Source organism: Neofelis nebulosa, chromosome 2 (genome assembly GCF_028018385.1).
Source record: "Neofelis nebulosa isolate mNeoNeb1 chromosome 2, mNeoNeb1.pri, whole genome shotgun sequence".
Lineage (NCBI taxonomy): Eukaryota > Metazoa > Chordata > Mammalia > Carnivora > Felidae > Neofelis > Neofelis nebulosa.
In genome coordinates, this window is record NC_080783.1 from 210,913,593 (window position 1) to 211,052,814 (window position 139,222).

Sequence of the window (139,222 nt, forward strand, 5' to 3'; positions counted from 1 at the left end):
TCTCTATATTCAACGTGAGGCTCGAACTCACAACCCTGAGATCAAGAGTCACATGCAGGGTACCTCAGTGGCTCAGTCAGTTAAGCAACTGACTGTTGGTTTCGGCTCAGGTCACGATCTCATGGTTTGTGAGTTCAAGCCCCACATCGGGCTCTGTGCTGGCAGTGTGGAGCCTGCTTGGGATTCTCTCCTTTCCCCTCACTCTCTGCCTCTCCCCCCCTTGTGCTCTCTCTCTCTCTCTCTCTCTCTCTCTCTGTGTCTCTCAAACAAATCAACTTAAAAAAAAAAAAAAAGAGTCGCATACTCTACTGACTGAGCCAGCCAGGTGCCCCTCATAAAAAAATTTTTTTTAAAGAGAAATAGCAACAAAAAGAAAGGACTGTTAAACACAAAAGTTGGGGTAGTGGTTTCCTCTGGTGTGGACCAGGGGATGGGACAGAGAAAGACACATAATCAATAATTCCTAAATTGGGCATCAAAAGCACACAGTTTATTATGCCTTCTAACTTACATATGTCACATACATTCTTTTGGACATCCTCAAATCCACTCAGGGTCCTGTCATCTAGGGGCATTCAGCTTAAAGACAACTTAATCCTGGATATTTCAAATACTCCCGGCAGAATTACTGCAACTGATTATCTTGGCTCCTCCAAAAAACAAAACAGAACTTTCTATGAAGAAAGGGAAAAGGAAGCACGTGTCATAAATTTTAAAACAATCCAATGCAACGACGTTATGTTTTAATCTTTTTTTAAAAAATGGATTACAAATAAAATGCATAACACATAAAATGTGAGCACTATATAAATCCACAGCACAAGAAATAAAACTTCCCCCAAACGCTCTGTCCTGAAGTCAACATTGTCAACAGCGACGTATGTATTCCTCAATCTTTTCTAAATGTAGTAACAGGACTATTGATTTTCGCAGAAATGAGATTATTCTAGATAGACCCTTCCGAACCTTGCTTTTCCATCTAGCAACGGTCTCTTGAACAGATTTTCCCTCCACGAGGCCACCTCTCAGAGACAAGAGCAGGTGGAAATGGAAAACACCTTCCCCTTTCTGCCTGACACACTCATCTCTGAAAATCCAGCCCAGGTATCACCTCCATGAATCCATAGGATGCCAGGGTCAGGGAGACCCCAGAGATCTGCCAGTCTGCCCCTCCCCCATGTTACCAACAGGGGAACTGAGCCTTGGGAAAGACTGGCATTTGGCCCAAGTTTACCCAACAGATAGCCGCTGAGCCGTGAGTAGAGCCCTGGTGCTGAGCTCTGTGCATCCATTCTAGAAGTTTCTTCCCTGGGACCCATCGCGTGTTGTTTCTTATCACGAAATCCCATTGTGTAGGTACATGCACCTGATCTCACCTAAACGAGGGTATCATATGTCCACTCATTGAACCAAAATTTATGGAGGGCCTACCACGTGTCAGACAGCAGTGAACTGGACAGAGAAGGTTCCGGTCTTACAGCACAGAAGTGTGGAGATGAAAACAAAGTAGGTGTGTGATGGGACAAAGAATGGTAGGCACCCAACCATCATGGGCTGTGGCTTGTCGCCCCAGACAGGAGTGAGAGAAGACACCCAGCAGACAACTTTAAACTTGTGTCCCCTTACCAGGCCACGCAGCCTGTGATCTGTTGTGCGTGAGTATTTTTAGAATCCCCATCATCTTCTTTTTTTTCTTTTTAATTTTTTTTAACGTTTATTTATTATTGAGAGACAGACACAGAGCGTGAGCAGGGGAGGGGGTAGAGAGAGGGGGAGACCCAGAATCTGAAGTAGGCTCCAGGCTCTGAGCTGTCAGCACAGAGCCCGATGCAGGGCTCGAACTCACAAACTGTGAGATCATGACCTGAGCTGAAGTCTGTCGCCCAACCAACTGAGCCACCCAGGCACCCTATAGAATTCCCATCATCTTCTGATTAGCAGAACCACATTGTGATTTGTGTGTCTTTAAAAGGGTTAATTTGTTTAATGTAAACATTTAAAATGTACTATAATTTGGGGGGGCACTGGGTGGCTCAGCTGGTTGAATGTCTGACTTCGGCTTAGGTCATGATCTCAAGGTTCATGAGTTTGAGCCCCCCATTAGGCTCATTGCTGTCAGTACAGAGCCTGCTTTGGATCCTCTACCCCTCTCTCTTTGCCCCTCTCCTGCTTGCACTCTTTCTCAAATATAAATAAAACATTAAAAAAATTATAAAATGTACTATAATTCTTGTAAAGCTATTTTAGCATTTCTTCATTTGGTAATGCACTGGGAGCACGGTCCTCCTGGCCCCCAACCACGGAAGCGTTCCAGAGTCCTCTGAGTCTCTACGGGACCCTAATTTCGAGGTACGTGTCAACTCCTCGAAGGCAGGAAGAAGTCCTAAGGTTCTGCCCACAGCTGTATTTATATTTGTTGGGGAGATCATTATCAAAGACAAGTTCACCACTGTGCCCTCTAGCCTGCATGGGAAAATAAGGCAGATAAATCACCCAACAGACAGCCCGACCTGGGACTTATCTCCCTAGAATGCTCAGAGAACATACCTAGCTGTCCTCCTCCAGGGATTTTGTTTACTCTGTCCTGAGTGTGCAGTCAGAATGAACTGGGAGCCCGGGAAGTTTGAGCCAGGGGAAGAGATCCCAGCCTCCAGGGACAAGTCCATAAGTTGGGAGGTGAGAAGCAGGGGCTTCTCACTTGTCCCTAAGGAGACAGCATAGAGTTGGAGGCATTTGGTCTCTGAAGCAGATTGTCTCTTTTCCACTGCTGGTCCCAGTGGTCAGACGCTGTTTCCACTGTTCATGTGGCGTGTGGGAGAGGAAAATACAAAAATAGGCTTGGCCAGGTGCAGTGGCACCTGCCTTGTGGGCCAGAGGGGAGCCTGCGGCGGGCTGCTCGGTGTTACAAGCCAGCTAGCCTACACATCGCCCTTATTTGTTTTTTGTTTTCAGTTATACAAATACATGTTTATCTTAGTCCATCTGGGTTGCTGTAACAAAATACCATAGACTGGATAGCTTATAAGCAACAGAAATTTATTTTCTGGGCCGCCTGGGGAGCTTAGGTTCAGGTCACGATCTCGCCGTTCTTGAGTTCGAGCCCCTCATCGGGCTTTCTGCTGTCGGCGCAGAGCCCGCTTCAGATCCTCTGTCTCCCCCGCTCTCTGCCCTTGCCCTGCTCATGCTCAATCTCTCACTCTCTCTCAAAATAAATAAATAAACATTCAAAAAAAGAAATTTATTTTCTCACAGTTCTGGACACTGGGAAGTCTAAGACCAAGGGACCAGCGGATTCAGAGTCTGGTGAGGACTTGCTTCCTAGTTCACAGACACGTAATTTTTTGTTATATCTTCACATGGAGGAAGGGGTGAGGGATCTCTATGGGGACTCTTCCTCTTCCTTTTTATTTATGTATTTAAAATTTTAAATGTTTATTTATTTTTGAGAGAAAGAGAGACAGAGCAAGGCCAGGGGAAGGGCAGAGAGAGAGGGAGACATAGAATCTGAAGCAGGCTCCAGACTACGATCTGTCAGTACAGAGCCTGACACAGGGCTTGAACTCACGAACTGTGAGATCATTACCTGAGCCAAAGTCAGATGCTTAACCAACTGAGCCACCCAGGTGCCCCTTTATTTATTTATTTTAAGAGAGAGACTGAGAGAGAAAGAGGGAGAGCAAAGTGTGGGTGGGGGAGAGAGAGAGGGAGAATCCCAAGCTGTCTCCACATTGTCAGCAAAGAGCCTGACACAGAACTCAATCCCACAAACCATGAGATCATGACCTGAGCTGAAATCAAGAGTTGGACGCTGAGCTAAGTCACCCAGGCGCCCCTTAAAGATCTTATATTTAAACGATCTCTACCTCCAATGTGGGGCTTGAACCCACAACCCCAAGATCAAGAGTCAAAAATTCCACAGACTGATCCAGCCAGGTACCCCTTGGATGATTATTCTTTTTATTTTTTTTTATTTTTTATTTTTTATTTTTAAAAATTTTTTTTTAACGTTTATTCACTTTTGAGACAGAGAGAGACAGAGCATGAATGGGGGAGGGTCAGAGAGAAGGAGACACAGAATCCGAAGCAGGCTCCAGGCTCTTAGCTGTCAGCACAGAGCCCGACGTGGGGCTCGAACCCACGGACCGCGAGATCATGACCCGAGCTGAAGTCGGCCACCCAACCGACTGAGCCACCCAGGTGCCCCGATTATTCTTTTTAAAAATATTTACTTTTTTATTATTACTAAAGAAATCCATACTCCTATCAAAAACAAAAAGGAAACAATGGAAAGTGAAAATGACCTACATTTAAGTTCCAGTCCCAATCCTCAAGATAATTAATATGTGGTCTTACAGATTTTTCTGTTCCTGCGTTCAAACATTTTTTAAACAAAAATGGAGTTGTTCAGGAGTGCCTGGGTGGCTCAGTCAGTTAAGTGTCCAACTTCGGCTCAGGTCATGATCTCATGGTTCGTGGGTTCGAGCCTCGCATCGGGCTCTGTGCTGACAACTCAGAGCCTGGAGCCTGCTTCAGATTCTGTGTTTCCTTCTCTCTCTGTCCCTCCCCCACTCACGCTCTGTCTCTATCAAAAAATGAATAAACGTTTAAAAAAAAAAGTTACAAAGCAACAGGAGTGCCTGGGTGTCTCAGTCAGTTGGGTGTCCGACTTTGGCCCAGGTCATGATCTCACCGTCCGTGAGTTCGAGCCCCGCATCAGGCTCTCTGTTGACAGCTCAGAGGCTGGAGCCTGCTTCGGATTCTGTGTCTCTTTCTCTCTCTTCCCCTCCCCCACTCATGCTCTGTCTCTCTCTGTCTCAAAAATGAAAAATAAAACAAAAAAAAATTGTAAACAAAAATGGAGTTGTTCCATGCACGCCGTTCTGCAATTTGTTTTACCTGCTCTCAAAATGTTTTGGTTCATTCAGACAACAAATGTTTATTGAGCCCCTACTGTGTGCTCAGAAGTTAGAGATCCAGCAATGTCCTTGCCTTCAAAGAATTTGCATTCTAGTGGAGGGGATAGTCATGGATGAGAAACAAAAACACAACAAGGAGGGGTGAAACCCAAGAAAGAAATGACGAGTGAGAGAAGCCAACAGGGAGGCAGTTTGTATGGTTTTATGTCATCTTTTGGTGATTCTGCAGCGTGCAGTGGAGTTTCCAGCCTTTCTGTCACCAGTGATGCTGCAAGGAACATCTTTGTGACATAAATTTGCATGTCTAGAGGAGCAGATCTTTTTCTTTCTAGGGCTGGCATCTGTTGCCATAGCCACAGCTGAAAGGGGGCTCTGGGGAACATCAGGACGTGGGGGGCAGAGGGAAGGGGGAGCTGCAGTGCAGGGAGCGAGCACTGGGCTCGGAGTCACACTGGAGAACAAACCACCGCTCTGTCATTTGCCTCCCCTCCCTGAACCTCCCCATTTGCAAGACGGGGAACCCTCTAATCTCGCAGGGTTATGGCAAGGATCACACATCAATTTTCCCCATGTGCTTCCTGGAACAGACATAGCATTTTGTTCTTACATCCATCGACTCCTCAAACAGCTTTGAGACAGCCGTCAAAATACATTCAAGAGGGACGGAGTTCCCTAGTGAGCAAATGAGCAGATTTTGTAAAGTGCCATTTCCTTTCCGTGCGTAGGAGGGGTAGAGCCTTGCTATTTAAATTGTGATCTGGGGACCAGCAGCCCTGACTTCACCTGGGAGCTTGTCAGAAGGACAGAATTGCCGTCCCACTTCAGACCCATTGGTTCAATACTTGCATATTGACAAGATGCCCAGGATTTCACACGCACATGTTAGTCTGAGAAGCACTGGTTTAAAGTAGAAGGTTACATGTCAGATAGAGTTAACTATCTCTTCACATCTCAATTAGAGATTGAAGAGGCTGTGACCTAAGACATTCTTCCGGGTTGAATCTGGTCTACCGGGGGACTCATCCTCCTAGGGAGAGAACTTTACAAGACCAGATCATTCCCCTGATCTGTTTCTCGAACCAGGTGTGGGAATCTAGGCTGCCTTAAGATCTTGAGCTGTCCGGGCTGGGAAGGGCCTGAGATGTCTTCATTCCAGCTCAGCGGCTGCCCTGCCCACCCCTGCCCCACCCCCACGTCACAGGTGAGGCCCTGAGAAGGGCTGTAATTTGCTCAGTTACACACCCACCTAGTGGTGGCCTCAGTCCCGGCTCCCAGCCAGTCCTTCCTTCTGGTCTCAAAGTTTGGTCCACTATTTTTTTTCTATGGATTCGGCCCCTCTTTTTCGAAAACGTGATTTTTTAAAATACTGGTTTGTTATAAAAGAATGAAGTGCCTATTGGAAAGAATTCAAACAACGTAAAAATTGCCCCGACACCTCCACTCTTCGGTATCTATCTACTCAAGAGAAAGGAAAACATAAGTCACATGCAACACCTGTACACGAATGTCGACAGCAGCACTATTTGTAATAGCCGAAAATGGGAATAACCCAAGTGTCCATCAGCTGGTAAATGGACAAACAACACGGGGTATTCATGCAATGAAATATCTGATAATTCAAAAGGACAAAGTACCGATGCGTGCTACAACATGGGTGCGTACCTTGCAAACACGCTAGGAAAGAAGCCGGCCCTGAAAGACCACATATGATTCCGTTTATAGAAACATCCAGATTAGGCAAACCCAACGAAACAGAAAGTAGATTAGTGGTTGTCAGGGGCTGGTGGGTGGGGAAATGGTTAACTGACTACTCATGGGTAGAGGTTTCCTTTTCGGGGGGTGTAGGGTTTCCTTTTGGGGTGATCAAGATGTTCTGAAATTAGGCAGTGGTCATGGCTGTACAACTGTGAATATACCAAAAACTACATGTGAAAGAAACCCTTAAAAGGGTGAATTTTATGCTATGTGACTGACACCTCAATCAAGCTGTTCTAAAAAAACCAAAAAACAAAACAAAAAAAAAAACGGTAGAAGAAAATAAAATACTCTTTAAGTCACCCTGCCCCAAGTAGCTACTCATTCACACCATAAATACTCACTGAGGGCCGGTTCCGAGCAGTCTGTGGGTTGAGGACTCCATGTGTAGCAAATCTCACCTCCGATAAGCAATGGTCACCCCAATATCCAGAGCCCCATGACCAGTGCCTACACGGCTGCAGACTTTCCACCACTGACACTGAACCCTCACCTCCTTCCTTTCCCTCTGGTAACCCAAGCTCTACCCATCCAGGAAGTCCAGCCCCGCTCACTGGCCACCCCCACCCCCAACCAGGTCACCAGCCACCTCTTCCACCTCTCCATCCTTACACCAGCCTCACCTGACAAAAGTCCAGTACTGGGCAGGAGAAAAAAACCCACTCTGAATTCATGATATGCGTCCCCACTGGGCCCTTAGCGTTGCCAGACGCCATGGTCATTTTCTCCCCCTGACTGTTGCACACCCTGTCTGTAAAATGGGGACAGTAATAGTTCTGCTCGGGGCTATTGGCTGCATTAGATCCTGGCACATAGTAGGCCCTCAACCGGGGACAGCCACTGGGGTTAGGATCTGTGGTCTGCAGTCCAGGGCTCCCTGGGAACCTGGTCTCTGGGGAGACCCCCCGCTGCGGTCATTTGTTTTGTTCCACTGGCTGGGAAGCCATGGGTTCTTTGCCATGTCTGATCATCCTCCCGGTGAGAGGGGCGGACGTGGCTCAGGGCAGTGAAATGCATGACCGGGCTCAGCAGTAGGAGAGGGAAGGTTACAACTTCCTGCCGCCGACCTCCCACAGGGTGGGTCAAGCCTGAGTCAGATGGCCAGGGCCAAAATGGAAACTTACCAGGGCCTCAGAAAGTTGGGGGTGCAGACAGCCGGCACCCCAGTCTGGAGAGAGGGGGAGGATGGCTGCCCCAGGAATCTGGGCTGTGCCTCCCTCCAGGGAGCTGGATCAAGGCCCAGAGGAAGGAGGAAGTGTGAACATGGCTCCTCAGTGACTCACTTCACCCATCTGGGGCGAGTCAACTCTCACCCCTGCCGGAAGCCCGCTTGCCTCCCGCCCCGGGAATCAACCCGCTGGGTCAGCCTACTCATAACACTGACCCCGATCCGACCACGGTCTTCTTTGTCCTCCACCTCTCTGTGGAGGTGTTGAGATGTTTGCAGGTGCCTCCCTGGGTCTAAAAGTAGGTCTTAGCAGATAATAGTGGCAGCCGGAGGGGTGGGAAAACCCTGTTCTACAAGTTAGGACACCTGGGGCTGTGCCACTAACCAGCTGGGTGGGCCTGCCAGGTCTCACAGCCTCTCTGGGCTCTAGTCTCCACTTCTTCAAGAACGGGAAGCTGAATTCCATGTCCTACCCGTCCCTTGGCTCTGGAATTCTACCAGGGCTTGGGAATTCTCCGGCTGGCCACTGCCCTTAGGGAAAAAGTCCCACCCTCTCCGCCCAGCCCAAGAGGCCCTTGCTGATTTGGTCCTGCCTCTGGGAATCTCATCCTCCCTCTTCCCACACACCCCCAGCAACATTCAGCTGGGCCTAGCTAAGAGAGCAAGCTCCTGGAATGCTCTCGGTACAGCACCTTCACTGGCTGACGCCCACTCCTCCATTGGGCCCCAGCTTGGTGAACACTCTTCGGCCTTCCTCTCCAGGCCTGCCAGCCGTGCGTGTCCTCCTGCGGGGCTGTTCTCTTATCTCTCTTCCCCATTAAACTGAGCTCTCAACTGAGGGCAGGCACCTGCATACGGAAGGGTCAAAGAAAGTTTTATGAATGAAGGAAGGAACAAATGAATGAAACGGGAGCTCCGGGCAAGTGGTTTCCTCCCTCCACATGGGGCCTCTGTGCGGCCACCCCAGAGCTCTGCCCGGCCCAGGATGGGGTGCTGGTCAGAGGGGGGCAGATTTTCAAGGGAGGCTCCATCTGGGTTCTGGCCACGCCACAGCCCCAGCTGCCTGGCCCATGACTCACGGCCCCCAGAGTTTTCTCAGCCCTCCCTCATCAACCCTTCCCTTCTCGAATCTGCCTTCTGATCCGGCCTTTGATCAGGCCTTCAGGGCTAATATCTCTCGGCTTCTCTCCTGCTCTCCCCAGTGTCTCCCCATGAACTTCTGATCCCCACTGGCTTTAAAGGACCAGCTGGAGGGTCCTTGGCTGTATTGTTTTCTGAGGAATCCTTGCTTTGTTTACAGAAAGGACAATATCTGTCACACACGCTGGCTAAAGGTCACCGTGAATTTCTGTGACCCCCTCACCACCCCCACCCCTCATTTGACATCTGTCTCCTGGTTTCTGGGGTGGAGGGGAGCCCCAGCACTTTCCCCACCCCACCCTAGCACCCCCAGGCTCCACAGGCCACCCGGGTTAGGGAATGCCATCTCCAAAGCACTTGTTTACATTGCCTGCCTGGCCATAGCCATCTGGGGCCACGAGGTGGGGTGGGGGAAGGGGAGGGGCTTGCTCCAGTCCTGAGAACAATTGTGAATCCACTTCCCCTTCTGGGCCTCCATCAGTGAACCTCCTCCCTCCCCCAGCTCAGCACATGCCCATTTGCAAAAGTATCTGATGGCCTTTGTGTGTCCTCTTGTCCATGACAGGCAGTGCCCCCCACCCCCCACCCCGCCAGAACTCACAGGCTTTCCCTCTTTGTTCGCTTACCTTTTCAGGAAGAAACTTTTCATTTGGGAATAGGTTCAGATTTGCAGAAATGTTGCAAAGATCACAGAGTTTCCTTACACTCTTCACCCTTTTGTTAACATCTTACAAAACCACAGCGCATTTGTTAAAAGGAGGAAACCAATGCCGGCCTGGTGCTATTCACCAAACTCCAGACCTCATTATATCTCACCAGTTTTTCCACAAAGGTCCTTTTTCCATCCCGGGATCCCATCCAGGGAAACACACTGCCTTTAGTTACCTGCTATTTAATCCCCCTTAAAGGTGATGACAAAGGTATAGACATCGCTCAGAGGCCAGTGCAGTGCAGAGAGGGATTAGGACTCGGCACTTAAATGTTTATTTATTTATTTTGAGAGACAGAGAGTGCTAGCAGGGGAGGGGCAGGGAGAGAGGGAGAGAGAATCCCAGGCAGGCTCTGTGCCGTCAGTGCAGAGCCCGACTCAGGGCTTGAACTCACAGACCACAAGATCATGACCCGAACTGAAATCAAGAGTCAGAGGCTTAAGTGACTGAGCCATCCAGGTGCCCTGGGATGTGACATTTAGAGCTAGAAGTCACCAGTAGTGCGGCCTCAGGCCCCGTAGGCCACTTATCTGGAGGATGGGATCACAGGTAGTTAACTTCAAGGCAGGAGTGAGGACAGAATGAGATCATGTCTGCAGGCATCTTCCTGCCCACAAGTTGGGAGCTGCTGTTATTATGACCCTCAGCACCATCATTATGAAGGGGCCCAGATCTCCTCAAGACTCCAGGCTCTTTGCTAAGGATTATGTTTAAGATTTCTTTTTTAAAGTAATCTCTACCCCCAACAAGGGGCTCAAATTTACAACCCCAAGAGCAAGTCGCATGCTCTTCCTGACGGAGCCAGTCAGGCGCCCCTTGTTAAGGATTAGGTTTAGACCAGCCCCTGCCACTCACCCTATGGGCACCTTTACTGGGGAATAAGTCGGGCCTCACAGACTTTGCTTTGACTCGGCGCTAAAGATGAACAGAAATCCTAGGGTGTAGTCCCACTGTGGCCACTGGCTGCGGGTCCTTGGGCAATTCACGGCATCCTCCCTCAGCCTCAGTTTCCTCATCTGTAAGATGGGGATTGCAGAGAGGTTGGGGAGACTCCGTGGGACAGTGCCCAGCAGCTGCTAGTTCGAGCAGACCTCTGGCCCCTAAGGGTGAGGGGCAGGGAGGTCACAGGTTGGGTCTCCCAGCCAGGCAGGCCTGGTTCTCATTCAGGTCGGCTTCTGTCTAGGTGCGGCCCTCCCAGGCAGGCTACATAACCCTGCTGAGACCCAGCTTCCCGTCAGGGATAATCAATCATCCTAACCTCCCCAGCCTCACCCCAAACAAGCACTCAGGATGTAAGTCAGCTTCCACTGCCCCTCTTTACCCTCAGGCCTAAAGAGGTTGTGTCTCAAGGTCAAGTAACTGGTTGACCTTGCTAAGACCCTATCCCATCCACCTGAGCATGACCCTCCCGCTCCCCGACTCACTCGGAGACTCCTCTGGGGGCAGATGCCTACTGCATCTGTTTTTTTTTTTTTTTTTTTAAACATTTATTCAATTTTGAAAGACGAAGAGAGACAGAGCATGAGCAGGGGTGGGGCAGAAGGAGAGGGAGACAGAGGATCCGAAGCAGGCTCCAGACTCTGAGCTGTCAGCACAGAGTCCAACGCGGGGCTCGAACTCGCAGACCGAGAGAGCATGACCTGAGCTGAAGTCGGCCGCTTAACCGACTGAGCCACCCAGGGGCCCCATGCCTGCTGCATCTAAACTCAGAGGAACAGAGATGCCCTGCCAGCGACCTCACCCCCTCCCCCACCTAAATGTGCCATCTGTAAACACCCGATGAAGGAAGTGCTACAGACAATTTTCAAAAAAAGGTAAAATCATGACTCCTATGCAGATATAAAATGAACATGTATCAGATAATGTAACTGGCTCAAAGAGGCAACAAAGCATTCACACGTACAGGCCGGGAATATTGAAATAAATGTGCAAATGGAGGCAAAACTAGTTATTCACAAGGGGGCAAAGGGGTCTATGCCAGACAAGACAGAATTAATTGATCCGTCGCCCACAATTTACAGTTGTGAAATAATAATGAAAGGCTAGGGGTGCCTGGCTGGCTCAGTAGGTGGAGCGTATGCCACCCTTAATGTCAGGGTCGTGAGTTCAAGCCCCACACCAGGCGTGGAGCCCATTTAAAATAATGAAAAAAAAAAAAGTAATGAAAGGCTAGAATCTTACCCCGGAAGGGTGTGCTGGGTGCAGACATAGTTTTCCACTGAAGTACACGTTTTCTGCAGAAGGAGGGCCATGAATAGGTACACTCCGTGGTCTCTAATCTGGTGATCGTTCACGAGAGGAGTATGATACACACACTATGAATGCTGCAAGGTCCTTTCTGAGAGAGTTGGGGAAATTACTTCTCACTTGCAAGTGAGAGGCCTACAGCCTAAAAGATGAGGGGCCCAAGACATTTAAGGGTTTTTCTCAGCAGGAGTTTTTTGGGGGTTTTTTGTTTGTTTGTTTGTTTTTGTTTTTTTGTTTTTTTTTAAATAGGCTCCATGCTCAACATGAGGCTCAAACTCATGACCCTGAGATCAAGAGTGATGTGCTCTACTGACTGAGCCAGCCAGGTGCCCCTGGATATTTTTTTTTTTTTTTTTAAGTATAGTCGACACACATTTTTTCAGCTGGATTTAGGCATCTGTGTTACACAATGGGTTCTGGAACATTCTAGAATGTGTTTGTGATGTGTAGTTTTCACTCGACCTGGTTTGGTACTGACTCTGCCATGCAGCCCTGGGTAATTACACCAACTCTCTGATGTTCAGCTTCCTTGTCTTTGAACTGGGATATTAATAGTGCCTACTTCATAGATTATTTTTTTTAATGAGTAGCCATTCACCTTATGAGAACTGTATTTTATTTTATTTACTTTTTAATTTTTTTGTTTATTTATTTATTTTGAGAAAGAGAGAGAGTGTGAACAAGCAGAGGGGCAGAGAGGAGAGACAGAATCCCAAGCAGGCTCTGTGTCATCAGCACAGAGTCCGATGTGGGGCTCGAACTCACAAACTGTGAGATCATGACGTGAGCTGAGATCAAGAGTCGGATGCTTAACCGACTGTGCCACCCAGGCGCCCGAAGAACTGTATTAAAATTTTTTTTAATGTTTATTTTTTTATGAGAGAGAGAGAGAGAGAGAGAGAGAGTTGTGAGCAGAGGAGGGGCAGAGTGGGGGTGGGGGGGAGACACAGAATCCCAAGCAGGCTCCAGGCTCTGAGCTGTCAGCACAGAGCCCGATGCGGGGCTCGAACTCACAAATCGTGAGATCATGACCTGAGCCTAAGTCAGACACTTAACTGACTGAGCCACCCAGGCACCCCCGGAACTGTATTTTAAATGGATAATACCATTACTTTGAAACTATCCTGTGGTTACACTGGGGTTCTTCCCTATCAGCCCAGCCTTCTCTCCCCCTTCATCCTGATCCCCTTCTCTCCATGAATCTCTTATTTCCACCATTCGTGTCCCTAGCAGAGTAGGGGGCAGCATTTGGTTGCTGTGGAGGGGCTGGCACATGCTGGTGCCTCTTGACACATAGGTATGGCTTTTGAGTAAGGAGAACCCTGTAGACGAGGTGACGAGCAGAAAGGCTCAGTGTTACCAGCAACCTCATGCTGTCCTTTGTCCCGCCTATGTGCTTCCCGAGTCCGGGCTCCCAGGCATCAACGTGGAGGGCTGGCAGCGTGGGAGTTCCCAGATGGGACCCTCCTAGCAGGTGGGAGTTTGGGCAGATGAGGAATTGTCTCCCGACGTGGGTCTCCCTCCTAGAGGGTGTGTTCCAGTTGCGGTAATTTCACAGCCACACGGCTCACTCTCTACTTGTCCAAGTCATTTTCTTCTCTCCTCCTCACTACAGCCACGTGCAGGAGGCAGACAGGGATTATTGCTTCTGGAGAAACTGTGAGGACCCCATCAGGGGCGTGAGAACCTCGGCGCCCCTGTGCTCCATGCCCAGTTTGCTAGCCCATGCTGCCCCCTGGTGGCCGGGCCCAGCACCTGCCTTCAAGAAGTCTTGGTCACCTAGCATTTCCCTGGGTTTGCAAAGAGCAATGGCCAGCCTTCCTGAGCACCCCGATCGGGAGGATGACCTCTCAGGACCCCTACGTCACCTTATTTTATTTTTTTCAATTTTTTAAAAGTTTATTTATTTTGAGAGAGAGCGAGAACGGGGAAGGGCAGAGAGAGAGAGGGAGAGAGAGAATCCCAAGCAGCCTCCACGTCGTCAGAGCAGAGCCTGATGCGGGGTTCAAACTCACGAACCGGGAGATCACGACCTGAGCTGAAGCCAGGAGTCCAAAGCTTAACTGACTGAGCCACCCAGGTGCCCCTCAAGACTCCTACATCACTTTATCAGCTCCTCTCCCCGTCTCCGAGCATTAAATATTTTCACGCATATATTTAATTGCAAAATATATATAACATTACGTGAATCATCAAAACCATTTGTAAGCATGTACAGACAGTTCAGTGGCTTTTTTAAAGCACCTTCACACTGTTGTCCAAGCACGGCCTCCAATCATCTCCAGAACTTTTTGTCTTGCAAACTGAAAGTCTGTATTCGTTAAATAACTCCCTCTTCCCCCTCCCTCCAGCCCCTAACTGGCCACCCTTCTTTCTGTCTCTGTGAATTGGGCTACACTAAGTACCTCACAGAAGTGGAATCAGACAGTATTTGCCTTTTTGTGACCGGCTAATTTCACACCGCAGAGAGCTCCCTAGAAGTGTCCCCTCCTGGAGTGATGTACAGCCCGGAAGCCTAAAGCATCCCCAGAATTCCATCCACATATCATTGCTGGAAACACACCCAACCAGAAATAAGCTGGAGCACGAGGAATCACAGCACAAGGTGACATATTAATGATAGGAAAACCTGAATGGAACCAAACCTGGTCACTGAAAAAGCAAGGGGGCCCCTGGCACACGGGAGCCGGCCTGGCCCTCACAGCTGGCCTGAGCTGCGCTCCTCCGGTCCCCCTGCTCACTGTAGTCTTGTCCTGAGCACAGCGGCTCCCGCTGCAAAACTGGCCAGCGCCCTCCCCTGTGAGCCGTTGCCACCTGCCTACCAGCCCTGGCTGTCGCGCCACCTCCTGGATATAAATGAATCAAGCCTCTCAGTCTGACACCCCTGCTTCCTGACGGCACACGTGGGGGCAAACTCTCAGTGCTCCGAATCCTCCCCCAAACCCCTCATTGCCAGCCCGCGTCCTGGAGTCCCCCCCACCCAACACCTGCGAACTGAGACGCCCTACAGTTCCCCCACGCCATGTGGCCTCCAGGGCTGCAGCAAGGATGAGAAACCCGGCTTTGTGGACTGCAGGCCTGTCTCCTGTCGTCCCCTCCCCCGCCCCCCAGGCCTCTGATTGACAGGCATCCACAGGACCCTCGAGGAACGCTAGGCGCTGCTGGCCAGCCCCGGGGGAAAACCCTCACCAGCCCAACATTTCTCTCTTTCTGGCACAGCGATCCTCTGTGATAGAGGTCAGCATTGTTCTCATTTTACAAATGGGGAAATCAAGGCTCGGGGTGGCTGGCTTGCCCACACCCCTCAGTAGCAGAGGCCAGGTCTGAGCACCCCCCAAGGCCAGAGCTCCTTCCCACCACGCACCCTTCTCTCTGGAGCTGTGCTCCCGACACAAGCCCAGTTGTTAGCGTGAGGACAGAGGATCAGCCAGCTCACAGGGATGGCGGTCCTGCTCTCGTGGAGACAGCACATCCCCGGGGCGAGCGCTGACTCTGTGGAATGATCTGGTGGCTCCGGAGGACCTCCCGCAGCAGAGGCTCCACTCTGGGCACCCTGCGGCCAGCCTTGCTGGGCGCGAGGAGGGGCAGGATTTTCTCCATCTGCTGAGCCGAGCCCCAGTTTGGGGGCACCTGAACGATCATGCCCCAGTGAGCAGATGCCCAACAGACATTTTTCCAGGTATGACCAAAGGCCAGCATTTACCTGGGTGAGATCTTGGTAGGAACACAGACAGACTTCTACTAGGTATGTGTTTATTTTCACGTGTAACAGGAAAAAACATAACTAGCACATCACCATGTGACTGCGGGATATATTGCATAGCACAGGACTAAAGTTTGAAATAAGTAAAATTAAAAAGTAGGTGTGAGTCAAAGGAAATCTTAAGGAAAAGAGAAGAGGAGAGCCTCGGTTAGGACAAAAATTGTGGAGGTGGTATGGGAGGGCCCCGGGTGTGGGGCTCACTCCCCAAGCTTTGAGTAAGAAGCTGGGCTCTGCTCTGAGGCCCCTAAGGGGCTCTACAGAGAAACCCTGCTCCCCGCCCTCATACTTGGAGCCCAGGGCATCCGCAGAGGAGCGTGTGCTGCATCCAGACGACCCAGGGAGGCAAGTACTTTGTTTCATTTGTTCACGCCCTACAGAACGGCTTAGAAGTTACAAAGCAACAGGAGTGCCTGGGTGTCTCAGTCAGTTGGGTGTCCGACTTCGGCCCAGGTCATGATCTCACCGTCCGTGAGTTCGAGCCCCGCATCAGGCTCTCTGCTGACAGCTCAGAGCCTGGAGCCTGCTTCGGATTCTGTGTCTCCTTCTCTCTCTGCCCCTCCCCCCACTAGCACTCTCTCTCTCTAAAATAAAATGAAAACACTAAAAAAAAAAAAAAAAAAAAAGTTACAAAGCAACAAAGTGATTTTCCTTAAAAGGGAAGAAGAATCTTCTAGGTACAGCCTTGAGGAAGCAGTGGTCATAAGGCAGCCTGTGTTGGAGGGTCCAAGTGGGACTTGGGGGCGGGGCATAAACAGGGGGGCTGAACAGACAACCTTGGCACTGTCCTTGGAGGAGTGTGTGCATGTGGGGGGCAGGGTTTGTGCGCACGGCCCCCGTCAAGGCTGTAGGAGGAAAACTCAGAGTTCCTGGTACCCTGTTCCCCAGCAAACTATTGGCACTTAATATCTGTTGAATCACTGTCACACATGGGAGGAGCGCCAGAAGGCAGGGCAGAGGGGTTGCTGACGTCCTTGGATGTCAGCATACGGCACCCTCTCCTCCTGCCCCTGCTGTTCAGGTTCATGCCTGAGTCTGCTGCCCACGTCAGCGTGACATGTCCCCCCGGTGAGAAGTCCACGGTGGCCACCACTAGGTCACATTCTTGTACATTTATGAAACATTTCCTATTAAGATCCCCACCTCGCCCCAAATCCAAAGAATGTTTCTCATCATATAAATCTCAAAATTTTTAAAAAAGGGCTGTTAAAGGAGGACCCTGGAGTTCTACTCAAACAGCTCAGTCCGGCAAGCCAGAGCTGGTCTTACGCCCCCTACTGGACAGCTACAGGGTGTCATCTAAAGACTCACCCCAACTCACCCATGGAAATGGGGGTCAAGGCCAGTGCTCGAGAGGGGCACGACCCTAGGAGATGGGAAACCTGGACATGATGTTCAAAGTATGGAAGCCTTCCAGAGCCCAGAGGGCAGAAGGAGGAGTGGGAAGTCTGAGGGGCACTGGCCACCAGCCTTTGAGCTGGGAGGGGGGTGGGGCTGGGGTGGCTCAGCCCCTCACGTCCCGGACATGGTGGGCAGAGCTGCAGGCTGGCCCCGGCCATGGCTCAGAAGGAGAGTGTGCAAAAGTGGGTCAGAAAGGCAAACCGAGTCGGGAAAGGTCCTCCCCCCCCGCCCCCAGTCCAGGGCTAGTGGGCAGCTCACGGCCCCAGGGCCCAGTGGGGGTCCTCAGCAGCACCCTGCAGCACTCCGCTCCACGTGGCACGGCTTGCAGAAGAGACGGTTGTTCAGCGGGTAGCAGCCTTGGTCTGTGGGCTCCACAGACAGGAGGGTCCTGCAGTCCTGCGGGAGACGAGGCGCAAGTGGATGGACCCCAGCCTGAGCCCTGCAGCCCAGAGCCCGCACGGGGCGGGGACTCCCCCAGCACCTGTGGATGAATTTCACTGAACGAATGTACTCCCTAAGGGTGAGGGAAGCCTAGGGGCACATTCGATGCGGGCTTTCAGCCACACAGAGGTGTGAGTGATGAGGGCAGAGTCAGCTGAGGGGAGACCTGAGGACACTCGGAGAATCACGGACACTGAAGGATCATGAAAAGATCTAGAAGGGCCTTAATGAGCACCCAGCAGCCCTTTGAGAACATAAGCTCTGTGAGGCCGTAACCCTGTTTACCGCTAGGTCCCACCTAATCCAGTTGCTTCATTTTACAGATGGGGAAACTGAGGGTCTGGGGAAGGACGGGCTTGCCCCAGACCAGAGAGCTGGTTCCAGAGCTGGGACAGGACAGGTTTGCAGGCTGAGTTCAGTGGTCTCTTTTTGCTCCCCTGTCTGTACGGCTTCAACACTGGTACAAACTTTACTATTTCTTATTTTTCAAATCACCAAAGGATTTTGGATCAAGGAGGATGGGGATTCGAGGCCCAAACTTTGCCCACCTTACCATTCTGCCACAGCCCATACCTCATTGGGGCCTCACCTGTACACACACTGGAGAGGGACAATGGGAACAGTTGATGTCCAGGGGCCTGGCTCAGGGCACGGCTGGCATCCTCTGGAATCCGCATGGATCAGACCAGAGGGGCTGGTCCCCAGAGAGACAGCTTGGGTCCTGTTGGGTCCCGGCGGCCATCTGGGCCCAGCACAGCCAAGGGAGAAGGGCGCCCTCATGTGTCTCTTCCCTGAAACTGCACCTCAAGTCCCACAGGGGACTGCAGGCAATTTAATGCCAAGGATCTGTGCTATTTCTAAAGGCCACTTGTTTGGTATTCCGAGAGTACCAAGTGTCCAACCTAAGGTCCCCAAGAGCCACATGTGACCTCTCATGTATGTATGTATGTAATCTCTATACCCACCGTGGGGCTCGAACTCAAGACCCCAAGATCAATAGTCACATACTCCCCTGACTGAGCCAGCCAGGTGCCCCTGACCTCTCCTAATTTAGAACCAAGTGAGGAAACACCCCTACTATGACTGAGTCACAGTCTGCGAGGGAGCTGAGGGGTGGTGGAGAGCTGGCTGGGCCCGAGTCAGACGGACAAGGGTTGGAACCACTTTTCTCTGCCTCAGTTTATCATCCCTCACCTGAGATGGCACCTTGAAGCCCATTTCCCTCCCCTTCCCCTGAAAGGTAACTGCCAGAGTCTGAGCTGACTGCTAGCAGCAGGGGGATGACACTCATGGCCACCTTCGCCAAGCTGACCAAGGGCACGCAGGGAGGGCCTGTTTGCTCACCAGCCAGGCTCAGGGAAAAGTGAATCACCACTGGGCCTTAATGAGGGCTAGGGTGGTGATAACAGCTCTTGAATGACATCATTGTTCTTTCAAGATGTGTTATCAGCTGGACCTTGAGCCATAACCAACGCGCAACATAACATGGGCAATATGTCAACTTCTCTCCAAGCCCCCTTGTCACCAGCAGTACAAACAGCCTCTTGGCTCCATGCATGTGTATAAATAAGTGCAAAATAAAATAAACGTTTGGAATTGCTCACGGGCTGATTAAGAGATCTCTGAGACACTCAGAGATTTCCTCTGGGACACCCCACGGACGGCACCCATAAAAGTAGCTACCTTTGTCCCCATCCCCAGAGACGCCAGATCCATCAGCAACATGGGGGTGACAGAGGAAGAGCCAGAGGAGGCCTCTGAGGGCCTCCCCAGCAGGACTGACTCCATAACTGCAGAGTCCAGGGGCAAAGTGCAAAGCAGAGATCCTTGTTCAAAGAGGAAGCACTTTAAGTCGGTGACAGCCGAGCTCGGAAGCAAGCAGGGGACCCCACCGAGCAGGAGACCCTGTGCAACTCGGGGGGGCGGTATTTCTTGCTGGGGCTACAGCACCGCCTTGAAGCAGCCTCCCCCTCTCAGCCTCACTCCACCCTGTAGCCTGAGGTCCAGACTCCTTAGCTTTGGCACAGGAGGCCCTTTTCTTTCCTCTGGCCTCATTGCTACCACACCCTTTGGCACATTCCACTACAGACAAACCTAAAAACTTCCCCTGCTCGGATTCTTCAGGCTTGCTTGTGCCACCGTGGGGTTTTACAGGCCTGCGCCTCTTTTCTGGACTTTCTCCCCCCCCCTCTCTGAATGCCTGGCGAACTCCTGCTCATCCTGCAGGACTCTGGTGAAGCATCGCCTCCTCCACAAGATCGCCTTTGATTCCACCACCCTGGTTGGACTTGACCACCGCCTTCTTTGTCCCAAAGCTGATTTGTACATGCTCTTTCGCCTGGAGACAATGTCTGTGCCGTGCGTCTGCCCAGCATCCCTCCCTTCCTAGGGTTGTAGCAACTCCTGTCTCCTATGGTTCTGCTTTGCTGGCCCCAGGGGTAGGCAATCGTAGCCCCGGCCAGTGATTGGTCCAGAATGGACATGTGACCCAGGCTGGGCCAATCAGAGCCCTTCTGGGGACTACACCGGTTCCCTTGATGAGGTTTCTAAGTTGGAAGATGTGAAAGCTGGATCATCGGTGGCCAGGCATGTATCCGCCTCCTCACAGAGGATGTTAGCCCACAGGAAGAGGAAACAAAGCAAACACACAAAATAGGCAGGACCGAGATGGAGAGTGAGCCTTGATTATCCGATCAATAACCCCACCATCAGCCTTCCCATGAGATTCTCCTTGAGGAAAAGCAGGATGACCTTGGTTTTTATCGTCTCTCGGAGCTTTCATTATTAGACACTATTTGCAATGATCCCCATTCTCATTTGCCTTCGCTACTGAGCTGTGAGCATTTGAGAGCAGAGCCCCCACCCTGACTGGTCACCGTGTCCCAGTGCCCAGCGCAGGCCCGGCACCCCGCGGGCTCTCGGCAGGGCTCCGGGGCCGGGCGGACAGCGCGTCCCGGACTCCTCGTTGCCCTACTCACCTCGCACCTGTAGCAATTTTCATGGAAGTTCCTCCCCATGCACTCGATTTTGAAGGCATCCTTCCCGTCTCGAGGGATGATGGGGTTCTCACAGATGCTGCACACAGGGGCGAATTTCCTAGAGGGAAGGGAACCCACGCTCGAGGCGCTCAGCCCAGGACCGCAGAAATTAGCTGTGGGAGCCGGGGCGGCTCTAGTTGGCCTCCGGAGCTATTTCAGATGTGTTGCCACGTGACTGCACCTGGAGCCACAACCGCAAACGCCTCTTTCTTCCTGGCAGGAGCGGATGGAGAGTCCTGTGTAATTAGACCCGGCTTCCCAGGGTATAATCAGCTCGAGCCAAGGAAGTGACTGGGGGAATGTTTGAATTTGAGAAAGCAGAGAAATCTGCCGTGTGTCCACTGGGGCTTAACCCCGTTTCATTTATCTTGTATTGTGGGTCACTGTTTTTGTTCCCCCTTCCTCTTCCCTTTCTTTTTAACAGGCACAGCTGCCCTTGTGCAGTGAGCAACTCCAGGACAGGGGCTGAGCCTCAGGCAGAGCGTGTTCTAAGGCGAGCTACTGGGGTCTGGGGGTTTGAATCGTAGCTTCACACTTACCAGCTGGGAGAACTGTCGGCTGCCTGCCTCAGTTTCCACATTGTAAAAAACAGAACCCTTCAGAGTACCTGCCTGCCTATTAATCCCCAGGCTTGGGGATAAAAGGGCCTAATCCACGCTGAGCGGCTGGCCCGGCGCAGGTACCCAGAGCATCAGCTGCAAGCGGGTGTGTGGGACAGGCCAACTGGTTTCTGGGAGCCCAGAGACCGCAGGAAAGCTCTGCTCCGGCCCCGAGAGCTCAGGCTCGGTGGCTCTGCTCTGGCGGGGCCCCACCCGGTGCGCGGAGTCCCCTCCCGTACCTATAGAAGTCGTCCAGGCAGTACACTTCATTCTGGTTGTCCAGGGCAAAGCTCTCGTCGCCAATGCACCGGGCACAGGTTACACAGGTGAAGCAGGTGGGGTGGAAGGCCTGGCCCAGGGCCCTGATGATGTGTTCCCGGACCACCTCGCCACACTTGCCACACTTCTCCAGAGTGTCCTGGGACAGAGGGACACTGCCTCAGAGCCATCCCATGGGTGTGCCCACTCTGAGCCAGAAGGGGTTTCCGGCTGGCTACCCACAGGGGCCCAGAAGGGCAGGGGTACAGGAGACGGGCTCAGCCTGAAACTATCACCCCCAAACCTCTACCGCTGCTTAAAAGGAGTCGAGCTCGGCAAGGTATCCTTGGCCCACAGTGAGGAATCCTGCCAAGAAGCTATTACCGCATTTTTTGTTACTAAGACATGCTTAGGGCCCGTGTCCACTAGGGCCCATGGGAGAAATCTCTCTTAAACCTCAGAGTCAGGAAGAGGAACTCCTGGAAGAGCTGATATGCTTTTGACCTTGTAGACAATAAACCTTGAAACTCTTAACCTTCTCCATCAGGCCACTTGAAAGCTCAGAGTCAGATTCCATGCTCCACCTTTAGGAATGACTATAGGGGTCTTTTATTCATATATTTGGGGTACTAACTTTCCCTCTGGTCTCATCTCACTTTCTACTTTGATTTTCCTCTCTTCGATATATATATATAATATTATATATAGTATATGTAATATAATATATTTATATATGTATGTATAATATAGATATTATATATAGAATATATTTATATTTATAATATATATTCATTAAATTAACTATAATTTAAATTTTAAATTAAATCAATTTAAATAAATCAATTTAAATAAATCAATTTAAATAAATCTAATATAAATAAATATATAAAAATATAAATATATAATATATAAATACAACATATTTATATTTATAATATATATTTATTAAATTCAATTAAATATTAATATAAATTAAAATATAAATATATTTATATTTATAATATATAAACATATAACATATAACTATATAAATAATATAATATATAAAATGTATAATATATACATACATTTTGATTTAATGTTTATTTTTGAGAGATAGAGACAGCTCATGAGTGTGAGTGGGGAGGGGCAGAGAGAGGGAGACAGAGGATCAAAGAAGGCTCGGGCTTGAACTCATGAACTGTGAGATCGTGACCTGAGAGCTGAAGTCAGACACTTAACCGACTGAGCCACGCAGGTGCCCACGATTTATTTTTAAAGTTTACTTATTTATTTTGAGAGAAAGAGAGAGAGAGCATGAGTAGGGGAGGGCAGAGAGAGAAAGGGAGGGAGAGAATCCCAAGTAGGCTGCGGAGCCTGGCCCTTCGCTGAATCCCACGAACGGTGAGATCATGACTTGAGCCTAAATCAAGAGTCAGATGCTTAAAGGACTGAGCCACCCAGGTGCCCCTCTGATTTCTTTATCTATCTTTTACATTTTATTGTGGTAAGAACACTTAATGTGAGGTCTACTCTCTTAACAAATGTTTACGTGTACAACATTACTATAGGGATGGATATTTGTGCATTCTTACAAGCTGCCTCAAATCTCTTCTGGAATGAGGATTAAGGGGGTGGGGAAGGGAGGGAAGGAGAGAGAGAGAGAGAGAGAGAGAGAGAGAGAGAGAGAGAGATATTACTGAGCAAAGATCCTCCAGCCTGTCCACCTTCTCACCTCTCTTCTAGGCAGGTCTCTTCTGTTCCTGGCTGTGCTCCTGTTTGTTTATTTAACCTGAGCTCATCTGGACAGATAGGTATGTTTGCCTAAGCTGCCTATAATCTGCTCATATTTGGTGGGGACAGCATTGTCCCCTCTCCGTGTCCTGGGGGCCTCCCTCCCCTCCCTAGAACACTGCCCGAGTCTTCCTCCTGCCGCTTCCAGCTGTCAGCCCACCCTGGCCCCAGCTTCCCCTCAGTGACTCACCTCTGCCTGGCTGCAAGGTGAGAGAAGAGGACAAGACTGTCCTCCACTGTCACGGTGGTGGGGGTCAGAGGGATGGGGTGGGGATGGCCTGACTCCTTGCTGCTCCCACCGTGTGCCTTGCTGGCTGTGGTAAGACGGAGACTGGCTGAGACTATCATCAGATCATTCGGGTTTTTCTAGATTATTCCAGCTCCAAATAGTCTACCTCCTTGAACCAGTAGTTTTCAAACTGTGACGTGTACCAGAATCACCGGGGAGATTGTTAAAAGTGCAGATCGCCAGGTGCTACCCACCCGCAAGGACAAGGTGAGGCCCGCACACACCCAGGTGACGTGTCTGTGAGTGGTCTTTATGCCACACACCAGCGAGTTAGCAACTCTAACTTCGTGGCATCCAAACCGGCTCTCCCAGACCGCATTTGGTACCCAGAAGTGACACAGATTCCCATCAGGCTGTGCACTGGAGCCTGTGGCTTCAGGTGAGATAGAAGACCACGGACAGGCTCCAGAACCAGATGGGTCTGGGGGAGAATCCCGGCTCCACCGCCTTCTGGACGGCGACCTTGTGTGGCAGGCTGGGTCAATGTCCCTGAGACATACAGGTCCTAATCCCTGGAACCTGTGACTACTTTCAGGGGCAAAGGAGATGGCAGATGTGATTGAGTTCATGGTCCTGACATGGGGGGATTACCCTGGGTGGGCCCTAAATGCCATCCCAAGGGTCCCTGTAAGGGGGACGCAGAGGGAGATGTGATGCAGAAGAAGGAACCAGGACGCTGAAGCGAGATGCCACCCTGCGGGCTCTGAAGGTGGGCAAAGAAATCAGAGTCTGCAAGGGATGCAGCTGAAGAAGCGGGAACAGGTAAGGAAACAGATTCTCCCCTAGAGCCTCTGGAAGGAGTGCGGACGTGCCTTTGGCCTTCCGACCTCCAGAACCGTAACAGAACAAATGAGTGTCGTTTGAAGCCATCAAACAACGGTTGCCGTAATTTGTTAGAGCGGCCACAGGAAACTAATACACCTTGGCTGAGCTCCTTCCTCTCTCTGAGCCTCAGCTTCCTCATCTGTGAAGTGGGTCAGTGGTGCCTGCCTCCCAGGATGATTGTGGGGAATGAAATAATGGGACGCCTTCCAAGTGCCCAGCACAGCGCCTGGTACCTGGAGGCCTAGCCGCAGGGGGGGGGTTACCTGGTAGCAGGATTCACAGAGGGGCCGCCCGTCCTTCTGGTAGAAGCTCTGCCCGGCCAACTGGCGGCGACAGGTGCGGCACGTAAAGCACCGGGCGTGGTATTGCCTCTTCATGGCTTCCACGGCCAGCTCTCGGGGGGACACGGTCTTGTGGCAGAAGGCACAGACGTCTGGGGTAGAGACACAGGTTGTAAGCCCCCCGGTCCCGGAGTACTGCACCCAGGCGCCCCCCGGAACAAGGCCCTGGGGGTCGTGAGTGTGGCCTCATTTCAGGAGGAGCAGTAAGAAGGAATGTGACCAGCCTCTGAACGCCTAAATCAGGGCGGCCTGGCTGGCTCCATCGGTGGAGCGCGCGACTCTTGATCTTGGGGTCGTGGGTCTGAGCCCCACACTGGGTGTAGAGATTACTTAAAAATAAAATCTTAAAGGGGCACCTGGGTGGCTCAGTCGGTGAAGCGTCTGACTTCGGCTCAGGTCGTGATCTCAGGGTTCATGAGTTTGAGCCCCGCATCAGACTCTGTGCTGACAGCTCAGAGCCTGGAGCCTGCTTCGGATTCTGGGTCTCCCTCTCGCACTGCCCCTCCCCTGCTTGCGCTCTGTCTCTCTCTCAAAAATAAATAAACATCAAAAAAAAAAAAAGGAAAGAAAGAAAGAAAGAAAGAAAGAAAGAAAGAAAGAAAGCAAGCCTAAATCAAAGAACACAGCATCAAGGGGCGCATGGGTGGCTCAGTCAGTTACGTGTCTGGCTCTTGATTTCCGCTCAGGTCATGATCTCGCGGTTTGTGAGTTCGAGCCCTGCAAAAGGCTCTGCACTGACAGCACGGAGCCTGCTTGGGATTCTCTCCCTCTCTCTCCCTGCCCATCCTCCTCCTCTCTCTCTCTCTAAAAATAAATAAACATTAAAAAAAGAAGAACACTGTCAGGACAAACGGGTTGCCATCTGCAAAAATTTAAAGGAGGGTCCACTGTGATACATTTACACCCAGACAATTCCAAACGTATCAGAGATCTAAGTGTGAAAAATGAAACCACAGGACTAGAAGAAACCAGAGAATTATTTCATAACCTTGGGGTAGAGAAGGCTTTTGGTGCATGGTAAGCACTTAATAGCTGCTAATTAAATGGGTAACACACGGGGCCAAGGAGGCTGCGGGCAGTCACACCCTCACTGGGTAGCAGATGGGGAGGACCACGAAGGACAATTTAGCAAAAAGAGCAAAGTTACAAATGCACCTACCCTTTGCCCACAGTATCTCCTCTCCCAGAAATTCTCTCACAACCCTACACACAGGCAAAATGACCTATGTGCAGGGCAATTCGTCTCAGCCTTATTTGTCACAGCAAGAAACCACCTAAGTGCCCATCCGCAGGCGACTGGTCGAATGCATACGGCAGGGCCCTGGGGAAGAATACTATGCACCTGTGAAAAAGGACCCACTTTCTGTTCTGATGTGGAACGAGCTCTAAGATGCTGGAAGGAAAGAAAGCCAAGAGCAGAGCAGCCCAGAGTTTGCTGCTATTTGTGGAAAAACGGGCAGGGTTGGAAGGGGGGGACACGTACTTGTATTTGCTTGCGTATGCATAACCTATCTCGGGGAGGATATGCGACACATTAACAACAGAGGCTGTCGATCCGGCAGGAAACTGGGTGATACAGGGATGGGGGCAAAGGGGAGGCTTTTCACGGCGTACCTTTTCACGCTTCTTGTTTTGCCTACGTGAGAACATCGTGTGTTCAAAAAACTAAACGGTGAAAAAATTCAAGCCATTCTGCTATCACAGCACATTTTGCAGCGCAATATTTATTTATTTGCTTATTTATTTTTAAATGTTTATTTTTGAGAGAGAGAGAGCGAGCGTGTGCAGGGGAGGGGCAGAGAGACAAGGGGACAGAGGATCTGAAGCAGGCTCCACACGGCCAGCAGAGAGCCCGACCCGGGGCTCAAACCCACAAACCGTGAGATCATGACCTGAGCCGAAGCCAGACACTCAATCGACTGCACCACCCAGCTGCCCCTATTTATTTATTTATTTTAAAGTTTATTTTTTTATTTTGAGAGAGAGAGAGAGAGAGAGAGAGAGAGAGAGAGAGAGAGAGAGAGGAAGAGTGAGTGAGCAGAGGAGCAGCAGAGAGAGAGGGAGAGAGAATCCCAAGCAGGCTCCGCACTGTCAGCACGGAGCCCGACGGCAGGCCTTGAACTCAGGAACCGTGAGATCGTGACCTGAGCCAAAACCAAGAGTCAGACGCTTCACCGACCGAACCACTCAGGTGCCCCTTGCTGATCAATATTTAAATGGATTTCAGTTATAAAGGAAAAAGGTTAAGGCAGTAAAAATAAAATCGATGTACAGTTCTAAGGCCCATCACTGAACCGTCCGTGAGTGGAGACAGATGCTGTGGCCGCTGCTCTCCCACGTTCCCACCTGGAAGCTCATGCTTGCACAGTGAGGGCCCCCGGGGACCACCCAGAAGCCTTCCACGCCTGAGCCTGTACCTGTGGATGCCTCTCTCTCGTGGAAGCCAACAGGCTCTTCTGGGGGAGGCGGCAGCTCTTCCGAGGGCCTGGGGGGACTGGGCCGAGGCTGGAGTGGAGGCCTCTCTTCCAGGGACTGTGGAGACATGGAAGGGAGGGCAGGAGAGGTGACATCCAGGGGGGACCGCACACGGGCCTCTCAGCTCTGCTCCTCCTCTGGTGGCACGGGGCACAATTAGCCCCACTGCTCAGAGGAGGGAACCAAGGCGCAGAGAAGCAAGCGACCTAACGTCACTCAGTAGGAAGGTACCACCGGGGCCCAAAACTACTTCCTTCTGAGGAATCGCCTGGAATCGTTTTTCCTTGGCCTGGAATCCCTCTCATTTCTACAACGGCCTCTGTGAAGGACAGAGGATTAAAAATATCTTCTCATGGGGCGCCTGGGTGGCGCAGTCGGTTAAGCGTCCGACTTCAGCCAGGTCACGATCTCGCGGTCCGTGAGTTCGAGCCCCGCGTCAGGCTCTGGGCTGATGGCTCGGAGCCTGGAGCCTGTTTCCGATTCTGTGTCTCCCTCTCTCTCAGACCCTCCCCCGTTCATGCTCTGTCTCTCTCTGTCTCAAAAATAAATAAACGTTAAAAATATCTTCTCAGAGCTGAAAGGGGTACTCGAGGGGAAAGAGGGTGGGGAGCCCCTTCTCCAGGGACCTTGAAAAACATGACCAATTTTTAGCAGCTTGAAAGCTTCGAAGAGGGACGGCCCTCAAGCAGGAGCAACCTCCAGGCTTAAGTCCCTGAAAGGCGCAGACTAGCCCTCGCCCTCCCTCGGCCCCTGGGGCTCTGTCTGGGGGGTTGGCAGTACCTGTGGTGGGGGCGGGGGTGGGGGCAGGTGCAGCTGCTCTAAGTCCGAAATGAGGGAGGCCCCCGTCGGGGCAGGGGGCTCCTCATCAGGGGACGGCGGCGGAGGTGGGAGGAGGTCCAGGTCCGGGAGTGCGTCCTCGCCATCCAGGGTAGGAGGAGGGGGAGAACACCCTGCAACCAAAAGGGGAGAGAGGCTTGGAGGGAGTCTCTCTCTGCGGGTGGACAGAAGAGGTGTCCACTTTCCCAGAAGGCCATGCAGCGTGGAGGGCTAAGAGCTCAGGTCCAGGGTCACCGAGACCTGGGTTCTGCCTCTGGCTCTGCCGTGGGTCCTTAGGCAAGAGACTCAATCTCTCTGGATCTGTTTGCTTAGTTGAAAAATGGCTATCAATCTTTGCGGGCTGTTGTGAGGGTTAAGTGAGGGGGGCAGGTAAAATGGCGCAGCCTCCAAAAACAGCACCTGTCAGAACCCTCCAGAACAGGGGTGCCGGGGTGGCTCCGTCGGTTAAGCGTCCGACTTCAGCTCAGCTCGTGATCTCACAGTTCGTGGATTCAGTCCCCACGTTGGGCTTTGTGTTGACAGCTCGGAGCCTGGAGCCTGCTTTGGATTCTGTGTCTCCCTCTCTCTCTGCCCCTTTCCCACTCGCTCTCTCTCTCAAAAGTAAATAAAAACATTTCAAAAAGGTATAAAAAATTAGCATCCCTTATTCCTTTTTACTTTTTTTCCATGTGGATACTAGAACATTATTTTAATTTATTTTTTAATATTTTTAATGTCTACTTATTTTTAGAGAGAGAAAGAGAGAGAGTGCAAGAAGGGGAGGGTCAGAGACAGAGAGGGAGACACAGAATCCGAAGCAGGCTCCAGGCTCCGAGCTGTCAGCACAGAGCGCGACGCGAGGCTCGAACTCACGAGCCACGAGATCACGATCTGAGCCTAAGTCAGATGCTCAACCGACTGAGCCACCCAGGTGCCCCGTAGAACATTTCAAAATATGAGGCCTGCATTGGTGACCTGCTTTATATTTTCATTGGCCAGTGCTGACACAGACCTTTTTTGGATCTTGATTCAAAAGATAAATCATCTCATGAATTCTCATTTTGTAGATAAGGAAGAGTGAACTATTCTACTGAATATGCAAGAAATATACGCAAGATACAACACAAATACACAGTATACAGTATACAAAAAAAGATAGCAAACCTTTCATTCTGCTATAGTCCAACACTTGAAAGGTATTTTTATGGCATGTCAGGGAAAATTAAGAATGGAGAGAGTATTAGATAATGGCCATCTTTGGACATGCACCCTGAAGAATGCGGTGCTGAAATGACCCAGTTCCTGGGGTTTCCTTTAAATTACTTCACAAAAGTTATCAACACTAGCCAAATTATGGAAGGAGTCCAAATATCCATCGATGGATGAATGGAGAAAGAAGATGTGGTATGTACACACACACACACACACACACACACACACATACACACACCGGAATATTCCTTGGGGATGAAAAAGAATGAAATCTTGCCATTTGCAACAACGTGGATGGAACTAGAATGTGTCACGCTAAACGATAAAAGTGAGTCAGAGAAAGACAAATACCATATGATTTCACTCATGTGGCATTTAAGAAGCACAATAGATGAACGTAGGGGAAGGGAAGGAAAAATAAGATAAAAACATAGAGGGAGGCAAATCATAAGAGACCCTTCCTTTTTCCTAAAATTTTTTAATGTGTATTTACTTTTGAGAGAGAGCACAAGTGGGGGAGGTGCAGAGAGAGAGGGGGACAGAGGATCCGAAGCGAGCTCTGTGCTGACATCAGCGAGGCCGATGTGGGGCTTGAACTCACAAACTACAAGATCGTGACCTGAGCTTAAGTCAGATGCTCAACCGACTGAGCCACCCAGGTGCTCCAAACCACGGGAGACAAATACAGAGAACAAACTGAGGGTTGCCGGAGGGGAGGTGGGTGGTGGGAGGAATGGGCTAAATGGGGGATGGGCATTAAGGGGGGGACTTACTGGGATGAGCACTGGGTGTTGTAAGTGATGAATCACTAAATTCTACTCCTGAAACCATTGTTACGCTGTATGTTAACTAACTTGGATTGAAATAACATTTAGAAAAATAATAAAAAAATAAATCACAAAAGAAAAGTAAAAAAGAACACAGAAATGGAATAGAGGATACAAATGTGGCAAAATCTTATCAACTGTTGGTACTGGATCCAGGATAAGCAGGATTCCTCTAGCTGCTCTATTCTGTGTATGTTCGAAAATTTCATTAAAAAAAAAAAAAAAATAACCCAATAGCAAACGCTAGTACATACGCAAGAAAAGCACCCCGGCATGAAGTCATGTTCAAGGTTAGCACAGCTTAACGCCTGCAGGGAAGGCTGAGGCCCACGCGGTGGGGGACATGGGGGGGGGCCTGGATCCCAGGGCTTTGCACAGGGAGGAGGAGGAGGGCTGGGTCTCACCCAGTTCCTGCCTCAGCCCCAGGCTCTGCTCTGTCCAGGAATGCTCACTATACTGTGGGGGTGACCTCCACCCCTCCATGCTGTCCTGTCGAGGCACTGCCCAGCTTCCCTGGAGGAGGCGACTGGGGGGTCAGGCCCTGAAAATCCTCTGTTGGCTGCCATGTGCAGGGAGAGCACTATTCTTAGTGCCCTAGGGAGAGAGGGCACAGTCTGGTCCGCGTCTGCCCTCCGTCCCCCTCCTATGTCTGGGGCACAAGGCAGGCCAGGCCTCACAAGGTCAGACTCCCTTCACACCCATGGAAAGCAGATGGAAAGTGCCTGAGGCCCTGCCCCCTAAAGACCTGGGCTCTGTCCCATTCCCTGCTGATTCACCCGGGCACCTCTCTGGGCTTCAGGTTTCTTGACCATTCGAGAAAGATAATGAGCCCCTTCTGCTTTCTCCCAAGGACTGAGGGACTGTACAGATGGGAAGATTATTCTAGACCTGTGAGTAAGCCACAGAATCATCTGGGGGCTTGCTCAAAGGCAGATGGTGAGCCCCACCCCCAGAGCTTCTGACTCAGCAAGCTTGGGGGGAAGTGCCTGATAATTTACATTTTTGAAAAGTTCCCAGGTGAAGCTGCTGGTTCAAAGGCCACACTTCATTTTTTGTCTAAGTTTATTTATTTTGAGAGAAACAGAGACAGCACGAGTGGCAGAGGGGTAGAGACAGAGGGAGAAAGAGACAGAACCCCAAGCAGGCTCCGTGCTCTCAGCACAGAGCCAGACACGGGGTTCAGACTCACAAACCGTGGGATCCTGACCTGAGCCGAAACCAAGAGTCAGATGTTTAACTGACTGAGCCTCCCAGGCGCCCCACAAAGGCCACACTTTGAAAACTAGTCTTTCAAAGGCACCTGGGTGGCTCAGTCGGTTAAGTGTCTGACTCTTGATTTCGGCTCAGGTCATGATCTCATGGTTCGTGAGTTCGAGCCCCTCATCTGGCTCTGTGCTTACAGTGCAGAGTCTGCTTGGGATTCTCTCTCTCTCTGTTCCTCCCTAGCTCTCTCTCTCTCTCTCTCTGTCGAAAGAAAGAAAGAAAGAAAGGAAGGAAGGAAGGAAGGAAGGAAGGAAGGAAGGAAGGAAGGAAGGAAGGAAGGAAGGAAGAAAGAAAGAAAGAAAGAAAGAAAGAAAGAAAGAAAGAAAGAAAGAAAGAAAGAAAGGAAGAAAGAAAGAAAGGAAGAAAGAACCAGTCTTCTACTCCCCAAGCTTCTCCTGCTCACTGCCTTTGGCTAAAACAACAGTTCTCAAGTGTGGTCCCCCCACGGAAGCATCAGCATTACCTGGATATGTGTAAGAAATGCAAATTCTCTGGCCCCACCGCAGACCTGCTGAATCAGAGACACCCGGGGTGGGGCCCAGCCGGCTCTGTTTGAACAAGCCCCTCATGGAGCCGAGGCTGCTCCAGTGTGAGAGCCTTGCTCCCGATGAGCTCAAGTGAGTCAGGAACCAGATCACGAGAGGCAGAGGCACGCTCAGGCCTCTCCCGGGACCTGCCTTCTGTCCCCAGCCAGGATAGGAATTCAAGACAGAGAGGGGCTTGAGGCCACCAGGCGGTGTGCAGAGGACCCCGGGCGATTCTGTTCGAGTGGCCACGAGCAGGAAGAGGAGAAGCAGCTTTTTTTTTTTTTAATTTTTTTTTTTTTCAACGTTTTTTATTTATTTTTGGACAGAGAGAGACAGAGCATGAACGGGGGAGGGGCAGAGAGAGAGGGAGACACAGAATCGGAAACAGGCTCCAGGCTCGGAGCCATCAGCCCAGAGCCTGACGCGGGGCTCGAACTCACGGACCGCGAGATCGTGACCTGGCTGAAGTCGGACGCTTAACCGACTGCGCCACCCAGGCGCCCCGAGAAGCAGCTTTTTAAAGAGAAGCCGAGAAAAACTGACTTCTGACTGTGAGCTGGTGCATCCGTGTTAAGTGCACGCGAACATCTAGAGGGGAGTGGGGACCGCTGCCAGGATGAAAGGGCCAAAGAGACGTGTGTGGATTGCCCAGGGGACAAGTACTGGATGGGGCGTCAGGGGACAGCCTGCAGCAGAGATGGCTCCCGCTTTGTATTCTGTGCTCAGACCAGACTCATGACCAAGCTGCTCGCCTAGAACCTGTCTCACTCAAGTGAGGCCGAGCCCCAAGATTCCCCGCGCTCTGCCCGTTTGCCAGTTTGGCAAGCAAAACGGCGGGCCGGCCACTGCTAAGCACCCCTCCCAGGCTCTGGTTTTGTTGCCACAAAATCCACCCATCCCAGGATCCGATGACCCATGAAAATGTCCCGGAAACGTTGGCGTCTGGGCATCTAAACTATGTTTCCTGGACTCCCTCTCCTGTGCAGAAGGGACTTAAGTTTCTTCAACTGGATCACCTGCCCTGATGTGTGAATTCCGGTCATCGTGGTCCTGGTTCTACATGGAAGCACCTGGAAGAGGCTGAGTTCTTGTGTGGTTAGGAAGGAAAGATCGGTTCACAAGGTTGGGTCGTATGAAGAGGCATGTTGCATGAACGTCCGTGCATTCCCACACGTGTATACGCGTGGCCCTTTCTCCTGCCCCTTTCTGGCCACCTGGAGTTGGCAGTTCTACTGGTCTTTAGGTGGTTTGTGTGGTGATGGATGCACAGGGCTGCCCTAGCCTTGCTCGGGGACAGCAGGTCCCAGGGGGGCCTCCGGAGGGTTGTCCTTGATGTCTCTTTGCCTCCCGATTCCACCTGGTGTCCCATTAGTCAAGACATCCCCCTGCCCCAGGCCCCGGATTGTCCTTCTTCCTTGTTTCTACCCAACCAACAGCCGAGACTCCATGGAGTGGCAGGGAGAGAGGACCGGAAGGCTCTCTGTCACCACGGCAGCAGAGCCAGGTACAAGGTAGAGAAAAGCCATTTATGACACAGATCCGTTCTGTGATGGGTGTGTCATATACACAACCAAATTTCCACTTTCCAGAGCAGGGAACCAAGCGAAGAAACAGCTTGCGTAAGACCACACAGCACGTGAGTGGCAGAGCCCGCGAGAGAATAAAACCCCCTCTGAGGTCCTCCGAAGCGCCCGATGCATTCCTGCCTCAGGGCCTTTGCACTGGCTGTTCCCGCGGGCCAGCTCTATCCTGTCATTCAGGTCTTATCAGAGCTGAAATGTCACCTCCTTGGAGAAGCCATCCTGACTACCCCGTAAATAGTTGTACTCCGCACCTCTTCACCATGTTTTATTTCTGTACAGCGCTTGTGTCTCCCAACATCATATAATTTTGTCATCTGTTTCCCCCACTAAGATTTAAGTTTCATGTAGGCTGAAAGCCCTGTCTTCTTTCACTTGTCCCCAGTGCCTGGCCCAGAAAAGTCACAGCAGGTAACACATTTAACACTTTCTCCGTGGCAGGCGCTGGCCTCAACGTATGTTTCACTTCCTCCATTCCTCACAACAACCCTCTGAGGAAGGTACTATCATTACGCCCACTTTATAGATTAGGAAACTGAGGAACAGAGAAGAGCCAGGATTCAAACCTAGGCAGGTGGGTTTGCGTCTGCCTGGCACATAGTAGGTGCTTGATGAATGAATGGATGAATGAATGAACGAATAATGCCAGAGTCGGCCCCTTCCTCCCCACCTCAGTGCTGCCTCTGAGCCAACCTTCTGCCCAGCCCCCTCACCCTCTTACCTCCATTGGAGAACTGAGATGGAACAGCTGGCCCTGGGGCTGCGGCCTTGGCAGGTGGAGTCCAAAGGCTGGGCCTCCCTGCCGAGCCAGCCCTGGGTGCCTTGGTGGGAGCAGGGGGCTCCCGGGAGCGGCCAGGCCGGGCCTCGCAAGCTGCCCGCCTCACCTCCTCGGCCACAGCCTCATCCCGACGCGGGGGTGCCAGCGTGATGAAGACAGACGAGGCGACCCTCTTCTCAGGCTTCGAGGCCATCGTCTCCGCTCCTGGTGGTGCTGGGGACAGAGCAGGGCACAGGCTTGGGCAGGGCTTAGGGCACAGGGATGTGCTCCACCTAGACAGACAGACATCCCCAGGGCATCGAGCCTCCCTTCTCCTGACAAGACAGGAGCAGCTGCTCTACTGTGCCAGCGGCCCGGGCCGGCCCCACCGGAGACAAAGGGCCTGGGGACGTCCTTTGGGGGAGGGTGGGCGTCCACCAGGTGACTTGGCCGCAGGGATGGGACCCAACGGTCCTGACCGCCCCTCCCCCGCCAACCTACACACCTGGGGGAGCAAAGGGCAGCCCTGCCCTGCTCACCTCACAAATGATTAATTTTCCTCAAGTGCGAGGCTCTTGCCGGCCCTCCGGCTCCCCACCCCCGGTGCCGGTCCCAGCCCAGGGCCCGGCCTGCCACTGGGCCACACCCCAGTTACCTCCCTCCCCTGGGATCCAATTCTCCTGGGAGGGAGGAAGTTCCGGGGGTCCAGGCCAGCTCTGCTGGGGGAGGGAGACAGCGTCAACTGTCAGAGCACAGGGGCGGGTTCCAGGAGGCAAAGCTGCTGTTGATCAATCAAGACCTACCCTGCCTGCCCTGTCCTAAGCACTTTCTGCCCCCTCACTTCTAAATCCTCCCAGCTGTTGGGGGAGAGGCACTATGACTATCCTGACAGATGAGGAAACAAAGGTTCAGAGAGGTAAAGTCACTTGTTCGGGGTCACACAGCAGCGGAGCTGGGATTTGGACGCAGGGCCCAGGCTCTTGGCCACTCGGCCCTGCCACCCTCGCCCAGCCCAGCCCAGCCCACAAGCCCACATCCTTCTCTCTGTGTCAACCTCTGTATCCAATCAAGTCTTGATTCTATCGTCAGACTCTCTCACTCTGTCCCATCTCCAAAACCAGGCCCTGGTTCAGGCAGGGGTGGGAGCCCCAGTGGTCTCCATTCCTGCCTCCTGCCCTGATCTTCCTAGAGCATAAATCTGTCTCCCTGTTACTCAAAAGCCTTCCATGGCTCCTACTAGCAAATTCCTCTGGCTTCAACTTCTTTTTTGACCACCCTGGACCATTCACCTTTTCTCAACTTTCTCTCTTACCTGCCTTGGTGTGTTTCCACCCCCTGGTTTTCCTCCCCTGCCCCTACCCCAGGGTGAATGTCAGTTTTTTCAGCTCAGACATCACCTCTCCACGAAACCTCCCCTGATTCCTGACCCTCTCCCTGGGGCAGCTGTCTGCTTCTGCAGGGTGATGACAGCCCATCACAGGACATACTGGCTCACGGTCACCATGTCTGCTCGTACTCCCCAAGTGACTGCATGTGACTTCAGCTATGCCCGCAATCTTTGTGACCCAAGTCCAGAGTGGGCATCAGAGCGTGAACCTGGGAGCAGAGCGGCATTCCTGATGTCAAGGGCCCCATTTTCCATCTCCCAGGTTGTGCCTGCAAACAGTAACCTCCAGGGCCAAGGCTGAGGGGGGCCATGCGGGTGGGGGGAAGGCAAGTGACCACAGTCAGCCAGGAGGACTCCTCACTGGGCTCCCAGGGGTGAAAAGCGCCCCTTCTAACTCACTCTGTGGCTGAGCCACTCTGACATGGCCTCAAAGCCCAGCCCACAGGTACATGGAGAGAAGAGTTAGCAGGGACCCAGAGAGTGAATCTCAAGAAGTGGGGCTGAGGGCCCCGAGGGACCCTAATGACAGACTTGGAGCCCGAGTGGCCACTCACAGGGCCCCCTCTGTATCTCAAAGCCACTGGCCACCTGGGTCTCTCTTGGTGACTGAAGGAATGACAGCAGCAAACACAATACACGCCCCTCAGTTCCTCTGAAATTGGTTTACACGTTTGGTTAAAACATATAGCTCAGTCTGATTAATAAAAATATCCGTTCTGAATAAGGAACCCAACGTAGGAAGAGAGCTTTAAAAGTTCTTCAAAAGTACTTTCCTTTGGGGGCCCCTGGGTGGCTCAGTCGATTAAGCATATGATTCTTGGTTTCGGCTCAGGTCATGATCTCACGGTCCCGTGAGTCTGAGCCCCACGTCAGGCTCTGCACTGACAGCGTGGAGCCTGCTTGGGATTCTCTCTCTCCCTCATTTTCTCAAAATAAATAAATAAACTTAAAAAACAAATAAAGAAAAGTACTGTCCTTTTGTTTCTTGTTCTGTAAGTGATGTCTGGAAGTGTACAGACTTAATGTGAGCTGTCCTAGTGATATACAACCATATGGTTTTATCCTTCGGCTTTACACTTTGTTATGAGTTTAAGAGTCTATTTTTGTAAGCGGTTTTCAGAGATTTACATCCAAGAAACAACAATGGCACTTGCTGTGTGCCAGGCACCGCGGTACAAGCTTTCTGAGTCTCAAAACGCACCTGAGTCGCAAAACAGCCCGTTACGCCCCCACTTTACAGGTAGTGCCATGTGAGGCCCCGAGAGGTTAAGTGATTTTTCTAGGCCGTCTCGGCAGATGCAGAATTCTAAATGAGCACCATTTGACCTGAGTCCCAGGGTGTCCTTGGACCTGAGATGCCACACTTTTCCTTCCCTGGATGGTACGGGGGCCTCCAAATCCTCAGCCTGTTCTCACCCCAGAGTGGCCCAGTCCAGATCTATTATCCTGTGGTCAGTCATTCTGGGCTCATCCCCAGACAGAATGCTGTGGATGCCCCCTCCGCCTCCCTCCCACCCTGCTCTGACCCCCACTCCGCCCCAGCCCACTCCTCTGGGAAGTCAGATCTGTGGGTTTCTCGGAAAACATCCAAGGCAAACGTCCTAGTTGTGAGGCCAGATGTTCACAGCTGGGCAGCTCTACCCCCCACCCCCACCCCTCCCTGCGGTTCAGGCAGGGACTTCTTTGGGGCCCCGGGGGAAGGGGTCGAGCTGGGATTTTCAAAAGCCTGTCAGTCAGGCCCAGGGCTGCTAGGAGAGGGAGCCTAGGCCTCCCTCTGGTCCCACTGCTCCCAGGTCACCCCAGAGCCGGGGGGGGGGGGGGGTATGTGTGAGAAAGCTCCCTGTGGGGCTACTGGCCAGCCGCACCCAGGGGACCCTCCTCCCCCATCCTTCCTCCCGAAGAGGGCGAATCTGAGATCCATTTGGGTAAGCGGAGAAAGTGGGAACAAAGGGAAAGAAAGTCATTTCCTGTCAAGAGGAAGGAAGGAGGCTGAGATCCAGCCAGCCAGCCACCCAGCCCGGCTTTACGCTGCAGCCCAGGGCAGGGGACAGGCTGCCTGAGCTGGAGAGCCTCCCGGTAGTGCCCCCCTCCTTCCCTTCCTTCCTACTCCTTCAAACTCCCTCCGAAAAACTCTGGAACCACCTGTAAGCTTTGTTCTTTAATACTTTGACCAAGCAATCTATGCTTGGTTCAGAATTAGATTTGCGGAGGTGGGGGGTGGTGGCAATGAGATGGGGTGCCCACCCCCACCGCTGAGGACCCCGCGGCCTTGGGTAGAGGCTCCCCTTCCCCCTCTCCTACCTCAGGGAAGCCAAGGAAGCACACGGAGCTGGATTCACACCGGGCCCCACCTCTTTCCTGCTGGGTGACCCTGAGCAGGTCACTGACCCTCTCTGGGCCTCAGTTTTTTCACCAAGTGAGAATTAAAAAGGTCTGTCCTGAAAGGTGGCTGGCAGACAGGGCACAAGGAGAGAAGGTGCGGGAGATCTCGGTACTAGGTAGGTGCCAAGAGCCAGCTGGTTATCCAAGCTCCTGAGGAGAAGCCCCCAGCCGCTGGGCTGGCTTGGGGGGCCTGGGAGGACCCGACTTGGCCTCCGTCGTTAAGAGCAGGAATCTGGGCGCTGGCCAGGCTCTTCCCGGGGTCCTCGGGGATGGGCTGGAGGGGGATCCACGCCAAGACGCCTCCACGGCACACCCCTTCCCAGCCCCCCCCCCCCCCCCAGGGATTTGAGGCCCAGAGAGGGGCGGCCCTGGGGTCCCTCCTCTCCCCTCGCTTGACCCGGGCTGGGTAAAGGGGCCCGGAGCTCCCCCGAGCTCCGGAAACCCGGCGCCCTCCCGCAGGCAGCCAAGCTGGGCGACCGGCCGGGTCACGGTGGGGCGCCGCCGGGGACTTTAATTCGATCCATGTGCGGGACGCTATCCTCTTTGTGCGGGAGCTTCCGCCCTGCCCACCTCTTCCCCTGGCGCCCCTGCTCCCGGGCAGGGACACCGGTCCTCCCCCGGCTCCGGGGACAGAGACCGGGGGCTGGGACGGGAGGCGGCCCCCTGGCCCCCGCGGCCCGCCCCCGAGCGCCGGGGCTGGGGTCCCGACCCCGGGGGGAGGGGAACGTGGGGGGGGGGGGGAGGGCTCCGGCCAGAGGCGGCCCGCGATGTCACCTGTGTGCGGCCGGGGCAGGGACGGAAAGACAGGATCCCCCCTCGCCCCGCTTACCTGCGTCGCCCGCGCCCCCAGCGGCTCCGGTCCGACGCCCGAGCGAGCAGAGCCGGGAGCGGCGCGGCGCCTCCCGCCCCCTCCGCCCTCCCCGCCCCTCGGCTCCCTCCGCCCCGCCGCCCCGGCCGCCTTACCATAAAAGGTGAAGCTCAGGGGGAGGGGGCCCGGGGTTCCCGCCGGCGGAAGCGGCCCCTACCTGCCCCCCCACCTGCCCGGCCTCGCCCCGCGCCGCCCCCGCCGCCCGCCCTTTGTTCCCTCGACCCCTCCTCCTGGCTCCAGGGCCCAGTCCCGGGGTGGGAGGCCTCCCCCGCTGCCCACTCCCCTGCCTTTGCGCGCCCTCCGGGGTCCTTGCCCGCTCCCCCTTCCCTAGGTCACCTGGGGTGGCGGCCCCACCTGCCCGGTCGGGTGGAAGGGGGGTGGGGGGTACTTACGTCGGAGTTTGGCCTCAGATCTCCTAGGGTCCTAAGAGTCAGGTGGACCTGGGTTCCAAGGCCATTCACAAACCGAGTGACCCTGGGCAGTCACTCCGCCTCCTGGAGCCTCCGTCTCTTGTCTGTAAAATGGGAGTGATGGCTGCCTGGGGTCAGCCTGAGGATAAACGATGGTAATGACGGTGAGAAGCACCGGGGTAGCCAGTGGTCAGTATATACTGGGCTTGGGGCTTTTTTAGGGGGTGACCCTGGGTGGGTGTCTCAGATGTCCAGGGGAACAGGTCATCTCAGTTTGCTGTCATCACTGCTTGTGGGGATCTGTAAGCCCTTGGGTCCCAGTCCCCCCGCCCGGGGCAGAGGCCCCTTCAGGAAGCCGGCTAGGCAGGGCCCAGCCAGCAACCAGGTCACCTGGTTTGCCACTCCGGTTCCAGTCTCTGACTCTCTCCTACCTCCTGCACTCCCCCCACCCCCTCCTCCAAGCCCAAGTAGATAGAATTTGGAGAGGGGAGGAGTAAACAGAGCCTGGGCCCTGGGACCGGAGATAGAGCCTGGATGGGCCGCCTGGGTCCCTGGAGGCCTCGGGGAACATTGCTGGGAAAAGGAATCTGGGTCTGATTCAGAGGCAGATTGTTCTTTTGATTAAAGCCACAGCAGCTGAGGCCAGAGGAGCCCTGGACCCAGCGGCATCTGGGGGAAGAGGCCAGGCAGCGTCTGGCTTTCCCCTGTGGCCCAAGTTAACAGTCGCGCTGGCCGGGATGGCTCTGGTGTTGCTCCCGAGGGAGGGGCTCAAGCGCAGGGGGGTCGTGAGGGGGGTACTTGGATCCCTCACCTCTCCTCCTCTTCCTCCTCCCAGCCTCTCTAAGTCCCTCACCCACTTTGTCATCCTCTTTTTTTTTTTTTTTTTTTTAATTTTTTTTTTTCAACGTTTTTTATTTATTTTTGGGACAGAGAGAGACAGAGCATGAACGGGGGAGGGGCAGAGAGAGAGGGAGACACAGAATCGGAAACAGGCTCCAGGCTCCGAGCCATCAGCCCAGAGCCTGACGCGGGGCTCGAACTCGCGGACTGCGAGATCGTGACCTGGCTGAAGTCGGACGCCTAACCGACTGCGCCACCCAGGCGCCCCTGTCATCCTCTTTTAAGGACCGTCTCAGCCACGTTGCAATACCAACATCGCAGGGGCTACTGACGCAGACATCTGCAGGCGCCCCACCTACAGACCTTTCCACTGAATCTCCAGGACGGCCCGTGCGGCAGGGCTGGTTCTCTCCGCCTCACAGTTGAGGAAACTGAGGCTCCGAGAGGTGCGAGGCCACACGAGGGGCGAGTGGCAGAGCTGGGTTCAAATCCGAACCAGCCAGTGCCCCTGGATGCACACACGGCTGTGCTGGTCCTGTGGCCCCTGTGCACCTGCGGCCCTCACAGATGCAGAAGGGGAGGCTTGAGGGCGGAGGGGACTTAGACTCCAGGCTGCCTGGGGCCTGGGTCGGGTTCATTCCCCCCCCTCCCCCTCCCTGTAGCACTTCTTGGAGCAGTCTTCCCCAGGAGGAAGGAGGGGGCTGCTGACTGCCAGAGATGGGAAGGACCTTACAGAGGAAGGTGCGATCCAGGGGTTTGCAGATAGTTTGGGCCCTAGAACCCCCTTTTCCAGTGTTTTGTGACCCAGAAGCTTATTTAAAACAGATAAAAATGGGGCCGCCATCCCTCATTTTCATATCCCCTGAGCCACCTCACTGCGCCCCCTGCACGGGACAATGAGGCACCGAAGGGTTGAGCTGGGGCCTCGTCCAAAGTCACACCAACTCCATCTGGGGCCCAGACCTCTGCACATCTGCTCTGGGTGAAGACCGGCTGGGGAAGGGGGAAGGTCGAAGGGACATGTGGAGGTCCAGCTGCCACCACCTACCTGCTGTCCAGCACCCCCGGCCACCCGTGCCACCTCCGTCTCTGCTCCCGCGTGGAGAGGAGTGTCCTGGTTAAGGCTGACCCACACCAGCCCGGATGGTGTCAGTGTCACCTTGGCAGGTGCCAAGCTTCCTGCAACGGAAACCCAGGAAGTGCATTGGATGGGAACACACGCCCTTTGTCCGCAGGCTCAGAGAGGCCCTGCTCCCTCCCCATCTCCATCCTGCCAGCCTTGGACCAGCTCTCTTCCAAGCCATTGAGCAAAGGGGCTCCATCTTTTATTAGGGCTGTGGCATCTGAGACCCCAGGTGGCAGGGAGGGGGTGGGAGAGAGGTTGGGGGGAAAGACCCAGGGCAGTGCGGACATTTGCTGTCCAGTCAGAGGGCAACGTGGCACCCACTGCCCACAGAAGAGGGCTTTGATGCAACAGACATGGTGGGGCACCTACTGTGTGCTAAGAACGAGTGGAGGAGCCCAAGGGAATCACGTCAGACATAATTAATCCTTGTCCCCACGGAACTTACGGAGAGTTGGGGGAGATCAACATGTAACACAAATTAGTGTAATAACTACCAATGTATCACGGTGACCATAATATAATGGTGATATGTGCCATGATGGAATGAGCAAGGGGCTGCGACAGAGTAAGGGGTACGGGTGGCGGTAGGGGAGGCCTCTCTGGGGGGTGGGTGACATATGGGCTGAGATGAGGAAGGGCCAGCCGTGAGAACAGAGGAGGACACTCCAAGGACAGGGAGGCAGTAGGAAATACATGGGCTTTGAGGTCAGACTTCAGCTTAACTCCCAGCATTCTGGTGCTGGCTATGACCTTGGACAAACTCCTTCCCTCTCTGAGGCTCTTGTTTCCTCACCTATAACATAGGGGAGGGGCACCTGGCTGACTCAGTCCGTGGAGCACAGGACTCCTGTGGGGTCATGAGTTTGAGTTACACACTGGGTGCAGAGATTACTTAAAAATAAAATGTATTTTTTAGTTTTATTTATTTGGGGCATCTGGTAGCTCAGTTGGCTAAGCGGCAAGCTTCGGTTCAGGTCATGATCTCACGGTTCGTGAGTTCAAGCCCCGTGTCGGGCCCTGTGCTTCTAGCACATAAATCATAAACATAAATAAGTGTTTATTTATTTTTGAGAGAGACAGAGAGAGAGCGCGCAAGCCGGGGGAGGGCAAAGAGAGAGGGGAACAGAGGATCCGAAGCCAGCTCTGTGCTAACAGCAGCAAGCCCCACGTGGGGCTCGAACTCACAAACCGTGAGATCGTGACCTGAGCCGAAGTCGGATGCTTAACCGACTGAGCCACTCAGATGCCCCAAAAGTGAAATCTTAAAAAAAAACAACCAAAAAAACCCAAAAAAAACCAGGAGTGCCTGGGTGGCTCAGTCGGTAAAGCATCCAACTTCGGCTCAGGTCATGATGTCACGGTTCGTGAGTTCAAGCCCCACATCAGGCTCTGTGCTGACAGCTTGGAGCCTGGAGCCTGCTTCCGATTCTCTCTCTCTATCCCTCCCCTGCTCACACTCTCTCTCTCTCTCTCTCTCTCTCTCAAAAATAAACATTGGGGCGCCTGGGTGGCTCTGTCGGTTGGGCGTCCGACTTCAGCTCAGGTCACAATCTCACGGTCCGCGGGTTCGAGCCCCGCGTCGGGCTCTGGGCTGATGGCCCGGAGCCTGGAGCCTGCTTCCAATTCTGTGTTTCCCTCTCTCTCTCTGCCCCTCCCCCGTTCATGCTGTGTCTCTCTCTGTCTGAAAAACGTTAAAAAAAATTTTTTTTTAATTAATAAAATAAATAAATAAACATTAAGAAAATTAAACCAAAACAAAAAACAGAGGTGCTGCGCTGGATACCCTCAAATGGGGACAGGAATGCTTCCCTTTGCAGACCTGTTGGGGGGGGGACGGAGGCGCTGAAAGGGCACCCCCCAGAGCCTGGCCCATAGTTAGTGACCAGCAAGTAGCAATGGCTATTCTCCCATCACCCTTGCCTGGTCTCCGGAGATCTCGGTCCACACAGTCCATATGCTCAAGTTTTCCTGTGCCACAGCCCTCACTGGCCCGGAGACCTTGGGATGTCAGGACTCAGCAATTCCTGCAAAATGCACAAGTTGGGGTTGAAGGTCTACAAGTAGCTGCATATACAAATCACATGTGAAGCAGTGTAGTGACGGGTAGTAAGCAGTTAGGAGCTTGGGCTTTGGAATCAGACCTATCTGAATTTGGATCTTGGCTCTCCCGCTTCTTAGCTCTGTGATCTTGAGCAAGTCACGTAAGCTTTCTGTACCTTGGGTTTTCTCCTGAGGAGACAGAGAAAACCATGCCTTCCAGGTGGTTCTGAAAGCTGGGCGGTGGTGGGGGGCGGGTAGATAATGCATGAAAAATGCATAACACAGGGTTACAATTCCTCAGTAGAAAATCAGCATATTAACAGCTCATGGCGAGTGAAATGCACATATGCTCATCTTCCTGTACCCGGAAGCAGTCCCCTGGACAAGATGGGGGAAGTGGGCCTCTTCATTCCCTTCCTCCCCTGAGATGGGCTTCTGCGGTTCCTGCTTCGGCTGCCTGAATCGGGGCCTGCCTCTCCATCCCCTTACTCAGATGTGTTCACTGATCCTTCACACCAGAAGGGCACGACTGAGACTCAGTTATAGTCCCTTGGCTGGGTGGGGTGGGGTGGACTAGAGGCCACGGTCAGCCTCTGGGCAACATGCCCCACCTCCATCATCTGTTCAGTCCACTCGACAAATGGACTTCATTTGAACCCGGGTAGCCTGGCTCCAGGCAGCTTTACCGAACAGGCCAAGTGTGTAGGGAAAATGTTTGAAAACCAAGGGAGGGGGAAGGGGCACCCGGGGTGGGAGTGGGGGCTCAGTCAGGGTAAGCATCTGACTCTTGATTTCAGCTCAGGTCATGATCTCATGGCGTATGGGTTCGAGCCCCACATCGGGCTCCACGCTGACAGTGTGGAGCCTGCTTGGGATTCTCTCTCTCCCTCTCTCTCTCTCTCTCTCTGCCCCTCCCCAGCTTGCTCTCTCTCAAAAACAAACTTAAAAAACCAAAGGGGAGCAAACCGGGCCACATTATAGCCACATAAATTCCCCTCCTCTCAGGCCCCAAGCCTATGTCCACTTGGGCCATGCAGGGCCCAGCTTCCCAGAGCTGGCTGTGATAACATCGTCTGGGTCTTAATCCCCTCCTGGTCTGGGGGCCTGAGCTGGCACTGTCTGGGCTGGTTGGTTCCCACGGCCAGGCCATTGCTTAGCAAATCAGCACGGGCTCCATGGAGGGGGCCAGAGGCTCAGCAGGCTGGGAAGGCCCCTCTTTGGCCCTGGCCTTGAAGGTCAGAGCCCCTCTGTGGGCAGAGAGGAGGAAATCCCGGTGTCCGTCCCTTTGGGGGTCCCTGAGGTTGCCCCAGGCCCTTGGCTGCTTGCCAAGGCTGAGCCCCTATTCAAACACCTCACTGGTCCCATCTCCCTGCTTGAGCCCCCACCCCCACTGGGAGCCCCCACCCTTGGCTTCATCTTTCTTAGCACCCCCAGTTCCTGAGACCCCTTCTTCCCCCCAGCTGGCCTCCCTACTTCTCTCTTAGCCAAGGTGGGTTTACTGTGAGTGTAGGCCTCTCCGTGGTAGGGGCCCCTGTGAGGGTTGCTGGGAGTTACAGAGTGTTCTAGGAAGGGAGGTAGCCAGGTCGCACTCAGGAAGCATTTTCCATTAAGTGCCCTTGGCACACTGCCCAGGGAGATGTCAGAAGAAGGCACCCAAGTCTCCAGGCCTCCAGCAATTTGTTATGCTTTCTCTTTATCATTCTATCACTACCCACTTCAATGCAAATTTTGTATCCTTTTTCCTAAAGGGGGCCCTTAACATTGGACTGGTCCTGCCTTACTCCTTACAACCCATCTCCACCCTGATGGCCAGACCATCTCGCTAGAGCAGGATGTGATCCTCACGAGCTCCCCCTCGCCGCTCCCCACCCAGCCCCTCCGGGGCTCCTGCTGCTTCCAGGGAGGAAAATGCCAAGCCCTCCCGTGACCCTGGGCCATCTGGCCGCAGCCAGCCTCCACGACCCACCGCATCTCCCACTGCTGTGCCCCTCACGCCCTCTGCTCAGCCACGGGAACCTTTCTTTAGTCCCTCAGGCATCTCAGCACCTGGGCTGCCACACCACGCCCCCCCCCCCCCCCCCCCCCAACGTTCAGGACTCAGTGTCAACAGCTCCTTGTCGGTTAGGCCTCCCTGAGCCCACATCACACACATCATAACACCCGGCCTTCCCGTCAACGCCAACCGCACCTGCGTGAAGGGCCCTGCTCTGCCCCAGATGCCTCCCATTTCACTCACCCAGTTCTTCAGGCCGAAAAGCCGAGAGCCCTGGATTCTTCTCATTCTATCAAACCCACATCTAATTGATCAGGAAGTCCTATGGACTCTTCGAAATACATCCATGTCCAACCACTTCTGACTACCTCCATGGCTACCATTTTGGTTCAAGCCCTGGGTTCCTGCCAGGGTTAATATCATCTCACCTGGGTAATTTCACATGCTTCCGAACTGGCTTGTTTCTGCGCTATTCTACAAACAGCAAGGGGAGGAGTCCTTTAAAAATGTCAGTCACGTGAGGCGCCCGGGTGGCTCAGTCGGTTGAGCGTCTGACTTCAGCTCAGGTCATGAGCTCGCGGTTCGGGAGTTCGATCGGGCTCTGTGCTGACGGCTCGGAGCCTGGATCCTGCTTTGGATTCTGTGTTTCCCTCTCTGCCCCTCCCCTGCCTGTGCTCTGTCTCTCTCTCTCTCTCTCAAAAAATTTTAAAAATTTTAAATAAATTTAAATAAATTAAAAAAAATTAAAAAAAACCAAAACACTGGGCTACAAAAAGACTGTGACTTCTGTCCTGCATGTCTTTTCTCTCTCTCTCTGTCCCTTACTGGCTTGCTCTGAGGGACACCAGCTCCCCTGTTGGGAGCTGTCTATGGGGAGGCCCACATGGCGAGGAACGAAGGGAGACCCCTGGCCAACAGTCAGAGGAGCTGAGACTCTCAGCCCGGTAGCCTGTAAGAAACTGAATCCTGTCAACAGCCATGTGAGTGAGCTTGGAAGTGGACCCTACCCCGGTCAAGCCTCACGATGTCACCGGAGCCTTGGCCCACGTCTTGACTGCGGTCTGTGAGGAGACCCTGAGCCAGAGGCCCCAGCCAGCCTGTGGGACCCAACCCACAAAAAAGTGCGAGACAGTAAGTGTCTATTGTTTTAAGCTGCTAACTTTTGGGGCCGTTTGTAACACAGCTGTGGATCACAAATACACTCACCTTAGCTTGTCCCAATCTCCTGCTGACAGAGTGACTTACCCAGCTGTACTTTTCCTTGCGGCACAGTTACTACAGGCCAGAGCCTGGCCCCATGCAGATGTTCAATAATTACTTGTGAATGAGTGACTAGGGTAAGGCATGCAGGATGCCCAAAGGGACAATGCCATAGCTCAGAAGGGGCGAAGTGGGAGTGCAGGAGGGGGGAGGCCGGTTCACCCCAATCCCAGCTGCCCTGGAGGCTGCTACCCCCTCCTCGCAGAGACTGGGGGCCCCGGTCTCCCTCCTCTTCAGAAGGATGCTGGTCAGAGCCCAGGATTCGAACTCTCATGGTCTCTGAGAGAAGTCCCAGCTTCATACCCCATTCCAGACCATACCTTCTGGATTTCCTCTGCTCTTTGGACTTCAGGCCTCTTTTCCTTTGTTTGGGTTTTTGGAGATTTGCTAAACGCCTCACTTAGAGTGATCTAATTTTTATACCCTTGTCAGACTTTTTCATAAAAATAATTTAATAGATAAGAAAAGAATCCTAGTCCAACCCACGTGGCCCATTTTTTTTGTTTGGAAATGGTCCCTGTGTCCATAAAAAGGAAAGGGCTGCCAAATCCAATCCCCTCCCAGCCCTGTCCCCACCGGGTCCCAGGCTGTGCTAGGGGCCAAGAGGCCAGAGAACCTTCCAGCAAAAACATCAGGCCGGAGTTGGAACCTGGTGCCCATTCTGGGTCTGGCAAGGGCTGGCTGGGTGCCCAACCAACTGAGCCATTTCCTCCCAGACTGGGACAAGTTTCCTGCCCAGAGGGAACTGAACGCACTCCCAGGCAGAGAGGGGCTGGGTCCTGGATTGAGGGAGGGGCAGCCACAGGCATTTCCCCCACCTCAGCTACTTTGGGGCTGAGAGGCCCATCTGGGGGTAGGGTGGCAGAGAGCAAAGGGTCAGGGATTAGGCTTGGACTGTCAGTTGGGTGGCCATTTCTGGAGGAATGAGCTGAAACCACCCTGTCCAGGCTTGGGGCCAGCCTGCCCCATGTCCCAGGTGTGTCCCAGGTGTGTCCCAGGGTGGGGAGCGGAGAATCCTACGCCTGACTCTGTCCTGAGGCAGTAGCCTTTGGGTGACCATGGTGGCCTTTGCTGAGAAGCAGGGCTTGCCAGAACCTGGAATCCTCCAAGAATCTTCTCCCCTCACCTCCTCCCTGACGTCTCCTCCACCCGTCCTGGACAATCTGACCCTCACAACCCCCAGGAGGCCTGGAAGCTGGGAGTCTCCTTTGCCCTGTAGGGCACCCCCTGGGAAAGGGCCCTGAGCTGGGCCTTCTGTCCCTGTGGAAACTGCCCTGTGGGCTGGATGCTCGGGCCGGGGTAACATGGCTGTGATGGAGCATCAGATTACTCTGCTCACAAGGTGGCTGCAACCATATTCCAGAACCTTCCAGGAATGGACCTGCCATATTTTATGTGCACCTCGGTTGGTTTCCGTGGCCCCAGTTCTTCCAACAAGAGGGGGGTAGCAGGAGGCATACAAAGCACTTGAGCTCTGGGAGTCAGGCCACCTGGATTCAAATCCTGACTTAGCCACCAACTAGCTCAGTGACCTTGAGCAAGTTACATAACCTCTCTGAGCCTGTTTCTGAATCTGTAAAAAGGGATAACAGTACCTGCCTCTTGAGGCTGATGTCAGAACCAAACGAGATCATAAAAGTGCTCGGCATAGTGCTTGGCACATGGTCAGCACCCTACACATGGCAATTTTTCTTCTGACGGGCTCAGAGAGTGGCAGCGAAGCCCCCAAGGACACACAGCAAGTGAGCAGAGGAGCTGGTACCCAACCTTTTCCCAGATAGTCTGTTGCCTCCCCGGGCTGGGCCCTGCACGGAATATGAGGCTGAACAAAGCTGAAATGGCAAGGATCCTCACGGTCTTAGCCGAGCCTCCCTTCAGCTGGTTCTCAGCCTAGGATGGGACGGAATGTGGGCGCCATCCACCCGCGACTGTAGGGGGGGTGCTAGAGCACGTGTCCAGGCCACCACATCCCCATGGCTTCCTCAGCCACCTCAGTACCGAACTCCCCAACACCAGGGGACCCAGCCGGCATGTATCCCCGGGGCCGGCCCCAGCCAGAGGAGCTGTGTGTTCATGATTCTAACGCAGGTTGAGAAAATCATCTTTATTGTTGTTCATGGAGAGGGCGAGGGAGGCCAGTAAAGGAGAAGCCGTTCTGAGAATGCAATTCTCCCCCATTCCCCCAACCCCCCCACCGGGAAGGCAGGTTTGCGGGCGCTGCATCCGTTCTCTGTCCTGAGAAAAATAGGGGTTCGCTCAGTGGCCTCCAAGTGCCCCCTTCTGAGAGCTCTAGCCCCGAGCCCTCTTCTCCCTCCCAAGAGCCCCAGTGCCCACCTTGAACTCCAAGTGGGGGGCAGGGCTGGCAGTCCTGGGGTCAAGACCTCCAGATGAGCCTGGGTGGGCCCGAGACAGACTCCCAAGTCCTTGCTAAGGCAGGTCAGGAGGGGGCTGTCCCCTGGGGCTGGCCAGGTGCTGAGGGCTGGGGCGGGGGCTGCCTTGGAGCTGACACTGAAGGCCTCTGGGATGGAAACTCCTGGGGGAAGGTGGGGAGGGAAAGAAGACGGACACAACTCAGGTCCCCCATCCTCTGGTGGGGGAGCTTCAGGCCCTGCTTCCCACGCAGGGGTCAAAGCTTAACACCAGGTGAAAGAGGGGATTTCAGCTCCTTCTGCCCCCACCCCGAGAGAGGTCACCCCAGCCCTTCTTGAACTCGGGCCTGTGGAGGCTCCTCGGGCTGTCTGGAGCGGGGCTTCCGTGTCTGGGGGACCCACGCGGTGAAGCGCCCACCTGTATCTGGCAAAGGTCCAGCAGGGTACGGACGCTCGTCAGGCACCAGAGCTCGCCCAGCAGGGACATAAGGACACCCAGGAGGTCCAGCCAGCTGCCCACGGTCAGCAGCAGCACGAAGAGGCCGCCCATGCGCACCAGCACCGTCTGGACCTGGCTCTGCAGGCCGGGGTTCTGCCGCTGCTCCTCTGGGGGGGCAGGGCACCTGTCACCACCTGCCCGCCATACCTGAGGCCCGGCCTGGGACGGGGCCTGGACTCCCGGCTGCCCCCGACCTTCCTCAGTGTGAGCCTTTCCCTCCCCTTGCAGCCCCCTGCCTCCCTCCTCCCTCACCCCCACTCTCTGAGAACCTGGCTGGCACCAGGCACTTCTTCCTAACCAGGCCTCGCTGTCTGCCCCCGAGCCTGCCCGCTGCTGCGCTCTGCCTGCAGTCAGGGGAGGGAGGGGGGGCACGCCAGCTCCAAGCTGCAGGCACCGTCCTGCCTCCACTGCCACCTCTAATCGGTGGGGAAGCCCCGGGGACTCTTTCTGCTAAGTAGAGCCCCACCCGAACCCACCTCCCCACTCCCGCTGCCCCACCCAGTCCCAGCTCCCGGCTTCTGTTCTTGACCTTGTGGGTCAAGTGTCTACTCCATGTCCACTCGGCAGCCAGTGACCTTCTAAACACAGGAACGTGATGTCCTGCCTGATCTGAGCCGTGTCCTCGTTTCGTCTCTGGCTCGCTCCCGTTCCTTACTACTCCCCAACATGCCAGACTCATTCCCACCTCAGGGCCTTTGCACCCGCTGCTTTCTGCCTGACTGTCCTTCCCTGTCCCGCCACCTCGACCCCATCTCCGCCCTGCAGCCAGGCGGTTCTTCCCATAGCCCACATCTGGCCAGGTCGCTCTCCCCTGCTGAAAGCCGTGCGGGGGCTTCTCATCAGACGGCCTGCACTGGGTTGATGAGGGCTCTCCATCACTACCCCCCATCAGCCTGGCCAGTCTCAACCCCTCCCCATTCCCTTGGGGTGACAGCCATACTCCACTTTTTCAGTCGTTCCACAGGGCCCCACCTTCTCTCACCTCTGGGCTTCGGCCTGCGGGGTTCCCTCTGCCAGGATCTCTTCCCCGCCCCCCTTCCCCACCCCAGCCCTCCTACTATCCTTCAGAACCCGGTTCAAGCTCCATCTCCTCGGGGCTCCCAGCGCATGCCACACCCATCAGTGAGCCGCCCCATATGGCTTCTGTCACTAGACCGGGCGGGCGCCCTGGGATGGCAGGGGTGTGGCCTAACTGTTGTCGGCCTCCCCGGGGCCCAGCACAATGCTGTGCCCCGGTCGGACAGTGGGACGTGAATGCCCAGTGAATCAGCGGCCGCCCAGGACCCCGCCTGTGGCCCTTACCCTGCATGTAGATGACGAGCAGCGTGTAGCAGATGACGAGCGGCGTCCAGAAACGCACGGCGTCTGACGTGGTCAGGAAGTCCCGGTTGATAAGGGCCACGGCTGCCAGGTCACCCACGGCAAAGGCCACGGCCAGGGCGCGGGCCAGCAGCCGGGGGAGGGCATGAGCGCCGGCCAGCAGGCCCAGGCAGACCCCGCAGTACTGCTGGCTGCTGTGCAGCTCGTAGAGCTGGTGGATGTGGCGGCAGAGGCGCCTGGCGCCCGTGCAGAGCAGCGTGGCCAGCCAGAGGCCCAGCAGCAGGTTCAGGGTGCGGTGCGGGGCGTCCTCCTGCAGGAAGCTCAGGCCGCAGGTCAGCCCGCAGCCCAGCGCGTACTGGCACAACAGGTGCAGCCGCAGCGTCTCGGTGCCCTGGGAGCCCTGGGCGGGGGAGGGGGGGGGAGAAAGGGGGCCGCGATGCTGGGGGCTCAGGCTGCCTCTCACCTGACCGGGGGGGGGGGGGGGGGCAAGGGGCTGTGAAGGTGCAGAGGCTCCATTCTGTAGGAATCTGGAGCCGGAAGGAACCTTGGGGATCATTGCCAAAGAAGGAATATTCCCTGGGGTGCTCGGGTGGCTCCGTCAGTTAAGCGTCTGACTCTTGATTTCGGCTCAGGTCATGATCTCATGGTTCATGAGATCTCTCTCTCTCTCTCTCTCTCTCAAAATAAATAAATAAACTTAAAAAAAAAAAAAAAGCAGGGATATTGCCTTCAAGGTCAAGCCCTACCTACTGGGATCATTTCTTGCTGCTTAATTTCAGTCACGATTGTTCCTTGGGCCCCATGTGCTTGCTGAAGGTTTGTGGCTCAGAGCCTTGAAGACCTGGGTTCAGAGCCTGACCCCGCTTCTTGCTGGTTGTTGACCTGCGACAAGCCAGTTACCCTCTCTGAGCCTTAGTTTCCCCGTCCGTGAAATGGAGATCACAGCGAAGCTCTACCCGCCTCTGACTGTGTGGATACGTGAGATGACGCACTCAGAGGATCCGGCACGGGGCCTGGCACACGGGGAGCTCGGTGTCCAGGAGCTCGCTAGGAGCAGGGACTGCACTGGCGATCACAACCCCGGGGGGCGATCTGCACCCTCCGGTCTCGGTCTTACAGAAAGGAGGTGGTGAGGAGACAGGGGGGTCTGGGGTGAAAATCAGGGCCCGGGTTCGGGTAATGACACGCCCCCCCCTCCCCCCCCCCCACCTCAGGGAGCCTTACCTTGCCCAGGGAGAGCAGTGTGGAGATAGCCCGGAGGGAGAACTCAAGCACCACCAGGGCGGCCACCCGGGCCCCCACGACGGTCAGGATCAGGGCCAGCCCTGCCAGGTGCGCGGTCTCCAGCAAGGCCCACGGGGCCTGCAGCCGGTGCTTTTCCAGCCGCCGCTCAGGGTTGCTGTGGGGCAGAATGGACGTGGGCAGGGCCAGAACCACCAGCCTCGGCCTGGGCAGTGGTCCCCGTGCCCCCAGACATGCTCACTGGGGATAGGGTTCCCTTCCCTCCGGCCCTGCCCTCACAGGCCGGAGACAGCTCGGGGGCCCAGGAGTGGGCTGGGTTGGCAGGCACTCACTTGGCACAGTTCACAAAGAAGTAGACCTTCAGGAGGCTGTTCAGGATGGAGACTCCGCTGGCCCCGATGAGGCCTGAGGGGCAGGAGGGAGGGCAGGCGGTTTGGAGGGTTAGAGGTGGTGGGAGACCCACGTGGTGGGGGGCGGGGGCGGGGGGGGGGTCCACCCTGCAGCTGCCCAGAGCTGCCGGAGGGGGCGGGGCTGCACGGGACAGGGAGGTGGCACTCACCTTGCAGGACAGAGTCTAGGAGGCTGGAGCCCCACTGGAGGGAGGGGAGGCCGGGGAGCCAGGAGGGCAGGGATGGCAGGGAGAACATGGCCGCTGCCGGGATCAGCCCCCGCCTCTGGCCAGGTCTGCTCCAGAGAGACCAAAGTCACAGGGCAAAGGTGTCAGTGGAGGGAGGGGAGGGGCAGGGAGGGATCAGAAGCTCAAGGGAGGGAAGGGGAGGGGAGGGGAGGCAGGGATACCTTCAGGGCCCCAGGGTTACTGGCCTCGGGAGCCTACTGCTGTCCAGGGGCTCCGCCTTTGGGCGGCATGAAACCAGCACTGATCTCTGGCCTCTGTCTCTGCTCAAGTTGGGTGCCCGTTTTTCTCACCCTACCTTAGGCCTTGCCCACAGGGCCTTCCTGAAGCCCCAGGCCTTATCTGTTGCCCCCCGCAGCCTTGCATCGAGGCTCTGCCCCATCAGCCCCAGTTCTGGAAAGTGGTCCGTACCCCCCACAACCTGAGGTTGAGATACAGTTCTGGGCCCCCCCCTCTCCTTCCGCCACTGGGCAGCCTGCCTCAACGATCCTCCCCGTGTCCACTAGGTGGCAGGCCTCAGTTGGGTTGGAAGCCGTGGGTGCGGCAAATCTGGATCCTCCTTCCCCAGACCGAGGAGGGAGCCAAGGGGTGGGGGGTGGTGTCACGGGTGGGGGAGACCGAGGCTTCAGCAGAAGGGAGTCGTGGAAGTAAACAAAATAGAAAACTTTATTGGCTTGGAGTGTGTGGTGGGGTACCCCCGGGGAACAGCAGACATGGGGGATGGCAGGGTAGGTGGTTTAGGCTCTGCTTGGGCTGGGGCCAGTCCTATCCCTTCCAGGGACTCGGTGTCATTCTCTGAAGCACAAAGGTCAGCGTGGGCCTTAGGAACACACTCACTGGGAGGAGTGTGGCTGCAGCCTGGGGAAAGGGCCCAGGGTGAGGACACCTAGCTCTGCTCCTCACGTTGAGCCAGTCCCCTCCTCGCCCTGGGCCTTAGCCTCCTCATCTGAAGAATGGGCATGTCCAGAGACCCCTTTCAGAACGGTCATGAGGATTTGTCTGGACGCCCACAGTGCTGGGCATCTAGGAAGCCCTCAGTAAAAGCTTCTAGTTGGTGTTATAGGCTGCATTATGTCCCCCCCACCCACATTCATATATTGAAGTTCTAACCCTCTATATGTGACTGTAATTGGAGATGGGGTCTCTAGAGAGGTAATTAAGTTAAAATGAGGACATTAGGGTCGGTGCTAATCTAACACGACTGGGGGCCTTATAAGAAGAGATTAGGACACAGACACAGAAGGAAGACCATGTGAGGACCCGGGGGGAAGATGGCCGTCCACATGCCAGGGGGGAGAGAGAGAGGGGAGAGAGAGAGAGAGAGAGAGGGGCCTCAGAAGAAACCAACCCCGCTGATGCCTGGATGTCTGACTTCCAGCCTCCAAGCTGTGAGACAATATCTGTTGTTTAAACCATCTTGTCGGAGGTCCACTATGGCCTCGTGGTGCCTCACAGTGACTGTCGGGGGCCCTCCAGCCCTCATGGTCCTGGCTCTTGCCAGGGACACCAGCCTACGCCGGGCAGAGCTAACTTCCAGTCCTCTTTCTGCCACTTCAGAGCTGTGTGGCTTTGGTCAAAGCACTTCCCTTTTCTGAGTTCTCAGCTTCCTCTTGGTAAAAGAGGGTTTAACCGTCTCACACTGTTTGAGGACTAAGCAAGCTGATGCATGTAAGCGACCCAGCTCAAGGTGATGGCCATGCCCCGGAGCAGCGAGTATCATAATGAGTAAGGCTCTGGGATAAGGTAACCCAGTACAGAGAGGGAAGAGAATTTGCTGGAGAACAAAGTGGCTGGCCATCCAGAACAAATGCTCTGGCCTGAGGGAGGCCGTGGGTCTGGGGGGGACCAGCGCTGTCCACACTCTCCTCCGACCTGTGGCAGGGTCTAGGCCAGTGGTCTGCTCTGAGCCGGCCATTCCCAGCTGGAGCGGGCCGTTGCTTCCTGCCGAGTGCCAGGCTGTGTCGGGAAATGGGGGTGAGGGGTGCCCCCTAGGTGCCCTGGTGCAGGCCCCGCCCAGCCAGTTTCCGGAGCTCATCCCAGAAGAGCATGCTGAGGATCGTGTGGGGGCCCAGGCGCAGGTAGGCCGGGCCCAGACCCTTGTAGAGTGCCAGGGGGCCCTCCTGCCGCCAGATCTTCACCAGGCAGTCGGCGAGGCCACCATACAGCTGGCCCTGGGGACAGACACGGGGCAGATGTCACTACAGGGAACGTGGCGCCCTGGCTGGCACAACCAGGGGTGTCTGTGTGTAGGGGCTACTGTGGCACATCAGTAGAGAGACTCTCCCCAAGCTGGGCAAATTCTAGAAAGGTGGCCCTGTAGGCTGTGAAATTTAAGAAGCCTCTTCGTCCAGGCAGCCACAGCCCCGTGCCTGGGGGCTGAACTTTGGCTAGTGGCACACAGGCGGATTTCAGCCCTCACTCGGCCTGTGGAGGGCACCTCTGTGCTGAGCGCGGCCTGCACCGGTGTATGCGAGGGCCCGTGTGCGTGAGGCCGTGGGGTCAGGCCTGGATTCTGATTCGGGCTCCTCCACGTATCAGCCGGGCGACCGCACACACAAGTCACCAGATCTCTCTGAGCGTCAGTTTCCTCATCAGGAAGATGGAGGTGATTGTGAGGATGGAATAAAATCCAGAGGTGAAAATGCTTAGCCCATGCCTGGGACATAGGTGCTCAGCAAACAAGGCAAATCGATGCGTCTGCATGCATGTCACGTGTCTGCGTGTCTCTGGCTGTGTGTGTGTGTGTGTGTGTGTGTGTGTGTGTGTGTTGGAGGGTGCTCTCCAGTTTCCCACTGGCCCCCCACCCCCCGCACCAGCCCCTGCTCACTTTGCCAGTTCCGTCCACGGGCTGATTGTATAGCCGCGTGCTGACCACGTCGAAGGGGGTCATGACTGCGGCCACGGCGACGCTACTGATCATGCCTCCAGCCAAAGCCACCAGCCAGCTGTCCTCCGGGAGCCACTGTGGGGTGGTACAGGTTCTGACGCCTGCAGGTGCCCTCCCCCCCCCACCCAGGGTACCCACCCTCCCCTCCCAGCGTGTGGGGGCTGGGAGACCTAGGGGGAGGGGAACAGACCGGGCGCCTCCAGCCACCCCCCCACCCCAGCTCCGTCACAGCTACAGGGCTCACTGCTGGCCCCCACTCCTGCTGGGCACAAGGGCCGGGGACACGACCCTAAGGGCAGAGCCAGGGTCCTCAGCTGTCTTCAGGGGCCCCGTCTGTCACCTCCCCGTTGGCTTCCCTAGGTGGGGGTCCAGCTGGAGATGTTAGGGAGTGATGAGGGCCCAGACGGGGAGAAAGGAGGCAGACGGCCCTTACTTTGGGGTGTCTGTGGGTGGGCACAGGTGTCCCCGGTTCCTCACCTGTTGCTTCTGCACCCAGGCCTTGGCAGAGGCAAAGGTGGCCAGCTGGGCCGCGGAGCCGACCATGACCCTGGGCACGGCCCCACCCACGCCCCGCCATAGTCCTGCCAGGCCTTGCTGCCGCCAGATGGTCTCCAAGGCCCCCAGAACACTCTGCGGGGAGAAGACGCCGCGTCATGGGCAGCCCCTGCCGGCCCAGGAGCCCATCCGGCCCAGGGAGCTCTGGGGAGTGACGGTTCCTACCTGGTGATGGTGCTGGTGCCCCACAGCCATCGCGGCCACCGTCTGGGCCTGCAGCTGTGTTTTGACCTGTGACAGCAGACGTGAGAGAGGGCCTGGACGAGCGCGCCCCGACATCCAGAGCGCCACGAGCCCACCCCCACAGCTGAGGGGGCGTGTGGGATAGGGTCGGGGGCGAGGCTCTGAAGTCAGCCTGGGTCTGCATCCCGGTGTGACCGGAGCAAGTTACTTAACCCCCTCCAGGCCCGTCCGCTCACGCCTGACAAGCCGTTCTGAGGACTAAGCGGGATGATGACGGTCGGTACAACATCCAGCCGGGGACGCGGGGGCCTCGCTTATTTTTCACTCGCACAGGCTGCACGGGAAGATGGGTGGCCACACCGGGGTGGAGCCAGCACACGTCCTGCCACCCTCTGCCCCCCCCCCCCCCTCTGGCTCAGGCCTGGTGGGGCAGGGACCCCAGGAGGATGAGGATCAGGACCAGCCTCTGGGGCTTTGAGCCAAGGGGCAGATTCCAATCCCGGGCAGGGATGTTCCCCGCCCATCAGGCCCCACCCGGCCGTCCAGGTCGGTCCCGCAGGGCCAGCCTGGGAGGCTCCAGAGTCCCCGGGGCGAGCTGGGTCACGGGGTGATGGAGGATGGAGAAAAGGCACTCACCAAGTAAGCAGGGCTCCCCACGAAGGCTCCCAGCGCCCCAGCCACGGCGCCTGCGACCACGGTGCCACCAGGCTGTTGGGTGAGGCCAGCCTGGCACTCCAGGCTGTAGCAGTAGAAGCGGACGCCATTCATGAGGCCCTGGTAAAGGAGGCCGGCGGCCAGCCCCTTCTGCAGGCCACACAGCCCATCTGCACGGATCACCGCGGCCACCGAGGCAAAAAAGCCCCTGTAGGGCCGCGGGTAGGTGCCCCGGGCCCGCAGCTCCCCCTGCAGCTGCAGCCGCGTCTTCACCACCTCTAGGGGGTTAGTGAAGACACAGGCCAGGCAACAGGCCGAGGCGCCTAGCACCAGGTCCACAGCGGGGGCAACCGTCTCCGTGGCCTCCGCTCCCGAGGCCCGTTGCGCCCCGGGCAGGGACATGGGCACAGGCCCTGGGGTGGCGGAGCTTACGCTGTCTGCACCCCCGCAGGGCCGCCCGGCTGGGGATCAAGGGGGCCTGGGGCCATGTCTGGAGGGCAGACGTCCAGGTCAGACGGGCCCGGTGGCCCCTGGTCTATCCTGGGAGTCCACCTGCTCTGCTCGGCCGCTGGGGCTGTTGGAGCCCGGGACACGCCCCTGCTGGCTCTGACCAATCCCAGCCGTCTCTGTTCTCCACACCTCCCCGCAGGGGTGGGCCTGGACCCTGGGATCTGGGGAAAAGGTCACCTGGGGCAGGAGGGAGATTGGGGGCGGGGAGAAGGTGTCCATCAGCTGAGACTCCTCCTCCTGTTTTTCTTACCCTCCTGCCCTTCCTGGTGCCCCTGCCCCGCCTCTGGTTTAGCCAGTCCTGCTGCAGCTCGGAGCCCTGGGCATAGAGCAACTGCCCGGGGAGGCTCCTGAAACCGTGCCCAGGCAACGCACTGACTGCCCACAACCACCCTGCCACCGTCTTTGTGGCTTCTCCGTTCCCGGCCTCAGTCTTCCAGTCTGGCTCCCACAGTCTATGGTCCCACTGAGAGCAGAGGTGGAGAAGGGCTTCTCGAGCCCCGTGGAACTGCTTTTGAATCCCGGGCTCTGCTACCATGTGTGACTCTGGGCAAGTCACTTTCTCTCTCTTAGCGACGGTCTGTTTCTAAAATGGGGATATCAGCACCTACTTCAGAGGTGTGTGGAGAACATGTCTGGCACAGGGCTCCACCCAGAAGATGCACCGCCCCCCCCACCCCCCACCCCCCACCGCCCGTCCCCCGCTCTGGCTCCTTCCTCCCCATCCTTTGCCTCCCAAGACTCCAGGGCCCTGGGGCCGTTGTGTCTCAAGGGGTGACCTGTGGCTTTGGTCATTCACCCTATGAAGACTTGCCCCCTAGTCCTGTCCCTCCTCCTGGTGGGAACCTCTTCTGGACTATAGGTTTCTGGAGAGGCCCTGGTACAGAAATGGCCCTTTGTCTTTGTTTTTTGGGGTTTGTTTTTTTTTTTTTTTTTTTTTTTTTTTGCTTTTTTTCAGAGAGAGAGAGAAAGAGAGAATGAATCTTAGGCAGGCTCCACGCCTAGCTCACTACTGTACCTTGAGATCGTGACCTGAGCCGAAATCAAGAGTCGGCTGCTTAACTGACTGAGCCACCCAGGCGCCCAGACGTGGCCCTTTGTGAGAAGGGACTTCACACCCCTGGGAATGGCTGTCAGGCGCTAGGCTGCTCGGCCTGGCCTCCACCTTGGCCTCTGCCCCCGGGCAGTTCTCTCCCGCCACGGCCACCCCACATCAGCCAAGTTCCAAACAGAACCAGAGGCCGAGCCACCCTGCCTGCAAGCCCACCTCTAGGCCTCCACGCCCACCTTTCCCAGCTCCCACTCCTTCCCCCCCCTCCCCCCCCCCCCTACGAAGCCCTGGAAGAGGCAGCGCTGAGGGCTTCGGGGCCCCAGATCACTTCCCCCCAACCCCCCGCCTGGTCCTGGCAGGCTTGGCACCCACTGGCCTGCGCCCAGCGGTCCGGGGACAGCTTGGACACTCTCGGGTTTATCCCACATGGCCGGCACTCGCCCCCAGAGCTGGGGAGGCTGGGAAGGCTGGCCGCAGAGACAAGTCCTGGGACCGGAGGGGTAGCTGCCGCTCCCCTGGCCCCTGCAGGAAATACAACAGAGAGCAGAGGTCAGGCCGAGAAACCCTCAGGGCCTGAGCTCCAGAGAGCTCCATGGGGGGGCAGCGGGCGACCGGGTTCTCAGTGTCAGCACAGAGCAGCCGATGGCAGAGAATTATGGAATGAATGAAGAATGAATGGCCAAGGGGCTTCAGAGGGGGGCTGGAGATGCCCCTCCTCCATCCTGGTCATCAAGGGCCAGTGACAAGTCTTGGCAATATAACGTGTCTATTTTATTTAAAAAAAAAAAAAAAGAAAAGAAACAACAAACAAAACCCAGACCATCTGACCCCTTCCCCCGGCGGGCCCTTCATAAAACTCTCCGGAAGGGCCCGGCTCCAGCCAAGCAGGGGATGGTCAGGAGACACCCACGGGGACGCCAGGCTGGTGGGCTCCATTCCTCTCTGGGTCCTCCTCCCTCCCCTTTGCTCCCTGAAAACGGAAACAGCCTGCCTCCTGGGTCCTCCTGGGTTCTCCCGGGTCCTCCGGCCGCTGCGGTTTGGGGAGAGGCAGGGGCAGGGGGCCGTGGACATGCGGGGCCGCTGGGCAGCCAGGGAGGGCCGGCCCGGCCCCTGCCCCTGCCCCTGCCCCCGGCTGTGGGCCCTGGCGAGGCAGGCAGCAGTGTGCCGGGGGCCGGAGATAGCGAGGAGGAAACATGCACCGAGACCTTAGTGCCCGGCCTCCCTGCAGAGCCGGCTGAACGTTCAAAAATGAACAAGGATGGCCGGGTCTCCGCCCAGACCTCTCACTCGGGAGAGGAAGAGGGGACTGCTGCCTTCTCGGTCCTTCCGCTCCCCTCAAAGCTGATACTATTCTCACTGCTGTCCTGAAGAGATGCAGATACATCCGGATGTGCCGCGTACACAGAGCCCATAGGGCTCAGACCCTCTGCCCCAGCAGCACTCTCTGGGCACCACTGGCCAGGCAGGATGCCCAGGGGTGTGCGGAGCACCCATTCTGGATCCCTGGGAGGGGAGAGACCCCGTCTCAGGCCCCGGTCGGTGGTTCTGTCCCCCAGGGTGGGAGTGGGCTGTGGAACAGGGGTGGAAGCCGGGCCCCAAGCGGCATGATGCCCCAGCGGGCCACTGCGTGTGCTGCTCCGCTCGCCTTTCTTGGCCCACGGGGGGGGTGGGGGCCGGCCAGCTCCGCCTCAGCACCAGGGGTCCCGGGAGGCTCTGCCCCGGCACAGGCTGTCGCTCCGCTGCCAGGCGCTGTGGATGAGGCTCAGGGCATCCTCGAACTTCTTGCTGGAGGCTTCCTGGGTGGCCTTGTGGGGGAGGTCCACCTGTGCGGGGGCAGAGAGGGGGTCTGTGAGGGCTTCGGCCCAGGACCCCGCTATCCTGGGGCGCCACGGGAGCCCTGGAGACCCTCGGCACCACGGGACCAAGAAGGGGCAGCGTGTCCCAGGTTCTGCTTCTGGCTGTGGCCTCAGATGCGCTGGAGGGCGGAATCTTGCCCTTTTGGTCCTAAATGTTCCGGGCTGTCCCAGAGCTGCTGGTACAGTGCCGTCCCCGGGCCCCTGCCTCCTGCCTCTGTGCCACACAGGAAGGACTCCTCTCCCCGGGGCAGCGGCTCCACTCCTCGGGGCCCCGGGTGGCTCGGTACCTGGTAGATGGTTTTCCACCCGGAGCTCAGCGCAGACAGGAATCGGTCCAGTTCAGATGTGCAGCTCAAGTAGATGACCCAGGGGGGCAGAGCCTGCTGGCTGTCCTGGGAAAACTCCTGGGGAGGGCGGGTCCCCAGGTGAGCAGACGTGGCCCTCCTTCCGCAGGGCCTGCCTCCACTGCCCCCGGGCCCAGCTCACCAGGACACAGTACTCCTTGCCGGGTTCCGTGGAGACCGCACTGATGTCGGCCAGCCTGGCTGTGCCCAGGGAGCGGAAGAAGCTGGTCTGGCAGTCCTCGTGGCAGGTGAAGAGGCGGTCATCGGTAATCACCAGGCAGCAGGGGATGCAGGGGCTGGGGGTCACCCCCTGGGGGATGACCTGAAGGGCATCGGCAGAGGGGAGAGGCAAGCTGGAGCTCTCCGGGGGTCGGTGGCACCAGACCTGCCCCCTCCAGGGGCCCAGCCAGCCCTTGGGCTCCCCCTGCTCCAGAGGTCAGGCGGGCTCCACCCAAGTCGGAAGTGGAGGTGGGGACAGCGGTGACAGTGGGAGTGTCCGGCCCACAGGCGGCCCTGAGCCCTAGGACCCGCTCCTGGGCTGTCCCCTGGAGGTCCCCGTCTTCGTCCTCATGGGCCTCTCTGTGAGTGCGTGTGGGTCTGGGGAAGGGACACCGGAGGGGGCTGGACGGGGTCGGGAGGCCAGACGAGCGGCGCAGGCCGGAGGCGCTCACCCCTTTGGACACGGCCTGGCAGAGCTGCTGCATCCAGCCGGCCATCTCGGCCTCGCTGTCCGCGCTCAGCTCCAGGCAGGGCCGGTCGGCGAGGATGACCTGGAAGGCGTGGGGCCGATCCGTGGTGTTGGCTCTCCGACAGCCACCGCACTGCTCCCCCCTGGGCCAGAGGAGGAGGGGTGAAAGGGGAGCAAGGAGGCAGGGGTGGCGTCGGACACGGGTGCGCCTGCACCCGCGGTCCCGGGGGCTGGAGGCCACCGGAAGGTGCTATGGACCCCTTTGGCTCTCAGGAGAGACTTAAAGCTGCCAGGCGGGCCCGGCCCTTTCCGAGGGACAACTTCTGCAAGGGGAACTGCCAGAATTGCCAAGATCCTTCTAGATATCTCAACCTGGCCAGGCAAGGGGTGAGAATCCGCTCTTAGCTCTGGCCCTCTTGGCATCAGGGCACATTCACTCCCGTTGCCTCTGTGGGCCCCAGGTTTTCTCCAAGTGCCTGTGCGTCCATCTTCCATCAGGTCAGGAGCTTCCCGGGGGAGGGACCGCCTCCCCTGCCCGGACAGACCCTCCTGGCAAGGAGTTCCTCTTGCTCCCCTGACAGGACGATGCCCAGCCTCCCCTTGCTTGGGGTCCTATAGCCTCAGGGCTCAGCAGACCCCAGGGCAGCGGTCAGGGCTGCTGGATGGGGTGGGGCTGAGTGGGGGCAGGCCGAACTGGTTGACACAAGGGGGTGGGGTGCCAGCACGAGCCAGGGAGAACAGGAGCTCCGGGTCCCAGGCTCGGCCAGAGCCGCCACCTGTGGACAGCACCGCCAGGCCTCACGCCTGCCCAGCCCCCCATCGCTAGGACACTCACCCCATGTTCACAGAGAGCAGAGGGGTGACATCTGTGCGGTCAGGATACTGGTAGAGGATCCCGTTGCTGCAGGGGCACAACATGGCAGGGGTGAGGCCCGCCCCAAGAACCGAAGGCCAGGTGGGGCCCAGATCCCGGGGGGGGGGGGCCTGCAACTGGGGCCTTAAGCCCCAGAGGCCAAGGGGCCTGCCCTCTGTGGAAGGGAAGGTGAAGAGACAACTGCAGAGGCTCGGGAGGGCGTGCTGTCCCCTCAGCAGACCTGGGGATGGCGAAAACCTTGGCAGCAGCCCTGCCCGGACCCCCACCTGACGCGCCCCAGGATCCTCGGGCCCCAGAGACGGCCGCTTTACACAGAAGCTCTCGCAGCCGGGAGGGGGTGTGCTCCAAAACCCTTTTGGGGGTGGAAAGAGGCCCCCGTGGGCTTCTCTCCCGGGTGGCCGGCCCAAGGGAGACCCCCGCTGAGGGCCCAACAAGCCCCGGGTCGAGCCCGGGGCCAGAGCTGTGGGAGCCCCCACCTGAGGACCACGAAGCAAGTCTTCCAGTGCTCTTTGCCCAAGTAGGAGGTGCCCGCCTTGTAATGCAGCATGCCTTCTTTGGTGATGGCGCCCTCAGGGGGTGAGCAGTGGCAGGGCACTGGACCCAGGGACTCATCCAGGGGGTCCTCCCAGTGCACAAGGCCGTAGAAGCGCACGGTGACAGCGGTGGCCTGGGGGGGAGGGGGGAGGGGGCAGCAGACAGAGCGGTGAGGTCTGGGTTGGGCTCACCAGCGGCCCAGCACCAGGAACGGCCGCTGAGAAAGCAAGGCCGTGCCCCAAGTGGGGTGAGGGACAGGACCCGAGGGTAGGAGAGCCCCTCCCAGGTGGGTGATGGAGAGGTCCTAAAGATGTCCTTTTGCGTCGCCTGGTCCCTAACACCACAATACCTCCCCTGCACTCCCGGCTCTACCTCACACTTAGATTCCTGGGCCACGAATTTGGCCAGTGCCAGCTTCTCCATGGTGGCATCAGTCAGGATGCTGGGGTAAGGTGGCTCCCGGCAGCCTTTGATCATGGCGGACTTCAAAGAAGCCAAGAAGAACCTATACAAGGGAGTGGGGTTTGCTGTCAGAGGCCTGGGGGACCCCCACCCTTCAACTGGACGGGATCCTGGCCTGGAGGGGTCCCAGGAACTTTGGGGAGGGACCCGGCCGGAAGCAGAGCTCAGGGCAGCAGGTGGGGCGATGATGCACCGGTCGGTTGCCATCAGCTGTGACCTGGAAGAGGCCTAACCGTTCCCCGCGGCCGAGGTGCCTGGGGTCTGACGGTGAGGCAGGACCCCATGAGGGGATGCCGCAGAACGGGTGGGACCCGGGTGCCCGTCACTATCCGATCTTATCATGTATACTTTCTGTATGAAAGCACAAGGGCCAGCAGTGGGGCTCGGGTGTCCTTCCTGGCGGGTGACTCACACCAGCCCCCTTCCTCTCCGCAGGCCACGCAGGGTCTGAGGTCACCTGAACTGACGACGGGGCCAGTCAGTGTGTGTGTGTACCTTTCCCTGCAGGTGCCTGAGGAAACACATCTGCTCCGTACTGGTTTGTGTCCCACTTCTCCCCCTCCTGCCCCAAGGGTGGGGAGACCAGGCCAGGATCTCCAGTCCTACAGGAACGGGGAGGTGGGGGATTGGCCGGGGGCGGGGGGTGCGTCGCTCACTCAGCCAGGGCCACGTCAGCCGTGTCCAGCAGAAACTGCTTCCTGCGGTTGGTGCACACCAGCTTCACCGTCTGCTGGTCGAGGCCCACCTGCCAGAAACGATACCTTCACATGCACAAGGGGCTTGGCTGCTGCCTGGCGGAAGAGGCAGCCACGGCCAGACAGAGGGCCGGCTGGGGAGGGAGGAGGCAGACCCTGGCATCGCCACAAGGTAAAGCCCCGGAGGCCTGGGACCCAGGGTGTGAGTCAGGGAGGGGAGGGATGGTCAGAAATACGGTGGACAAAGAGGCGTCCTCAGATTCGGTCCTTATCCCCAGCATCACGTGGTGAAGCTCCCGGGAGAGGAGCTGACGCCCAGCCCTGGGGGCGGAGGGGTCGAGGCAGGGACGTGCCTCGCTCTGAGCTCCCGAGGTGGGTGGCCAGAGGAGCCCCGTCCTATGCAGTTGGCCTGTGCCAACTGCAGATCCTGCACTCACCGACACATAGTCAAGTTCATTGTAAGAAACGGCCTCTTCCACCAGGTATGGCTTCTCCGCGGCCCCTGAGAGAGGAGACCCCAATGCCTGTAACTCTCAGTGGCCTCTTTTCCCTCCCCCTGCCCCCTTTTCTAAGACTGGCCCCTCTCTCAGCAAGGACCCGTCCTTGTCCTGCGACCTGAGATGACAGAGTAGGACAGTGACACGGGGTGCTCGTGGCGGGCAGGCCCCCGGGCTCGTCTTGGGGCGGAGTGGAGTGTTTTCGCCACCACACGCCAGGCAGCCGAGAGCCAGGGGCGGGGGGCACAGAAGGAGGGAGGGTGGTCAGTGTCGTCCTCGACCCGCTCTCAGCAGCTGCCCTGGCCTAGCCCGGGGCGGCGGGCACCTTTCCGGAGCAGGTAGACATAGCAGTCTGTGAGCAGCACGTACAGCAGCTGCAGGGTGCCCTCCATGTGCCCGGTGCTCATCCGGATCATCTGAGGGGCCGAGACAGGGGGCGGTCAGGCACCCCGGCTCCCGCCCCCGGCCCGGGCCAGCGCGCTTTTGCCCCTGGCCCCTGAGCTCCTGGGACTTACTTTGAAGAGCTGCTCTTCGTTTTCTCGAAACACGTGGATCATCAGCAGGAGTAAGTGATTGTTGTCTACCCTGCGAGAGGGACAAGCGTGGGGAGGGTGAAGGCCAGGAGGGGGGTGGGAGGGGACACAGGCACGCGGCGGCACCGTTGTCGCGGCTCTGCTCCTGACCAAGAGCCAGAGCGAGGGAGGGGAGACGTGCGCCCCGTCCCAGCCCCCAGCCCAGGCTAGTTCCTCCGGGGGTTCTGCTTGGTTCATTGGGAGGACGACGCCCACTGTCCCCTGCTTTGCAGGCCGGGGGCGTCTCACGGCAGCCGCACCGAGAGCCTTGCTCACCTGAACTCTGCCGAGTGGGTCATCTCAGAAGGGCTCCCCTGCCCCTCATCCACCCCCGAGTCCTCAGCGCTGCTCGGACACGGGCTGGGCTGCTCTCGCTTGAGCTGGCAGAGAGCCTCGTGGGTCCCGGGCTCTGCTTCGGGCACAGGTCCGTCACCCGCAGGGGGCAACTGCGTCTCCAGTCCCCGGGTCTCTGGCTCCCGGGCCTCCCCCGGGGTGTCCTCTAGGGGCCCAGGTGCCTGTCCCTCTCTTCTTCCTCCTCCCTCTTCTTGGCCAGCAGTCGCAGGGCCACCAGGAACATGCAGCGGTTGGCCAGGCCCTGCAGGGTCATGGTTGCTGCCACTTGATGTAAGAGCGCTTGGACTCTCGACGGTAAAGCGGTAGAAGTCCATTGGGGCTGGAAGCCCCTCACTAAAGTCGCAAAATGGCGGCTTCTCCGGGGCATCCCCGGGAGAGCCGGTCCGAAAGGACTGGTCTGGGGACTGGACGTGGGAGCGCCAGGCGCTGGGGTCCAGCTGCCCGTTGAGCTGGTCAATGACCTTACTCAGGGGCTGCCCCAAGCGCTCCATGGAGGTGTCCTTCATTTCGGGGATGAGCAGACCCATCTGGCCCGGCTCCGGGAGCTCGCTGCTCTCGGCTGTGCCGCTGGGCCCCTCTCCCTCCTCCTGGGGGGAAGTGAAGGTAGCGTCCGGTGAGGCCCGCCCAAGGCCTGGGCTGCTGACGAGGCTGTCACCATCGCCCCGCCTGGCACAGCTGTCCTGGCTGGAGGAGGGGTGAAGCGGACTAGCTTCCTCATCCGATCTGGTCTTCTTCTTCTTGCCGGTTTTCTTCTTCTTGGTGACCCTGGGACAGTAGCGATGGGGAGAGATTTACCATCTGGGGGCCACTGAGCTGGGGAATTAGGTGGGCTGGGTCAAAAGAGGTGATTCTGGGCGTGTGACCTCTGAGGGCACAGCCAAGCTTCCGTGGTCCTGGGCAGTGCTGGCTGGGAGGCCCTGGGCCAGGGGCACAGAGCAGCTCAGGCCCTGAGGGACCCCCTGCTGTTGGCAGAGACAGGGACCAGAGGAACCCCTGAGCAGGTCCCACGAATTCTAGCTGATGACACAAATGAGCTAGCTGTGTTCTGGGGGGACAAAACAGGCCACGGTCGGTCAGAGGGATGGCGCCTCCCTTCAGCCCTCCCCTTAGGATGTGGCCGGTGGACCCTGGGCGGACCTCACTTCCCATTAGGTGTCACTGTGGATAATTCAACCAAAAGTGGACTTAAAGTCTTTTGGGCTCAAACCCCTTGGTTGCAAATTGGCTGGGACGGGCGTGGCAAGGCGACCCCAGGCCTGAACCCATGAAGCCACTCAGGACTCGAACCACCCTGCAGAGGGGGACCCCTGACTCCAGTCACTGGGGAGCAAGGCCGGCAAGCCCCGGGGGTAGGACACGCACATCTTCTCACCCGGGGCTGAGAGCCTCAGGGCGGGAGCCCAGGGGCAGTCGGGAGCCCAATCCATCAGCACTTCCTCCCTTCTAGGTAGGCCCCTGGCGATTGATGGAGACCCTTTTCTTTCAAGGAGCCATGCTGAACTACAATCGGTACAGACCTCAGAAACTGTACAGCGACACCCAAGGACCCCCTGGGGAAGAATTCCAGTCTGAAGGGACTTTGTGGCCCTGGATGAACCTGACAAATGCCCCCCACCCAGGCATGGCCCCGGTCATGGCCTGTGCCACACTGTCTTCCAGGCTCGGGCCCTCTGTTTCTTCCTGCTCACAGAACTGCGGGAGAACCACTCAGTCTCCAGGCAGATGCCCATGTGCCCCGCCAGGGGGTGAGTGTGGTTCCAGTCTGCACGGACAACGTGACACCAGGAGTGCACGGGATGGACGTCAGGACATGCTCATCCAACTGCTCTCGGGGCCCCTCCCCACCGACCTGATGACCTCCAGCTCCGTGCAGGCGTCTGGCAGGTCAAGAGTGCGGGATTCCCCCTTCTCCTGGGACGTGGTGTGCACAGGGGTGGTGTCGGAGGAGGACACGGTCTCTGCCTGGTCCTCACTGAAAGGGTTGTGGCGCTGGGTGGGACTCTTGGTGGAGGCCTTGCTGCTGGTCGGGTCCGAGGCGGTAGAGCGGGGCCCGCTGACAGTGTCTGTGAGGTCTCCATCTGGGAGAATGGGAAACAGGAGACAGCCCGTCAGACAGCATCTGGGGCCCCCGGGCCCCCAAGGCATGCCTTATCCCATAAGGGAGGCAGGTGAGTTCCTCCCAGGGAAATCCGACCGGGGTGGCCCTGCTTTAAGATTTGAAGCCCCAGAGCAACAGGACCAGGGACCTGGGCTTGAAGAGCGACTTGGAGGGACACCACCACCACCTGCAGTGGGAACCCTCAAGAGCTCATGGCAATCTGGCCGAGTGCGAGTTAAGAGCCCCGAGGTTAAACGGCCTCCAGGCTGAAGCCCCTTAGGACAGTGACCTTGATGCCTCAAGAGGAAATGAGCCACAGACCTCTCAGGTTAACCTCAGAGCCTTCCGAGGGAGAGTGCCAGAGGGGCTCCCCAGTGCCCCTCCTTCAGCACCAAACGCCACCGGCAGGGCTGAGATACCCAAAGTCCTCTGAAGGGTGCCCCCCCCCCCCACCGGAGGCAGATAAAACGCAACAATGGCAGAAAGAATAGAGGGAGAGAAGGGGAATCAGAGAAAATGAGGGGTGCAGAGTGGGGGCAGGGGCTGAGGGCAGGACAGGGAGCCCAGAGAGTGAGGAGCGTGGGGGAAGGGCAGAAGACGGACCCAGAGCACAGGAGGCAGGACGAGAGGCCAGATCAGGGCAACGAGGAGATGCCAAGGGGAGAAGAAAGGTGGGCCAAGTGGCTGCCCCCCAACAGCTGCCTCATGGGCTCTTCGGTGGCCGCTTCTCTCCCTGACATCCTATCCGCTCACTCCTGGGGGTGGGGGTGGGGGGAAGGGGGGGCAGGACCAGGCGCCCCTTGAAGGTGAGAGCTGGGAACTCAGTTTCACTCAGCTTGCCTACTGGTCCTTTCTGGGTCGGTCACCCCGACCCTTGGCTCCACCCTGGGGAGAAGGCGGGGAGGGGAGGGAGGCTGACTCTCCAGAGAGGGGCTGGTTTATCGGCTCCCCCTGCCCCCAACCATCCACCCCAGGTACTGGAACGGGCGTGCCTAAAGCACACGGGGCACTTATCTGGTGGCAGATGGGAGCTGCCCCAGCAGAGGACTGAGGCCCTACTGGCGGAAGAGGCTGGGTGACAGCTAATGGCACGGGACAGGGGACGCTCACGCCCCATCTGCCAGCTTACACACGTCTCGTTGGCCATTATCTGCCCAGAGGAGATGCAGTAAACACGCTTCCCGTCCTCAGCCTCATCTGGAAGGGCCCGACCTGCTGTCGGCTGCCTAGTGGGTCTTGGAAACCGCTGGGCAGCTGTCTGCTGATGCAGCACATCAGCCAGTTTTTTAAAAAGTACAGCGTCTCTTCATGGGAGGACAAAAGCGGGGCCGAAAGCAATCGCCAGCCCTGCCAGAAAAACACTAGCAACACACGAGATTTGCTGCTCATGTCCCGGGACCCCAGAGCCTTCGTTCTCAGGTGCAGCGAACCTCGCCCTTTGGTCTCAAAGAAGGATCCCGCAAGGCCAGACATTCTCGCTCCAGCCCCCAGAGACCTGCGGCTGTCTGTGGGAGCAGCTGAGAGGTGAGTGAGCAGGCCACGGGACGTGCTGGGTGTCAAGGCCGGACGCTGGGGCGGGGGGCCCACCGGTTCTGGAAGTGAGCTGAGGACCACGGAAGGCCACCCCGACCCCCACTCCAGGGCCCAGAGTTTGGAGTCGCCCCCGAATCCTGCTCCCCTCCGGGTGGAAGAAGGCAAAGCTTCCCAGGTGAGCTGCCAGAGGAGCCTCGGGAACTCAGGAGGTCACGGGGTGGGGGGGGGTGGGGGGGGTGGATTAAGGTCACCCGGGCCCCGGAGCCCAGCCCGGCCCTGCCCGAGCAAGCAGTGCCACCGGGGCTGTTAGCTCTCAGGCCACAGGGAGCTCTCAGGGGCTGCGGAGGAAGGTCAGGGCCTGTTTGTCAAGTGACCGCAACAGGCAGCGAGGAGCTGGGTCGGGAGGGGGTTAGTGGTTAGAATCAGAGGCAGGGAGAAAAAAACAAACAAACCAATGCCCAGCATGTGCACTGCAAGAAGAGAGGTTGAGAGGGTACACGATGTTACGATGGAATTCTGGATTTCTGGCTGATCTTAACTGACTGCCCCATGGCACGCTTCAGCGCTACACTCACAGCCAGATGACCTAATTAATTTATTTCCCTCAAACTAAGCTATTTCATGCCCACGTTACTTGGGAAAAGATCACCTGTCGTGCGCTACTCAGAGATCACGGCACTAATAGCAAAGGGGGCGGCTCTGGAGCAGCGGACAGAGACGCCACATCTCTGCCTCCTGCCCAGGATGAGGAGTCAACACCCCCACCCGGGCCAGCCCCTGGCGGAAGGGGCCCACAGGGTGAGTGGTTCTTTAACAAGGAGGGAGCGGGGGGGGGGGGGGGGTAGCTACGGCCTCCGATCTAGAGGAAGCATTGACCCTCTCAGAAACGTGCCTTGAGGAATCGTGAGAACGTGGGGTGGAGCTCTATGGACTTTTCGGAAGCCCAGAAAGCGGAGTCCCGGGCAGGAGGACGCCCAAGTGTCGTTGTCGCTTAGCGGACAGGTGGGAGGGTGGGCAGATTCTCTCTTAATCTGCCTTAAAACTTCAGAGAGAATCTCCCTGTGGGAAGTTTCAGCAGTGCCTGGGCAATTTCGCTCATTCGGTCCTCAGCCTCTTTCAACCATGCCAGAGAGGAGGCCGTCAAGAACGGACTGGAGGAATCGAGTCCTCTGCCTTTCCTGCTCGATGCTTCTGACCCAGGAGCACATCTGACCTGAAGGAGCTTACGGTCCACAGGTTCAACCCACGCTTTCCAGAACAAGTCCCCGCTCGCTGGGTCGGGCCACTGGCACCCCCGCGAGGTGGCAGTTCCCTGCGCACATCCGGTGCGTCGACCGGCAAGGGAATCGGGACGGGAGATCGCTTGGCGACCCCATGCGGCCACCGCGTAAAGGCGGGAGTCCTGCGCTAGGAGATGGGATTTGCCTAGGTCAAGTTCTCCTCCTGCAGAATTCCATCTATTAGAAGACCAAACTTGGCTTTATTATGATCACCGACATTATTACAAATAATGAGCTGATTTCGAATCATGCAGCAAGCTTGGCATGGAAACGTAGCGAAACGGGAAAAGAGGGTGACAGCGGACTCTGTCCCACCTTCCCAGTCTGTGCTGGGTACAGACGGCACTGCTGGAAACACATCTCCAAAATCATAATCTATAAAAACGAGGGACAAAACCGAAGATTAGAAACGGGCAGTGGCAGGACAGGGAGGGCGGGGGCAACGGGGCGGGTGACATGGGGAGAAAACGAGAGAGGAAAAAGCTACACTTTCTACCTTTCATCGAACAGCTTTGGGGAACCCTTATGCTTCTCAGCTCGGACACTGGCCCAGAAGCTCTGAGCAGCTAGAAAGACCTCTGGGGAGAATCCTTTCCAACCCCAGCACCTGGTTCTGGGACGTGGGCTCCCCCGTACCTAACCTTCTTTTCTATCCCCTGCCTTTCTTCCCTCTGAACCGAGCAGCGGGTGGCAGGTGGGCTCGAGGGGACGCGTCCGCCGTGGACGGCCCAGCTGCTCCCTTGGGGCCTGGCCCCTGGCTTCTCCGAGGCAGCCCGTGAGCACAACCCAAGGACACTGTGCTGCCGCCTTCCGCTTGTACAAGGAGTCGTGCTGACGACAAGTCTGAAAGTATTGCCCTCATGGGCCCTCGGCTCATTGCACAAGCAGACACGGAGGAAGAGGGCCAGGGCCTCAATGCTAATGCAGTTCTAGGGGCTGAACTTGTGCGCGGGGTCCCCTTCCCTGGAGCTGAGGCAGGTGCAGCCAAGGAAGAGCTCTGGTTTCCCACACGGGACGAAGGTGGGAGGAACGGCCAGTTTTATAAACGAACACAGGGGGTCTGAGGTTTGAAAGAAACTGGGCTGTTCCAGTAAGTTGTTGGATCAAGAAAACAAAGCAACCTACAGACGTGACGACAGTCTTTTCCAGTCTCGGGTGCAGTGGGGGCCATCAGCCCTAACATGCTAGCAAGTGCGGGAGGGGCTCCTGAGAAACGGGGGTCAAGTTTCCCTGAACTTCGGACCCGTCTGGCTCTCTCGTCTCCATCCGGGGGTTGCTCCGCCTCTGTCTGCCTAAAACCAGGGCAGTGCGACCTCCCCAGGCAGGCGACCCTCGCCCCTGCAATGGCAGGGAGAGTTTCCGGGTCACGCAGCTAATCCCTCCTCACGTAGAAAACCGCCCCAGGCGTGTGGCACTGGCCTTCTGGAAAAGAGTCTGACATTCCCATGATCTCACGCTGGCTTTTTGCGCCCACACTCAGTGTTTTAGCCGCCGCGGAGACACTGAGAAAACGAAGATCTGGGAAATGGTGGGCCCTGTCGAACTTCAAATCTCCCCCATCGGACCGCAAGGAGCCCGGAAAGACGCCAGCCAGCCAGCCAGGCACCAGCAGTGTCACCGCAGAGGCGTGGCTCCCGGCCGCCCGGGGCGCTTACCCTCGCTGGATGGGGCAATGGCGCTGTCATCCCACTCCAGGTTGGTGGAGGTGACGGAGTTGAAGGAGTTGAGGGACAGGCTGTCCGAACCTTGCACGGAGCTGGGGAGGCGGTCTTCGAAGTCCAGCAGGTACTGAGGTTTGTAGTAGTCAGGCATGTAGGGGGCCAAGTCCAAGTAAGGGGCGTCCTGAGACGAGAGTGCAGAGGGCGGGCTTGGCTGCGGGAGGCCTTGGGCGGCCGTGCGCAGACCTGCCCCCGCCAGGCCTCCTGTGCTGGTTTCCCTTTGGGAGAGCAGTGGGCCTAAGGCTCTAAATTCAGAAATTAGCCGCTAAAAGGAGCGATGTGAATGGCTGTGGCTCATACAGCGATGGACTCGAGGCCAACGGAGATGACAGAACCCTACTCTGCCTGTCGACCCCTCCTCGACCTCTGCGACCATGAGAGTCGCTCCCGTTTCCTCCAGTTTCGCCTACTTTTCAGTAGGCAGCCTGTGCTGCTGGTGCGGGGGCCTGGCGGGGTGACTGGACTGGGACAAGGCAGCTGCCCGCTGATGAGCCAAGTCCAGAGCCGCTTTGGGCCCTCCTCAGCCCCTCCTGGGCCAGCGTCCTGTTTCTCCAGTGGGTGACCGTGAGGGAGGCTGGGAAGCAAGGAGCCGAGGACCCTTCTAGGATCCCAAGAGGCACAGGGGTGAGCGTGCCTGGTCTTTCTCAAACACGCTGTAAACATGACAGAGGGTATTTTAGCACTAAATACTCCAGGCGATGTGGGGACAGACAGGCAGGAAGGGGTCACCTGAACGAGGAGTTCTGGCTTAGATAAGCCAAGATAGAATCACCTACTCGGTTCCACTGTTCTGACCCTGAACCCTCCCGTCCCTGAACCCCAAACATGTTGCTCAGGCTCAGTCACACCCCACGGGTCCCCTGAGAGGAACCAGAAAAGCAAAACGGTATATGCCCACCCTGCCCACCCCGCTGCCCCCACAGGCAGCAAGAGCCAAGGGGTCTCACCAGATCCAAGTCGAATCGAATGAACTCCAGCCCAGACACCAAGGTCAGGAAGAGAGTCAGGTGATCGTGGCTGCAGACCAGGGCATTCCTGTGAGACACGAGGAGGGACGATGGTTACCAGCTTGGCCGTATCTCCCCGGCAAGCCGGCTGTGTTGAAATTTGACATGTGACGTCCCCAATCCCTGGAGGGCACCCAGCTTGGGGTAGCCTTCACCCGCCCCTTTCCAGCATATTCTCCTACTGGGTTTAGAGCCACACAGCACTTTCCTGCCAGTATCTTCAGCTATGGGGCCTGCGGCACACGGCTCATCTAGCTCTCTGCAGCTGCTCTATGTGGTTAAGCATTCTAGTAAGGTCTGAGGCCGGGGTGGAGGATCAGACAGAGGCAGAGCACCAGATTGCTACACAGGAGCCCCGGGGGACGCCCGCCCAGACTCCCGGCAAAGGCATCACAGGCAAGGTGCTGAGGCCTCTTCGGCCACCGTTAACGTGTCCCCAGCATGCAATGCCAGGCTAGGCCTCTGACGTGGCACGCCATGGTGCCTGCGTGTGACAAGAGTCTTTGGGACAAGGTTCAAGGGGAGCTCCAGGGCCACGTGAGACAGACTGTTCCGGACACTCACTTGACGTAGTATTTGTGCAGCAGACCCAGGTTCTCCTGGAACAGCCGCAGGTAGCTCTCCAGAGAGTTCTCGTTGAGCGCCAGGTACAGCCAGGCCCTGCCTGCAAACAAACGGCAGGAGTAACCAGAAGGAAGGTCTGTCAGGGTGCTGGCTCTTCTGGCCCAGGGCGGGCGGGAAGGAAAGGAAGAGTAGCTGAGGGCACCCAGCACTCAGAGAGCCTCCTGTCGTGTTGCAGGGCCGTAACCCCTGACACGGGCCGGCTCCTGGTCAGACCCTAGCTGGCAGCGGGGCAGGGAGACCTGAGAAAGAGCGCAGGTCACCCGGTCCAGACGGGTTGAGAAGTATGAGCACTGTGCACCAGCCCTGGCGGCTAACACCAGCTCAGGGAGAGAAGCGAGGCTCCCCGTTCCGGGCTGGGGCTCCAGAGGAGTCCGGTTGTCCTCAGCACCTCACTGTCCTTCCCCCCAGTCCGTGACGCCCCAACTAACTGTCATACGCAGGGCGCCAGCAGCGGAACGCCCCTCTGCCGCTGGGCACCACGGGGGAATCAGCCTCCCGGGGCTGACCCTGAGGCCACACCTTCGCCCCGGGCCACCCACCACGGGGAGGACGGCGGTGGGCCCTCCCCAGCATCCCCCTGGGCCTACTCACTGCGCCCCAGGTTGGTGGCCACGTGCTGCAGCACCTCGATCTGTTTGATGGCCTCTCTCCGGGTGAAATGCACCACGAGCACCCAGTAGCCAGATGAGAGGTCTTGCAGTCTGAGAAAACAGGACAGGAGCCGCCATGACCCAAATGAGCTGGGGCCGAAAGCAACAGGGACCCGGCTCCCGGCTCCCGGCTCCCAGCGGGGGCCCAGGGCAACCACCACGCCTTCACGCCGGGTCTCATTTGCTGCTAATTCTTTCCACAACCATTCATGCCTGCAAGGAGGTGATTTACAGGGGCAATTACAGACAGCCTGCGGCCTGAGGCAAATCTCTTTCTGCCAAGAAAGGGAAGAAATAAAGGGCAGACGAGGCGAAGGACTTCTCTCTGGAGGCTCCCAGGTGCCCTGCGGTCGGTCTTCTCCGGAAAGGACCCCCAGCTCACCCATACAGCAGGGCGTGGTCCAAGTGCTCGCACAGGCGCTGCAGGACCTTGTCGTGGTTCCGGATGGCAGGCGTCTCGTCCTCGCAGGCGGCAAAGTAGCTCTGCAACTGACAGGTGAACAGAGCGGCCCGGAGTGAGAAACAGATAAAGAGGGGGGCTGTAGCAGAGGGCAAAGGGAACCAGTCCCCGGGCACCTGGCTGGCTCGGTGGGTAGAGCGAGCGATGCGTGATCTCGGGGTTGTGGGTTCAACCCCATGTTGGGTTTGCAGACCACTTAAAAATAAAATCTTAAAAGAGGGGCGCCTGGGTGGCTCAGTCGGTTGAGCGTCCGACTCTTGATTTCGGCTCAGGTCCTGATCTCAGGGTGTGTGAGCTCGAGCCCTGGGTGGGCTCTGTGCTGATTCTGTGTCTCTCTGCCCCTCCTCGACTCACGCTCTCTCTCTCTCTCTCTCTCTCAAGATAAATATTTTTAAAAAATAACAAAAGAAAAAAACAAGTCCAGTGATGTATCCGTGGTGACCAAGAGACAAGTCTACCTCGAACTGCCTGCACCGGCTGCTTACCCAGCATCCAGAGGGCAAAGGCTGTATCCTCGGGGCCCAGTCCCAAGAGGTCCTCAGCTAGTGCTTTGCACAACGCCAGCTGGATGCTGGGAGGGGTCCACAGCCTGGGAGTAGGTCTCACGTGGCACCAGGCTTCGAGTCAGGGCCACAGCGCCACACCACTCCAGGGACCCTACGTGCAGCCTTATCTATATAAACGCCACCCACTCCCGGAGTTGTGTGGCACGGTGGCCCTTCTCTGGTGGCCTCCTTGCTGGAGGCTGACCTGGGACACAGATTTGCCCGAGGAGACAGACTAGGTTGGATACGGGTCGGGGTATCATGTCAAGCCCTGCTCCAAGAAGGACACCTGTTTCCGGGCTGGCGGGTGGGGGCAGGCGGGGAGACGAACCGCAGCAGTAAGCAAAGGCCAACGAAGGGGAGGGAGGCTCTCTCCGCCAAAAAAGCCCCGACCCTTGAACTGGATCCTCTGAAACCACCGTGAGGAGGCAAGGAAAGTCCTAGGAGACAGGTCTTTCCACCAACTTTGTTCTAGCCATACTCTGGTCTGCTGTTGCCCTTCTGATGGCCAGACGAGGGGGTGGGGGGTGCAGACACACAAAAAGAACACTCATCTCAGGTTTGGGCTCTTGGCACTGGACAAACGTGTTCTCAAGTGTTTTCTGGACGCAGTGGTAGAGACAGCAGCAGCAGCAGCAAGAGACATCAACCACACCAAGGAGCACGCGCTCTTGGCGAGAGGCCAACCATTCAGCACCCACAACAAAAATAGCCTCTCTTTCCTGTGGCCCAGGGTGAGTCCAGCGGCCCTGCTGGCCCGGGATAGACTCCAGTCCTGTGGGGCCACCCTCTCTCCTGAGAGACAGGCACCACAGTCCCGGGAGGAAGGTTTCCAGAACCGAAAGGAAAAGGGCGGTGAGCTTGTGCAAGCTGCCCAGTTCCCTCCCAGCAACGGCTGGGGCTTGCCTTGCTCACTTCAGGACAGGGAACCATACCGGAGTCCAGACTTCCCTTTTTCTTTCTTTTTTTCAACACCCGAGGAAATCTGAGATCAGGGAGTCTTTGACAGATGTTAGAGCTGGCAGGATCTTTCGAGATCTAGTGAACTCCCTTATTAAGGACGCAAAATGAACGTTTGTTCATTTTCTTGATTATAAAAGTAGCCACACTGGGGCGCCTGGGTGGCTTAGTCAGTTGAGCATCCGACTTCGGCTCAGGTCATGATCTTATGGTTCATAAGGTCGAGCCCGGCGTCAGGCTCTGTGCTGTCAGCTCAGATCCCAGAGCTTGCTTCAGATTCTGTCTCCCTCTCTCTCTGCTCCTCCCTTCCTTGTGCTCTCTCCTCCGTCTCAAAAATAAACATTAAAAAAAAAAAAACTAAAAAAAGAAAAGTAGCCACACCTACCATAACACTCAAGAGACGTGGAAAAGCTTTAACATTTTTTGTTTATTTTTATCTCTTTATTTATTTTTAATGTTTTATTTATTTTTGAGAGAGAGAGACAGAGCGTGAGAGAGGTTGGGGCAGAGAGAGAGGGAGACACAGAATCCGAAGCAGGCTCCAGGCTCCGAGATGTCAGCATAGAGCCCGACACGGCTCTGTGTCGAACTCACCAACCGTGAGATCATGACCTGGGCCGAAGTCGGATGCTTAACCGACTGAGCCACCCAGGCGTCCCTGTTTTGTTTATTTTTAAACAGAGAAGGTGGTTAAAACCAGTGGAGGTTAAGACCCTCACTGTGATTTTCAGCTAAGGGAGGGAGCCAGAGCTGGAACTCAGACTCCCTTTTCAGGTCAAGAGACTTTTGAAACAATTATTCCGAAAACAACACTGGCTCACCATAAAAATTCCAGCAACACGGAGTGTGTATAAAGTATAAAGACCAGCTGGGCCCCCGTTCCCCACTGTCAACAGCTTGCGCGTGTGTCCTCCCAGCATGCCGCCTGCATACACAGACTTAAAAATTAAAAGAGCGAAAGAGGGTCATGCTACACTCATTGTTCCGAAACGTGCTTTTTCCCGACAATGTACGAAGCATCTGTTTGTGCACCATTCCATACGGAGCGGCTGCGTTTTTCCAGAGCCACCCTGCATTCTGAAAGAGGACGCTGTTAGCTAAATGGCTGCTGTCTCCCGCTCTCTGATGCCACATGTGACGTGCTTCTGTGGATCCCTGGATCCGTGCATGTGAGCACCCGTGGATCTCTGCGTGGCTATTTCTGCGCGGGGTGTGCTCACAGCCGAACTGCAGACCTTTTAAAACGCTGCTCTCACCGTGCGGGCTAACCCTGGATACAATTAGTCTAATTCTTGCCAGTCCAACTGCTGAAAAACAGTACCTAATTGTTGTTCTGGGGTTTTTTTTAAGTTTTTTTTTTTTTTTTTTTTTTAAGCAATCTCTACGCCCAACGTGGGGCTGGAATTCACAAGCCCGAGATCAAGAGTCGTGCACTCCTCCGACTGAGCCGGCCAGCCGCCCGGGTACCTGCTTGCTCTAAATTGGATTTCTCCCCACACTAGTGCAGCTGACCACCCTTCCCTATTTCTTCTCCTGTGAGCCGCCTATTTGAACCACTGCTCAATCTTGTCTGCTTCTCTTTTTCCTGCTGGTCTGTCGCAGCTCTCTGCCGGTGAAGGATTTAGTCCTGTGTGTTGCTTTGAATTATTATTTTTGCCCAGGGTCAAATGACCTTTAAATTTTGCTTATGGTGGGTTTTTTTTATCCTATTGAGAAACTTTTATGTTTTACGGAGCCAACTCGGTCAATCTTTTTCTTCACGGTCTCCCGTTTTTCCCAGTCTAGTATTACAAAAGTATTTTTATCCTTCTATAGTTTTGGTTTCTTCTTCTTCTTTCTTTTCTTTTTATTACTTTTTTTTTTAATGTTTAAACCTTTACTTTATACGTGGCATGAGGTAAGAATTGAGCCTTATTACTTTCTGGATGGAAAACTCATTTTCCACATTATTAGTGGTCCCATCCTGATTTGGGCTTTCATATGCCACCTTTCTAGATTATTTTAACTGGGCCATTGCCTGTCCCTGTGCCAGTCTCCGATTTCAGTTTATTTATTTTGAGAGAGAAAGAGAGTAGGGGAGGGACAGAGAGCCAGGGAGAGAGAGAATCCCAAGCAGGCTCCACACTGTCAGTGCACACTGTCAGTGCAGGCTCCACACTGTCACCTGCAGAGCCCAAAGCAGGGCTTGAACTCACAAACTGAGATCATGACCTGAGCCGAAATCCAGACTCGGACGCTTAACCCGCTCAGCCACTCAGGCGCCCCCAGTCTCTGATTTTTAATTATTTTCACTTTGTTTGTCATTTTGATATGGGCAGAACAAATCCACCCCACCCCCTGACTATTCTTTTCCAAAACTGTTTTGACTATTGTGGCACATTCTTTTAGATTCAAATTTCAATTCAACTACCTTTGGGGCTTGGAGTAGAATTATACTGAATCTTGGGATTATTTGGGGGGGGAGACGGTATCTTTGCGACACTAAATCTTGCCATCTGGGGCCGTGGAACTTTCCCCCAGTCATGCAGGTCTCCTCTTACATCCTCTGGTAAGTGTCAGAGCTTTGGTTAGGTAAGTCTCGCACATTTACTGCCAAGTGGGTTACACACGTACACATATATTATGAGTTAGGGAACATTCTGCCAACCGGGAAACAACTTCTGCAGAAAGTACAACAGAAAGGGCGGGTGACGCGGCGCTGAAGGGTGGGCGCTCTGGGCAGGAAGCAGGGGTCCAAAGCTTGGCTCTGCTGCTATGGAGCGGCAAACTGCTCAACCGTCCAAACTCATTTTTTTCTCTGGGTGGCTCAGTGGGTTAAGCGTCCGACTTCGGCTCAGGTCATGATCTCACCGCTCGTGGGTTCGAGCCCCGCCTCAGGCTCTATGCTGACAGCCCGGAGCCTGGAGCCTCCCTCGGATTCTGGGTCTCCCTCTCTCTCTGCTCCTCCCCCGCTTGTGCTCTCTCTCTCTCTCAAAAATAAACGTTAAAAAAAAAAAAATCTTTTTAAACTCTCTTTTTCTCATCTGTAAAATGGGAGAGAGCTGAGCTGTTCAGTATAGCAGCTGCTAGCTCCATGGGACTACATTGAATTAGTTAAAATTAGACACAAGTAACAATTCAGTTCTTCAGTGACACTGGCCACATTTCACACGCTCAATAGCCCGTGCGTGCGGTCAGGGGTTACTGACAGTGCAGGTACAGAACATTTGCCTCCTTGCAAAAGTTCCATCGGACGGTGCTAGTTTGGAGGATTGAATGATACAAAGCATGCAAAAGGCTTACCATCCATAGATCCTGGTAAGTAGCAACTGCTCGGTAAACATGAGCCACTCTTATTAAGAGTAATGAACCCGTATTCTTAAACCCGTAACAAACCGCTCAGCTAAACCTAACAGCAGGTACAAATGAGACACAATGAAACGCTCTGCTCTCAAGAACTACCATTCCGTTCACTGGTTCACCAGCAGGGGGTTCCGAAGCCTACCCTTTAACCACTCTTTTTGTTCTTGTCTTTTTAATGTCTTATTTACTTTTGAGCGAGAGAGCACAAGGTGGGGAGGGGCAGAGAGAGACGGAGACGGAGGGTCCAAAGAGGGCTCCGCGCTGATAGCCGCGAGCCCGACGTGGGGCTCGGACTCACCAACTGTGAGATCGTGACCTGAGCCGAAGTCGGACACTCAACCGACTGAGCCACCCAGGTGTCCCTTAACCACTCTTTTCACAGCATCTTTTACAGCAGGTTAATAAAGATGTCCCGTGATCTCAGGGGACAAGGTGTTCTCGAATCGACGCTGCAGCCCAGCATGGTTCCTGAGAGGAGCAGGAAGAAAGGGACAGTCTATGAACCAGTGACGGGAGGACTTTAGGAGCTGTGCCCACAGCTTGACCTCATGCTTTGGGAGCTGGTCAGCAAAGCACGACGCGAAGGTAAACAGCGGAGGTGTTCTCCCTTCACCGTGGACAGGTCGCAGCCGGCAGCCACTCACTACGCCGGTAACATCAGCAGGCTCTGAAAGAGCTGGGGAGTGGGAGGGGAGCAAACATCACACAAACGAGGGCGCTAGGGCAACAGAATTTAGGGAATGAGGATAAGGAACACAAGTCAGCCTGGAAGCACAGTCACCAGCTGTGCTCCAAACTACTCTTCGGTTCCATACAATACACCTGCTGCTGGGACTGATGCGGCTCTGTTCCGAGCCACCGTTTACTGAGCGTGCTTATTGCTTATTACGTGCACTAGGAAGGGGAGGGGTGGATGTCCAGGGGCAGACAACTGGGATTGGAACGTGGGTTCTGCTACTCACTCACTGTGTGACCTTGGGCAAGTGACCTCCCCTCTCTAAAACTCAGTGTCCTCCAGAGCAGATGAACATAAGGGAAGGGAAGCAAAAATAATCTAAAAACAGGGAGGGGGACAAAACAGAAGAGACTCATAAATATGGAGAACAAACAGAGGGTTCCTGGAGGGGTTGTGGGAGGGGGGATGGGCTAAATGGGGAAGGGGCATTAAGAGATCTACTCCTGAAATCACTGTTGCACTATATGCGAACTAATTTGGATGTAAATTGAACAAATACATTTTTTTTTTTAAATTAAAAACTCAGTGTCCTCATCTGTGAAACGGACTTAGTAATCCTCCCTATAGGTTGCTGTAGGGGTTTAGATAACATGGACGCTGTCTTTACCAAAGTGACGATGACATACTTTACAAACACTATTTAATTTAGTCATTACAGCGGCTCCATAAAGTAGGTCACAGAGCTAGTAAGTGGCAGAGCCAGACTCTCGATCCAGGTCTTTCCATCTACCCTGGGCTCAAGATCCCTGAATGAATAATGTATATAAAATGTTATGCTCTGATCTAATATGCTGCGGGAGAATGGAAGAAAGAGAAATGCGGTCTCTCTTTTTCAAGCCACAGAACTAAAAAGCAATTCTTCTTGGAAGACGAACCACGGAGAAAAGGCAGGGCAGCATGTTTAAGAAGAAATCTTGCCTATTCTTCTCGCCATCTTTTTGCCCCACACCGGCATCTCCCCAGGAGTGAGGAAGTATCATTTGGCTAAACTGCCACCGTTGCCCCGGGTGGAAGTGAGAAAGGGTCGGGTTCGAGATCTATTGTGAAGGCGGTGCCCCAAGGATTTACTGATGGATTAGATACGGGGTATGAGAGAAAGGAAGGTGCCAGGATGATTCTAAGGGTTTTGGTCTGAGCAACTGAATGGCGACGCCGTTTCCAGGTCAGGTGGAACAGTGCTGTGGACATGGTAAGCTCGAAGCACCTATCAGATATCTAGGTGGTGATGTCAAGGAGACAGGTGTATAAATGGGTCTGGAGCTCAGGGAGTGGTATTTCAAGCCGTGGGATGGACGAGGTCACCCTGGGAGTGTAGGAGGACCAGCACCTGAGCACTGAGCCGGGGCCCTCCGATGGGAGACCAGGGGTTCTCGCCCAACCTGCACAACAAAACCACTAGGGGAAGGCAGGTGAATCCTAATGTCCAGGCGCCTTCCCAGATCAATTAAAGCAGAAACTCTGGAGGTGGAGCCCAGGAACCAGTATTTTTAAAACGCTCCCCACGTTATTCTAATGCCCAGCCTGGGCTGAGGGGCACTGCTTTAGACTGAGAAGGTACAGCCAATGAGGCAGGTAGAAAATCTGGACAGTGTGCGCTCCAGAAGCCAAGCGAAGAAAGTTTCCAAAAAGGGGGAATGATCCCTTCATCAGGGTCACAGTCCCACAAAAAGGGAGGTGCTGGGAAACCCAGCGAAGGCGATATGAGAGAAGGGATGGGGACAAAAGCCCGAGAGAAGTCGTCCAGGAGAGGTCAAGTTTACTTGGATCCCGTTTCCGGCAAAGGAGGCATTTTTAAAATGACACTGATGAGGCAATTAGAGCTTAAAAACTTCATAGTTATTTGATGATATTATGGAAAAATTATTAAAATTTATAAGGTGTGATAGCGGTATTAGGTTATGTGAGAAAAGAATCCTTACCTTTGAGCAATGTTTACTGAAAAATTTACGGATGTCTGGATCAGGCAGGGCGCCTGGGTGGCTCAGTAAGTCGAGTGTCTGACTCTTGGCTTTGGCTCAGGTCATGATCTCACCGTTCGTGAGTTCGAGCCCCGTGCCAGGCTTTGCACTGAGAGTGCGGCGCCTGCGTGGGATTCTCTCTCTCTGCCCCTCCTCTGCTCGTCGCGTGCTCTCTCTCAAAGTAAATAAAAATAAACAAAAATAACAGAGGAGTACGCTGTCACAAAATAGCCCATGAGATGATAAGCACTGTCCATGGACTTCAGCATACCATACTGCCTAGTTTGGGTTCGAAGAAAGAGAGAGGGGAAGAGAAAGGAGGAAGGGAGGGAGGAGAGGAGACAATAATACAGAAAACTCCTTCGACCAGTTTTGCCGAAAGAGAGGCAAAGAAATGGAGGTGGAGTAAAGGAGTCGAGTCCTTGAACAGGAAAGACAGGATGGCACCCACCACCCCAGGGGAGGGTGGTGCTGATGGGAAGCCAGACGCAGTGGGCAGGTGTGCTTGAAGGCGGCAGGACGAACCGTTCCCATCAAAGGGAAACATCAAAAATAAGCAAGGTCAGCTGAGAACGAAGAGAGGGACTAAGATTTAAAGTAATTTTTTTAAAGCCACGGTCTCCCTAAAGTCCTTTAAGTCAGGCATGTTCCCAGACCACGCCCTGGATTCCCTGCTTCTGATTCTGGGGGTGTGCGCAGGCCCGGGGAGCGCTGGGCTCAGCCCAGCCACTCTCTCAAAGCCAGGAGGACGGTGCTCCCTGCGGAGCACCCTGGGAAGACCGGCCATCACGAGACCGTGCCAGACCCCGTGGCTGCTGGGAAATGTGGGTGGCACACTCCAGCAGGCCAAGAAATGCCTGACTCGGGGCATTTTAATTCGGGTTGGTCCCACTCTCTGCTCTGCGTGGCAGCCGGCTCTCTTTGTCTCCTCTCTCTCTTATAGACACACAACTGAGAAACAATTTCTAGTTCTGTGGTTGGCACCAAGAAACCCTTCCAGAATTGGTTCCTAACAGGTCAACTCAAAGGTAGCAATGAAAGATTACAAATGACCAAAGGAAAATAAGACGGTTACAGGTGCCTTTCTCTCTCTGTCAGTCCACACCAAGGTGGCCGAGATGCCCCGGAGCAAACAGATGGGAGGTCTGGAATCTAACTGCTACCTACTCACAGGCTGTACGGGGCAGGGCAGCGGGAGGGCTGTGGGAGGGTCCCCATCCCCTATTTACAGAGCTGGATAAGAATCCCTGCCCCAACAAGGGTAGGAGAGTCCACAAGGTGGGACAGACACAGGGCTGTGAACGTGTCTTTGGGAACTGCCTGACCATGCGGGGCTCCCTGCCGGGCCTGCTCCCTCCCTGCTTAGCACACAGAGCACAGGAGAATCTGGTTCCTCTGCTCCCCAGGCAACAGCAGCCGCCCTGTGGGCTCCATGGAGACCAGGTATATTTAGACCACAGAATGTTTAGAACAGCCTCGGCAGTCCAGGAGGTGGAAATCCAAAAGCAGGAAAATCCCACAGAGCGAAGCGTGGACGGATACCTGACTTCAACTCACCTCTTTTATAAATGAAATCCATGATGGCCCTGGTTACATGAGCTCGACTCAAACTCTGAGCCCCCTGAGCTGCGGGGCCACCTGATCCCTGAGCTGCCTCTCACCTGATGCTGCTGCGGGTGTGCTTTGGGCGAGGGACGAGTCTTAAGGAAAACGAGAGGGCACTGCCTGCCTTGCCTTTGGAATTCTATTTACAGTGTGACCACTGCCGGGTCAAAGTGGCCCTGTGGCCCTCTCAGACACCGGCTCTTCTTTCCAAGGCAGAAACTCAGAGGAAAGGCCGAGGTCAAGCCATGTGCTACCGTTTATTACCCACCTTTGGTGTTGGGGGTGCCCCTAAACCTTGATGCCTGAACTCCCCCGGGAGAGGGACCCCACGAGGGTTCGTCCCCAGCAGAGACCACTGGAGAAGAGGTGGTGGGGTTAGAACCACCCAATGCCCCCCCGGGGAGCCCACCGAAACAGTGTCCCACACTGGTCTTCCATGAGCATTTTGCACTGGCTGCAGGCACAGACTCATGGATTTGAAGAGAAGGCTCATCCTGCATTCCCTCAAAAATAAACCAGCAAACACGCAAACAAGGCAGGCAAACTGGAGTCTTGTCAGTCTCAGCAAAACTTCTTAAGAATAATAATGCCCGATCCAAGGAATGGAAGGCCAGGGCCAACAGCTTTTCTGTGCAGAATCTCCACTGGAGTCTAAGACAAGGCTGGTCCTGGCCAGGCTGAAGAATTTTGGAACCCAAGAGTGCAAGCACCCGTAGAAATCACCTGGTTACACGGCAGAGTTTCCTGGGGGCTTCCATGGTTGGGGGGGGCGGGGGCTAGTCCGAGTGAGGCTGTCAGCGAATCAAAGTTTGACTACCATACACGCGGAAGATCAGAAGAATCGTCTCTCAGCCAGAATCCTCATTCTGTTGGCAGGGAGATCGGGGCCCAGGGAGGCGAAGACACTTCCTGCCCCTCCAGGCCAGGTGAGCTCAGACACCCCGCTAGTAGCTGTTCCTGGAGCCCCTTCTGCTTCCCTCCCACCTGAGGATAAAGCGACACTCGGGGGTACCTGCCCTAACCATCTGGAAGCGCTCATCCCAATGTCCTACTGAGGGCAGGGCAGTAAGGGGCCCGGGGCCCCTCCCAGGGCTCTGCAGAATGGGAGTTAGGGGTCTGGGGACAATGTCAGGAAGGTCTTAAGTGCCTCCCTCCTAGACAACATGAGTGTGTGAACAGAGGCTCTGGCCCGCCGCGTGTCGAACACTCTGCCAACCCCAGGCAACCGCAGTGCTTCTGATTCACTCTCCTGATTTTAAAATCCCTAACCTGAGATCCCACCCCACCTTAGCCTGAAAAATACTTCATTCCCAATGACCGTCAATTTCAATTAGATTATAGAACCAGATCGCTGCTACATAAGGAGCCAGAGATCCTGCAGTTCAGAAATGATCAGCCTGATTTCTTGGGGGGCATGAAAAACACTGTCCTTCTGCCAATGCCCCTGCCCAGGAAGAGCTTGTGCCTGGGCTGGGTGCCATCCTAAGACTGACTGGCCCCACACGGAAAGTCACCACGAAGGGTGTGCTGTTTGTTTGCCACGAGCGTGCACTGTCTCTTGAGCAAGATGAGTGAGATCAATGCTTCTTAACCATTTATTTGCTACTAAATATGCCCAATTATACCGCTTCCTTTCCCACTACCCAAGTCGCTGCTCATTAGCCCCTTTGCTGGAGAGTTGGCGAGCTCTCTGCTTTATTGGCAGCTCATGGAAAGATATGCAGGGGGGGGGGGCGCCTGGGGGGCGCAGTCGGTTAAGCGTCCGACTTCAGCCAGGTCACGATCTCGCGGTCCGTGAGTTCGAGCCCCGCGTCGGGCTCTGGGCTGATGGCTCGGAGCCCGGAGCCTGTTTCCGATTCTGTGTGTCTCCCTCTCTCTCTGCCCCTCCCCCGTTCATGCTCTGTCTCTCTCTGTCCCAAAAATAAATAAAAACGTTGAAAAAAAAAAAAATTAAAAAAAAAAAAGATATGCAGGGGGGAAAAGCTAAAAAAAGCAGGTACTTGAATTATCTGCGGATTCCTTTTTTTTTTTTTTTTTTTTTACTGCTTTCTTTGGGGTGTTGAAACAGTGATAACAGAAGGCGACTGGCCTTGTTAGGCACAGATCTTTTGGGTAATTTGATGAAATATGGTTTCCAAAAGAAGGTAAATGCTTCTCTTTCCTGGGGGAGGAGTGTCTGAGCCCCCAGGTACTACAATTGTTCTGCCTCTCAACACCGCACCGGGCGCGACTGCTTGTGGCGGGTGGGACTGAGGACTCCTTTCAAAGTAGGGACCGAAATGGAAGGAGTCTCTGCTAAGAGGTCTCTAGGCAAACACCACAGATCCAGAAGCCAACCAATGACCAGAAAGATTGCGCGGCACACACTCTGACCACTGGGATGGAGGCGGGACCTGTGTTCTCAGTGCTCCAGGGTCAGGTCAGGGCCGTCAGGGCACCGACGTGTGGCACACTGGCAGGAAGAAGGGAGTTTCTCAAAGCCTCCGTTCAGTTAGTCTTTCAAAGCCTGGGAGCGCCCCCTGGTCCTGCATTCATCTTTCACTTCCCCTTTCCTCTGCTGTACCTGCAACACGACCTCACGCACGCGTCTCTCACCCGACAACCATTTTGTTGCTACGGAAAATGGCACCAAGTCACTGTCGAAACCAAAACACGAGGTTTTGAGGACACTGGGGGGACCCGTGCCTCCATCCCATGGTCCGTGCAATACAGTCAGAGACGAGGGGCTGGAAACGTCAATACAGGGTTAAGAGGGATGACAGCAACTCCATGGACGACAAATCTGTAATGGCTATTAAAGGGCAGCCATTGTGATTTGTTGACTGGCTGTCTTCTCTTCTACAGTGGCAGCCCCAGGGAGCAGGGGCTTGGTGGGTTCTCGCCGCTGCCGGTTCCTAGTGACTGGAAGAGCACCCAGCACGTCACGGTCACTCAGCAGTTATTTGTTCAACGGACACGTGCTCTTAAGGAGGACTGAGAGGGTGCCTTGATCATCTGTTATAGTTTCAAGACGGACATCATGGGGATGGAAAAGGCCCAGAGAAACGAAAAGAGCAACAGCCAGAAACATGGTTCGAACCCAGCTCTGCTCTTTATGAGCCTCACAAGCCTGGCAAGTTCCTTCTCTACACCTCATCTCCCACAGGTATGAGCTAGGGCCCGTGGCCTATCCTGCAAGTTTGTCGTGAGCCTGACCGAGGAAATGGGTGTAGCCGGCAGGTGCTGAAGAAACTCATTGGAGGGGCTCCTCTGGTATCATTACCCCGCTGCCTCCTGTACACTTGGGCATTTCGTGCCTCGGCAGTCTGTGACACCCAAAACAAAGAACCTGGGGAGAAAGCGTGAACAGAGGTTGACTACTTACTTAAGTTTGGAGGTTTTTGTGGATTTCAAGTCTACGTTAGTCCCTTTCTCGTTCTCATAGGTTACCAGGTTTCTCAGAATCTCTGAGTCCCAACTCTTTAAGACAGCGAATCATGGGAGAGAAGTGTTTCTAGGAAACTAATACTTCCTTCCTTATGTATTTCTTTTTTTTTTTTTTTTAACATTTATTTTTGAGAGAAAGAGACAGAGGATGAGGGGGAGAGGGACAGAGAGAGAGGGAGACACAGAATCCAAAGCAGGCTCCAGGCTCTGAGCCGTCAGCACAGAGCCCGACGCGGGGCTCGAACTCACAAACCGTGAGGTCATGACCTGAGCTGAAGTCAGACGCTCAACCGACTGAGCCACCCAGGCGCCCCACCTTATGTATTTCTATAATGCTCGTAAAGCATTCAAGAAAAGGGGGGAAAGATACATTACAAACACATAAAATAGGGAAGAATGGGTACGTGGCAGGGCCAGCCGCTCTGCTAGCAAGACAGAGCGGGCATCCTCGGGACCCTGGATAAGCACAATAACCAAGAGACCAACGACATGAGCTTTCAGACAGGGGACTGAGCTCCAGACAAAGGGACTCTCCCACAAATGGTCCTTGTCCTCCTGCCTCCAGGGGAAGTTCTAGGATGTTCACACCTTAAGCGAGCAGCAATAAGGAGGACAGGGCTGGAAAGGAAGGTTCCCCCAAACCAACCGGCCCCGCTGCCTCGTTCAGACTCCCACGGAGGAGAGCCAGGGGCCCGGACACGGTTGCTCTACACTGCTAGGAACTTCCAGGTCCCAACCTCAGACACCTGCTTCGTGGTTTCTCAGCAAGCCCCCTCCCCACCCCCCGGGAGAAGAGCCCCATTGCTCTCCTTGGACCTAAGAGCACCTCCAGCTTCAGTGGCATCATCCTCCTGCCATGGTGGTGAATCCTGATGTTCGAGGTGAGCACCAAAGACTCGAGGGGGGGACCGACCCACCCCAGAGCCCCACGGTACCGACAAGTGGCAGCCTTTTTCCTGCGGCATCCATGCTCCAAATACTGCCCCTTGCCTTCCACGTTCAAACATTTTTGCTGGCTAGTAGCAGATTTTCAGTTTTGCTGGCAATTTCTCGTCACACTGGGCTCCAGCTGGATGAGCTCCGAGGGGACCCCGCAGGAGTCACCACCCCTCCAGCTGAACTCCAGAGTGTTAGCCGCACCACAGAGTGAAAACACAGCCACTGCTGTAGCCCCCAACTCAACAGGGGGCCGGCTGCTGCCACATGGCCACCTGGCTTCTGTCCAACCCCGGGTGCAGGTGAGTTTCTGCCCGGCCTCCAATCATCCAATGGGGCTTTCAGTCTGGATGGGCCTCACGCTAGAGCCAAGAGCCAAAAGCCACGGAGAAAGAGAGGGCCCGGGGTGTTCTTTGATGGGATGGAGAGATCCACAATGTCACAAGACTTCAAACAGAAACCTAATGTTAGAGACGCATTTTGTAGAAGGAAAACCATATCTTAAAACTGAAAAGAAAAAAAAAAAAACAATTAAAAGAAGGGGGGGGCGCCTGGGTGGCTCAGTCAGTTGGGTGTCCCGCTTCGGCTCAGGTCATGATCTCGCGGTTGGTGGGTTTGAGCCCCACATCTGGCTCTCTGCTGTCAATGCAGGGCCTGCTTTGGATCCTGTTTCCCTCTCTCTCTGCCCCTCCCCCGTTTGTTCTCTTTCTCTCTCTCTCTCAAAAATAAATAAATAAATAAATAAATAAATAAACAAACAAACAAACAAACAAACAAACAAACTGAATGGGCAAGCGGGCGCCTGGCTGGCTCAGTCAAAAGACCATGCAACTCTTGATCTTGGGGTGGTGAGTTCGAGCCCCGTGTTGGGTGTAGAGATTACTCGAATAAAAAGAAATAAAAAACACTGGATGGGCAGGGCTCAGAAAAGGCCGTCACAGCATCTAGTGCTGGGTCTGGGTGGGGTCACTCAAAGGGTCAGGTGCATGCTTCTGTGGTTCCTGCTTGGGGGCCTGCGGGTCCCTCCCTGGATAGCCTCCGTCCTGGGAGAGAGGAAAGGAGCCCAGAACAGCTTCTGCCAACATCAGGACACATGCAGGGGGAGAGGCAGGAGAAGCAGCCCGACCCTGAGCACTTCAGTTTATAAAATGTGTGTGTGGATACTATTTCATTTAGATCTCTGCCCCAGCGACTCAGGTCACTGGGGATTTTCAGAACGCTTCAGATTTTTAAACTCTTAAGAGTTTTTCCATGAAGCCTGAGAGAACAAAACTATCGATTGAAACCCAATGGTCAATATACCTCCCACATGTATCTAAATACAAGGACCTCTCTAGAAATCAGCTGCCCTAGCTAATTTTTAACGTGCTGGCACATCCAACCCATTTGGAGGGTGGGGACACTGGGGAGAAAAAGCCCACCACTCTCGCCAGCCTTTCAGCTGCACCCAGGCTAGGCCCCGGGCTGGGAGACCCCTGCTCGCAGTGCTTGGCCAGAAACACAACCTCATTCGGGACCTAAACTGGAGGGACAGCGTGTGTGCCCAAACTGAGGCGGGTGGGAGACCTATGTTGTCCCAGGTGAGGGAAAGTTGGGATGACCCAGGAGTGTTCATTCCCTGGAAGGTTACTTTATTAAAGTCCATTTATTCACCCTGTTTAAGGAAAGCAGAGTTGAGGCTGAGGAGACAGAGAACGGGGGCCTCTTACTTTTTATTTTACATATTTCTGAGCTCTTTGTGTGTTTTAAAGGTTTATTTAGTTTAAGAGAGAGAGAGAGTGCGAGCAGGGGAAGCGCAGAGAGAGCGAGAGAATCCCAAGCAGGCTCTGTGCTCTCAGTGCAGGGCCCCACATGGGGCTCGATCCCACGAACCGTAAGATCATGACCTGAGCTGAGATCCAAATGCTTAACCAACTGAGCCAACCAGGGACCCGTCTTTTTGTGCTTTTTAAAAACAACTGTTCATTTTCTTAGAATGCTTCTCTCATTCTCTTACCCTAGTCAGTGTCCCCTATTGGATGCGACATCACCTCCTTAGGTCAGTCTTCTCCGGTCACCTCCTCTACGGCAAATTCCACTGCCAATTCTGTATCCTGCCTAATGCCTTCAGACCGCTAATCACGACCTGGAATCCTCTTTGCAATGGTTTGTCTATTGAATCGCCAACTTGCCTCTCTCCCAGAAGTATCCACTCCGTGGATCTTATCTGCCTTGCTCCCTGCTACCCTCCTAGGGCCTGAGACCCTGGGGACTTCTGGGGGATGCCCAGTAAATATTTTTGAAAAACCAAATACATGGACACATGTTGGGATCTACGAATGCCCATACTCATTCCACGGGCCTGGTGTAACACACAGAAACACAGTTATAATCGAGATTTGATTAACTGTAGGACCGGTCCCACCGATTTCTCCAAAAGCGACCCCTAGCCTACCCTGAGGAAGGCTTTCTACGTGCACACGCACGCAGCCCGCTTTGGCAAATAAAGGTGTATTGAGCTACTCTCATATACGGACGGATTGTCTGTGGTTGCTTTTGAGCTACAAGGGCAGCGCTGAGTAGTTGCAACAAAGACCACGTGGGCTGAACATATTGACTACCTGGCATTTTATGAAAAAGTTTGACACACCCCGGGCTGGAAGACACAGAGAAGGGTAGCCCGAGACTCTGACTGCAAATCCCACGGGAGCGAACTGCAGCGTTCACATAGACATCTGCTAGTGGTAATGGTAGCTAATATTTTAGGTAGGCCTTGTCATGAGCCACGTATTGTGCTCAGTGATTGAAGCGTATTATCTCCTGTGATTCAATTCTCATGACAACACTCTGGGGGAGTCCTGACTGCTGAGGCTCCTGGAGGGCTGATAATTTGCCAGGGTCAAGGAGGTCAGTGCCAAAGCCAGCACTCAAACCCAGACCAACCAACGCACAGACTGTCGGGGGACAGAGGCTGCTTCTTACGCTGCACATGTACGCATCAGACACTCAGCCTTCTCAAAAACAAAGCAAAACTCTCATGGAAACCACTGCCTGCCCTCCCCTGGAGTAGATGCTATCTAGTAGAACCACATGCCAATTCAAAATGCCAACTCTGTCTTTGACGCGGACATCTCTCCATTAACGAATCAGCAACTGCAGGCTTTATTATCTGCACCGGGGATGTTTCTGCCTTCTCTCCCTTTCCAGAACATGTGGAGCTTGCTTTTCATTGTTACTATTTTCCTTTAACTGCGCCGTTAAACTCTGGAATTCTCTCTAACCCCCAGAAACCCTGCCTTCATATCAAAACACAGGTTCCCCTGGATCCAGGTGGGATAACAGCTATGTCACTGTCAGTATGACAGTGCATATTCTTGACCACGAAACCTAGGTATCAGAAGAACTGAACTCAACAACACTGCTTGGGGACAGTGGCTACACCTGGAGGTGTAGCTTCTGGGAGGGGAACAAGGGGGGGGGGGTGCTTCTGGATGATGGTTATGCTCTGTTTCTCGATCTAGGTTTTGGATATGTGGATATGTTCATGTTGTGAGAACTCACTCAGCTGCACCCTTAGGAGTGTAAGTATATGCTATTTTCTGTAGGTATGCTCTATTTCGAGAAAAAGTCCTACAATGCCCTCTGCAAACATAGTAATACACAACGGATCTTTTTTGCGGAAATACACATCTCATTTGCTTCATGCAACATCCTTATAAAAGGATCCGCAAGCCCATTTTGCGGGACCTTTGGGAGGTGCTGAGGTCATGAGCCCTCACGCAGGGGATTAATGCCCTAATAACAGAGACCCAGCTCCCTTCGGCTTCCCCCATGTGGGGACACAGGATGAAGTGAGCACCCCGCAATCGGAAGGGGGCCCTCACCAGAACGCAGCCACGTTTTCAGGCTTCCAGCATCCGGAACTGCGACAAAGAAATTTCTGTTGTTTATAAGCCACCCAGTCTATGGTAATTTGCTATAGCAGCCCAAACAGGCTAAGACAGCTTCCTAAGACTGGCTTGAGCGCCCTGCTAACCACTCTGCAGATATGCTCTCATTCTATAGATATTCTCTTCACAACAACCCTGACTTTATCCCTGCCTTATAGATGAGAAAAATGAGGCATGGAGAGGTCAAGGAACGTACCTAAGGTTAGACGGTTACTCATAGGCAGGCCAGGGGTTCAACCCAGACAGCCCCACTCCAGAACCCACGTTCTTCACTGTGATGCTGGTCATGCCTTTGGTTGTGATGCACCCAAGGATGGCTTTCCAGTTTCTAGTGTGGGTCTTCCATATTCGGGCATGCGTCACGGCTCAATAAAACGCGCTTATCCAACGCGTACAGGAGCAAGAATCTCAAGTGCACCCACCTCCTTCATGGACGGCAGCCGGATTTACAGAGTGAATCTCCATGCCACACAAATGACAGGGTCCATGCCAGCCCCCTTTCTACCCAGGACTTCCCCATGCATTTGTTGGAAATCCGAGACTGAGCGCTTGGCCCACCAGAAGCCACAGAGGCCCAGATTAGGTTAGAAACCCCAAAGGTCGGGGCGCCGGGTGGCCCAGTTGGTTGAGCTTCCGGCTTCTGCTCAGGTCACAATCTCGTGGTCCGTGAGTTCGAGCCCCGTGTCGGGCTCTGTGCTGACAGCTCGGAGCCTGGAGCCTGCTTTGGATTCTGTATCACCCTCTCTCTCTGACCCTCCCCCATTCATGCTCTGTCTCTCAAATAAATAAACATTAAAAAAAATTTTCTTTTCAAAAAAAAAAAAGAAACCCCAAAGGTCTTCCTTTGTCTTCCGTGACGAAAGATCTATTGCTTTTTAATAAAGTATTTGCTTACCCCGCACTCTTTGAGTAAGCGAAAACTATACCCCGACTGCATTAGCAAGGCTCGGGCAAAGTAAATATAACTTCTGTTGGATGTCTGCAATGTTCCTTTCAGTGAGAGCACTTTGAATCCACTTTTCTTTTAAGCCACATCGATCTCTATGAAAGGTAAAATTGCTTACCTATGTTACTTTTGAGGAATTTAAGTGTCCTGTATGGGGGGGGGGAGCTATTTAAATACAATCGTTGATTTCATCAATTGTCTTCATTTTGGTTTGTTGAACTAAAATAATCTGATGAACCCTTCCGCCCCCCAAACCCCCAAATCATTCCTAGTTTCCGAGACTATCAGGTGAGCCAGGAACTCAAATTAGGGGGGAAAAAATCCAACCACCTTCTTCAAATGACTGTCAATTCAGGTTTGGTGTTAAAGGACAGGACCCTGCTGACTTCCTCACACAGGCAGTGACATACGCTTCATAAGAAGTATTTTTTCCTATGGGCAGCCTGGGCAACGATGTCTACCGCGCACGGAGCCCCCACGCAGCAGGGTGTCCGTGCGTGCCACCAAGTTCCGCGGGTCACCCTCCAACCCGCAATCCCCTGGCACTTGGGGTCCTCGGGCCCAACCCTGAAACGAGCCTCTTCGCACTGCCATCCTTGAGCAAGACGAGGCAAGGAACTTCCCAGGACCGGAGGCAACGTCGCCCAGAACCCAGAACCGGGAGGAGCGGAGGCTGCTTATGCCCGGCCGCCGCGCCCCGAGGTGCCAGCCCCGGGAGGCCCCGCAGACCTGCGCTGCGGGGCTGCGGGGGGGGAGGGAGCAGGGGGACCGGCGTGTCGCGGCCCCGCGGAGTGACGCAGGGCCCCCTCGGCCGGTGGCAGCTCTGGGGGATGCTGACCTCAACTTTGTTCTTTAAAAATAGCTGGGAGGCCGCGGCGCTCACGTGAGCGGCCCCCGCTTCCCCCGGCACCCGCCCGGGGCTCCCGGCGGCTCCCGGGGTCGCACAGGGGGCAGGGCGGTGTCCCCGAGCCCCCGGGGACAGGACGGACCCCCCCACCCCGGGCCCCGCGGAGGGGGGAGGGGAGCAGGGGGCGCCGGGTGGGGTCGGGGCGTGGGGCTAGGGGTGGCGGCGGGGGGTCGGCCGGGCCGCGGGGAGCGGGCCGCGCTCACCTTCTTCACCGACAGCGAGATGTTCTCCAGGATCCGGTCCTTCACCTCCCGCGGCTCCATGGCGCCGCCGCCACCGCCGCCGCCGCCGCCGCCCCGCCGCCGCCGCTTCCCGCGCCGGGGGCCCGGGGCCGCCGCCAACCGCTGCCGCCGGCCGTGCGGGGGCTCCGTCGTGCCGGCCGCGGGGCCCGGCGCCCGCCGCCCGGCCCTCGCCTCGCCCGGCCCCTCGCTCCGCCGCGGCCAGGCGGCTCCGGAGCGCGGCCGGCGGGGAAGAGGCCGCGGGCTGTGCGCGGCGGCGGCGGCGGCGGCGGCAGCGGCGGCGGCGGCAGGAACTGATGTCAGGCGGGGCGGCGCCAAGGCCGGCGGTCGGGATGGGGCGCCCGCGCCCGGAGACCCGCCGGACCCCGCGTCGCCGTCCCCGGGCCCGCAGCCCCTCCGGCCGGGGTCGCCCGGGACCCCCGCAGACCCCGGGCCCCCGCGCCCCAGCCCTTGTCGGCTCACAGCCCCTCGGGCCAGGGTCCGCGGGAGCCCCTTAACCCCGGGGACCCCCGGGTCCCCGCAGACCTTGGGCCCCCCGCCCTGCCCTTGCCGGCCCACGGACCCAAGTCTCCCGGCCCTCCCCAGCGACCCCGAGCCCCTCCACCCCCTCGGGCCGGGGCCCGCGGAGCCCCCCACAGACCTCGGGGATCCGGACAAGCCGCCCCCGCCGGCCAGCGACATCCCTCAGCCCACAGACCCTCCCTTTCCTCGGCCCAGAGGCCCCTGCCATGCCCGGGGTCGTGAGACCCGCCCCCCTTCACCCCAGAGACCCAGGGCCCCTGGCTTCCGGCAGCCTGGAGACCCGGGCACCCCCCACCTCGACCTACCCAGAGACCCTCACCCTCTGGCCCTCCCTGGCTGCCCTGGCCCTCACCCGCCCCTGGAAGCCAGTCCGTCTCCTCAGTTCCCCACCCTCACGCCCAGTCCTAAACTTTAAGGCCATTTCAGGTCCCGGGTGCTCCTCCCCACCAACAAAACACACCCTCCGCACTTCCCCTTCTGTCCCAACACCCAGTCTGATTCTTACCCACAGCCCATTGATTGCTACCCGTACCCCAGCTCTCCTTCGGTGGGGCCCGCATACCCTGGGGGCCCCAGCTGCCTCAGCCCTGAAACCCACCCTAACAATTCCCCTCATCCCCCCAATTCCCCATCTCTTAAAGCCACCCACACTTAGAGTTCTCAGTCTCCTACCTGGCTCACTTAGCTCATTTGGTCTCCAAATAAACATACCCTGATGCATCCATGAGTCCCGCCTTTTCATTCTTTTCTTTTCTTTTTTTTAAAGTCAATATATTGGGGCGCCTGGTTGACGTTCCACTCTTGATTTCCGCTCGGGTCACGATCCCAGGCTCGTGGATCATGCCCGGTGTCCGGCTCCATGCTGAGCTTCCAGCCTGCTTGGGATTGTCTGTCTTCCTCTCCCTCTGCCCCTCTTCCCTGCTTGTGCTCGTTCTCTCTCTTTCTCTCAAACAAAAAAAGTCAATCTATATCCTTTTTTCTCTCACTTTATGAAACTGAGATGTAATTGACAAATAACATTAGTTTCAGGTGTACAACATAATGATTTGATATTTGTATATTGTGGAATGATCAGCACCCTCTTTATTTGAAGAAACCCCAATTCTCAACTTCAGCTCCCTGTATTTTCCCTCTTTGTCCGGGCATACCTTTCTCAGCCTCCCAAACCTGGTCTCCCCAGCACAGATGCAAAACACTGATTCTACAGCTTATCCTAAATGGACCCCTCCCCATACACAACCAAAAGTTCCCTCTCCATCCCTCAGTTTCCCCAGGAGAGATCCAAGATGGTGGTAGTTATGTTTTTGTTGTTGCCTTTTTGTTTTTTGTTTTAATATTTCATTCTTTTTCAAATTTCTTAACGTTTTTATTTATTTTTGAGAGACAGAGAGAGACAGAGAACGAGCAGGGGAGGGACAGAGAGAGAGAGAGACACACACACAGAATCTGAAGCAGGCTCCAGGTTCTACGCTATCAGCACAGAACCCGACACGGGGCTCGAGCTCACGAACTGTGAGATCATGACCCGAGCCGTAGCCAGTCACCTAACCGGCTGAGCCACCCAGGCACCCCTTTAATGTTTTATTTTTAAGTCGTCTCTACCCCCAACGTGGTGCTTGAACTTACAACCCCAAGATCAACAGTCTCATGGTCCACCAACCTAGCCAGCCAGGAGCCCATTGATTTGTTTTTCTGTCACTGAATAAGGGGACAAAATTACATGTCAAGAAAATGAAAGAGAACTACTTGAGAAACTGCATTCTATTACCACTTCAGGATCTAGGTCAAGAGTTCTTGAGACTAATGATGATGATGACGATGAGTAATGAGTACTGACTACGTGCCATGTGCTGAACTAACTGCTTTACCTACATTCGTCTCCTATATTCTCACACAACAACCCCTGTACAGATGATGGGACCCGTTCGCATCCTGAGTCAAAGTGCCCTTTACATTTCTTCGTACTGTTCCAGCAGGTGATCCTGCAGGGGCTTGGTCTACCCCTTTAGGAAAAGAAGTCAGTCTCTCAGCTGAAGGCATTTCTTATTAGCGCTGAGCTCAGAAAAACAGGCGAGAACAGTCTCCGTGGAGCTGGGCTCAGACAGAATGTCAGGTGGAGAAGACGTTACAGTTGCTGGGCAGGTAGAGAAAAGGCTGAGAACAGAGGACTCATTACTTTGAATGAAGAAAGAAATAGTCACGTGTCCAAATGTGTTGGTGGCGAGTAGGAGGGAAACTGCTTGAATGACCAGGCTAATAACCTTGGTGAGCTCCCTTCCCACTGCACTCAGCTAGGGTGCCAACAGGCCCCGACCTGTCAGATCCAACTCTGGCTCATGAGAATCCATTGAGCCCAAAGTGGAACCAGTTAACTTTGTGATTCTCCCCTGCTGTTAAATAATAAGACGTCTTCTGGGTGGCATCTTCTGCTGGACGCCACCTTCCTAAAAATGGCTACTCGCAGCTTGGGCATGTGATGGCTTCCACGGATGTTTTTATTGCTTGGCTATATACCTGTGATGGCCATTTCTGCAATGTCCTTTACATCTCCATACATTGGGGGATGGTCACATTCAACTGCTTACAACATTCGTTAGAAACTTACCGAAGGTCTGCATGGGTAAGCGGGTGGGAGAGGAGAGGCCCATTTCAGTCTTACAAGACTTCTTGCAGGAACAGGAAGGGGCCGAGGGCGTGTTCACGTGCAGATAATTGCCCCAGGCCCAGAACTCGAATATGGAATTCACCCTTGCCTGTCAAAAACAAGGCAACTCAGGGGCGCCTGGGTGGCTCAGTCGGTTAAGCGTCCGACTTCGGCTCAGGTCATGATCTCACGGTTCGTGGGTTCGAGCCCCGCATCGGGCTCTGGGCTGACAGCTCAGAGCCTGGAGCCTGCTTTGGATTCTCTGTTTCCCTCTCTCTCTGCCCCTCCCCTGCTCTCTCTCTCTCTCTCTCTCTCTCTCTCTCTCAAAAATAAATAAACATTAAAAAATTTTTTTAGGGGCGCCTGGGTGGCGCAGTCGGTTAAGCGTCCGACTTCAGCCAGGTCACGATCTCGCGGTCCGTGAGTTCGAGCCCCGCGTCAGGCTCTGGGCTGATGGCTCGGAGCCTGGAGCCTGTTTCGGATTCTGTGTCTCCCTCTCTCTCTGCCCCTCCCCCACTCGCACTCTGTCTCTCTCTGTCTCAAAAATAAATAAACATTTAAAAAATAAAAAAAAAAAACCAACAAGACAACTCAGGGGGCACCTGGCTTGCTCAAAAGGTACAGCATGTGACTCTTGATCTTGAGGTTGTGAGTTCGAGCCCCCTGTTGGGTGTAGAGATTATCTAAAGAAAACAAAAGCAGGAGCGCCTGGGTGGCTCAGTTGGTTAAGCATCTGACTTCAGCTCAGGTGATGATCTTGTGGTTCGTGAGTTCGAGCCCCAGCTCAGGCTCTCTGCTGTCAGCACGGAGCCCACTTTGGATCCTCTGTCTCCCTCTCTCTCTCTGCCCCTCCCCTACCCCTCACTATCTCTCTAAAAAAGAAATAAACATTAAAAAAAAAAAAAACTCGAAGCTCCTTCATGTGGAAAGTGCATGAGACTCTGAGGCATGAGGAGTTGAGACGCTCAGTTGACTCATGCTAAGGCCCCGGGCAAATCACTCTTAGTTTCCAAATCAGTGTCACAGGAAAGATGACTTCCTTCTTCTTCTTCTTCTTCTTCTTCTTCTTCTTCTTCTTCTTCTTCTTCTTCTTCTTCTTCTCCTCCTCCTCCTCCTCCTCCTCCTCCTCCTCCTCCTCCTCCTCCTTCTTCTTCTTCTTCTTCTTCTTCTTCTTCTTCAATATTGTCCTGACCTCCCAACTGCACAATCCATCAGGCGAGGGATGAAGTTGGGAAAGAAGTCACATCATAGAAAGTCCACAGTCTTGGCCACCAGCTCGTCTTTACTCTTCTTTCCAAAGATGTGCGCTGCCTCAGAGAGGAAAAAGATAGGAGAAAAGTCTAGCAGCTTTATCCTGCCACATCCTTAAAAGGTCATTGGACTAGATCATTTACAAAAGGTTTTTTTTTAACGTTTATTTATTTTTGAGAGACAGAGAGCGTGAGAGGGGTTGGGGCAGAGAGAGAGAGAGGGACACAGAATCCGAAGCAGGCTCCAGGCTCTGAGCTGTCAGCACAGAGCCCAACACGGGGCTCAAACTCACGGACCACACCACGAGATCATTACCCGAGCTGAAGTCAGAAGCTTAACCAACAGAGCCACCCAGGTGCCCCATTGGACTGGCTCATTTAAAACAAACAAACAGGGACACGTGGGTGGCTCAGTTAGTTAAGTGTCTAACTTTGATTTCAGCTCAGGTCATGATCTCACAGTTGATGCCCTGGAACCCCGCCTCAGGCTCTGTGCTGACAACACGGACCCTGCTAGGTATTCTGTCTCCCTCTCTCTCTGCCCCTCCCCTGCTTGCTCTATCTCTCTAAGAATTTTTTTTAAAAAAGCGGGGGTGGGCAGGGGGATGGATGGGTTAAATGGGTGATGGGTATTAAGGAGGGCATTTGTGATGAACACTGGGTGTTGTTTGGAAGTGTTGAATCATCAAACTCTACACCTGAAATAAATATTACACTGGAATGTAAACTAACTGGAATGTGTTTTATTTATTTATTTATTTATTTATTTATTTATTTATTTATTTTTGAGAGAGAGAGAGAGAGAGAGAGAGAGAGCCAGAGCGTGAGCAGGGGAGGGGCAGAGAGAGAGGGAGACACAGAATCCGAAGCAGGCTCCAGGCTCCGAGCTGTCAGCCCAGAGCCCGATGTGGGGCTCGAACTCACGAACCATGACATCATGACCTGAGCCAAAGCTGGACGCTAAACCGACGGAACCACCCAGGAGCCCCCAAACTAAGTGGAATTTAGATAAAAACTTGGTGGGGGGGGAAGGTGGAGGGTGGTTTAAGCGACTATTTCCTCCCTGGCTCCTCAACTCAAGGCAAATATATTTGTGTTTCCAGCGGAGGGAGTAAATATTTCCTTGGTCATCAGGCTTGTGAAGCTGAGTCCCTGAGAGGGGAGATAGGAGGGGCTGGGGGTACATCACAGCAAGCCTCGGGTTCCTACACTTTAACTCTGGCGCCCACAAGTGCAGACGATCTAGAGATCTAGGACTGGGTAAATCAAAACAAGCAGCTTTAGTCCAGGTGATTTATTTTATTTTACTTTATTTTTTAGAGATATTTATTATTATTATTATTATTATTATTATTATTATTATTTTAAGCTTATTTGTTTGGGAAGAGAGACAAAAGCAGGGGAGGGGCAGAGAGAGAGGGAAAGAGAGAATTCCAAGCAGGCTCCAAGCTGTCAGTGCAGAGCCTGAAGTGGGACTCAGTTTCACAAACCATGAAATCAATGACCTGAGCCAAAATAAAGAGTTGGATGCTCACCCCCAGGTGCCCCTAAAGATTTCATTTTTGGGGCGCCTGGGTGGCGCAGTCGGTTAAGCGTCCGACTTCAGCTCAGGTCACGATCTCGCAGTTTGTGAGTTCGAGCCCCGCGTCAGGCTCTGTGCTGACAGCTCAGAGCCTGGAGCCTGTTTCCGATTCTGTGTCTCCCTCTCTCTCTGCCCCTCCCCCATTCATGTTCTGTCTCTCTCTGTCCCAAAAATAAATTAAAAACGTTGAAAAAAAAATTAAAAAAAAAAGATTTCATTTTTAAGTCATTTCCACATCCCATGTGGGGCTCAAATTCACAACCCTAAGATCAAGAGTTGCAGGTTCCACCAACTGAGCCAGCCAGGTGTGCCCAGGTGATTTTATTTGAAAATGTTGAACATCCAGGGGACCTGGCTGGCTCAGTTGCGAGAGCGTGTGACTCTTGATTTGGAGGCTGTGCGTTCGAGCTCCATGTTGGGTGTGGAGATTGCTAAAAATAATAACAATCCATTTTTTTTTAATGTCGAGGGGCACCTGGGTGGCTCAGTCAGTTGAGTGACCAACTCTCAATTTCGGCTCAGGTCATGGTCCCAGGGGCGTGGGCTTGAACCCTGTGTCAGACTCTATGCTGAGCAGGGAGCCTGCCTGAGATTCTCTCGCTCCTTCTGCCCTACTCCCCTACTTACCCTCTCTCTCTAAAATAAATTTTTTTTAATTAAAAAATTTTTAAAAATGTTGAACATCCAGTTCCTTCCTCATCACTGTCCAGTCAGCAAGACAGTTTGGTGAAAACTGGGAAGTCATTCCACCTCCTAGTTTATTTTTTTTTAAGTTTGTTTATTTTTGAGAGAGAGAGAGAGAGAGAGCAGACGCATGAATGAGAGAGAAAGAGCAGGGGAGGGGCAGAGAGAGGGGAAGAGAGAGGATCCCTGATGGTGCAGAGCCCCATGTGGGGCTTGATCTCCCGAATCTTGAGATCGTGACGTTAGCCGAAATCTACAATTGGATGCTTAACCAGCTGAGTCACCCAGCTGCCCCAACTTCCCAACTTCAACGCCTCCATATCTTCATGTCACGGCATCTGGAAGGACATCCGGACTCTTCTCTGGCCTCCAAGGTCACAGCTGATTGGTCCAGCCTCTCTCCCTGACTCATCTCCCAAGCCCTCGGCTGGTGCGTGCCGCGACCTGTGCCAGCCCTTGTGCCGTCCTCGTGCGTTCACACCTGAGGACCTGTGCAGGGATGCTCTTCCCCAGTGTGGCAGGGGCCGCCCAGCTATTCACCAAAATCCGCTCTCTCCACAGTGACAGCGTCGTAGCCAGGCCCAGGGCCAGATTACGTCCTCCTCTGTAGTGGGCACAGCTATCCCATCAAGTTCTCTCTAACGGAACGTGAATAGAAATAAAGCGATCGACTTCTCAGCTGGGCTTCTGAGCAAGGAGTACTCCTTCTCCATGCTGTTTCTTCTTCCACCAGGTAAGATGAAGCACAGAGGAGGTCACACTTATGAGATGTAAAGAGCACGGTTCCGGGGCGCCTGGGTGGCTCAGTCGGTTAAGCGTCCGACTTCGGCTCGGGTCATGATCTCACGGGTTGTGGGTTCGAGCCCCGCGTCGGGCTCTGTGCTGACAGCTCGGAGCCTGGAGCCCGCTTCGCATCCTGTGTCTCCCTCTCTCTCTGCCCCTCCCCTGCTCATGCTCTGTCTCTCTCTCTGTGTCAAAAATAAGTAAACGTTAAAAATAATTAAAAAAAAATAAAAATAATTTTTTTAATAAAAAAAAATTTTTTTACAGTTCATTTATTTATTTATTTTTTCAACGTTTTTTATTTATTTTTGGGACAGAGAGAGACAGAGCATGAACGGGGGAGGAGCAGAGAGAGAGGGAGACACAGAATCGGAAACAGGCTCCAGGCTCCGAGCCATCAGCCCAGAGCCTGACGCGGGGCTCGAACCCACGGACCGCGAGATCGTGACCTGGCTGAAGTCGGACGCTTAACCGACTGCACCACCCAGGCGCCCCATACAGTTCATTTATTTTTGATACAGTCAGAGCACAAGTCAGGGAGGGGCAGAGAGAGAGGGAGACACAGGATCCGAAGCAGGCTCCAGGCTCTGAGCTGTCAGCACAGAGCCCGGCGCGGGGCTCGAACCCACAAGCCGCGAGATCATGACCCGAGCCGAAGTCGGACGCTCAACCGACTGAGCCACCCAGGCGCCCCTAAAATTTTTTTTTTTTTTACATAAAATAAATGTTAGCTTCTCAGAAGACCTTTCTCCTTGATTATTCAACACTAAGGAGTCTCTAGTCCCTTCCAACATAGAAATCTACTCAATTTTTGTTGTAGGATTTATTACTACCTGTCATGTTCTTATTGGCGTCACTCCTCAAAGAGACTGCTATGGTATAAGCTCCCTAGGACTCTATGCCTTTGCTCAGTTCATGCGATGATGTATTCACAGCATCAACTCTGTGTCTGGCACATGATACTCAATGTTTGTTGAATTAATGTCTTCTGCTTAATTTTTTATTTTATTTATTTATTTTTTTTAATTTTTTTAACTTTTTAAATTTATTTTTGAGACAGAGAGAGAGAGAGACAGAGCATGAACGGGGGAGGGGCAGAGAGAGAGGGAGACACAGAATCTGAAACAGGCTCCAGGCTCTGAGCCATCAGCCCAGAGCCCGACGCGGGGCTCGAACTCACGGACCGCGAGATCGTGACCTGAGCCGAAGTCGGACGCTCAACCGACTGAGCCACCCAGGCGCCCCTTCTGCTTAATTTTTTAAAGTTATTTATTTTATTGTGAGAGAGAGAAGACGAGTGAGTGAGGGACAGAGAGAATCCGGGCTTAAGCTCACCCAATGCGGGGCTCAACCTCACGAACCGTGAGATCATGACCCGAGCCAAAGCCAGATGCTTAACTGACTGAGCCACCCAGGCGCCCCACCTTCTGCTTAATTTGTAATCCAATAGGGATGCAAAAAACCTTTGTAGCTGGCCGTAGAAATAAAGGGATGGAAGAGAAGTGGGACCCAACATAAAGTCACTTCTCTTTACACCTGATTTGGGCTTTTCCATCCTAGGAAGGTAAAGGATGAGACAGTATAGTCCAAGCCTACACAACCATCAACTGAGGGGTGCTGTTTGTCTACGTCCCAGATTAGTACTGTTTCAGGGCATCTGGCTGGCCCAGTCTGAAAAGCATTCGATTCTTGATCTCAGGATCATGAGTTCAAGCCCCACATTGGGTGTAGAGATTACTTAAAAAAAAAAAAAAAAAAAAAAAGTCCTCTTTCAAAATCTATGCTAAACTCAAACTCAGCAGTCATCCTAGGCTAGAATTCCTAAGCCTGCAAACTGACCTCGGTGGCCTGGCCCGGTTTCAGGCCCAGTTCTGCTATGTCACTCCACTTACGGGACAACCCCTCGGGGCCTTTGAGACGAGAAATCGCAGCAGCATGATGGTGCTCATGGACTTACTCACCGCTCTGCATCAGGCACCACTCTAGGCACTGGGGATACAGCGGTGAGAAGGACAGGCATCAATCCCTACCCTCCCGCGGTTTCTTTCTGACGGGGAGGAAGGAAGTGGACAAGAAGCGAAATGCAAGGATGTTAGGCAGTGGTTGGTGCCTCGGAGAAGAATGAAGGGAAATGACATGGAAGGGGGTGGGTGGGTGGCTTCAATTTCAGATCAGGTAGCCAGAGAAGGCCTTTACGGAGGTGATAGTTGCGGAAAGACCTGAAGGAAGTGAGAGAAAAAGCCACGACGGTGTCGGAGGAAAGAGCATTCCAGACTAAGGAGACAGCAGATCCAAAGGCTCGAGGGCGAGAAAGAACTCAAGGAACACGGAGGGTCAGGGTGGCTCAGAAGACGAGTGAGGAGGGGAAGGAGGCAGGAGAGGAAGGCGGAGAGGCGGGTAGGGGGCCTTGGAGACATCGTAAGGACTTTCAGCTTTTATCCGAGTGGGAAGGGGCCCCACTGAAGGGTTTTAAGGAGAGGGGCGGGCTGGCTGTTGTGTTAAGGAAGAACAGAATGCAGGTGGACAGGAAGACCCACTGGGGTAACCCAGGCGAGAGGTGAGGGGTCCTGGGACCGGGGTTCTAGAAATGATGGGATTTTGAAGATGTTTTGAAGTGAAGCCAACAGGCTTTCGGATGGATTGGATGTAGGTTGAGAAAGAAGAGCCAAGGTTTTGGAGTGAGCAACCGGAAGGATGATGTTGCCATCGATTTCTCGGGGAAAACGGAGAGGAGCAGGTGTGGGGTGTGGGTGGAGTATTTCCAGCGCAGGGCTCTGTGATTTCAGATACCTGGAGTCTAAAAGGGAAAATGTCGGCTTTTAGTAACTCCTTAGGAGGAACCAAAGCACTCTAGCTCGATTTTTTTTCTTTTTAATTTTTAAAAAATGTTTGCTTTATTTTTGAGACAGAGACAGAGTGTGAGTGGGTGAGGGGCAGAGAGACAGGGAGACACAGAATCCGAAGCGGGCTCCAGGCTCCGAGCTGTCAGCACAGACCCCGACGCGGGGCTCGAACTCACCAACTGTGAGATCATGACCTGAGCCGAAGTCGGACACCCAACCGACCGAGCCACCCAGCTACCCCATTTTTTGTTTTCATAAAGATGTAGTGAATTCGCCTTTCTCTGTGCCAAGGACCCATAATTCTTTCTGCTAGTAACTAATTATGTCTCACATTTTGCATCACTCTATAACCATTTTCAAATGGTTATCAAAAGATTGAGATCTGAAGAATGGCAACATAATTCTCACCTCCAACTAGCCGTCGTCCTTCTTATTAGACAGGCAAGGGATGGTCACAGGATAAGGGAGGGGAGGTCCACTGAAATCTTCTCAAGTGAAGACCCCACAATACAAACCATACACAAAGCAATGACTCCACATTGGCTAACCCCTCAAAGGTGTTTCCAAGTTACTCATTAATCTCAAAATCATTAATCTTATGTTACTTGAACGTTTTTTGTAAAAAATGAAACACACGGCATTTACAAGCTTTAGGATAGAAAAGAGATCATCCTGCAACCCTCAACAAGTAATTGACTCCCAGTAGTTCAGAATGAGGGGTCTCAATTTGTGAATACGTAACCGGGAGTCAAGACGAGACTCTGTCCCCTGAGCAGACATTAGAAGGCGGATATTCTTTCCAAGACAAAAACTGGGCTAGTTAATCTCTTATCGCGCACAGAGCTACTCTACGTTTCGTCTTTCAGCTAGGTGTGGCCAGTTACGTGGTTTTCATCGATTGTGTGTAGGGAGGGACAGGTACCGTTTCCAGGTCTGGCCTGTACAAACCACTTGAGCTCGACTCTCTCTTCTATCATCTTCCAATCGAATGTAGACCAGGGCAACCTTGGAAGCAGGGCGAAAATGGCAGAGATGCTGAAAGCCTGTTTCCTGAATGACAGTGTGAAGAGCCCTCCTGCCTCCACTGACTTGGACTGTTAGTTAAGGAGAGATAAGGTTCTATTGTGTTAAGCTACTTACATTTGGGTTGAGTATGTTACAGCGGTTAGCCTATCCTGATACAGAACTTGGTACTGAAATGGGATAGTCACCATAAAAACCCAAAAGACCCTGTCTTGGTGGTCAGGAAGCAAACTGATCTAGGGAGGCTAGAAAAATAGGAGACCTTTAAAATTCAGTGGCAAAACATCTACTAAGACTCTCCCGTGGCAGCTTGGATGGTTGACTACATTAACACATAGCCCAAGTTCAGGTCTACGAGGAAGGGTTGAAAACTCATGTTTGTGTGTTGATTTTTACACTATGAGAAAGACCAAAGTTTAGGAAAGAACTGGCTTGTCGCAAGCCAAACTGGAAAGGAATAGAGCTAAGAAATTTATACAACCCTTGAATGCAGGGTTGTATAAGGAAATGAAGTCCTGCTTGAGGACTGTGTACACGAAAGAACTCTTGAGTGTGGTTACTGGTAACGGAGGATTGACTGGAGCAGATAATCAGAAGGCCACGGTGACGGAGGAAGTTGTTTTGCCAAAGAAACCACAAATCCAGAGTTCAAAAGCCACAGCCTCTCTTCCAAGCCTTCAGACCAACCCCCAGTCCTCTAGACTTGTGCCAACAGGAAGCCAAGAGAGCTGTGTAGCTCCCAAGGAAGGTAGAGACCTAGCACCTGCTTCAGATGGGACCATGGACAATGGATACGGGAGTTCCTTCCACTGAAGATAATTGGAGTTTTAAGCAGAGGAGTTTCCCCAACCCCTTCACAAGGGTTGCACTTCCTGTTCTCTTTTCTGTTAAGGGATTTGCTAATGCGGTTTATTCTGTCCCTGCACCCCAAGGTGCAGGAGCAAGATAATTTATCTCAAGTTCAGTTTGCTAAACAATAAAAAGCCACAATCAAGACGTGAAGGAGGGCAGGGGATCACAGGGGATTCTGGACTGAAGTCAGTTGAGTACCTGGATATGTGTGTATATGGAGCCATCTCCCTGGGGGGTGTTGGGTAGTAGTTGAAACACTGCTAGATGACCCTAACTGTACTCGTCACGTTGGGCACGTGAGTAGATTGCACTTCACGGCCTCCCTTGTGCTTCGGTATGGCCGTCTGGATACCAAGCCAGGGAGACGGATACAGGAGTGATCGCACCACTTCCAGGCCTGGTAGAAAAACTTCCACGAACAACCCTCATTCTCTTCTCCCGTCAGTGGATGCTGATATCCAAGGTCATCTTGGAAGTCACGTGTTGAAAAGGTCAGAGCCCCGGCAGCCTAGGACCCTGAATGACGGATTGCATGGGGCAGAGCCACATCTGGCTCTTGGAACCGCCCAACTTCTGGGAACTGCATTTCGCATTCTCAAACCCCTTACGGGACACAATGAATAATACTAGCTAATACCTAATGAGCACTTAGTATGTGCCAGGTACTGTTCTGGAAGTATTAACTCATTTAATCCCTACAAACCATCCAGAATGTCCCCATTTTACAGCTGAGGAAACAGAGGCACAGAAAGGTTAGGAAACTTACCCGAAGTCACATAGCCAGTAAGTGCCAGAGCAGCCTGGCTCTAGAGGCTAATCTAACCACGACACCCTACCACGGCGTTATGTCTGTTCCAGGGCATCGGCTGCCCACACAGGCACAAATGCACAGTCTCTGACATGCTCAGATAGCCGTGCCCCTGTAGTGGTCATCTGGAAGTTAACTTTAAGGGCTTGGGCACAACCCATTTCTTCTGAGGTACAGGCAGCTGGCTCACGAATCACGGTGCCCGGGTACAAGCTGTTCAAAGGGGCAGGGAGACAGACAGATCAGGACTCAAGTGAAGTAACCATCTCAATTTAAAAGAAACTGATCAAACAAGAGTCTTATGATAAAAACTTTATTGTCTTATTAAATATCAAATGTTTTACACATCACTTTTTCTTCAGAAAGTTCCTATTAAAAAAAGAAAAATAAAGTGTTTTGATTATTTAGGGCTGACTTAACATTTCAGTATGTGACAAAAACTCAAACCCAAATGCATCTAGTTCACTCAGCTGCAGACAGGTCCTATGTCCAGCCCCTAAACCAAGGGCACAGTGCAGCCAACTGTGGGATTCCTGAGTTTGGTTCCCTTAAGTTCTGAGTTTCCCAACTCTCAAAACCAAAGCGCTATGGAGTGACTAAGCTATTGGCGAGCCTATGTTGCCAATCTGCCTAGCTTTTTAAAGATGCAGTAGTCTCAAAGCTTAAAGAAAAGTCAGAAAAGCAATACATGAGCAATTGCAAGAACAAATAAAAGGGTTCGAGAAGGGTTTCTGTTTGCTAAGATTTGCCAAGTGTGGCTACAAAACTGGTAAACAAGGCTTCCTTGAGAGCAAAGGCCATTAGCTCAACTCGCCATGAAGATGGGACTTTGAGTAACAATGAGCATCATCAATTTTCGCTGTACGTGCACGGTGAGAAAAGCAAGTATGACCAGTATGTTGAACTGCTCTGAGTGCATCACCAGAACTATCTGAAAAGGGTGATGGAGAGAACAGAGAATGGGATATAATCATTCAGAGAGAAAGGTCCCAGATAGGGTGCATAAACTCAGAAAGCTGTGGGGCCTGCAGGGAAAGAAAACTGTCTGGTCGGCATCAGGTCATCTCAGGCTGAAGGAATCTGGAAACCAAATGGCTCGTCTGACTGCCTCTGGTAGGAGATTAAGAGAGGTCTACCTTCCTCTAAACCACAGACGCGTTCGGTCAACGTTGCACATAGAGCAAGCTCCTGGTAACAAAATCATTTCCCACCAGACACGGATTTTCCCAGGGAAGAATAAGCCAGCATGCCCCTTCCCCAAGTCGGCTAATGAGAACCTTCGTATGGTACATACTTAGAGAGAAATAGAGTTCTGTAAAAATTCTAATTTTGTATTCTACACCCCCACCCCACGTCTTCGATAATCTGCCTAACTTTTTAAGGTAAAAGAAACATTCTCTAACTCCTACACCCTTGAGCCATTTTCTCTGTAGAGTTTATTCCTTAACATTGTGCCCTGAAACTTACCAGCTATATCCCCCTCACCTTTTACAGCCCCCCAGAGGATCTAAATTACCAATCACCAAGAAGTATCCGATGAACTTGGGAGTTTTCTAATGGTAAGCCTCAGAAGTCACTAGCAGTCAGGTTGTATGCCTCAGGATTACAACATACGCGGTGACATTTTAAAGAATGGGCTAACGAATTTTCTTTTGATGGAGCGATCCTGCTGAGAGATCTGGTAGAGCCTCGAATCCTCTTGTGAATAATTCTGCCCACCACCCAGTCCCAGAACTTTGCTTCATTTTCTGCTCTAGATTCCACTGTTTTAAAGCAGCAAATGCCACAGAATCCTCTAAGTCCCACGGGACCAGATGGTCAGTATTCCAGAGCAGCCATGCTCAAGGTGGGGGGCGGGCAGGGAGAGGATACCCCGGCACACTCCACATTTGTACCCTGCGTGGAAGGATGCCCTGATGGGAGGGAAAGATCACGGTCACGGCTACATATTTGGGATCTCTCCCGTTTACCTTGGACTTCTACCCTGCCCACCCCACCCCAGCAGCATAAATTACTTGCAAATAATTTATACTGATTTCTTCAAGTATTCCTATAAATATTTGAACATTTTTTGTTGGTTTCTGATTCCATAAAAAAAATTAAAAAAAAAAACATTTTAGAGCAGTTTTAAGCTCTAAATAAGCATTGAATTCCATTTTGAGCCTGATTTTCCCACTCTCTGAATTTGAACCAAATCATTCTAGTATGACTTTTAAAATAAAACCATGCTAATAGGCAAAAGCAGATCCTTCTCCTAAAGCTAAAATTTGCTTCATGTCTCCTTACTAGACAAAGCTTCATGAGGACAGGCTCCTAATCTGGTTTAGTCACCCCTGTGTTCTCAGTACTCACCAGTACCTGGCACACAGGCACTTAATGTTTGAATCAATCGATTTTTTTTTTTTTTAAAGTAAACTCTACCCCAACATGGGGCTAGAACTCACGACCCCGAGATCAAGAGTCACATTGCCCCACCGACTGAATCAGTTAGGTGCCCCATGAATCAATGAATTCTTAATCAAAGACTCATACTGTATAGGCCTCAAGAGTACCAGATTTTCTCAAACTTTTTCTGTGTCTTAACCGCCACAATACTGATAGTGCAATGAAGAAAAATCTAATAAACATCTAGAAACCATTTTCTGGTACTCCCAATGCAAAAAAGCCCTATTGGAATTTTTTCCGTCTAGGGAAATCTAATGATTTGGTGCAGGATAATTCTGAATCGAAGGTGAGTCTTAGGACCACTCCATGCACGCCCTCTATTTCTAGGAAGGCCATTTTCAAACTTTCTCCCTGATATTTCCACTTTCACTCCCCACCAAAATGTGATGCCTCTGCTACTTGGAGAAACTAAGGCACAAGAGAAAATCAAGTACTTCAAAGGTTTACCCCTAAAATCTTAACTCAACGAACTCCTAGGAACACCTCACTAACACCGAGGGACCTCTAAGATACAGAGCTTGAGCCATGAATTTACATTTCCACAGTTCTCAAGGACACGCTTTAAATTTACTTGGTCTTCGAGGAATTGGCGTTTTTAATTCTTCCAGGAAAAAAGCTATTTTATGGAACTCCTAAAACGTTAACATTCATCTTCTAGGAAGGGAAACTCTTGATAACGGTTTCTTTCTAACTCAGCCACAGACTATACTAAGTAACCAAATTCAAAGGAGAAATTTGGCTTTTTGGTATTTGTGCTAGAGATTGGAAGAATGCATAATCTAGTTAGCTTCTCTTAGGATATGTTACCGGTGATAACAAGTTTGAAACACACAGCAGTTCAATTATGCTGCCTGCTCTCACTGCAGGTGGCAAACAGGTAGGAAAAGGAAATCAGAAGCATTGCAACTTTCCTGGCTGGTTACCGGCAAGGCTGTTTTTATATACATGGTGGGATAAAAGCCACCGTATGTGGAGGATATATCTGTAAATAGAAAAATTGCTTGCTTTTCATTCCATGTAAAATTAACTGTAGGCTATTTGTCAATCACACATGTATATATACATATGAGCTGATGGTTAAACCAATGAAGTTTTTATGGCTTTTACTAGAGAGAGAAAGCTGTGCTAAGGGAAGAACAGGCAGATTCCAGTTTTAACTGGTTATCAAAATTGGTGACACAAAGTCTCATGTGTCTTTCCATTTTTATGCAACCCTCTTGCTAGAGAAATGCTTTGGACAAAAAAAAAAAAAAAAAAAAAAAAAACCCACACGGGCTGTGTCTTCCTTTAGTACATATGGAGACAAGGAGCGCTGGGAGGTTTCATAGGCTCCAAGGCAGACCAGTTTTAACACCCACCCACCACCTATCCCATTCTCTTTGCCAAGCCACTGGTAATCTTTAGATGTTAACGCCTAAAGCCCAAACTGAGGGATGAAGGTTGCCGGCTGGGGCCCGGGGGGCCTACACAGGTACAAGCGGAAATCCTTCTTCCCAGCTTCAGTGGGCAAAATCTACAGCTGTGTTAGGCACAGCTGTCTGGTCACCAAGCACATTCCTACCCATGGAAATCAACTTAAGGTAAACTGCAGAAGTCCTCCAGGAAGGACAACCTTCTCCTCTCTCTGGTGAGTAAACAGAGACCACCCTTGGAGGGGAGCACTGACCACAGAACTGTCCGTTACTGGTTACGGCAAAGAAGCCATCCAGTAAGGTGGCCCGTTACTGTCGATGGCTGGCCAGGATCAGTTCTGTTGGCCACCAGAGGAGTTCACAATGATTTTACCTCATTTTTAGAGAAGTTAATCTCGAATCTCTGCACTTTTAGTAAAACTGACAAAGTTCACTAGTGTCGTGTTCCTTAATTCCCTTTGTGTTTTAAGAACTGCGTGATTTAAAATTATTCAAAATCCTAATAATGTCAGCAACTCTACGTTCATACAAATGATGGGACAGGAAAATAAAGTTTTAAAGATCCAAAGCAATTATACACTGAAAAATAAATGATGAAAAAGGACAAGGCTATCTGGCAAGAGGGTTCAGCTCATTCATTCAAGGTACTCCTAAGGAGAATACATGTACAACTATAGGCCTATTCGATTTTCTCCTAAAAATAAATATACATACGTAAAAAGCTATTGTAATAAAACCTCTTCCACACTGATATTCTGTATTCTACCTAGGATGGATTCCCAGATCTCCGCACTGTGAAAATTCAGTGGCCAAGCCGCTGAGCAGTGTGCCACTGCTCAGAAAGACTAGGAGGCCCGTCTTCACCCAGAAGGCCTCTTGGGAGGGGTCTGTTGTCACTGATAACTTCCCCCACCTCACACCCACCCCACTTTATAACCCTAAAGATTTATTAGCTTAGAATAAATTCCCAGTTACCATCCATAAAGCAAATACAGGGGCCACTGCATTGCTACTGGATTTTGCTTCCCTCATAGCACCAACTACTTAATTATGGTCGCAGCTCTAAGAGTCGGTTGACAGAAATCCTACACGCGGTTTCCTAGTGCATCTTACGTCTTTGGTGTGGGGCAGGCAAAAGGGTCTGCAGCATGTGATTGTCTCAAAGAACATCTTAAAGACAACCTGGCTGACCTGCTGTTCGGAGCGCCCTCGTGAAGACAGTAAACCACAACTCCTTCTGCCAACCATCTCCCAATTTCGGAGGATCATGATGAATCTATGTGACTTTCTGCCACATCACTGAAGACTCACAACATACATACAAACGTCACAGCAAAAAGAAAAGGAGACGGAACAGGACAGAAGAGAAAGGTCTCTAAGTGCCCCCAAATGAAAATGTCAAAAACTCCTGAGATATGAGCCTCCGTTTTGATTGTGCTCAATGACTTGAATTTTGAAAGAAAGAATAAGCTTGCAAAGAGAGTAAGACTTCACACAAAATCATTTAACACTAAGTTCACGAATCACCCTTTCGAAGCATCTGTTTCAAACACATTGCAAACTCTAGCTTGGAATCAGGAGTCATTCTCAAAATTCTTTTCAATAAAACCAAGATTTCAGATTCCTGCTGGGTACATAAGATAATTTATTTTCTGGGAAAAACTACCTAAAATCTATCCAGTAGGATTATTGCACAGTGGGGCCCACAGGACAATGATTTCCAAGGGCTAGTCCTCATATAAAAAAAGGCCACAATAAATACATCTATATACTATGCCCCACTCTACCTTGACATGGTAAACACAAATGTGACGCCGCCTGCTTTAAAAAAGGAACTCCTGAGGAAAGAAAGGGATGGAAATCTCTACCAAGGCCACTTGAGTCAGGAACTGCCATTACTATTTCCATTGCCGTAAAGGCCACTCACCAAACAGGCTGACCATTCCAAGCACCAAGATGAACCAGCGACAAGGTTATCACACTTCACGATATCTCACTCCGATCGCGGCTCACACTGAGCTTTGGAAGCACTTCCCAGTAGATGAGCTTAGAAAGGAAATGGACTGCAGGCAAATCAACCCCTTAGCAGAACTCTGGGTTCATTGTTGGTCACTAAGGGTTGAGGTGAGATCAGTAAGATGCTCGCAAACCCACTCTCTAGTAAATTCCAGCGTTCAGGCCATTAATTTTCACTCCCGGTCCTTGAAACATCACCAAACATTTGCAAACAGAATTACACGCTTTTCCCTTTTCTATCTGGGTAGCACCACGTTTCATTCTGATGTTGATTCCCCCCCCCACCCCAAAATACTCGGCAATCCATGCAGCAGCCTGTCGCGTACAGAGCAGCCCAAGTTTTAAATCCTCCCAACTCACCCCATAAAACTGCCAAATCCTAACCACACAAATAAAAACATACCACTCTAGCAGAGATCACTCAATTATTCTTCAACTTCCTCTTATAACTGATGCATCACCAATACACAGAGCACTAAGTGTAATTCCAAACACCACACCATGTGATCAAGTCTGTAAATGGACAATTGAGCCCACAAGCCATACCCTGCCTACAGCACAGACACAGCCAAAGTGGGAAGGTGATCTGCTTTCAGCTGCATGGGTGGTAGGGTTTCTCATGGCTTCTGCTTTTTAAAGCACTCACTCTCATTCTAAAATGGTATGCTATACACAAAACCATCAATTTTATTCCAGAATACATCATCTTGATAATAAAAAGCTTTTGTACGCACATACTGCCAATACATTTAAAAGGCCCAAATTTTAACAAATAGAATAGACAAATTCATCAGACAAGAGAGAAGTTACTTTGGCCGAAAAAAATCTTTAAAAAAAATCTGGCTCAACATTCTGCTTGCAGGTTTCTACATATACTGTGTACGTGGTGAGTGAAAGAGAGAGAGAGAGAGAGAGAGAGAGAGAGAGTGTTGTGTGTCTATAGCTTTTTTTTTTTTTTTTTTTAAGGGAATGGAGGATGGTTTAGCCCACTTTTCCTTGGTTATGTAGGAACTACAATGTTCTTTGCGAGCAAAACAAGAAGTGCAAGGTCTGCATTTCCGCCAACTCGATGCAAAGCCCCAAGAGCTTCCTGCAAAGTGAAGCCGGCACGGAGAATCCGGTCAATGTCTGCAGCAGGAAAAATCAGTGGTGGAAGAACGGAGGGACTTGATGATGGGTGGCTGGTGGGCGGTTCAAAGTCAACAAGTGGCCCTGCGGCTTCAGGACAGACATCCTGCCGTGTCTCAGGCCCGTCTGTCACCGGATTCTGTGCGCCCTGACCCAGATCTTCAACCAACGTGAAATTGGACCAGGACTTTGTTTGCTCAGAAGTGGGACTGACACCATCCTCCCCACCTGCTGAAAGTTTGGGTGAGATTTCTACACCTAAGGTGCAGTGTAATTGATTAGACGTTTTTGCTGAGGCTAGAGCGTCAGAACTGCTCTTGTTCTCGGATTCCCTAGACTCAGGGACACTTTCCTTATCAGTTACTAGGCCATCACCTGGATCCCTGACATTAATATCTTCTACATCTTCTACTCCAGCACCATTTGAAGTGTCTGTTAACTTTTCTGCCCTCACCGATACAGTTACGGTCTGATGAAAGGAGACTTGTGAACGCTCTTCGTTCCGGGTAACTACAACATGCTCACGTTGGGTCCATCTTTCAGAAAGGTCCTTCCCACCTGTTTGGCCCTCAGTTACCATTTCTGATTGACAGATAACTTCTTCAGATGTATTTTCTGAAGCTGGTTTACTACTAATGACCAAAAGTTCATGGAGTTCCTTCAAGGCTGCCGTTAGAGATGAGCAGGATTCCTCTGCTGACTCCACAGAAGGCTGACAACTGCCACAGAGACTTAAAGACGGGGAGCAATCCCCATCTTCTTTATATGTTCCAGACATTTCAACGTTATTGTCTGGGAGCTGTAAATCCTGAGTGCAAATTGAATTACTCAAAATTTCGGACGAAGGGTTACATTTTGATGTTTCTACTTCCATCAGGGGATTATCTAAGGTGAGATCGGGTGCACCGATGTTCTTGACATTGGCATTCTGACCATCCGCTGAGTTAGGCACAGCCACTAGGGATTCTTCAACTGTATCCACTTCCATGAGTGTTTCTGAATGGGGGCAGCCACAGCATCCTGAAGGTAGAATATTTTCCTCTGTACCTGGAAGGTCCACATTCTGCTGCAGCCTGTCTTCTTTCATTGTAGCTTCTAAATCAACACTTCTTTGTGGAGTCTGTTGCCTTTCTCCAAGAAGTTCAAAGTCGTCTGTGTTACAGAGATGTTCCTGTTCTTGGTCATGTAGAGCATTCTGTTGTACAACCTCATGCTGTTCATTCCCTGGTTCTTTGTGCTGCTGAAGGCCGTTCCCTTGACTCGGGTTCTGACTTTCTGGATGCCAACCCTTTTCACCTAGAAACCCCGGTGGTTCCTGCACACTAGCAGTCGTGACAGATAAACTAGCTTGCGGTCTTGTGTGGAGAGGAGATCTGAGGCCCTGGGTGCTTCTTTCAGCAGATTTCTCCATATTCTCTGCAACAATGGCTTCTTCGGGTGAATTCTGCAGAGGCATGGCTGGAGCGCTGTCTGCTGAAGAAGCACAATCAGAAAGATCCTGTGGAGGAAGATGTTCTTTCTTTTCAGAGGTTATCTGGAATTCGGCGGAAGCCTTCAAAGCCTTTAGAGCTTTAGGTTCAATGCTGTCAGGGTCACTGGGCTCGATAGGGCAGCCTGAAGCAGAGACAGAGTGAGCAAGACTCATAGGATTACCAATCTCAGGACTCTGTCCTGAAGGATGGGCTGGATGGTTAAATCCATCTGAAGTTGGTAAGGATGACATTCCCAGTGAGGTAGTTTCTTTACCACTTTTCTCTACATGGAACAAAAGGGAAAGGAAAAGAGATTAATTAGCAGGTTACAAAGGCCAATCACTTCTCAGATGATACAAATCTCAACAGGACAGAACAAAATCAGGCCCTTAAACTTGGGTTTGTCTTATACTGATACTTATACAAGAACCATTCTCACTGGGGTAGACAATTCAACATCACAGCATCAGAATAAGAGATAGGCACGTTCTTAACAAAACATGTACACTGTAATTCAGTATTTTTCTTTAAGTACCATTAATAAACATCCACATAATGGCTGCGTTAGTGCTCAAGACTGAAGGACATTCATGTATCTTTATTCTCCGTGGGTCTGACCCTCTTAGAAGAGTTTTCTCCGAGTGTGTTCTATCACTTGCCCTGAAATCCTGTTTGCTAAGCATGCACACTCTGGGGCACCATCCCTGGGAGTAAACACAAGGGTCTGCACTTTCAAAAAGCTCTTCAGGTGGTTCTGAAGCATGTTACAGATTTTGAGGATCTCTGCACTAGAGTGATTCTCACATCAATGCACTTTTAGCATTTCAAACGACAAGACTAAAACCAGTTATATCTGGAACAGAGTGGGAATTATAAAGAGAAAGGAGAATATGCTCAGGATTCTCTAGGAGACAGAGAAACAAATATTCTATTTAATTCATTTCTATCCAAACTCCCATGATCCAAATCATGAGACAGCTGTCTGAGCAAGGACTCAAAGCACAAAAATAAAGGTAAAGAGCAAACAGATTAGATCCAATCATCACCTTGCCAAATACGGCAACCTTAGAAAGGTTTATCAGTTACTTTATCACATTAACATGGTACAACTAAGTGAGGACACTGAAGTCTTTTAGGGCAGGGAAAGGGGGTAGGGTCCTGGCAGCAAAGGCGGACGGTTCATAATAGTTTTCAGACAGGCAATGACCATTTAGACTCAATACAACTGACTGGGCACTCAAGGGTGGCAGGCTCAAACACCACCTCACGAAGCCATTAAACATCAATTCCAACTCTCCTTTGGCCACCGATACAAACAATGACCTCTATGCAGTGACTAGAAGATTGTTAATTAAATGCCAACGGGTGGCAGCAAAAACTACTTCACGATACAATCTCTCAGGGCAGATGCTTCTCAGACTCAAATGCTTCGTGTTGACTGCCATCCATTGTGGGGGGCTTGACCTTAAGAAGTCAGGAAGCAATCCAGATTCAAATGGCTCTAAATCATTCTAATCCAACACCGGTTAACAGCACAATGAGATAAAGCATTGACTCTGTTGGGAAGTTACTGACTTCTGGTGAAACAATATAGTTTAGAGGTCAACAGGAAAACAGCATTTGCTTCAGTGTAAATTATATCCATTAGTGTCTAGAAACAGTTATTAGTTTTATTTATCAATCTCTAAGGCCGACTCTGAAAGAGGTTCAGTTGTGAGTTAATGCGAACAGAAAAGATGCATCACAGTGAAATATCCAAGTTAAGTAGCACGGGGCATGTGATGATGGCCTTCGGGCACTGGCACGCCAGTTACAGTCACTGTGTCAGGTCAAGGAGAACGTGGCCTCAGTGTGTGTTTTGTGCTAAGAAAGCAGCACACAGTCCTCCGAGAGCTGAGACTTCACTGGCCTAAGTGCTGACCGTAGGGGACAGGCTCAGTACTACAGGTGAGGAGAAGGGGATGAGAACAATGGATATTAAGAATAATTAAACTGTGCCTACTTTTACCCCATCTTTCTAAGGAAAAAGAGAAAAACGAAGAAATTAAGTGCGAGGTATCTAATCACAACCAGCCTGCAACCCCGTATAAAGCCCGAGGCTGGGAGTTGCCTTTTTTCCTCTTGATAAATCAGCCAGTAAACTCAGGCTGCCGTCTCCCAAATTTACACTCCAGGGAGATGGGAACAGAGTGTCTCCCGGGGAGACTCTGCGAGTCTAGGGAGAGAAGAGTCAAGTCTTAACTCCCGTTTCAGGGAGAATTAAACCTCAGCGCTGCCCACGTTATTGAAGCTGTGCCCCCAAACAAGTTTGCCCGGCCGAAGCCTCGATTTCGTCTTCGGCGGAATGAAAATTTCTTTCAGGTAGAAGTGCCCTTCTACCAGTCTAGGCAGTTGTGTGCAGGGATATGAAAAAGGAACTTCCAGTTTTCCAGAAGAAACAGGCTCATGAAACCCCTAACGGTGTAGTTATCTTCAACAACAACATGCTGTGGGGCTGACATTCTTGATTTGCTCTATTCACAATGGCCAGATGGACCTGGCTTTTACTGGGATCTCCCTCCCCTCCTTGGACTGTTCCACAACAGTTGACGAAACTATAAATCGGAAACTATACTTCGATGTGTACGCATGCCAACATACGGATGTATATACAGGCTGGTTGTAACCAGATTAGACGAGGTGACACGGATGGCAGAAGCTAAGTTCCAAAACTGCGGCGGACACAGAGACTTTCAGAGCACAGACGATAACTGGATGGAAGGCTGAACGTGGCGTCTATAAATACCTGGTCTGGGGCCCACTCCAGCTGCAGCACACACACACTACATGCATCATGGCTTCTGACGCTCTGTTTGAATTAGGAAACAGACAAGCAAACTTGGGTTAACAACGCAAACCACACAGCATGCGGGGTTATTGTCTCCATTCCTCTGCCGTCTTATGATCAGGAGCCGGTAGAGTCAGAGTTGGGCAACGCGTCTGTAGTTTGGTTGGTTGAATTCTCTCACGATACATAGAACAACGTGTCAACTTCAACAGATCTTCAACAGAACTTGGAAAGGAATTCATCTCACACACCCACACACATGGAACTCATGGGCAGACGTGTGAGACAGGTGGAAACAGCAGACCCATGGATGGGATTACAAGCTATGGCAATCTTCAAGGTGAGCGAACACTTGTGACAGTCACTTTCCCAATTTCTTTCTCAGTTGACATTTATTTTTGGGAGAAAAACAAACGAAAGTGGATCGTCCTGGCTTAACTTCTCTTCTAGTCAGTGTTTAGAAAATGTATCAGATATGGCTCCTGTTCTGACTTATTTTTCTGCTGACAGAAAAGATAAAAGATACTACGGTATAAGGTATCCACCAAAGGAACGGTTTTTGGCAAAAATACTTTCACCTACTATGTCCAGAGTTTTGATTTTGAAGATACTGGGAAGTCAGCGTTCCAAACAAGACAGACCTGATGTAGAATTCATTCACTATTTAAATAAATATTGTAAAAATTAGCACAAGCCATGTATCGTCACTAAAAAAATATCATCCTCTGGGCAAAAAACCCACTTCCTTTTAATCCTTTTCTGAAAACTATTTTTATTTTTTCATCTCATTTTTTTATGTTTTTAAAGTAATCTCTACGCCCAACGAAGGGCTAGACCCTCGACCCCGAGATTAGGAGCTGCACGCTCTGCGAACTAAGCCACCCAGGAGCCCCTCCTTGTAATCGTTTGAATTGCCACATTCTGTTCACTATGCCTGAAAACACCTGTGGTTTCTATTTTCATCTCCTCAACTTTTTATTACAAGAAGGTAATTACCCGAAGAGGGTAACTGTTAGTAGGTTAGAAAGCATTGCTATCATCAGCCAGTGCTTCTCAAATAAAAACACCACATTGTAGGGGGAAAATAGACATTTCACAAGATGGTAATACATCCTCATTTTATTAATACCCAGAATGATGACTCAACTGACAAGTTACTAAAAACAGGTAAAACCTCCTAAGCGGGTATGTCAAACTCAGTCAAGCTTGCCTTGCAGGGAAGCTTAAAACTATTAATTCCATGGCTGTTCAGAATATTCCCCTTCCTACAACCAAGGCTGTATTTTGTATGTACAACTCAAAGGTGCCAAAAGGTGTCAAGGAGCAGACTGAACACAGCCGGCTTGGAAAAGTCCAAATGCTACCCACACCCATTTTAATTTAAAGAGGCTCAGGGCTACACCTTGGGTGCTCTCCATAAAAACACTGGCAAAATCTGGCTGCCTTTTTCTTTTTTTTAATAAGCTCCTATCTTTTATGTCTTTAGGAGAAAGCTATTCCCTGAACTTGTAGCTCTAATACATTTTACTGTATCAGAAAACACAACATGTGGTATTAGTCACTGATGAATATAGCTCAAGACTTGAAAATAACCCCAACTTAAAAGTTAATTCTCTTCAGTTTCTAGAAAATGCATCCCACAGTCACGGTTTTAGAACAGATGGGGAAAATGATCACATGGAGGTAGGATTTCATCGAGAATGTGTCCTTCCAGCTTACCCAAGAAAACTTGGCTTGGTCTTTAGACTTAAACCAAGACAACTGAGACTCACAAAGAAGTGAATTAGGAATCCCCGTGTCAGGGGTTTGCAGACGGTTCTAATTTGGCCCAAGAACACACTATGCAATCTCATTAATAGCATAAACCCTGTATTCTGATTAGTGTTCACTTATGCTCCTTATTGTTGGTTCCTCTGTCTCTGGTAGCAGCGCTCTGAGTAGATATTAATTAAAAAGGTCAGGACTGCTTAGTCAGGACGACAATGCTATCCTTCAAAGGAAGCGGGCCTAAGGAAAGGAAAATAAATGTTCAGGGAAACTGCAGAACTAAAAGGAAATGTCTGCTTGCTGCAAGAATTTGTGTTAGGAAAAAGGAAACAAGATTTTTTAGGAAGCCTACCAAAATGTGCTTAAGCAAATAACTGCCCAAGATACCTAGCACACAGCAATGGATCTGTTGAAACACCGAGTTTTTCTTTACCGTATCGAGAGAGGACAAGGAACACATCCGTGACAGCACGATGACATGGATTAAGAACTGAAAAGGTCCCCAAACCCTCTCAAGCTCCAACCTCCCCGGCTCACTGACAACAACGAGCAAGTTATCCCAGAGCATGGCCACTGCAAATACCTGCATCCTCCACGGATTTCTGAAGAGCTTCTGCTAATTCTTGGTCTGCAATCTCTTCTGGCCGCACATCCTCTCGCCCCGCCCCATACGCCAATCGGGCACACTCCGGTAACTCTCCCTCGGGCAGGAAGGTGGTCTGTGAGCCTGTCGTGCCGATCACGAGCACATTTTTCTTGAGGTCGATGGAACACTTAGAAGGAAGAAACCAAAGACGGATGATAGCGGATAAAACACCATGCAGAAAAGTTATCCTGAATTTAAATATTTAAGTTTTATGTAAGTATTTTTTTAATGTTCGTTTGTTTTTTAGAGAGAAAGAGAGTGAGTGAGTGAGCAGGAGAGGGGCAGAGAGAGACAGAGAGAGACAGACAGAATCCGAAACAGGCTCCAGGTTCTGAGCTGTCGGCACAGAGCCTGATGCAGGACTCAAACTCACAAACCAGGAGATCATGACCTGAGCTGAAGTCGGGTCAGAAGCTCAAAAGATTGAGCCACACAGGTGCCCCTAATATTTAAGTATTTTTTAAAACATTTAAAGTTTATAGCAGAATCAAAAAAAAAAGCTTATAGGAGAATCATCTTTATATGATGTAGTTTTATACATATTTGTCTAACCCAACCTCTGTTCATTTCTGAATTTAAATGTAATACACATCCACTGTACAAAATTGGGAAAAAGGCCAAGCATAATCAGCAGTCCCACTTTTTAGACATACAGAGATGATTTTTTCTTAAAAAACTGAGACATACCATTTATACATTCACATTACTATTTACATTGTGCTTACTGCACAAAGTACCAATCATCTCAAAAGTGGTGTATGGGCAAGGCGATCTTTATTTTTTTTTTTCTTCTTATTTTTTTAATACAGAGAGAGGGAGACACCAACTCTGAAGAAAGCTCCAGGCTCTGAGCTGTCAGCACAGAACGCACGAACTGTGAGATCACGACCTGAGCTGAAGTTGGACGCTTAACCAACGGAGCCACGCAGGCACCCCAAGGCAATCTTTATTTCGTACTTAGAACTACCCTCCTTTTCTGTGTATTTTTCTAATTATTTAACATAGGACAGTACACACGTATACGTTTTCTATCTGTAAAGCTGAAGACTACTGGTCGATATCATGACTAAAAAATGGGGAGAGAGTGACAAGTTAATAAATTAGGTTTTATTAATACATGCATTCACTCACCCCTTCTACTTAAAATTCTGCACCTTGATTAGAATATTAATGCAATATATGTTTTATAGGATTTCGGTATTAAAACGAGTTATTAATGACATAGGGGTACCTGGGTGGCTCAGTCCGTTAAACGTCCGATTCTTGATTTCAGTTCAGGTCATGATCTCATGGTTCATGAGATGAAGCCCTGAGTTGTGCTCTGCACTGACAGTGTGGAGCCTACTTAGGATTCTCTCTCCCTCTCTGCCCTTTCCCGCTCCTGCTCTCTTTCTCTCTCTCAAAATAAATAAACATTAAAAAAAAAAACAAAAAAAAACAGTATTAGTGACATAAAAATATTGTCTAGATATGGGGGCGCCTGGGTGGCTCAGTCGGTTGGGCGCCCGACTTCGGCTCAGGTCATGATCTCACGGTCCGTGTGTTCAAGGCCCGCGTCGGGCTCTGTGCCGACAGCTCAGAGCCTGGAGCCTGCTTCAGATTCTGTGTTTCCTTCTCTCTCTGTCCCTCCCCCACTCACGCTCTGTCTCTACCAAAAAATGAATAAACATTTAAAAAAAAAATTAAAACAAAAATATTGCCTAGATACAAAACCTTACTGGGAAAATTTTATCACCCAGTGGACACTAATTGCTTCTTCAATCAGAAGAGTTTATCTTTAAACAAATTATTAGATTTCAGAGTGGAAATACAAAGATTGTAAATGAACATAGTTACAACTCATTCTCCCCATACTAAACAAACATTTCCACTGCCCGCATCTTATCTACACCTTCTTCCTTAAGCACTGACAAGCTGTGAAGGATTTACTAAACTCATACTAGCAGTAAAATCATCATGTGTTTTCTAGATCCCGCTACAAACCCATCAAAACTTACCTGAGTTCTAATCAGAAACTGAAAGTAACACAAGAGAACCAAGTTGCCCATTATACTCTCAAACAGATGGCGGGATTTAACAGATTCAGAGAGATTTCACAAGAAGAGATTCTATTTCTACTGATAAATCGTTTCAAACCATGTATGATGACATCCTTAATTAGGGATCTTTCCAAGTCTCAAAAGCCATGCTTTCTCAGTTTTCTAGTATATATAACCAAGAGAAATGATGCAATCATACCCATGTAACATACAAAACGTCAGTGCAGAAAGATAGTGAAGCACTTAATTACCTGATGCCGTTTCAGCATGTCCAGTCCCAGAAGCATGTCCATAGGCTGTTCCTCAAGTATAGAGAAAGAGCACGCCAGGAAATCTCCTTCAATTTGAACCTGAGCTAAAGCATATTAAGAGAAGGGATTGCGGATTTTTGCTCCAAAAGCCTCATGCAATCTTTGGAAAGATTGCATTCTGTGCCTTGCTTCTTGCAATCAGTCAAAGCCAAGGCAAAGCATGAAACAGGTGAGTTAAGTATGAAAATCCAGTGAACCCAATGACCAGTTTAAAAGTCAATGAAGGGGGCACCTGGGTGGCTCAGTAGGTTGACTGTCCGGTGTCAGCTCAGGTCACAATCTCCCAGTTCATGGGTTTGAGCCCCGCATCGGGCTCTGTGCTGACAGCTTAGAACCTGGAGCTTGTTTCACATTCTGTGTCTCCCTCTCTCTCTGCCTCTCCCCCACTTGTGCTCTCTGTCTCTCAAAAATAAATGAATAAATGTAAGAAAAATAAAAAATAAATAAAGCAAAATAAAACAAACACCTATGCATTTATTTCCCCGGTTAGGAAACACAAAACTCAGAGGTTCCTTATGTTCTACTGCTCATAGCTTCGTGTCTTCTCCAACCCTCCCGACTATCCTGGCTTTTGTATCAATCATTCTTAGCTTTTTAATGATTCTTACGAGTCTCGTATGATTTTTTTTTTTTAATTTTTCTTTAACATTTATTCATTTTTGAGAGTGAGAGAGACAGATCATCAGTGGGGGAAGGGCAGAGAGAGCCGGAGACACAGAATCCAAAGTAGGCTTCAGGCTCCGAGCTGTCAGCACAGAGCCCGACACGGGGCTCGAACTCATGGACTGTGAGATCATGACCTCAGCTGAAGTCGGACGCTTAACCAACTGAGTCACCCAGGCGCCCCGAGTCTTGTACGATTTTTAAAAAAAAATTTTTAATGTTTATTTTTGAGAGAGAGACAGAGCATGAGCGGGGGAAGGGCAGAGAGAGCCGGAGACACAGAATCCAAAGCAGGCTTCAGGCTCCGAGGTGTCAGCACAGAGCCCTATGTGGGGCTTGAACTCATGAACTACGAGATCATGACCTGAGCCAAAGTAAGACACTTAACCGACAGAGCCACAGGTGCCCCCAGTCTTGTATGATTTCTAAGTGACATACTACTTAGTTTTGTGTTTTTGAATTACCACTCGCTAATCTTTTACTCAAGTATTTTGAGGGGTGCCTGGGTAACTTAGTCGGTTAAGCGTCCGACATCAGCTCAGGTCATGATCTCGCGGTTCCTGAGTTCGAGCCCCACATCAGGCTCTGTGCTGACAGCTCAGAACCAGGAGCCTGCTTCAGATTCTGGGTCTCCCTCTCTCTCTCTGCCCCTTCCCCCCCTCAAAAATAAACATTAAAAAAAGTTAATTTAAAAAAAAATTAAAAAAAAAACAACAGAAGTATTTTGAGATCGATCCCTGCACATGTAACTATTTCTTTCATTTTTAATTATCCTTTAGGGCACCTGGGTGGATAAGCTGGTTAAGCGTCTGACTCTGGACTTTGGCTCAGGTTATCATCTCGCCGTTCATGAGTTTGAGCCCCGCATCAGGGCTCTGTGGTAACTGGGGTGGGCCTGCTTGGGATTCTCTGTCTTTCTCTCTCAAAAACAAACTTAGAGGTGCCTGGGTGGCTCAGTCGGTTAACCATCTGACTCTTGGTTTCTGCTCAGGTCATGATCTCACAGTTCATGGATTTGAGCCCCGAATCAGGCTCCACTCTCTCCCTCTCTCTCCCCCTCCCCTGCTTATGCTCTCTCTCTCAAAATAGATAAATAAAACTTAAAAAAAAAAAAAAAAATCCCTAGTGTACTGTAATGTCTAATATACCACAACTGATTTATTCTATTGCTCTGGGACTTTCTGGGTCACTTCCAATTTCTGTGGTCATAAGCAATGCTGCCCTGAGTATTCTCCTGGTGTGCATTCAGTTTCTCTAATGGTATATATACCACAGAAAACAGAATTACAGGGTTCTAGGGGATATTAGGTTCAACTTTGCTGGGGGATGTTGAATTATTTTCCAAAATGTTTCTGGCAGTGTATCAGAGTTCCTCCTGCTCCACATTCTCACCAACAATTAGTATTATTAGATTGAAAATCTTACTAAATTTCCCTAATAATGAGTAACTTTTCATGTATTTCTTAGCCATTTGGGTTTCCTATTCAATAGTGCCTGTTCTATTGCTTCTATAATTTTTTTTTAACATTTATTCATCTTCTTGAGAGACACAGTGTGAGTAGGGGAGGGACAGAGAGAGGAGACACAGAATCTGAAGCAGGCTCCAGGCTCTGAGCTGTCAGCACAGAGCCCAATGTGGGGCTTGAACTCATGGAGCATGAGATCATGACCTGAGCTGCAGTCAAACGCTTAACTGACTGAGCTATCCGGTGCCACGCACTGCTGTAATTTTTTAAAAATGTCTATTTATTTTTGAGAGAGAGAGAGAGAGAGAGAGAGCGCGCACAAGCAAAGGAGGGGCAGAGAGAGAGAGAGAGAGAGAGAGAGAGAGAGAGAGAGAGAGAGAGAGAGAGAGGAGGGGGAGACACATAATCTGAAGCAGGCTCCAGGATCTGAGCTGTCAGCCCAGTGCCCGAGGCCGGGCTCAAATCCACAAACTTTGAGATCATGGCTCAAGCTGAAGTTGGACCCTCACCCAACTGAGCCACTTAGGTGCCCCTGTAATTTTTTTTTTTATAATTTTTTTTAAATTTTTTTTTTTTTCAACGTTTTTTATTTATTTTTGGGACAGAGAGAGACAGAGCATGAACGGGGAAGGGGCAGAGAGAGAGGGAGACACAGAATCGGAAACAGGCTCCAGGCTCCGAGCCATCAACCCAGAGCCTGACGCGGGGCTCGAACTCACGGACCGCGAGATCGTGACCTGGTTGAAGTCGGACGCTTAACCGACTGCGCCACCCAGGCGCCCCAAAAATGTCTATTTATTTTTGAGAGAGAGAGAGAGAGAGAGAGAGCGCGCACAAGCAAAGGAGGGGCAGAGAGAGAGAGAGAGAGAGAGAGAGAGAGAGAGAGAGAGAGAGGAGGGGGAGACACATAATCTGAAGCAGGCTCCAGGATCTGAGCTGTCAGCCCAGTGCCCGAGGCCGGGCTCAAATCCACAAACTTTGAGATCATGGCTCAAGCTGAAGTTGGACCCTCACCCAACTGAGCCACTTAGGTGCCCCTGTAATTTTTTTTTTTATAATTTTTTTAATGTTTATTTTTGAGAGAGAGAGAGAGAGAGAGAGAGAGAGAGAGAGAGACAGAGCACAATTCGAGAAGGGGGGCAGAGAAAGAGACACAGAATCCAAAGCAGGTTCCAGGCTCTGAGCTGTCAGCAGGGCTCGAACTCATGAACCATGAGATCATGAACTGAGCCCAAGTTGGACACTGGGCCACTCAGGTATCCCTGTAATTGTTTTACATTTTTTAATGTTTATTTATTTTTGAGAGAGAGACACACACAGAGTATGAGCAGGGGAAGGGCAAAGAGAGAGACACACACACACAATCTGAAGCAGGCTCCAGGCTCCATGCTGACAGCTCAGAGCCAGACGTGGAGCTCGAATCCACAATCCCCGAGATCATGACCTGAGCCGAAGTCGGACACTCAACCCAGCCACCCAAGTGCATCGCTCCTGTAGTTTGTTTATACCATCTTACTGAATTGAAGGATGGACACATGCACACACACACACTGTATATATTCTGAAAATGAATCCTTTATTGGTCACTGTTATAAAAACTCTTTCCTAGTTTGCATCTGTTCACATCCTTTATGATGTCTTTTGATAAAAAATTCTTAATCGTAATGTGGCCCAATCTACCAAATAATCTCCTTGACTTTTAAGGAACTCTTTTTCTGCATGCAAGATATTCTCCTATATTTTCTTCTAAAAGCTCTGATACTGCTTTTAACATCTAGGTCTGTAATCCACGCCGAACTGACATCTGTGTGTGATGTGAGGCAGGGTCCGTTTTCCAATTCATTTTTTCCACAGGGACACCCAGCTGGCCTCGCATCATTTCCTGAAACCTTCCCTCCGCTCTGTAAGATGCCCTGTGTCATTTATCAAGGTTCACGTAAGCACAGGTCTGTTTCTGTTTTAGTCCTTTGGTCCTGACATCTAGAAGGGGAAGTCATTCCAGAGTTATCTTGCCTATTCCTAGAATAAAGGGCTGATTTTAAATGAGCACATCAGGTCTCACAAAAAACCTACTGAGATCTTCATGGTACCACAATGACTGCTGCTGATGAATGTGGGAGAATTCTCACCTTTGACACACTGAGTCTTCCCACCCATGACACAGCTCTCCTTTATTTAGATTGCCCTTATGATCATAGGTTTTCGGCCTGCTGTCGTAGCCAAGCTGCAAAATGCTACGACCTGTCCATCCACAAGGAAAGACGCGAGGGACTGAGACTTACTTTGCCTCATCCTATTATCTTCCTACCTAAAACCATGGAAAATCAAACCCAGACTCTGAAGCAAACCAGTTTGTGGTATTTCAGTCCTACTGTGTGTAGGAAAGTACGTGACAGTAACGTATTTAAACTACCCTAATTCTATATAAATCAATAAAAGAAACAAAAGACTCTAATAAACAGACAACTATATTACAAAAAAAAAAAAAAAAAAAGAGAAAAATGGGTAGAAATGATCACTTGCAATGAGAGAAGAGCAACTTACAATAAAAAAAAACACACTTTTTGAATCTGTAAATTCAGGGACTAAAAATTAGTAATACTTGATTGGAGAAGGACATTAAGATGAATACTGACAAAGTGCTGGAAAAGCCATTTTGGTGCAAATTAGAAATACATCAAGAGCCTTTAGGTGTTCATAACCTTTGACTCAGTAGTTTCATTGACAGGAATCTTTAGTAAGGAAGAAAAAATTAAAATGTGCACCCAAAAAACCCCACAAAAATGTACTGCCGTATTACAGTAACAAAATATTGGGGGAAAAAATTTATCCTAAAAGTTGACCATTAAACCCATATAAGAGAATCCCATGCATCTGCATGGTGCTTATGAAAATTATAGTAACACTGCGAACATGTCATTTTTTCTTAAAACAGAGTATGAAATTCTATACATTATACGACCACCTTTTACAAGAATAAAATGCAAGGGAAAAGGGTCAGAAGGAGATTACTTGGTGGTTGAGTCTCACTTAAAGGGATTTAAGGAATTAAGAAAAAAAAAATTTGGTTACAGAGGAAGGACTGAGCACATGTATTTATCTCCATTTACTCCTGAAAAATTACAATAAAAGTTTATCTTTTTTAAGGTACAAATCACTAAGGGCAAAAAATAAATATAAATAAATAAACACACACACACACACACACACACACACACACACACACACACACACACACACAGAAGAGACAACTGAAACGTAATTTTGGAACAGAAAGCAGCAGAGAACAGTGAGGAAAACTGGGAAGCAAGCCAATTAACATCACAGAACCCCCAAGTGTTTCATGAACCAGTACCTCTGCAGGCAGGGGTAGAGGTGAGTCCAAAGTAGCAAGACTGGGTGCAGGTCTATGTAGGAGGCACAGTTAGACCCTGCGGTTCCCTCTTAACCTCTGCTCAGCCAGGTGACTATCTCCTTTCACCCCAACAATAGACTAGAGGTTTATTTTCTCAAGAGAGTGAAACAGAGGTGCACATGGAGAGAGACAAAGACACAAGAACCTGACTGAATCCCAGGGGGATTAAGCTTAAGTTTACTGAGCCTCTAGCCCTTTCCCCCCTTCCAACTTCCAGATCACCAAATATCGCCAAGGCTGCCTACCCAAGTAATGTTCCAAACAGCCTTTTGGTGTCCCAGTCTTCACTATGAGCAGATGCCAAGGATCACCAGATATCTGAGAAAACCATCAAACAAATACAAAACGTAACAGAAAGGTTGGAAGGCAATGTTGAGGAAATCCCACAAACACCCACCACACCCAGGACACATGAAAGAAAGAAACAGGAAAGAAAGGAAACTACAGGACAAGTCTAGGATAGGACATTATCCCACCGAGTAGCAAACATCCTGGGGCGGGGGAGAGGAAGTGAAAGGTACCCCATGCGGTGGATGAAGACAGATCTACACCCAAGTGCATCACTGTGAATTTGAAATTCCACAACACTGAGGTCAAAGAAGATTCTGCAAGCTTCAGAAATGGAAAAGAAACCTTTCAAATATAGGATCAAGAACTGAGACAGCAGCCAGCTTCTCCGCAGCAGCACTGACAAAAACTGTGGAAAACAAAGTGACTTCCCACTTAGCCAGACTGGTAGAATATAGGAAAACAACAACGACAAATTCTGATATTTAAGGACTCAGTTTCCTCCCTTGTATTCTTTCTCTGGAAGCTACCCTCCAATAAACTGAGGAGCAAAATTACAAAGAGCGAGACAGAGGATTCACATAATCCCATCTAAAAGCAAGAGGAGAGCAGCCTCTGGGACCCAGTCAAGAGAGATCCTAAAACAACAGCTGTGAAGCAGCTCTACAGCACTGGTCCAGTCTCCAGAAGAATCTTCAACAGGATGAACTGTATAAAGGAGATTTACACAACTAGGTAAGTGTTTGGGGACCGAGGAACACTTAGAATACCAGATGACCAAAAGAAGACAATTACTAATTGTAAGACAAACAACACAAAGAGAAAAGCAATCGTCTTCAATTAGGTGGCTCAGCTCTCCACAGTATTTACGTGTCAGTGACAGCACGACAAACATGTTATTTCGAAATATGGAGGTGAGCACCACAAGAAAAGAGCTAATAGTTGAACGCGGTCTCAAAGGAGCAGGAAAATAGAAGTACATAGGGACTGATTTCTTGTAACAAATTAAAACCTGTACGTGTGTAACTCTGACAGAACACAGGATTTAACGTGTCTGGGGATCAGGCTTGCTGAATCAGGTATGCCTACACAAAACAAATTTTGAAACACCCACTACCCTGAAAAGACTCCCATAGTGCCTTTTACTCACCTAGATGTACCCTTCCAATAATCTTCTGGGTGCCCACTCCTTTGGCAATCCCTGCCCACCGACGGTCCACCAGCCTCATTATGTTACACCTTTCTGCACAAGCTTGGCTCATAATAGTCATCTGGGCACCTGGAAGCACAGGGAAACATCAGATAATAAAAATGAAATCCACGTTTGTGGGAAGATTAAAAACCGCAGCCTGAGGACAAGGCAGAAAGCAAGTAGCCCCCAGGCTTTTGTCTGTGGACGGTCATTCACACCTGGGTTAGTCTAGCCCTTAGCCGTTCTTGCCACGCTTCATTCAACTTTCAGTTCCACGCTGGTATCGGAAACACAGCGTAGAAACCTGATAGTGACGGAAAGGATATTTTGTTTGAAAGTCTCGTTAAATTTGTTTCATGAGATGACGTTTTAAAACTTTACCAACAGAAAGCAAAACTACCCGGAGAGGACTTCCAGAAAGTCAACCCACATCTACAGATGGAAATGTGTTAAGTGCTCAGTTAAGCACTCCTTTACACTCGGGTCAATCTTCATCAAGTATCTCTAAACATCTTATCAGATTATTTTTATTCCAAATGTGGGGACTTTATAATTTACCATGTAAAACCCGCCATCTCTCAAAAAAAACACAAACACCTAAATCTGAACTCCCCATCTCTGCTCCAACAATCACACTCTGTTTCCTTTCAGCAAGAAGGCATTTAGGGTCTTTTCTCTCCTGGTTACGTATATTCACCCACACAGCCGGAGCAGGCCAGCACAGGACACAGACACATCTGTTTTCACCTACAGCCCTGATCTCTCTCACAGATTCTGGTCTACATGCCCGTGTGCTCAACATTTCCATCTCAAAGCCAACAGGGCTATAAAGCTCTTTTCTCCCCCAGTAATTCTCACTTTGGATTTCTCTCTTTACCAAGGGAATTACTTTCTTACAACATAAAACTTAACACCGTTCACTTGTGACTCCTCTTTTTTAATTTTTTTTTTTAATGTTTATTTTGTTTTTGAGAGAGAGAGAGCATGAGCAGGGGAGGGGCAGAGAGAGGGGGAGACACAGAATCCGAAGCAGGCTCCGGGCTCTGAGCCATCAGCACAGAGCCCGATGTGGGGCTCGAACCCACGAACTGCAAGTTCATGACCTGAACTAAAGTCGGATGCTCAACTGACTGAGCCGCCCAGACAGCCCCCGTGACTCCTCTTTCTTTAGCCTTCCCCTCGCTCTTTTTTTTTATTTTTAAAGCTTTTATTATTATTTTTAATGCTTATTTCTTTTTGAGAGAGGGAGAGAGACAGAACACAAGCAGGGGACGGGCAGAGAGAGAGGGAGACACAGAATCAGAAGCAGGCTCCAGGCTCTGAGCTGTCAGCGCAGAGCCTGACATGGGGCTCGAACCCACGAGCCATGAGATCATGACCCGAGCTAAAGTCGGAAGCTCAGCCGACTGAGACACCCAGGCGCCTCAGTCTTCTCCCCACTCTCAAACTCTGCTCCAACCCTGTGAGTAAGTTTTATGCAATTTCTATTTCTGACCTTCCTTCTTCTAACTATAGCAATCAGCCTAGCTCACACCCTATTCCCCTTGCTAATGGACAACTTCTCTGGTTTCCAAACCACTCTGTGGATGCATAATTTAAAGCAAGGAAATAGTCCTGCCCCTGAGGGGTACGGAATTCTCCAGATCTGTAACTATCTTTGGTCTTCCTCAAATAATCGTCTTCTTCAGATCACTTATTCCTCTGCTCACAAATCCTCCATGGCTTCTACTCTTTAATAAGATTAGCCTCCAGCTACACTGTCACAGCTTCACAACCTACCTCATCCTGGCCAAACTACTTCCTGCTACAATAGACGGAGTATCTGTGTCCCTGCAAATGTCCTATGTTAAAACCTGACCCTCAACGTGATGGGATTAGGAGGTGGGGTCTTTGGGAGGTGATTAGGTGACGAAGGTGCAAGTCTCAGGAATGGGCTGAGTGCCCCTGCACAGGAGACCTCGGACAGCTCCCTCCCCCTTCCTGCCATGTGAGGGCACAGCCAGAAGAGAACATCTGTGAACGAGGAAGCAGGTCAGCAGACGCTGGACCTGCGTGCATCTTCACGGTGGATTTCCCAGCCTCCAGAACTACGAGAAATCAATCTGTGTTGTTTATAAGCCCCCCAGTTGACAGTATTTTTATAGTAGCTCAAACAGACTCAAATATCAGACTTCTACTCTGACTGTTCAAAACCCTCCAATGTGACAGGAGGAAATTGTTCCCTTTGCCTCTTACTCGCGCTGACCCTCCTGCAGAGCGCCCCCTGCCTTCACTTTCTCTGATTTCCACTTACGCTTTAAGACCAAGCTCAAAACTGTCCTCACCCAGTGAGTCTTCCGCTCCTTCAGTTCCAACACTCCCTGTTCGCATTACTCATTAGGCACCTTACACTTCACGGACACTGAAAGCTCTTGGCACTTGAGGAAAGTCAGATTCAAGAAGGCCCAGCAAAAGTGAAGGAAGAGAAAACTGGAGAAGGCAACTTTCCTCTTTTCTTCCCCTCTCCTCACTCTACCCCACAGAAGCTATTTACTGATGTAAAGTAAGCAAGCCCGACACGAGAAGGGTCCCTTTCACCGCTCCCCTGCCTTCTCTCAAGCCTCGGCTTGAAGCCCCATCCTCTTGCTCATGGAGACAGCTCAGTTCAAAGCCATGCCTGAGCACCCCAGTCATGGTGCGAATGTGGTCTCGATGTGTACCCAACACGCATCGGATTTTTGCTGTTGTGGAATCTGCCATCAAAGAGATCTGGGGCTGGACCCACAGCCTGCTCCTCGTGACCCTGTCTACCTGAAGAGGGACACCACCTCTCAACGTCTAAGCCTCCCTACCTACAAAATAGGGTTAATAGTCAAACACAGCTCACAGGGATTTCCTCAGGACTAACTGAAATTAAGATGATTTATATTAAGCACCTAATATGTTGCCTGGCATACAATAGAGGCTCAATAAATGTTGAGTGTGGTAATATTAGAGTCTCTTGGGTATTTGTCTCTCTCACTCACAGGAGCCCCATTAGGCTACAGTTAGTGAGTCTTAACTCCCACTCAGCACAAGTGCCCTGCCTACAGCATTCAACAGACATTTTTAAACCGAATAATCGGCAAATTTGCTTCTCCCAAGAATGTATGCATCTCAAGATACAAACTTTTTTTTTTTAAATAGGCATCATGTCCAGTGTGGAGCCCAATGTCTGGCTTGAACTCACGACCCTGAGATCAAACCCTGAGCTGACGTCAAGAGCTGGACATTTAACCAACTGAACCACCCAGGTGCCCCCTCAAGATACAAACTCTTAATGACAACTGAAACCTAGCATGTGCTCAAATAATTGTGGATGAACAAACGGAGGAAAATATTACTTGAGCAGAGGCTTCTACTACTCTAGGAACTCATCCTATCTTACAGCCTGAGGGAACTGCACAGAATTAAGACACATAAGACCACTCAGCCATACCCGCACGGTGCTCTGTGCTATCTTACGGAGAAACAGAGCTATTACGGTGAGAAAAGGTGCCAGCTGGTACAGGGATTATCTGAATCCTCAAGTGGGAAACTCCCTGTCTCCTGACCTGGCTGTTAAGTTCTTTAAGGCCGAGAGCCCTGACACACACGCTCCCCCTCCTCATCGTTCCTGGCAAAGCGCTGGTGCACAGACCGTGCTGAACTATCTGTCTGACCTACACTCTATGCAGCCGCTTCTTACACCTCCTTCTGCTGAACCCATTTACTCCCAAATTTCCCACAGAGATATCCGAAAAACTCAGGATGCCAAATAAGGGGAGGTAGGAAGTTAAAGGAGATCCTGCGAAAGACAAAACCAGTTAAGAAATGATTACGGGTGCCTGGCTGGCTCAATCAGTAAAGCGTGCGACCCTTGATCTCAGGGTTGTGAGTTCAAGTGCCACGTTTGGGGCATAGTTTACTTACTTACTTTAAAAAAAAAAAAAAAAAAAAAAAGATTACAAAAATAAACCTGTGACAACAGACACACACAAAGCTTGGCGAGTGAGGTAACCCCCGGGCTGGTCAGGTGGCAGCCTGGAGGACTACTGCCATCCTTACCAGGGTTAAAGCAGAGTCTCCCCTTCTCCCTGTGTCAGGTCAGAATGTGGGACAGATGGACAAAGACAGAGACGTCACCTGAGTCAACAAAGGCTTTCACAGGATGTCCGTTCACTTTGCAGTTAATATAAAGCATCACCACTTGGCCAAAACTTTCAGGAGCCTCTTCCATAGCTATTGTCATGTTTTCCTCGATGTTCTGTTGCCTGTAACAAACCAAGTAGAGTGAAATCATCATCTGTTTCAGAAGTCACAGTATTAAACACAGACGGGGCTTTCTCTTCCACGAGTGGCAGACGCAGAGACACAGATCTTTGTGAAGACCCTGATAGGCGACACCACCACCCTTGAGGTTGAGCCCAGTGACACCAGTGAGAATGTCTAGGCTACAGTCCGAGACCAGGAGGGCATCTCGCCTGAGCAGCAGCTTCTGGTTTCTGTGGGCAAACAGCTGGAGGATGGCTACAATACCCAGGAAGAGTCTGCCCGGTGCTCGGTGCTCGGCCGGGGGGTGGCACCCTCCAGCCTTCCCTCCGCCAGCCGGCCCAGAAATACAACTGCAACAAGATACCTGCCGTGAGAGCTCTGCTCGCCTGCACCCCTGCGCTGTCAACTGCCACAAGAAGTGTGGTCACAGCAATGACCTGCGCCCCGAGAGGAAGGTCAGATAAGGCCCTTCCAGCGGCTCTTGGCCTGCGGGACGGCCCCCTGCCCGAACCCCAGAGCCTGTGTGCCTCGATAAAGTCTCCCTTTCACTGACTGAAAAAAAGAAACCACACACCAGATGTGTCCGTATCTTTTGCCCCTATTACAGCAGCTGAGCCCTGGAAATGGACATTGGCACTCTCCCCTGCAACAGGTGAGGTAGTGAGACACAGCTGGCAGAAAATCTAAAGGCACACAAATGACTTTCACGTCAAACAGTTCTGCTCCCTTTACAAGCTCAGATACAGGAAACTGAATCTCGAGAGAGAGTAAGAGTCAAAATCTTTTAATTCTGGAGAATGTCAGAATCTCGTGAATGCTTCCGTTTTCACGGGGATTTACTGGGTGTCTGGGTATGCGTCCTATGTCCAGTGCGTTAAAGACGGTTGGCAAAGGTAAAACACAGAGGTTTCAACCGCCCTGCTGCACCCGCTGCTTCACCTCCAAGACTGGGTTTTCTACCTGTAAACGAGGGGGCGGACTCCTATTCCAGGAGCTAAGAGGGATTCGGCATCTACGACACAATGTTAACAAAAGAGCAGATGCTGGGAAAACGCACACACCTCTTTAGCTACCCGGCTATCACTTGGAAAACCACACACACACACACACCACAGTTCACTTGGTCCAGCAAACCATTTCTTCAAACATTAGACAGAATCTAATTCTTAAACGAGAAAGGGATGTAAAAGGGAGTTCCAGCTTACTTCTACATCTCCTGTCTCCGTTCCCAACCTCCTTTTAAAAACATCACCAAACACGACCAACATTAATGGAAACGAGGGCAGGTGCCGGGCAACGTACCCGAAGACTGAGATACTAACAGAACAGGGCCCAAGATTGGGGAGAAGTTATAACCGTAGGCGACGGGCTAGCACATTACAGGCCGCCACCTGCGAACTTCTACGGGAGCGCAGCCACACCACTCCGTTCCATCCTGTGGGGTCATCTGTGGTCGCTCTGATACCGCGCTGGAGGACGGGAGTGCTGGTGGCAGACACAGCACGGCCTGCAAACCCTACGATCTTCACGGTCCGGCTCTCTGCGGACGAAGTCTGCGGAGCCCTGTTCTAAACTGCAGTGCCTGTCCTTTTCGCGGTAATGCTCCACCTCAAATGAACTGCTGGCTTTAGCAGTCATTCTGTAAAACGCATGAAACTTCTCAGAAAGTCCAAGGCACCCTCCTTTAATTTAGTTGGGGAAACATGCGAGCTATTATACTCCAATGTATACATACGCTGAGGAATCGCTGGTCCAACATACCAAATAAAACTTCAAAAGGCATTTGGCAGAACTACACAGCTTTTCTCTTTTGTCACATTATTAAATTTAGAGATGAACTAAAATTAGTTGTATATTCCTGACCTTGCGTTGACTCCAACCAAGATAAATTTCAGCAAAAAATCTTCTGAGATAATACCAGTCGCTTTGGCTATTCTGGGCTCCGTACGTATGTAGAGAGTCTCTTCAGAGGCACAAGGTCTTCTTGAAAAGACTGTACGCATTATCCCATTTCCTTAACTTCCCCGGGCCCCCCTCGAGCTACACAAATATGCCTCATCTCATGGCTACTCTGCCAACAGTGCAGGGTCAGGGTTTGGCTATGATACCCTCCCACCCACCCACCACTCCTGTTTCTGGATGGAACACATCTATTTTTTTTTTTTTTTTTTTTAGAGAGAGAGCGAGCACACAAGGCCACACACACCACGTGTGGATTCTCACTTCTCTCTCATCACTCTACGGGAGAGACTTTACATCTCTTACTTGAGACATTTCTGGTCCATAATCCTTCACTTGAGAAAGAGAGAGACAGAGAAAGTGTGGCCGCAGGGGGGAGGGCAAAGTAGGGGCAGGGAGAGAAGGAGGGTGGGAGAAGGAGAGAAGAAAGAGAGAGAGAGAGAGAGACAGAGAGAGACAGAGAAAGAGAGAGAGACTGTCCCAAGCAGGCTCTGTGCTCAGCACGGAGACCGACACAGGGCTCAAGCCCATGACCCTGGGATCATGACCTGAGCTGAAATCAGGAGTCGGACATTCAACTGAGTGAGCCCCTGAACACATCTATTCTTGAGAATTATGTCAGGTTCCCTTACAACTGCAATGTGGTCAAGTTCAGAGAACACAAATTTCTTCCTATTTCTCTGGGTAGATTTAATTAGTGAGATGTTTTTGCTTTTTTTTCCCCAAAAATATTCATATACTAATATACTGACGCAATTAATGGGGACACTTAATCAACAAGAACACAAGTGAATGGCTAAGGGCTAGCAACTGATTCCGGCATACAATTTAAATGTCCCTGATTTCAAATGTAGTCAGAGAAATAAAAGATAAAATAACCATTATCTGACTTCTAAACTGACAGTATAATGTAATGACCAAGTCAGGCTTCATTCAAGTAACCAAAGATTATGACAAAGAACACAGTTCTTCTTAGCTATACAGTGGTTCCCCCTTATCTGCAAGGGATACATTCCATGACCCCCAGCAGATGCCTGAAAACACAGACAGTACTGAACCCTATACACACTATGTTTTCTTCTATATATACACACCTATGACAAAGCTTAATTTATCAGTGAGGCCCAGCAAGAGATAAGCAACAGTAATAAAACAGAACAATACTCTGTGGCAAATGTTATGTGAACGTGGTCTCTCTCAAAAGACCTTACTGTACTGTACTCACCCTTCTCGTGATGATGGGAGATGCTAAATTGCCCACGTAATAAGATGAACTGAGGCGAATGACACAGGCCTTGCGACACTGTTGGGCTACTACTGACCTTCTGATGTATCTGCTTCTGGACTGCAATTAACCACGGGTAAGGTGAGGGACTACTGTGCTAAAGCCTTCACCGTTCGCAACAAACACGACATGGGGGTGGGGGGCAGCTGTGCTTTCATTCTAACGGACTGACCACTGACCAGCATCGTTCTTGTGACTCACGATGTGACTGAGGTTGGCATTAGCATCATTATACGTGCTCTGGCCCCATCTCTTATGATGCTGATCCATCGGCTGACTGGGGAACAGAGCACAAGCCATCTGCATTTTTATTTTTTTTTATTTATTTATTTTTTTTTTAAATTTTTTTTTCAACATTTTTTATTTATTTTTGGGACAGAGAGACAGAGCATGAACGGGGGAGGGGCAGAGAGAGAGGGAGACACAGAATCGGAAACAGGCTCCAGGCTCCGAGCCATCAGCCCAGAGCCTGACGCGGGGCTCGAACTCACGGACCGCGAGATCGTGACCTGGCTGAAGTCGGACGCTTAACCGACTGCGCCACCCAGGCGCCCCTGCCATCTGCATTTTTAAAGCTTCCTATGTGATGTCACCTTGGCCCCAGGTGCGAGCCACAGCACTGGGGAAACTGGAGCTGGAAATGTGTCTGGCAGTCTGTTTATCCACGGAGGCCAGCTCAAGAACTGCAGAAGGAAAACAGACCCAGGACTACAAGGGCCCATCCGTACAGGGCTCTCTAATCCAATCATGCTCAAGCCTGGGTTTAATTAGGGCTCGTGTATTGTGTGTAAGGATTGAGATTCCAATCAGCCTGTACAGACAGCCTAACGGTCTCACCGGACTGGAGCTTCTGCTCAGTCCTGGGGTCACCGACCCCAGGTTGATGGGGTTGCTCTAATGATGCACTGTAGGCCAGTCCGGGAGTCTTCATTAAAGTCCCCAAGTTAGGTACCCGTACTTTGTAACGTTAAATCCACACACGAGGAGAACGGAAGAGGAGAGTGACCTAAAAGGCTGAAATTACTATCTCAGATATAAAACAAGGACGCTGCCTCAAAGCAGATGCCCGACTGATACCAGGTCACCTGTCATTTGGGAAATCTGGATTCTCTAAAGCTTGCTCTTTAGGTAAAGGGTCATTACCTTATATCTTCCTCTATTTTTGCCTGAGCTTCAAGATCAAAAGGGTCGGCAGAAAAGAGACGAATCCTTTCTTGCTCTCTCCGGGCTCGGTCCTGCTGCTGTCCCTCCAGGACCCTAGAAAATTTCTCTACAAAAACAACAAGGGGGACATCTTGAGTGCCACGCTATTTCCATTCTCTGTTAGTACTTTTCCAGATCAAATCGTTTCTCAAAATACAACTATACAAGATGCAGAAAGGATGCCTAAGAATTATTTTAAACGGGCAATTACATTTACTTGCTATTTCTGAGGCAAGACTACGTCCCCTAAATTCAGTGTCAAGAAATCAAGTATTTTCAAAAGTCATTTATTCCGGTAAGAAATTATCCGTCATACTGTTTCTAC

General features: G+C 52.3%; 5 protein-coding genes, 2 long non-coding RNA genes and 1 pseudogene across 16 annotated transcripts in view; 3 read left to right on the plus strand and 5 right to left on the minus strand.

Moving 5' to 3' along the window:
* Positions 1 to 16,793: 16,793 nt before the first annotated feature.
* On the minus strand, positions 16,794 to 41,177 carry FBLIM1 (filamin binding LIM protein 1). Of its 3 annotated transcripts, XM_058718967.1 has the most exons (9): positions 41,054 to 41,177; positions 39,148 to 39,304; positions 34,083 to 34,352; positions 27,917 to 28,086; positions 27,079 to 27,193; positions 24,584 to 24,753; positions 21,415 to 21,593; positions 20,517 to 20,634; positions 16,794 to 17,493 (listed from the first exon to the last, which is right to left on the minus strand). In XM_058718967.1, exons 3-9 carry the CDS (start codon positions 34,330 to 34,332, stop codon positions 17,380 to 17,382), a joined length of 1,116 nt encoding a protein of 371 aa, XP_058574950.1. In that variant the 5' UTR covers positions 34,333 to 34,352; positions 39,148 to 39,304; positions 41,054 to 41,177; the 3' UTR covers positions 16,794 to 17,379. The 3 variants fall into 3 exon arrangements, with proteins under 3 accessions (XP_058574950.1, XP_058574952.1, XP_058574949.1); XM_058718969.1 differs by lacking the exon at positions 41,054 to 41,177 and having other exon boundaries at positions 39,148 to 39,464; XM_058718966.1 differs by lacking the exons at positions 39,148 to 39,304; positions 41,054 to 41,177 and adding an exon at positions 38,717 to 38,840.
* Positions 41,178 to 48,513: 7,336 nt separating this feature from the next.
* TMEM82 (transmembrane protein 82) lies at positions 48,514 to 52,827 on the minus strand. Of its 2 annotated transcripts, XR_009258391.1 has the most exons (7): positions 52,414 to 52,827; positions 52,187 to 52,259; positions 51,837 to 52,011; positions 50,595 to 51,012; positions 49,212 to 49,399; positions 48,759 to 48,957; positions 48,514 to 48,659 (listed from the first exon to the last, which is right to left on the minus strand). XR_009258391.1 is itself a non-coding variant. In XM_058718972.1 (6 exons), exons 1-6 carry the CDS (start codon positions 52,499 to 52,501, stop codon positions 48,862 to 48,864), a joined length of 1,038 nt encoding a protein of 345 aa, XP_058574955.1. In that variant the 5' UTR covers positions 52,502 to 52,827; the 3' UTR covers positions 48,514 to 48,861. The 2 variants fall into 2 exon arrangements, 1 of the variants encoding a protein (XP_058574955.1); XM_058718972.1 differs by having other exon boundaries at positions 48,514 to 48,957.
* A 309-nt stretch (positions 52,828 to 53,136) lies between these two features.
* On the minus strand, positions 53,137 to 57,362 carry SLC25A34 (solute carrier family 25 member 34). Its single transcript, XM_058718973.1, has 5 exons — positions 56,750 to 57,362; positions 56,096 to 56,161; positions 55,853 to 56,005; positions 55,316 to 55,450; positions 53,137 to 54,659 (listed from the first exon to the last, which is right to left on the minus strand). Exons 1-5 carry the CDS (start codon positions 57,167 to 57,169, stop codon positions 54,477 to 54,479), a joined length of 957 nt encoding a protein of 318 aa, XP_058574956.1. The 5' UTR covers positions 57,170 to 57,362; the 3' UTR covers positions 53,137 to 54,476.
* A 1,712-nt stretch (positions 57,363 to 59,074) lies between these two features.
* On the minus strand, positions 59,075 to 94,795 carry PLEKHM2 (pleckstrin homology and RUN domain containing M2). 2 transcript variants are annotated; one of them, XM_058718970.1, is made up of 20 exons: positions 94,065 to 94,795; positions 74,494 to 74,600; positions 74,053 to 74,162; positions 73,402 to 73,501; positions 72,778 to 72,865; positions 71,768 to 71,954; positions 70,428 to 70,487; positions 67,051 to 67,279; positions 65,124 to 65,966; positions 64,791 to 64,860; positions 64,601 to 64,691; positions 64,216 to 64,280; positions 63,740 to 63,828; positions 62,994 to 63,126; positions 62,564 to 62,754; positions 62,049 to 62,114; positions 61,197 to 61,356; positions 60,668 to 60,847; positions 60,469 to 60,585; positions 59,075 to 60,148 (listed from the first exon to the last, which is right to left on the minus strand). In XM_058718970.1, exons 1-20 carry the CDS (start codon positions 94,779 to 94,781, stop codon positions 60,014 to 60,016), a joined length of 3,738 nt encoding a protein of 1,245 aa, XP_058574953.1. In that variant the 5' UTR covers positions 94,782 to 94,795; the 3' UTR covers positions 59,075 to 60,013. The 2 variants fall into 2 exon arrangements, with proteins under 2 accessions (XP_058574953.1, XP_058574954.1); XM_058718971.1 differs by lacking the exon at positions 70,428 to 70,487.
* LOC131505430 (uncharacterized) lies at positions 83,517 to 87,063 on the plus strand. The gene is made up of 2 exons (XR_009258392.1): positions 83,517 to 84,643; positions 86,562 to 87,063. It is a non-coding gene; the product is annotated as an uncharacterized LOC131505430 (long non-coding RNA).
* A 6,036-nt stretch (positions 94,796 to 100,831) lies between the features above and the next one.
* LOC131505433 (uncharacterized) lies at positions 100,832 to 112,572 on the plus strand. The gene is made up of 2 exons (XR_009258393.1): positions 100,832 to 101,515; positions 111,719 to 112,572. It is a non-coding gene; the product is annotated as an uncharacterized LOC131505433 (long non-coding RNA).
* Positions 112,573 to 113,626: 1,054 nt separating this feature from the next.
* Positions 113,627 to 139,222, minus strand: part of LOC131505431 (protein DDI1 homolog 2) — a 38,667-nt gene continuing 13,071 nt past the window's right edge. For 2 of the 6 annotated variants that reach the window (XM_058718975.1, XM_058718974.1), the window contains 6 exons: positions 138,838 to 138,964; positions 134,322 to 134,449; positions 130,137 to 130,265; positions 123,095 to 123,198; positions 120,742 to 120,931; positions 113,627 to 115,847 (listed from right to left, as the gene is read on the minus strand). In XM_058718975.1, the coding sequence (XP_058574958.1) occupies positions 113,965 to 115,847; positions 120,742 to 120,931; positions 123,095 to 123,198; positions 130,137 to 130,265; positions 134,322 to 134,449; positions 138,838 to 138,964 (2,561 nt within the window). In that variant the 3' untranslated portion in view covers positions 113,627 to 113,964. The other 4 variants (XM_058718979.1, XM_058718980.1, XM_058718977.1 and 1 more) reach the window with 4 other exon arrangements.
* LOC131505432 (ubiquitin-ribosomal protein eL40 fusion protein-like) lies at positions 134,530 to 135,136 on the plus strand (annotated as a pseudogene).

Excerpts from the sequence above, each read along its gene's own strand:
- TMEM82 (XM_058718972.1), bottom strand. The coding sequence starts at position 52,501 with ATGTTCTCCCTGCCATCCCTGCCCTCCTGGCTCCCCGGCCTCCCCTCC. Across the intron at positions 52,260-52,413 it reads CCTAGACTCTGTCCTGCAAG|GCCTCATCGGGGCCAGCGGA; the intron begins GTGAGTGCCACC and ends CCTGCCCCTCAG. Across the intron at positions 49,400-50,594 it reads GCTCGTCATCTACATGCAGG|AGGAGCAGCGGCAGAACCCC; the intron begins GTAAGGGCCACA and ends CTGCCCCCCCAG.
- FBLIM1 (XM_058718967.1), bottom strand. The coding sequence starts at position 34,332 with ATGGCCTCGAAGCCTGAGAAGAGGGTCGCCTCGTCTGTCTTCATCACG. Across the intron at positions 21,594-24,583 it reads TCTGTGAATCCTGCTACCAG|GACACTCTGGAGAAGTGTGG; the intron begins GTAACCCCCCCC and ends CCTCTGTCCCAG. Across the intron at positions 17,494-20,516 it reads AAAATTGCTACAGGTGCGAG|GACTGCAGGACCCTCCTGTC; the intron begins GTGAGTAGGGCA and ends CGTCTCCCGCAG.
- SLC25A34 (XM_058718973.1), bottom strand. The coding sequence starts at position 57,169 with ATGTCCCTGCCCGGGGCGCAACGGGCCTCGGGAGCGGAGGCCACGGAG. Across the intron at positions 56,006-56,095 it reads GGCACCAGCACCATCACCAG|AGTGTTCTGGGGGCCTTGGA; the intron begins GTAGGAACCGTC and ends TTCTCCCCGCAG. Across the intron at positions 54,660-55,315 it reads CCGTGGACGGAACTGGCAAA|GGCCAGCTGTATGGTGGCCT; the intron begins GTGAGCAGGGGC and ends GTCTGTCCCCAG.
- PLEKHM2 (XM_058718970.1), bottom strand. The coding sequence starts at position 94,781 with ATGTCGCTGGCCGGCGGGGGCGGCTTGTCCGGATCCCCGAGGTCTGTG. Across the intron at positions 70,488-71,767 it reads CATTGCCCCATCCAGCGAGG|ATTATGATTTTGGAGATGTG; the intron begins GTAAGCGCCCCG and ends TCGTTTTTATAG. Across the intron at positions 60,848-61,196 it reads GCCAGGCCGTGTCCAAAGGG|GTCATCCCCCAGGGGGTGAC; the intron begins GTGAGCGCCTCC and ends GATGCCCTTCAG.